We start from the raw sequence: 101036 nt of genomic DNA on the forward strand, positions 1-101036 counted from the left end.
GCTGTAGCCCCGAGACGCTGTTTCTCATGCTGGAGAAGCCAGGCTGCAGTGCCTCAGTAGGTGGGTAGGGGTTGCCCAAAGCTTGAAATTCAGCAGAGGCCAGGAACTAGAGACAGGACTTTGCTTTTGTGGAAGGCAACGCTGTTCAACTTGTCTCTCGACACACCATGTGTCCTCCACATGGAGGATTTCCTCAAAGTGTGTCTAAACTAGCTTCCATCTGGCTTGCTCTGCTTCCAGCAGCAGCAGCAGTTTAGACTTCAGCACTTCAGCACAGGCTTTGCTGCTCCAGACTCTGATTCCGGGTACGTACCTCATTGTCTGCCCCATCTCCAGACCATGACGCTACGTCTTTCCTTCTGTCACCCAAGACATATTTAAGCTAATGCTGATATTCCAACCAGTGCTGTTTTGTGCTTTTGCTTGCAACGTTGACATATTTTCTGTTGTATTTTTTTAAGGCATGAAAAAGCTGTTGCCCCACGTCTCCAACCTTCAGAGAGGGGGAAATAGTAACAAGAGAAAAACGGTCCTGATATTTCTAAGGTAAAAATAGATTTGTGTTCAGATGCACATTCCTTACTGTAGTAGGTCAGTTGGGGGATGCTCCTACCACCATAGCTGAACTCGCATAATAATTCGGTTTGGAACAGATGTCTTGCAGTCTCCTGGTCCAAAGCAGGGACAACCTTGAGGTCACATTAGGTTGCTCAGGCCTGTGTGCAGTCAGGTTTTGAATATCTCCAAGGACAGAAATTTCACAGTGTCTCTGCACCCCCTGTTTCAGTGTTTGGCCATCCCCATTCTGCAGAATTTTCTCTTTACATCTAACAGGATTTTTTCTTACTGCAGTTTGCGCCTATTGTCTCTTAATTTTGCTGTAAACTTTCAAGAAGAGTTTGGCTGTCTTCTCTATCTCCCCCCATTAGGTACTTGCAGACAGCTGTAGGATCTCCCTGGAGCCTTCTCTTCTTCAAGCTGAGCTATTTTCTCAGCCTTTCCTTGTACATCATGTGCTTCAGCCCCCTCATTTTAGTAGCTCTCCACTGAACTCACTCCAGGATGTCAGTGTCTGTGCTGGGGAGCCCAAAACTAGGCACAGTGTCCAGATGTAATCTCACAAACTGCCTCACAGAGGGGAAGAACCACTTCCCTGGACTCTCTGGCCGCACCCTTACCAAAGTCAGCCCTTTTCACTGCAAGCGCCCACTGCTCGCTCGTATTCAACTTGTCTATTGAGTCCTTTCCCGCAAAGCAGCTTTGCAGGCAGGCAGAACCCAGCTTGTCCCGCAGCATGGGGTTACTCCATGCCAGGTACGGCGCTCTGCCTTTGCTGAACTTCCAGGGGTTCCTGCCAACCTGCCTGCCGAGGTCCCTCCGAGCGGCAGCCCTGCCCTCCAGCAGTCGGGACTGCTTCTCCAGCTTGGTGTCATCAGCCAGCTTCCTGAGGATTCATTCTTGTCCAGGTCAGTAACACAGAGAGAAACCAGCATCGGTTCTGCTACTGAATGCTGAGGGACGCCACTAGTAACCAACTGCACTTCGTACTGCTGATCACAGCCCTCTGAGCCCGGCGGTTCAGCCTGTTTTCCACCCACATTACAGTCCGCCTGTCCCAAGAAGACAAAAGCCTTCCTAAGATCAAGGCGCAGGCTGTACGTTGCCCTACCCTAGTCCGCAGAGCCATTCCAGCACAGAAGGTGAGGAGGCTAGCCAGGCCCAATTTGCGTTTGGTAAACCTGTGCTGGCTGTTCCCAATTATCTTGTCCTTGGTGTACGTGGACACAGCAAATCCAGGAGGGCTTACTCCATAATCTTTTTGGAGGCAGAGGTCCCCAGATCCTCCTTCTTCACCAGGAGAGAGGCAGCTTTGCAGTCACGTTGACTCCTACAAATAAATCCCACATGGTCCCATGGACTTGAAAATGCCCAATCTGCTTCAGTGGCCTCCAGCTCAGTCTTCTGCAGCGTGGGTGATACTCTGTGGCCCCAGACCCAGCTGCTCGGCACAGGGAAGCCAAGAACAGACCATGCCAGCAAAGCCCAAGGCAGAAAAGCCATCGAGACCCTTGACCTTTTCCATGTCCTTTGTCACTACGTCCCCCTGTTTTGTTCTCCACTGGGTCCACATTTTCCTTTGCCTCGCTTTCGCTGCTCATGTATCTGTAGAAGCCATTTCTGAATCTTCTGGTGATGAGAAATGAACCTGCACGTTGGTGGTGGATTTTGTTGTTGTTCTTGATATTGTCTCATCTACATCTCTTTTCCCTGGCATCTAAGTTAAAAAGGCTAACTTTGCTGAGTTGGAGCAGCTGCCACTTCCCACCACAGTAAATTAAGCTTCCAGAAGACCTCATCTTTGGAATTACAGTTCTGATCATAATGTGGATTTTAATAGTCAATTGAGATGCTTATTAAATTATAACACTGTGCATTAGGACCGTTCCTGTGCTGCTGGAGAAATCTTGATCGTTTAGTTTTTATTAGTTTTGTGATTTAATGAACAGAAAACATTAAAACTAAAAGCCAAATGCAAAACAGCTGTATAAAAATGTTCTGTAAAATTCAGGAAACTGACAGACATAGCTGTAAAAATACTTTGCAAAGACACAGCCCCTCTTAAATGCCATTAATTTTATTAAAAAGATGAATGCCACCATCAGTTTTCTTAATGAAGAAAATCTCTCCCTCGTTTCTTTTCCCAGGTTCATGAGATTCAGTCTGTACTTCAGTGAGGCTTATCAACGGATTTGAAAATTATTCACTCTGGACTGGTTTGGGTTGTTTTGTTGTTTGTTTTTTTTTTTTAATAAAAATCGGATTAAGATGCAAAGGATGGGGCTTTTCGTATGTGTCCACACACTTCTGTTTTTAGAGTGCGTAGCTACACCGCAACCAGCCGTCGTGCCATCAACGTCACTGTGTGTGCCAGCAACGCCTGAGATCAATCTTTTGTTGTATTAAAGTCTGATCGTGGACTGTATTAGCGCGAGGGTACAGATAAAGGGCAGTCACCTCAGCCCCCCACTCCTCCGTGCCAAGGTGGGTGAGGTATCCTGAATCATTTTGGGGTGTGATACAACAGGGTGGTCTAGTGACATGGGAGTTACTGCACAAGCCAGTATTGCTGGGTACTACCGGTAATATTATCAAGATTACCAGAGAAGCAGTAAGTAAAAAGGAGTAATTGTATTCAATGCACAGAGGGATTAGTTTTTTGAGGCTCTTCTTGTTTAAGAATGCATATATATGTATGTAAGCATGTATTATGTATGTATAAAAGCATCTTAGTTCTCAAACTCCTAAATCAGGACAGCAAAATCACTAACTACTTTTTGTTTATTTTTTTCAGGTACGAAAGACACCTCTGCATAAGATGCTGTCAAACACATATCAGTGGAAGAAATATCTACATTGCAAACAGGTCCGTGTCAGAATTGGTATGTGTAGTATTGTTCTGCTTTATCTTTTCAATGCGACTCTTACCTGAATTTTGAAACAGATGAAGATTTATTGAGGTTCCTGTTTCAGTTTGGATTGTGAAGGCAATTGCAGCATATATCTGAATTATAAATAGACCTTTCAGTGCAGTTATAATTAGTACTTCAGTAATAAAATTGTTACTCTAGTTGCTTTTTTTCCCCCTTTCCCTTCCCCCTCACTTGAATTTCAGTCAAGAGACTTTCATTAACTTTCTGTTTACCTGTAACTAAGAGTTTTCCTATAGCTCAGGAGTCAAAGGTCTGATTTTGTTGGCAATGAAGGGCTGGGTGCTGTCGCTGCTGCTGCTAGTTGTCCCTTCATAGTGCCTGTATGCTTGCCTCTGTGACTGCACCAAATCGTTCTGAGAGGGTTTTTTCTGGGTTCCTAACCTTGTTTGTCCCGTTTTTGTGCACAGCCTATGTTTTGTTGTAGCCCCCGAAGGGAGTGACTCCACTGAGCATACATGGAATCACTGACCGTGAGAGCCATAAACAGGAATGCACCCCAGTCCGGGCAGCTGCCACAAATGGAGTATGGAAACCTGCTCTGGTACATCTTTACTTAAATCACTGGGAGTTTTGCTAGTGAGTTTTAAAGGGAATCAGCTTTTAGGATACAGGTTAAGTTCAGAAGCACTTCCTATCCGTGCCTTGGCTTCTGTTTATCTGTAGGACTAACACGAAGCTTAGTATATTGACAGCTGAGTTTTTGATCCATCAACACGTCACCTCGGATTCCAGCAAAACCTGTTGCAGAATTGAGCCGCGCTTCCTAAAGTAGCTGTGATGCAGCGTTTTGGTGCGCACCCTATCATCATGAGACCGCCTGGAGCAACAGGGGACTTCCTCTTGATGGTGCATCTTTGGGAGCGGGGCCTGCCTGGATTGCTCACGAGCAAGGGGTTTATGAACAAACTGGCAGGTGTGAAGATCTGTTTGCATATGTTGGGGTGGCAAAATAACGCAAATTCTTAGCGTAATTTCCTTCCAGTCCTGATGCTGCTATCCAGTTTATATTATTACAGTGTATTTGTTACTGGGTTTGCTGCCCTCAGTTCACCACTCCTCTCTGCTCTGCCGGCTCTCTCATCCAGATCCCCAACTTCTCCATCTCCTGAGAGAGTAGGTGGGAGAGCAGCCTGCAAGGCTAGACCTGGAGCAGGCAGCACACTGCCTTCCTCCCACCTTCATCCTCCTCAGAGCTCTTACTTCTGTCCCCACCTCCCTGCTCTGTCCTGGTCAGAGATGAATCCTCTTGGCCCAGGGAAAGGGGAAAGATGAAGGACAGCAAATTGCAGCAGGAGATATCCCACCTTCCAGCAGGATCTGCTTCACGGCGTAGGGCTTGAAGGATGAACTGACGGTCACACCAACGGCACAAGCTAGGCTGAACCGTGACATGACACAGGGGGCCTGAAGTCCACTTTGCAGAAGTGGTGAGGCTCTGCGGCGCAGTGGCACCAGGGACACGTGCAAAGATGATGAAAATCATCTTCTGAACTGTGCTGCAGGTCTCAGTTACAGGGCTGTTTTCAGTCCCTTAATATTCTTCTCCTCGAATGTGTCAGTTGATGCACTCACGGTGTTAAGGCAGATGAGAGTGTGCTAAGGACAGTGTATATTGAATGTGCCACCTTTAAGCATATCCCAGCTTCAGAGGAATACCAAGCCTCTACAGCTTATTTTTTGCAACCTCTATTTGCAGCTGCCCACTTCTTTACACTTCTTCCCCCTCTCCCTCCCCCAGGTTTTCCCCCCCCGGCCTTTTCTTCCCTCCCCTCCACCTCCTCAGGTGCTGCATTGCGACTCCTTTTGCTCCTTCCCCTCTTTTCTTACTCAAAAGCGCCAGAGCTGTCCCAGAAGGCTGGACAGAAAGGCCACCCAGCACAATACCCTGCCTCGGCTGCGGATTTGATCCAGGCTGCAGACATCCCAGATCTCTATCAGTGCAAATGAGGTACTTGGGAAACACGCTCAGCCACCCTGCCAGAGTGACAGTGGAGCCATAAAAATCTCTCCAAACTGATTCATGGAGGGATGAGGCAAGCTCTGACAGTCTCCTTAGAGACAGGAGATAAAGAAAATATCCGTGCCGGCCTCAGCCGTGGTCTGTGCCCAAGAGCGCCAAGCGTTGCTCTCTGCACGGGGCTGATGAAATCCTTGCAGCTCAGTAACTGCTGGCAGAGAAGGGGAAAAATATGGGAAGGGTGGGGGGAACGTGCAAAAGCACGCGCTGAGCTTTCCCCACGTACATCCCAGCCTCCAGCAGGCCCTCCCATCTGCAAACCCTGCCAGCCCTCGGCTCCCGGCAGGGTTTCTGCGGCCTTTCTGAGCATGCACGGCTGCTGGCGCATGTGCAGCCGAGGCAAAGGTTGCAGCCGCCAACGGGGCCCTGCTCGTCCCCGGCTGTGTTTGTAGGGTCAGGCTGGGGACAGAGCGCTCCGGCTGCCCGGGCACGATGGAGCAGCACGGAAAGCGGTCGGGGCCGGCGGCTCGGCTGGACGCCATCCTCCGGCACCTCTCCCCGCGGCTGGGAGCAGCCCCTGCTCCTGTATCCTTTCTGATGTGGGATTGAGGTGGGGGGGGAGCGGGATGTTGTCACCGTTGGGGTCGGGGCTCTGCTTCCCCCGCCCAGCGAGCTTTGCCCATCGCTCCCCGCACCCTGCGTGCTTGCGTGTGCGTGGGCGCCAAGGAAGGATTCGGTGGTGGTTTGCCCTACGAGGACACCCTGCCCGGGAAGGACACACAGGCAAAGTCCTTGCCCTGTGCCCTGGTTATGGGGTGGTGACGCGCAGGGACGCCGTGCCCCATGCAGCCCCTCGGCGAGCGGGGATGGACCAGGGCAGCGCTTCCCCTGGCAGCCCCGACTGGTGTTCTGGGGTCAGCACACGTCCCACCCCGAAAACATCTTGCTGCCTGGTGCTTTCTCCCTGAGCGTCAGCCCTGCAACCCGTTGAGTGCTGGGATGTGCGTCTGATGGGCCGTCCACCTCTCGGCAGCCCCCCATGGCACATCTCCCCCAGCACTGAGCAGGGGGGTTACCCGCAGCGAATTTTTCTCCTAGAGATTCGTGGGTTTGGGGGAGACAAAATCTGCAAGGCTTAGCAATTGCACAGCAAGTCTCAGACTTTGTTGCGAGGTACGGACTTGACTGGTAGACCAGCAGCAGGAAAAACATCAGGGTTTGGTTTGTGAGTGGGAAATGAGGTGGAAATGTTGGAGGCTGCCAGCTTTATGATAGATCAGAGAAAGGAAACAAGGGCAGAAAGAAGTTTTCACATTGGTCTGTCCCAGGTTTCCAAAAGTTAAATGAAGACTGCTTCTTGCTGATAGTGTTTTTAAAGCTGCTGCTATAAATCTTGCTTTAAAAAAAAAAAAAAAAGAAAGATTTTTAAATGCTGCTAATTCTCGGTGAGAGCTGAATGCTGACAAGTTACCTCTGAATTATAGTAAATTGGCGAAGAGGATGTGATCAAACAGGATATAGGTGTCTTCAAATATATTAAAAATATGAAGACAGATGGATAGTAGTTGACTCGGACTACCGTAAGACAAAGGTGCAAGTAGGAACACAAAATTGGAAATAAATGCTAGGAAAAGCACCCTGGTTGTAAAGAGAGAGTAAGTAAGGAGAGGCACTGCACAGGCTGTTTTGTTTTTAAATTCAGCTACAATGGTCCTGATGCAAAGAGCTTTAGACAAAAATATGCCTGAGCTGGGCTGGCCCAAGAAAGATGTGTGGATAAAGCAAATGACAGAATCTAATAAGAATAGATTTATTTGATATATGCTAGATCAGTGCACTGGTTTTGTTTTAATCTCTGGCTTTGGTGATTTGGGTAGGACAGTCACTTTTCCCAGTCACTTTTCCTCCCAGCAAATGCCTCTCCTTTTACGAAAGGAGAAATACCTTGCTAGCAACACCAGTCACCACCAGAGACACAAAATGTGAAAACTGCCCGGAGCCCGTGGGGTCCCTGCCCTGCCCTGCTGGGGGGCAGATCTGCGCACCCACCTCTCGCTGCCTAGGGAGCCCTGCAGCAGGGGTTAGCTGCCTTCTGCCAGCTCACCCCAGGCTCCCACCTTCCCAGCCTGGAAAAGAGAGCATCCTGATCTTCTCTATTTAAAATTAAACCTGCTTAACAGAGAGTTTAATACCGTCTTGTACATACCCAGTTTCCCCCTGTAGTTGCTTTTAGGGATTGGTATATTAGCGATTGGTGTATGTTGGTTGTATTGGTATATTGGAAGATGAGTTATTTCTGCGTAACAGTGGAAAAACTCTGCCTTCACAGTGTCCTCTCGTGTGGCCTCAGGAAGGAGAGGAAGCAGCGGAAGGTGAAATGCGGCATATTTTTCTTCGGAGCTTGGTGTAGGAGCCAGAGGGGAGTGCTGCATCGGTATGCCAGCACTTATCTCCTTAGAGGAAGGCAGCTGAGAAAAAGCCGCATTCCCAAGTGCCTGTGGAAGACCTCCATTCCTACAGCTGTGAATTCCGCTTGGGTGCTGCCTGGGTTGGGACACTGGAAAAAAACCAGCACACCAACCGTAGAAGTGAAGGTTTCCTCAAAATGCAGGCAAACAGGGGAGATTGAGAAAGCAAGTGCACCTCTTGAGTGATTTGTGTGTTTGGCTTCTTCAGGTCAAACCCTGATGCCGCTGGCAGAGCGGTGGCTGTCAGGCCAGGACCGTCTCACCAGGTGTCGGTGAGATGGTTTCTAAGACAACTAGACAAGTTTATTGTGCTTGTCTTAGATATGCAGGAGTTTGCACCATCCCTTGAGACTCTGCAGGGAGATGCTTTGGAAAAAGCTTCTGGGAATCTTGAACCTTGCTGTGCCTGTGCTTTGGCCTCTCCAAAAGTGTTTACTTGCTTCTGAGTGGTCCCAGGTATTATATTGCGGGCTCGGCTGGCTAACATGCTTGTGGATACGTTATTCCCAAAAGGGTGTGTGTGAGGGGAACAGAAATGTTTAAAGACTCCATATCTTCACCAAAATGAGCTGCTGGAGGTGGCATCTCCTTCCCAGCCTGTGTACCTCTTGGTTTCAGTTGTCCGACCAGCCCAAACTTGTCCTTTGAATGTTACAAGGTGGCAAGAGCAAAACCAGTGAGAGGAAGAGGTGCTGCAAAGCCTGGGAGGAAGGTGTTCAAACGGGGTCCAGCGCTTGGTGGACTTTGCTGTCCCTCTGTTCTGGGAGGTGGAGGTGTGCTGAGGAGGGCACCACAGCTGGGGTTCAACCAGTGCCTGTGTCTCCATCAGCTGTCTGTGGACGTTTAGGAGCCTGAATGGCCAGGAGTCCCATTTTCACTGAAATTGGACCTGAAACGTGGTGTGTGGAGCGGTAGTGCCCTCAGTTGGGGAATCCCTTGCTCTGGGACCTGCTGTGGTGGTTTCCACCTGCTCTGCCCATGTCCTCTTCCTTCCCTCTCTCTTCCATCCGGTTCTCAGCACCTTTTCCTCCCTCTGGCTCATCATTTTTGCTGCACGTTTTTGCATGTGTCGTGTTTTGTCTCCCACTGTATGTGACTCTCTACCAGCTAATGTTTAAGCTTCCTGATATAAGGACCATAGACACAACTGTTGTGATAAAATCTATTTCTTATTCCGGAAGCATGCATGAAGTTATGGCACATTTAAAAGGTAGTGGTGAGCAGCAGAGGAAAGTCTTTGGTTTACGTAAAACCCCAAAGCAGAGGGGTCTCCAAACACGCATGTGCAGACCCAGAGATGTGCATGAAAATGCTCTTTTTTTGTCCTTGCCACTGGGTGACGCTTCAATACCATGCACGAAGCTCTTGTGAGGCTTCATTAGCAAGTGGGGTTTAATTGCTCTGTCGATGAGAATGCCTCTCTGCATAAGAGAACACAACTGTGTTTATTTAAAGCTGTTGAAATGAATTGAGGTGGAGGACAAGTCCATAACTCTCCTCTCTTCATGCCCTCCCTATCAAGTTTGGGAGGGACCTAGTCTCTGCAGTAACTGGAGAGAAGGTGAGGGTTTGCACCACTGCATGAGAATGCGAAGTCCCAGGTTCACCCCACAGGACTTCTGGCTCCGAATTTGGGGCACCGATGTTAGGAGGGGAGAGATGGAGAAGCACCTCCAGGAGGCAACGCAGGTTTTGGGTAGGTCTGGCTGCTCTCTGGAGCATAGGGAGGGAAATTGGGCGAGTAAACATCTCCACTGAGCATCTCATTGAGTGTCTTGATGTTCTTGGAGGTGAATCGAGGCCCGTGGACTACTCTGGAGTCTCACGCATTTTGTACTGACTTTTCTATATGCGTGGACAAGGCTGTACTATGCTGTTATTTTATACTTCTCTGCCAGACGTGCTACTCCGAAGGTGGGAAGATTGTTTTTAGAAGCAAAATAAACAAGAACATGAATTGAATGTCCAGCACAGCACATCTTTAAGGTGAACTGCATTGTAGGATTCAGGACATGTGTGTATAGATGTTCTTCTGCTCTATTGTGCTTGAGTGTATACTCCTTAACTTCCATCCCAGACAAGCGTTCCTACTTCAGCCGAAGTTAGTGCTGTTCCTCAGCCGGGGAGGTTTTGGTAAGCTGTATCTTCCTTTGTAGAGATTAAAAAAAAAACAACCTGCAGAACTCAATTCTTTTTTCCACCCTAGCATACATGTTGATCCCTAGACATTGTGTAGCCTTTCATTTTGCAAGGGTATATTCTCCTTTGTTTAACTATAGTTTAAGAAAAAAGCTTAACCGTGCATCTTGGAAGTGTCTGAGTGGATAATCTGACTGCAGAGACTATTCCCGTGTGCTTCAGGATCTCTGTTGAGAGTGAAGCTGCTGAGGACCGATCCCAGCTTTCCTGCTCACTTCTCCACTTCGGGAGGGCACGAGGGGGATGCTTTGAATTCTGTCACAGAAGCAGTGGGCGGCTGTGGGCAGAGATGCTGCACAGCCACGGATGCACCATGCCAGCTCTGCTGGGGCCTGGGAAACACTGCACGCCTCCAGAGCCGAGGGGGACATGCAAGTGGGGAGGGTTTCTCACCGATTCTCCCCAGCAGCCGCTGATCCCCGGCATGTCACCATCTTCCAGCCAGGTCTCGCCATCAGTGCTCCCGTTGTTCTGCCTGGCCCTTCTAACGTGTTTCCTCTCTGTGTCTCAGCTATACCCTGGACAACAACATCCTCACCACAGAGCAAAGGCAGTTCTACGAAGACAACGGGTATCTGCTCGTTAAGAAGCTCATTTCTGATGAAGACATTGAGCGCTTCAGGTACGGGGCACTTGCCTAAGGTGCTGGGGGGTCCTGTGTGCAGCAGCATCCTGAGGGAGCTCTGGGAAGCTGGAGGAAGATGGACTCTCCCAACATGGACATTCCCTCTGCTTTGCAGGAAGGAGTTTGTGAGGATCTGTAAAAAAGAGGTGAACCTACCGGGAGCTATGATTATGAAAGACGAGTCCCTGAGATCCCAGTATGGCCAGTCTGAAAAAGTAGTTAATAAAGTGCAGGACTTCCAGGAAGATGAAGAGTTGTTCAGATACTGTACTCTGCCAGAGGTAAAATAAAAAAAAAACAACAAAAAGGGGGATGGTGGTAGAAGAGCCTATATGAATGTATCTATGTTTTAATGCCTATGCAAAGAAGCTGTTTTTTGATTCCGCTAAAGCTGTATCCTTTATCCCTTAGAGCCCCTGTATGTCGCTCCCATAAGTACATATGTGAGGAAGGAATACCAAGCCATCTTTTAAGAGTGTTCTGCGTGAACATGGGATGGATGGTGGTCAGGGCAGAAGACTTAAAGGAGTACTCCTCTGCTCCTGTGGTGCAGAGCCAGTCAGGAACGCAACTCGCCCAAACCGTGCCAGGCTAGCAGGACAGATCAGCAACATTTTCTGAATGGCTTTTATCCAGGCAAAGCATCTGCTCTCTGGGCAGGTCCAGCTTTGTAGCCAATATTCATCTTGTGGCAGACAGCCACAGCTCTGTGGAAGTATGACCCTCCCCACCTTTTCAACCCCACCCAGCAGCCTGCTGCACCATCTTCCATCTTGGCCTCCTACCACCATGCCCGTTTGTGTGCCATGCCAGATCCTGCCTCCTGTCCTGCATCCCTCCATCCCAACCTCCTCCTCCTGTACCCTAGTCCTCAGCCAAACATCCAGGTCCCAGTGCTTCCTCAGCAATCTTTCCTCTTGTCTTTCACGTTTCTAATATTTTTTCTAATGTTTTCTTCGCTGTAGGTCCTCAAATATGTTGAGTGCTTCACAGGGCCAAACATCATGGCAGTGCATACCATGCTGATAAATAAACTTCCAGATTCTGGTAAGGAAAACTTGGATAAGAGGAAAACAGAGAAATTGTTTTGTGTATGCTGTCTATCTGGCCAAAATTGAACTTAGTGTTTTAGAAAAGCTGCTTGAAAAAAAATGAGACAAATTAAAACCAAATAACTTTGAAAATTTACGAGGCCACTTCGGTAACAGTTTGTTTTCTTTTTACCTTGGCTTAATGAGGTAACATTTCTTGTCTTTCAATGTTCAGTGGATGTTTGTTTGCTAAAGACGGTGGTTGTCTTGTCTGCACCACTCACATGTTCAGAGCGGGCAAGCGAGCTCCCTGTTCAGCCAGCTGCGCTTGCATAAAGGCCTAGGGTTTAAAACATGACATGTTTTTTTAAGCTTGACTTTTCAAATATGTTGAAAACAAGTGCTTCTGTGGACCTTGGTAAAAGGCAATAAATACAGAGATCATCCTTTGCTTGGAGTTTATACGCTCCTGACCTCACTGACAGTTGTTGCATGCTCAGCGCTTTGATATGAAGATACTTGAATAGGTGCCAGAGGAAGGATTTTGAAGCCTGGCTTTGGCTCCTGCTGCTGGAAATTGAGATCATAATTTATACAAGGGTGATGGGCAGGGAGAGAGGAAGAGAACCAGACTAACCATATTACAGTTTTTCAAAGTAGCTTTGAGTCTGCATAAGCTGTTTCAGTTTAGCGAAGCTGAGACCTGACTTTTTTTACTGTTTCTTATTCTCAGGTGTGCAGCTTCTGAGCAGATACATAGTACATTGAGTTATTAAAATACTGAGTTTGTTCAAGTCATCTCCACTTGTCATCTTAAATACTCCACAGAAAGCTGTGTCATTTTGGTTTGGAAATTCAACAGGAGATCATACATTTTTAAAGTAAAAACAAAACAGTAACGGACAAGAAATGGGAAGCTGCTCCATATTTGCAAGGTCTCCATTCAATATCTTTGAGGAGTACTTTAGGAGAGGTGCAGATCTCAGGAGAGTTTTGGAGGCTGCCTAAAGTCTAAATAATATAGCAAATGAGGCAAGTGGAAACATCCTAACTATATCTATTTGAGGAGCAAACTCAATGGCAAAACAAATATATAAATAATATATGAAAGGCTGTTTTGGTATGGATATGTTTCCATTTCCGTAGTGGGAAAAGAAGTAACAAACAAAACTCCAGAAATATTTATTTTTGTTTAGACTTCGTGGAAAAAAGCCTCTAGGGCAAAGGCTAATAGAGTGCTGGGTAGACTGTCTGGGGAGGCTGCAGTCCGTAAATTGAGATTTTTTTTTTTTTTTTAAAAGAAGGCTAAATAAACACGTGCCGGGTGCAGCACAGACAGGGTTGATTCTGCTTGCAACACAGCGATAGATCAAGTGACTACAGACAGCACGGCTCTTTGAAAGTCTTTGTACTGGGAAAGGTTTGTGCAACACCATGCTGGTTAAAGTTCACAAACCTGGTGAGCAGCCAAAGTGAATGGTGAAAACTTGGCGGGGGGTTGGTGAAGGCCAGCAAAAGGAGTCTTCTGAGGGACCGCACAGCCAGGCGGCCTCCTGGCATTCACCGTGTCCCTGTGCCATCGCTGACCCAAGAGCCACCACTGTGCTCTTGGTCCATCTTGGGATGGGGTGCGAGCTAAGCCATTTGGCTTCCAGGGCAGTGGTGGGCTGGCGCAGACACTGAGTACACAAAGTCTCTCCAGTGGCAAGCAGCAGCTTCTTAGGACGTGTTACAACAAGTGCAATGGTTTAACGGGAAGGAAAGGGCTGTGTCACGTTTGATGAGGTTGAAGGTTTTGAACCTGTGTTGCAGATAAACAGACTTTTCTCCACCCCATGCATCAGGACTTGCACTATTTCCCTTTCCGGCCTGCGGCCCGCATCGTTTGCTCCTGGACCGCCATGGAGAGGGCCGACCAGGACAATGGCTGCCTGGTCGTGCAGCCAGGGACACACAAGGAGCCCCTGAAGCCTCACGGCTATCCAAAGAGGGAGGTAGAGCATCACGGGGGGCTTGGGAAGGGTGTGCATGAGGGGACCACATTTTGGCTGGGGAGAGCTCACAGTGGAGGGATGATGCGCAGGCCAAAGCTGAGGTTTTCAGTGATGGTTTTTCTGTTTATGCAAACACTGACTTGTTGCTTCGGGAGAGAGTTGCTTGGTTGGCCTCACTCCATGTAACCGGGGTAGATTTGCCTCTGTTCCCACCTTCACCTAGAAATTGTCCAGCATGTTGTGACATAATGGCATAAACACATGCAACCGTTTTCCACTGCCCTTGCCAAGCCTGAGGTCCTCCTGTGAATTTGTTCCTGCCTGGTGAGCATGTGTACTGTCCTGAAGAGGAGAGGAGAAATTGGATAGTAAACAACTGGATGCAATTACGTATCAAGCGGTATCTTCCTCTTAAGAATGGATGTTTCCTGACCTGGCCTGGCATTGGTGATGGTTATACTGGGAGCAGAAGGCTGGACCCCAGCGGTGGCATCAGGCCACACTCGTGGGATTCCCCGGTGCTGTTCTCTGTTCTCTCCAGCTGAGAAATGTTCTTAATTGTCTGAATCCAGCTTCAGAAAATGGAAAAAGTATTATTTTGCTGGACCTCAGGCTTGAAGTAGGAAGACTTGTAGGTGAGTGGGCAGGCTCTTAGTTGGGCATACTGAACACACTGCCCAGAGGAAAGCAGATCAGTAGCTGTCCCTGCTGCCCCTCGCACTGAGAATCGGCACTTGCTCTAATTTTAACCGAGTAATTTCAACTCAGCCTTTTTTCCTAGGGTAAAGGCAACAAACTTTTCCATGGGCTGCTTGATGAGGATGAGAAGAGTCCCAGGGTTCACCTTGTCATGGAGAAGGGAGACACAGTGTTCTTCCATCCCCTGCTCATTCATGGCTCTGGGATAAACAAGACATCAGGTTTCCGAAAGGTAGGAAACCATCTCTTGATATAGCTTTTGATCTTTTTGATTTTTTAAAACTGATCAAACTATCCCCCCTTTCCAAGCTCATGAATATGTGGGTGAACTTTTTAATGAGTTTTTAGTTTCCTGATATACTTTTACACTCTCTTTTTTATTTTTTATTTTTAAACATCTCTGTCTTTTGGGAGAAGAGCATGCTGTGGGGCTCCTTGAGTAAAACAGAGCAGCAGTAGAAATTAGATGTTGAATCTATGTTTGAAGCCTGGCTGGCTGTACTTGCTTTTCCAATAGTTCCCTTTCAGCTGTCCCAAATATCAGGAGCTTCTCTAACTTTCTTCCCCCTGCCTTCTTGGTATCTCATCTCTGTATAGCAGGAGCCTCCATCATCCAATAAAAAATATTTATTTATATGATAACACGACCCATTTTTCTATTAAAGATTTGATTACGCATCATCTGTTTGTTTTGCATCATGATTATTTAACTGAAACAGGCAAAAGTGCCCTTCTTTGGAGGCCTGATAGCTTCTCGGAAGTGGATTCATCCAGGCATGTAAGGGAACTGTAGCCTCTAGTTAGCCACTAGTAGCAAAGCAGATATTTCCCCTCATGCACTGCACACAGGCTGCTCTAATTTTTTTTTTATTTTATTTTTTTTTGCCTGCATCGGCTACTATATGGCCCGTTCTTTCAGCCCCAGTAGCAGTTTACTGGTGTGGAATTCCTTCCTCCTGCAATGCTGAAAGCAGAGAGGACATCAGGTACTGAGAGTCTCATCTACTGGCTCTTTCCTGGCTAGGGGAGCAATAGTCCTGTTTAGTATCCCGCAGAAACACAAAAGCTTCCTCATACTGTGCCAAATCCCAACATTTGTCTCCCTTTGGGGTAAATGAGTGAGTATCCTGGAGCCCTCTGAGCCAGGTTATGGTCCAGCACCCTTTGAGACCTGGCACGATCCCGCTTGCAGCTGGCACAGCTCGTGTAATGGGAGAACAGCTTTTTCCAGTGGGGAATTTCTATTTATTTCCTCTAGACTCTGCTTAAGCAAGAGCTGATTACAAAATAAGTGGTTTGATGTGACTGTCTGGGTACAGAAAGTAAGAACCCTTACTGAACACACAGGTCTGCTCCAACCCTGACTTTCCCTATTCCCACTCTAGTTGCTGATATTCTGAGATTAAGTAGTACAGTTCACGCTGGGGGAGTGTTTGGGAGAGGAGGGAAGGAAGAAGAGCATGTCAGCAAGCAAGAGTATTTCTCCAGCAAGAGTATTTCTCCAATGGGACATTCTCAGGAGAGTAGGAGTGCTCAGAAAGGAGGAAGGAATTTGCTGACATGCTCTCTAAGGAAGGGGTGGGGTGTCCACGATCTGGGATGCACAAGCGTTTTTTCCACCAGTCATTTGTAATCGATGTGGTAGTGAGTGATGCCCGATTTCCTCACACAGAGTATAAGCTGTCACTTTGCCAGCTCAGAGTGCTACTACATTGATGTCAAGAACACAACGCAAGAGCACCTGGAGAAAGAAATAGTAGAAATGATTCGCAAGAAATACAACATGCCTTCTGTGGAACTCAGGGTAAGACTTGGCTATATGCCCTTTGTTACAATCCAGATCAGTTCCCTTTCCTAAGTCTCTCTCATGTGACAGGTTTGTGCTTTTTGCTATGCCCAGTTTAGCAGATCAAGCTGTGCCAAGCAGAGGCGCTTGGCGGAATAGAAGACCTGATGTTGAGAGGATGACCAGCAGGCTTTTTTGGGGCCTTTTTGCTCATAAGGCTGCTTCTTGCTATGCTGGAGAAGCGGCCTTGCTCTCTGGGCAGCCCCTTCACATCCCTTGAGCTCTAGAAGTTCCTCCTCCAGCTCTGCTTGTCAAAATGCGTTTTGTGAGCACGGCTTGATCTCTTCCAGTGCCGGCTGAGTTGGTGGAGATTAGATCAGCACTTCATTATGCGACTGCGACTGATGTAGCATAAGTGAGGAGGAGCCACAGACTCTTCTGTCGTGATGGCTCAGATCTGAGGCTGCTCACATGCACTTCTTACACCATTTGAGGGGGTCTAGACTTTGCCCCGCTGGGGCTAACGTGACAAGGCAGGAATAGGGTGAAGTCTATGCAAGCTTTGCCCTTCACTGCATCTCCTGGTTCATGGTTTGTTGTGGGGAGTGTGTCTGAACCAGAGCTCTTTGCAGTTATATTTGGACTGCACGATTGTATTGGGTCTGCATGGCAAGGTTTTGGTAGTGGGGGGGCTACAGGGGTGGCTTCTGTGAGAAGCTGCCAGAAGCTTCCCCCACGTCCGACAGAGCCAATGCCAGCCGGCTCCAAGACGGACCCGCCGCTGGGCAAGGCCGAGCCCATCAGCGATGGTGGTAGTGCCTCTGGGATAACAGATTTAAGAAGGGGGAAAGTTACTGCACAGCAGCAATTTGCAGCCGGAGGGAGGAGTGAGAAGATGTGAGAGGAACAGCTTTGCAGACACCAAGGTCAGTGAAGAAGGAGGGGCAGGAGGTGCTCCAGGCGCCGGAGCAGAGATTCCCCTGCAGCCCGTGGGGAAGACCATGGTGAGGCAGGCTGTCCCCCTGCAGCCCATGGAGGTCCACGGTGGAGCAGATCTCCACCTGCAGCCCGTGGAGGACCCCACGCCGGAGCAGGGGGATGCCCGAAGGAGGCTGTGACTCCATGGGAAGCCCGCGCTGGAGCAGGCTCCTGGCAGGGCCTGTGGCCCCGTGGAGAGAGGAGCCCAGGCTGGAGCAGGTTTGCTGGCAGGACTTGTGACCCCGTGGAAGGGACCCACGCTGGAGCAGTCTGTTCCTGAAGGACTGCACCCCGTGGGAGGGACCCACGCTGGAGCAGTTCATGAAGAACTGCAGCCCGTGGGAAGGACTCACGTTGGAGAAGTTCATGGAGGACTGTCTCCCGTGGGAGGGACCCCACGCTGGAGCAGGGGAAGAGTGTGAGGAGCCCTCCCCCTGAGGGGGAAGGAGCGACAGAAACGTGTGATGAACTGACCCAAACCCCCATTCCCCGTCCCCCTGCGCCGCTCGGGGGGAGGAGGTAGAGGAACCGGGAGTAAAGTTGAGCCCAGGAAGAAGGGAGGAGTAGGGGGAAGGTGATTTTAAGATTTGGGTTTATTTCTCATTATCCTACTCTGATTTGACTGGTAATAAATTAAATTAATTTTTTCCCCAAGTCGAGTCTGTTTTGCCCATGACAGTTATTGCTGAGTGATCTCCCTGTCCTTATCTCGACCCACGAGCCTTTGGTTATATTTTCTCTCCTGTCCAGCTGAGGAGGGGAGTGACAGAGCGGCTTTGGTGGGCACCTGGCACCCAGCCAGGGTCAACCCACCACAACGATGTAAATAGGAAGATATGGTCATCTCTTGCCCTGAATTCACAAGTATAAGAAGGTGCAATAAATTCAGTGCTCATCCACAGTTTTTATGTCCACAGTTCTTACAGCTTCTCCTCCTAATGGCAGGTGGATTTTCCTTTTAAGTCAAGTAGCCATATCTGACTGCAATAGTAGACTGAATTTTTTTCGTTAAATATAATCCCACATCAATTGTTTAGACTTGAGGCTACAGCAGGTATGTCAGCAGCGATATACATCTGCCTCAAAAAAAAAAAAAAGGGGATAATGGACTCTTGCTGAATAACTGAAACCATTGTGTAAAACAGAGCAAATCTAAATTCTTCAGGGATTCAGCCACTGAAAGAAAAATAAACCTTGTTACTGGGGTGGGAATGTTCTGAGTTTCTTAATCTGCAGCAGTTCACAAGCATGTGCACACCCAATATCAAGGCAGTAAATTCTAGATATAATAGGCAGCGATTTTCTTTTAAAATTTATATATTTTACAGATATTATAATATCTAGGGCATTCTGGAGGAGAGGACTTTCTTTTTCACCTTTGGGGTTTTTGTTTTGTTTTGTTTTGTTTTTTCCCACAGTGTGCCTGGGTATGGTGGGGTGTCCAGCTGTGTTTTGCAAGCCTGATCTTACGTGTAGTCTGCAAAGTTACAGCTAGCTTGACTTTTGATTCCTGGATTTAGGTACACAGTGAAATCCAAAGTGATGCCTAGTGAGGCACTCTCCTCGTGAGAGGAAATGAGGTTGTGCCCGTACAAGCCTCAGATGAGGCTGTGTGTTTTCAGGTAGCTTTAAGCTTTTTTTAACCAGAGTTGGAGCTCCCAGAGGGGTGCCCAGCTCTTATATTTCACCTTCACAAGACTAATGATAAGAACTAAGTAATCCCCACACAGGGAACCTGAGGTAGGAGCTTGCCCAAGACTTACCTCCGTGAAGCAAACAGCGGTGGTCGTCTCTGCTTTACAATCTGCAGCAACGTCTGCCTGGCACCTGATTTCTGGCTAAGGGCTCACATTCGTATCCGTTATTTCCTGCTGGTTTCTGCTGCACAAGGAATATCACTTGCTCATGGGCAGCAGTGTGCAAGGTGTAGTCAGTTGGTGAGCTTTTTTGATCACCCAAAGGCACGCAAGGGAGGCACTGTGTGCACAAGCAGGCGAGAGTGACTTCTGCAAGGGTAATGTTCTCTGTGCTGCTCATGTTTCCTCTTCTGCCGCCTTCCAGAATTGAACCATGGGCATCTTGCCATCCGTGTAACACCTGCAGACACCCTGTCTCGTGGGGATGGAGGTTGCACCTCTTCCTTAGTTTGGGCTGTATTTTTGTTCTTGATATTTAGGATTTGAAACGATATTCAGTAAATGTTTTGGTATGTTTTTATGGGTAGGTAGCTAAGCTGAGAATGCTGTATCTATTTTCATCTCTGTAAACTGGAAACCTGGTCACCATTTTTGCTGGCCCTTAAGGATTTTGCTTTGTCTCATTTTTGTTTTGAAGGATATTTGGAACCTCCGAGCACGGCTTGTACAAGGGGAAAGAATTAACCTGTAGAACAACCTCTGAAGAGGAGGATGGAAAACATGTGCCTGAGAATGAGCTTCTCTGATCGGAAAGTGCAGACCCTGCCTCGGCAGGCAGAATTATGTGTGCTTTGTTGACCTCTGTATTGGTAACTTAGCCAAATGCTGCATCGCAAAATCGTTTTATGCTAATACAAAATAATTGCACTTAGGTTGAACAGCCGATGTATGTCAAAAAAAACCTAGCCTAGAAAAATAGCGATTTGCTGTGGTTATCTTAGACAATCGAAGAATTAAGGTCTTGAAAGAACACTTTGATTTTCTTGATGTTTTCAGTCTGTTTTTTAAAAGTTTCTCACATGACATACCTTTGGAATTATGCTATACTAACATAAGATTTTATGCAAGAAGTTAGGCAAGGGTATGTTTTTTAACGTTTCCAACTTCCTTTTCTATGCAAAAGAAATAAAATTAATCAGAGTTTCACACAAGCCCTCAGTATGAGCTCACATGGGAAGTTATTAGTACAGCTGATGAAGATGGGGATAACTGGTACCAGCAGAAGCGACGGTGTAAGGAACTGGATAAAGGGGAAGCAGCAACCACTCACAGACATAAGAAAATGAGATTGATGGGCTGGAACATGATGGCTAGTAGAGTTCCTCAAACATGACCTGGTGTGGCATCGTATCTTACCAAGCAGCGCTGGGACAAGTGAAATATGTGGCTGACAGGGCTGGGAGCTAGTGGGCCAGCAAACCAGGCTGCTGTTGGCCTTGCACAACCGATCCAAGGCTGTGTGAAATGAGGGAGTCCTCCTTTGAGTCTGGTGGGTCTGGGAAAAGGTGCCTCTTGGTGCTGCCAGTCGGGGAGGTGGTTGGGTGCTCCTCAGGATGCACTGGTGGCAGGGTGGAGCGACGTGCACTGAAATGATCCTCTCGCCTTTCACAATGTTTTTCCTTGCTTTCGGAAAGATTCTTTTGCTTTCAGAATCTATTTTTTTGAAATACAGATTAAATCAGAGCAAAACTGCATTTGAGGGCTGTGTTGTATTATTTCTGCCATTCAGAAATGCTGGTGGTGGGTGCGTCGTTGAACACCCCAGTGCAAAACGTCAATCCTCAGCTCTTTTCCACTTCCCCCTTCCACCCGAAGAAGGTACCAAAACGGCACCAAAGGCTGCACTGACGGGCTCTCATGGCTCCTTCTGCTCTGTTATCCTGCAGCTCGGGAGGTCACTTGGTCAAGACAGGAGATCAGGTGCAGTCCTGTCCTCGACCCACAAGGCTCAAAATCTTCTCCCCCCGGGTGACTGCCTAGACAAGCGGCTGCAAGTCAAAGCTGCTGCAGTCATTCCATGCATGACAACGTAATGCAGAGGGAGGTTTTGCGCTGCTGCTTCTTCCTGCAGCGTCTATAGGTTTTCTTGTTTGTTTGTATGCTTCTAAACAAGGTGAGGTTTGAGCACAGTTATTACGTTGGTCCTAAACCCTTGGTGGTGGGGTGAGGTATCTGTCTGGCCTGTGATTCCCACCCGGAGACAGACATATCCTCTTGGTAGCCTGTGGTTTGACCACAACACCAAGAAGTCTGACGAGGGGGAGAGTTTAGGACAGACCCCCAGCCCTGCTCAGTGGGTGATTTTGAGTATCCTGGTTCCTGCATCTCTTCCCGTGCCCTCTATATAACCCTGGCACTGATCCTGCTCTTGGGGAGATGCGCCATGATGCCTCTCCAGGCTTGGACCTTCTCAGCCTGGTCTTTGCTTGCTGCGTGGGCCCAAGTGAATGATTTCCAGTGAGTTGGAGGCTCCTCCGTTGACTTTGCTGAGCTCTGGCTCACAGCCTAGCTGGTGCTCTCCTTGGGATTTTTGTGAGGACTTAGAGTATCCCATCTGGTTCATGACACAGGATTCGTGGAGAGACTTCACTGTCTGACATTATTGGTGTAGCTGAGTTGACTGCAGAGGGAGCTGTGACCACAGAGAAGAGCTACAGGTATCCATCAGATTCCCAGAGTTGCCAGACTGTGAATTTCTCTTACTACGGCTGGGAGAGAGAAGGAAAGGAAGAACTTCAGCTTTGTTTTTAAAAATTTATGCATCTCTGCCTACAGATTTAGGCTTAAATTTCCTCTTTCAGAAGAACAAACCCATCAAAGACCTCGCAGATCATCTAAATTCAGCAGTTGTCCCACCTGATGAGAGACTCATGTCCTCACTCCTTCCTACAACAACAGGTCGAGGATACTCCAGAGCGTGGGGAGGACTAAGCTTAGGCAAGCTCCCCTCGACTGTGTGCAAGGCCAGCTCAGCTGCATCCTAGCAATGCCAAGGCATCTGATCCCTGTCCCCCAAAATGATCCTGGGCAGAGCCAGGTCCAGCAGAGCTTCTTGGCTCCTTCTCAGCAAAGCTACACGCTGACGGGTGCAGGACTGTGTCACTGGGTGAGTAAGGATCTATAAGCACTTCCTCACAGGATATTTGAGCAAGGGCTGGAGTCCAAAGGATGCTTCCTCCGTTCATGTAAATGTGACCTCCTGTGTGAGGGATCTACCTGGTAAGTGCTTTCTTGTTTCTGTTCCCACCCATCCCAGCCAGCAGAGATTCTGCAATCACAGGTTTCCAAAGCACATGCCCCACCAGTGGAAATTCATGGCTAGAAATTCATCTTGGTCTCCAGCACTTGGCTTTCTGGGTAAAAAACAAAACCACAACCATGTATCTCTTAGCGTTTGGTTTCCTGGCAGTACAGTGCTGCTGATTCAGGCATGTCAGGCGGGTGACTGCAGAGGGACCTGCGGCCACAGGAGAGCTGCAAGGTCTTATCAGCCTTCAGGTCCAAATTCCCTCTTCTTTGAATTACCACCACAGCAGCAGGAAGGGGAGGAGGAGAGGAAAAGCAATAATTAACCAAGTCACCTGCTGCCCCAAGCTTAATTTTTTTCCAGGAGGAAACCTGCCCAGTGTGCTGCGGCCCCGTGAAGAACAAGTGCAGGAACCCAAGCACTGTTCCCAAACACACTGCCCATCCCTCAATGATTTTTGCAATCCCAAAGTATCAAGCTATTTCCATCAGAAAGGGGATTTATTTTTTTTTTACTATCCTGTGAAAAGCTCATGTGAAAAAAAGGAAGAGCCCTGCCAAGAGAAGGGCCATGTTCAGCCTGTGGCCTCCACCTTTTTTGGAGTCAGAAGAGACTGAAGAAAAGCTGACCCCAGTTCGTAATGAGGACATGCTGCGTTCAATCCGCTTCTGGTCCTTGCAGCAAGAGCCATACCTCCACCTTCCCTCCCACAGCAAGTGCCTTGACCCGTGGGCTGTGAAGTTGGCCCAGGGAGAGGGGAAAGATGAAGGGACAGCAAACTCGAGCAGGACAAACCCCACCTTTCAGCAGCGTCTGCTTCACAGCATGGAGCTTGAGGGAAAAGTGAGGATGAACTGACTGTCACACCGATGGCAGAAGCTAGTCTAAACCATGACATGGTGGGGCTGTAGTCCACTTTGCAGGAGCGGTGAGGCTCTACGGCGTGGTGGCAACAGGGGACGTGCAAAGATGTCAAAAATCATCTTCTGAACTGTGCTGTGGGTCTGTTATGGATCCATATTCAATCTCAACATTTATCTCCTCTCAAATATCACTCATGGAGTTAATGTAGGCAGATGAGAGTACTAACTGTACTGCTAAGGACAGTGTACACTGAATATATAATTTTTAAGCATGTCCCAACTTGAGAGGAATACAAGGCCTTTGCAACCTCTGCAGCTCCCCATTTTTAAGCCAGCTTCACTTTTCCTTCTCTCCCTACTCCAGGATTTCCCCTCCAGGCTTTTTCTTTCCTAACAGGGCACTCTTAGAGGACGGGAGCCATCATGCTGTTTAACTTAGCAAACCACTCATGCCAGCACAGATGCGGTGCGTGACTGAGCGTGCCAGGCGCTGGGTTCTGCACGCTTGTTGGTTACATCCTCGCAGCCCTCACGGCAGCTGCTGGCAGCTGTGAATGAGCAGAGTACAGGAAAGGGAGCATGTAGAAGCAGGCCTGAACTTTCCCCACCTACTTCCCAGCCTCTAGCAACAAGCCCTCCTGTTCCCAAACCTTCCTGTTCCTTCACTCCTGTGCCTCGCCCAGCCAGGGTGGTGAGACCCACAGATTCTTGAGAGGCTCCTGGGCATGCACAGGCGCCAGCACATGAGCAGGGGAGGTGAAGAGGAGCAAACGGCACCCAGGGACTGTCATCTTGATGCTGCATGTGCTGTGGTTGAGCTCCGCCCCAAGCGCTGTGCAGACTTTATAAGTGCTGAGTAGTGAGCTGGGCTCTTGGTGACGTCTCCTCATCATCAAAGTCATCATGGAAAATCCAAAGCCAACCGCTTGGCTGGACGCCGTCCTATGGCACTTATCCCCACGTCTGGGTGCAGACCCTGCTCCTGTATCCTTTCTGATCTGGGGCTGGGGTGGAAAGGGAGGAGAGAGGTGAGTGGAAAGCAACAGCGGTCTCCACGTTGGCCATGTTGTGACCTGGATAGCGCAAGGCATGGTCTTCTTCCACAGCCTGAAATGGGGCATGGAGGATCCCAGAGATGTTTCTTGGATGCTTGATGTAAGAAAGCAAAGAGTGCTGCAGTCAGTGTCCCCAGCCTCCTCTCTCACCATCTGAAAGGCGTTAACGGAGAAAAAGCCACATTCACAATTGCCTTTGCAAGACCTTTGCTCTTACACCTGTGAATTTGTCTGGAGCTCTGAACTGAGCCAGGAGGAAAAGCAGCGTTTGAACTTGGCGTCTTGCCTCAAACTGCAAGCACACCAGGAAGCTTAATTGCTGCGTTATTTGAGAGTTTGACTTTCCCAGGTTGATGTCTTTCTTTTTCTTGGATGGCTGGGGTGAGGAGGTTGTATGGAGAAGTCTGGATTTCCTGGCTCCTTTGCAGATTTTTGTTGAAGGAGATTCTCCTGAAGAGCACAGGAACCAGCAGGAGAGAGATGGATTTGGAAAACTGAAAATAGCCTGTTAGAACAAAGGCCTTTTTTTCTTTTTTTTTTTAATTTGACAATGTTCCCCAGCATCCTGCGATCAACAAAAGAAGTTATTTGAATCTTGAACCTTGCTGTGCTAGTCTCTCCAAAAGCATTTGCTTGCTTCTGAGTGTACCCAAGTATTATATTGCCTGCGCAGCTGGATAACATGTCTGTGGATGCATTCCCAAAAGGGTGTGTGTGAGGGGAAGGGAAAAGTTTAAATACTCTGTGTTTTCACCAAAATGAGCCGCTGGAGGTGGCATCTCCTTCCCAGCCTGTGTACCTCTGGTTTTCAGTTGTCCGAGCAGCCCAAACTTGTCCTTTGAGTGTTACAAGGTGGCAAGAGCAAAACCAGTGAGAGGAAGAGGTGCTGCAAAGCCTGGGAGGAAGGTGTTCAAACGGGGTCCAGCGCTTGGTGGACTTTGCTGTCCCTCCGTTCTGGGAGGTGGAGGTGTGCTGAGGAGGGCACCACAGCTGGGGTTCAACCAGTGCCTGTGTCTCCATCAGCTCTGTGATGCCTGAAGAGAAGGGGAAAGATCCTCCTGGAGGTTTTGTGGGTAGGAGCAGTGCCCTGGACGTCTGGAGAACCCGAGTGGCATTGAGTCCGATTTCCACCAAAACTGGGACCCGCAGTATGGGGTGAAGCATTTAGGTCCTGTTGATCTTGGTGCAGCAGTGCCATCCGTACGGGCGTCCTTTGCTCTGAGACCTGCTGCAGTGCTTCCCACCCTGCTCTCACTGACTGCTTGCACCCTGCAAGAGCCTCTTCCTCCTCACTCTCCCCTGAGCTTTTCCCTTCTTACATCTCCCTCCTCAGCTGCTCCTCTCACCCCCTTTGCTTTCCTCTGACTCGCCACTATCCGTTGCATTTGCGTGCACGGGCTGTGTCCATGCTCACACCTCGCATGACTTCACCAGGTAAGATTTAAACTTTCTTTGGGTGAAGCTTCAAGACCAGGCGCAAAGCTGTTGTGAGGCTTCATTAGCAAGGGGGGGTAACTGTCCTCTGCGGGAGACTGTGCTCTCTCTGCCTAGCAGAACGCAGTCGTGTTGTTTAAACTCATTAAAATGAATTTGAGGTTTCTTTTCTGTGTGCTTTCCCTGTGAGGCATCGGGAAGGGTGTCATTTCTCTGCAGTAATGTTTTCATACTCTATTGTGCCTGGGTGTATATTCCTTAACAGATATCCCAGATAACTGCTCCTGCTCCAGCAGCAGCTCGTGGTGCTGCTCAGCCAAGGATGTTTCAGTAAATTGTATCTTCGTTCATACAAAAATAAAAAATCAAACATTGAATTTCAATTCCTGCTTAATTTTAATTATTTTCTTCCAAGTGCCCTCAGTGTCTGCTGTGGGGCAAGTTTCTTGCCGACTTTCCCCCGGACGCCGGCTGGAGCCGCCTGCCTCTCCCCATCTTCCACATGGCAGTGTCCTCCTGCCAGGTCTCACCATCAGTGCTCCTGTTGCTCTGCCAGCCCTACTAACGTGTTTGTCCTCTGTGTCTCAGCTATACCGTGGACAACGATGTCCTCACCACAGAGCAAAGGCAGTTCTACAAAGACAATGGGTATCTGCTCATTAAGAAGCTCGTTTCTGATGAAGACATTGAGCGCTTCAGGTACGGGGCACTTGCCTAAGGTGCTGGGGGGTCCTGTGTGCAGCAGCATCCTGAGGGAGCTCTGGGAAGCTGGAGGAAGACGGACTCTCCCAACATGGATGTGCATGGTGTTGCTGGATACCTTCCTCTGTAGAAATAGTGTCTTTGAGGAGAGTAACCTGGCCAAACATGGCTAAAATGTGCTCTGGCTTCTCCAGTTCCCTCTGCTTTGCAAGAAGGAGTTTGTGAGGATCAAGGAGGTGAATCCACCGGGAGTTCTGATAATGAGAGACGAGATCCGCAGACCCAACTTTGTTCAGTCTGAAAAAACAGTTAATAAAGTGCATGATTTCTGGGAAAATGAAGAGTTGTTCAGATACTGTACTCTGCCCAATAGGGGGATGGTGGTGGGAGAACCTAGTAGAGATTTGTGAATATATGTGTGTTTTAATGCCAAGGTGAAGGCAATGTCCAAGCTGGGCAGGCCAAACTGACCCTTCTGGAAGGTTATGTGATGCTCTGTTCTGTACAGGCCTACTTTAATACATGCTCCATCCAATATCAGATGGATTTGTACTTTGTGTTCGTGTTGGGGTAGTTATCAGCAGCAGATTCCCATCAGTTTTCATAAGATAAGAAAGCATGTTAATGTATGTAATGTGTAGATACGGTTCCTTATACATTGGCTTGTCCTGGATCCTGGAGCACCTCAAAAATCAGGTTGTGTTGGAGAATCAGAGGCAGACATATGAGATCTTGTAGAGCTCTTGAGCTGTTGCCCCGGCAGTCACCCATCTTTGGCAATGCCTTGGCATATACTGCAGCAGAGAAAGCGCTGGTGAGCATTGCACCTACGGCAGCATCTATAGGTGCTTTGTTTGTGCTTGCTTTTTATTTTGGGTAAAACTGCTGATAATAGGTCCACCCTCGTGAACAACCCAATCAACAATTAATTTACGGTATAGATCTGCCTAGCTTTTGTTTTACTTGCTATGTATTACTGCAGCATAAACCACAAATATTTCTTCTACTGCTTTTTCCTTTGTGGATCCTAAAATATGTTGAATGTTTCACAGGGCCAAACATAATGGCCATGCAGATGATGCTGATAAATAAACTTCCAGATCCTGGTAAGCAGAGCTCCAGGGAGAGGGAAATGCAGAAGTTGTTAGTATGCCTGGGTTGCCGTGTATTTAATTGAAGCGGCACTTACCCTTTTAGAAAAGTTGCTTGAATTGAATTGAATTAAAAGCAATTCTGAAAATATATGAAGTTATTTTGGTAATAATGTGTTTTAGTTTAGCCCTGGCTTGGTGGGATACGTTTCTTATCATTTGCTGTAGATCATTCTTATCATTTGCTGTAGATGTTCGGGTTGACACATTGGGAGGTCTGTGTGTGCCTCCTAAAATGAAGTGCTATCATCTCTAACAGCGTGTTACATCTAAAACATTCTTTCCAACTAATTTTATATGTTTCTGCAGTTTAGGTCTTTGCACCATGTTAACAGTCCCTCAACTATTTTTTTTTTAAAAGCAGCATTCAAGTTTCAAAAAGGTACATGCAAAAATTAGACACCCAACTGCTTATCCAGCCGTCTCTGCACTTGCACGAAGCCCCACTGTTTAAGACACTTCTATTTTTTAGGCTTGACATTTCACGTGTGTTGAAAACAAGTGCTTCCTGGAGCTTGGTAAAAGAGAATAAACACAGAGAAGATCCTTTGCTTAGAGCTTATGTGCTTTTTTCCAGACTAACAGTTCAGAAATGTCAAATTTAGTCCGACTCCTGACCTTGCTGACAGTGGTTGCATGCTCAGCGCTTTGATATGAAGACACTTGAATAGGTGCCAAAGGAAGGATTTTGAATCCTGGCTTTGGCTTCTAGTGCTGCAGATCAAAGTCTTACTTCATACAAGAGAAATGGGGGTGGAAAGGAAGTTTAATTAACTACGTCACAGTTTTTTCAAAGTTATTTTGACCTTCATAAGGTTTTGCAGTTCAGCAGAGTTGAGACCCGAGCTGTTTCCTATTCTGAGGTATCCAGCTTCTGCATGGGCAGGTACGTTGAGTTATTAAAACACTCAGTTTGTTCATGCCATTCCCAACAACTCTGCAGAGCAGCTATGGACCCAAGAACCATGTCTGGGCTCCTACTGTGGCCACAGAGTGAGATTTAAACTCATTTGGCCTCAAAATTGAGTGCCAGAAAGGAGCATGCTTAGAGGCAGTGCTTCACCTGCAGCTTTGGAGCAGTTTCTTGGAACACATTACCACCATAAATGACGTGATGTTCCCCAGGACAATTCTATGTCACACCTAAAAGTGCATGAAGAGCCTTTTCAGTGCAGCCACCTGCATTCCCTGTCTTTCAGGTAACCTAAGTTCTTGCCACCCCATGCATCAGGACTTGTACTATTTCCCTTTCCGGCCTGCGGCCCGCATCGTGTGCTCCTGGACCACCGTGGAGAGGGCTGACCAGGACAACAGCCGCCTGGTCGTGCAGCCAGGGACACACAAGGAGCCCCTGAAGCCTCATGGCTATCCAAAGTGGGAGGTAGAGCAGCACAGGGCATTGGGGAGGGCGTGCATGAGGGGACCACATTTTGGCTGGGGGGTGCACTCTAACACAGTCTGTGTCTGGGAAGCTGTCTCTTACAAATTGGTCTTCGTTCACACAGATCAACCATTTTTCACTATTCTTGCCAAGTCTGAAGACACTTTCTCCTTCTCTGAATTTGTTCCTGCCAGGCAAGCATGTTTATTTTCCTGCAGAAGAAAACTGGATGATAAACAATTGACCAGAATTTAACTGCAAGCAATATTTTTCTTCTAAGCAAGGATGCTTCCTGACCTGGCCCAGTGTTGGTGATGGCTGTGCTTGGAGCAGAAAGCTGGACTTGACACCCCAGAGGTAGCATGGGCAACACTTGTGGGGCTCCCTTGTGCTCTTCTCTGTTCTCTCTAATGGAGAGAACTTCTTAATTGTTTGAATGCAACTTCAGAAAGCAGATGAAGAACATTTTAGTTGTAAGATGGGAATTTCTCATAGGGGTTTGCAGGTCAAAAGAAGTGAGCAGAGAAGTCCTATCATATGTGTGTACGAGGTGCAACTGGAGAAGCTGAGCTATCTGTGAGATATGCAAAGATGATCCAGAAAGCAGAGTGGACCTTTCTGGTTCTTTATAAGTGAGTTCTTTATAACTGATTAGCAAGGCTTGTAGGTGAACATGCAGACTCTTCATCAGGTGTATTAAATGTACTACCTTCAAGAAAGAAAATGAGTAGCTGCCTTTGCATCTCTTCTTCTCCTACACTGAAAACCCGGTGTTGTTCTAATTTTACTGAATTATTTCAACTCTTCCTTGGTTTCTAGAGTCCGTCGATCAAATTTTTCCATGGGCTGCTGGATTATGATGAGAAGAATCCCAGGGTTCACGTTGTCACAGAGAAGGGAGACACAGTGTTCTTCCATCCCCTGCTCATTCATGGCTCCAGAGCAAACAAGCTATCAGGTTTCCGAAAAGGTAGGAAACCACCTGTAGATACAGCTGTCGATATTTGTTTAGCTGCTAAACACCATCAAAGTCTTCTTAACTAAGAACTGATTACAAAATAAGTGGGTTGATGCGACTGTCTGGGTGTAGAGTAAGAATCCTTATGAACACACAGATCTGCTCTGACCTGACCTCTCTGATTGCCACTCTGGTTGCTGGTAATCTGAGATCAAGGAGGTGAAGTATTGCTTTAGGTCGTGTGTGTCCACGATCCGGGCCGCATGAGCTTTTTTCCACCGATCATTCATAATCGATGTGGTAGTGAGTGATGCTCAATTTCCTCACGCAGAGTATAAGGTGTCACTTCACCAGCTCAGAGTGCTACTATATTGACGTCAAGAACACGATCCAAGAGCACCTGGAGGAAGAAGTGATTGAATTGGGACATGCAAAATACAAAGTGACTTCTGCTTCAGACCTTGCGGTAATCTTAAATGATGACCTTATCTTGTAACTAGCAAGCATTTTTGGCCTTTTTGCTGAGAAGGCTTCTTCTTGCTGCCTGGCTGCCTGTGCTGGCGAAGTGCCCTTGCTCTCCAGGCAGCCCCTTCACGTCTCTGGAAAGCAGTGGAGGAGCTCTGCAAGTTCCTCCTCTAGCTCTGCTCATCACCATTCCCACCTCTGAGCTGCCCAAACTGATTTCATCCACGTGCCTTGGTATCTTTCCATGCAAATCCACCCAGTTAGGCAAACTTACGCCAGCAGCTGTTTGGGTGACCGTAACTGAATTTGCAAGAATAGGAGGGCATAGTTTATACAGTGCCCATCTGTGGTGTCTTCTCTGCGTACCACATCAATCCAATGAGCCTTTTGGTTTATGTCAAGTGTGCTTTTGTGCGTTGGGATTTGTAGCTTTTTATTGCATTTAGTGTTGTCTGTACTTTTCTACTGGAGACTTTGAAGAGACAGTGAATAAGTTAATGGGTATTTTTATGAATACACGGCCGAACAGATAAGCTCATGCCAGGAGTAAGTAGGAAACACTGTATCCAAAGATGGTGGCTTCTAAGCATTTGTTTGTTTGGGTTTTTTGGGGGTTGGATTTTTTTTTAATGCAGGCTGTTTGGAAGAAGCAAGCAAAGGTTGTGCAAGGAAAAAGAATTAATCTTTAAAGTGGCATCTGAACACCAGGATGGAAGATGTGTGCCTGAGCATCAGCTTCTGAGTAGCCAGATTTATGTGCTTTTTGCCCCCTATGTAAGAAACTTACCCAAAGACTGCATTACAAAATCATTTTATGCTAATACAAAATAGTTGCATTGAGGCTGAACAGCTGATGTACTTCAAAGAAAACGACCTACAAAAACAGATTTGCTGCAGTTATTTTAGGTAATCAAAGAAAAATGATGATGGGAGATGTGCTTTACTTCTTGATTATTTTTTTCTAGTCTCTTTCTTGATATACTTTTGGGCTGATGCTCTGTTAATGTAAGGTTATTAATAATCTTAATAGAATTACAACAATTATTATAGTTAGATGAAATTAATATTATTAATACAAGATTCTATGCATGATTATGTTTTTAAGGTTTCTAACATCCCTTTTGCATGCAAAATAAAGACAGTGAATCAGTTTCATGCAAGTTCCAGTATGGGCTCACATGGGAAGTCACTAGTACAGCTGACGAAGACGTGGATTTTATTTTTATTTTTGAAAGAAAGATTAAATTAGAGCAAAACCATGTTTGGTGGCTGCATTGTATTATTTCTATGGTTCAGAAATTCTGCCAATGGGTGTGTGGTTGAATAACCCAAGAAGTGGACCCTGGAAAGGTAGGTGTTTGGTCTGAGAAAAAAGTCAGGATGCTGCAGCTGAGAGTCACCCAAAAACCAAATAACTGCCTGTCTTGCAAGACGTTTGGGTGACTGGGTGCAGGGCAGGGCAGCTGAGAGCAATCCCCGTGCTCCTGCCGCTGAGCCCTCCCGGTGTGGTTTGCAGGACTGGGGTGCAGTTCAGGGACGGCTCTTCTTTATACCAGGAAATCCCGCTGCAGTTCAGCTCGATGCTCTGGGACGCTGGGGTGTAGTTTTGGTGTGCAAGGCTGGACACCCTCTCCTGAAGGCTTCCAGCCCAGTGGGAGTTTGGCTTTACCACCGTTACTTTCTCCAAAAATCATCAGGACATGTTAATGAGCCCCAGGAGCTGGTAGCCGCTTCCTTGGCACCATATTTCAGTGCAGTTACGAATCTTTTTGCTAACATTAAAGTCCATCTCCTTGTTGTGAGCTAAGGCCATTTTTTCTACTTTTAAATCCTAGCAGACACTTCATGACTCTTTATTACAGCCTTTGCTCACAGATAGGGCAATGCCAAAACCATTTTGGAGACATCCTCACTTCATCTCCTCACTGCGTGACCATCCTGGTCGCAGCCCATGTCCTGGCTTCCATGCTGTTATAGCCAAATTCTCAGAAATCAGGGTATCGGTGCAGCAGTAGATGGGTTATGCTGTGTCTGTGATTAAAAGCCAACCGTTCTAAAGAATTATTATGTGAAATATAAAACAAGCTGCATCTGAAGGCCTAAGGACAGCTTGTTGTGTAAGGAAAAATGGCATGCATGCTATTTATGGAAAGGTTTTGTTTATTTTTAATAAAGACTTCTGTTGAGCAACAGGCATGAAGCAAGGTTTCATGCAATCAGTTTACCCCTTGTCCATGGGGCGTGAGGCAACCTCCATTGAACTACAAGGTTTCAAGCCCATCGTCTCCTTGCAAGCAGCTGGTCACCCGCACCATCAGGCAGGATGCATGGTTTCAGAGCTGTGAGTGATGCCACAAGACTTATCATGTCCACGGTTTTGTGGCCTGGTCTTCCCCACGTTGCTTTGCCCCATTGTGCTGTGTGAGGGTGAGCAGGAAAATTCAGGACCCGAGCATCAGGGATGTGGTACAAACAGATCTGGCCCTGATGTTATCATTGCTGCATCCTGCTATTGGGTGTTTGCCCTCCTGATCATAGTTCAAAGCTGTGAAGTGAGGGGAACATAGAGCTAAGGAAGATTTTGCCGGCAGATGGTATTTTCTCCTCCAAGGCAGTGGGTGGGTCTCCTCTCTGCACCCATGCCCAGCTCCCCTCCTGCTGGGGCTCAGGATGATGCTCTCTGCAGGACACGTGCCTTCCCTCAGCATCCTCCGGCCCTGAAACACAGGGGAAATGCTCGCTCTTCAGGGATGTTGTCAGTGACTTGAGCTGGTGTGACATTTTCACAAATACAATTTTGAGGAAGGTTTTTTTCTATCAAAGTAATGTCCTGAATGTCCTGATTTACACATCAGCTAAAATGTTGTTCATGTCATTTGCAGACCACCTTTCCCCTGATGCATGCAGTCCTTCCTTCTCTTCCTTTTTCCTTTTCCCTTTCCTTTTCCTTTCTCTTTCTTTCTCTTTCTCTTTCCCTTTCTCATTCTCTTTCTCTTTCCTCTCACTCTCTATCTTTATCTTTATTATCTACCTTGTTCTTACTTTTTCCTTTCTCTCTCTCTCTTCCTTCCTTTCATTCATTCTCTCTTTCTTTCTTCCTTTCTTTCTCTCACTCTCCCTTTATCTTTTTCTCTCATGCATTTGATCTCAAAGCATTATCTTCTTTTTTTTTTTTTAATTAAAAAAAGAAATTAAGTGTTTCCATTGTGTATTTTGCCTCCCCTATTGTTTCAAGACTCACTAAATTTGCACATCTCCAGGACACCAAAGCTGCATTTCTCCTGGGAGTGACAGACACCCAAATGCCCACAAGGACACATGCGCTTAAAGTCAAAGTCCCGGTTCTCCACCGAAGGGGGGTCATGGCCGTTCCCATTGCAGCAGCTGCCCTCCTGCCCTGGCTCGCCCACGCCTGCAGCCCCAGAGATCTGCAGTCCCTTCTACCTGCAGGATCCCTGGTGAACCTGAGGGCTAGTGGAAGGTGATCAGATCAGAGTACAGCACAGTTTTCATTTCTCCGACACTTCCCACAGGCCAATTTGGGCTGGAGGGCAGAGGTTTTGCCAGGTCCGTGTATGTCCATAGGCCTTGGTTGCATTTTTGGCCTTGATGATCACTCTAATTCACAAGTGATCCTAAGTGTGTTGACCCCATTGACCCCTCTTGTGGTTTTGATTACATATTTGGTAGTGTATGGGGTATGGCCTTTTTTTTCTTAAAGATTCAATATCAGAAATTCTCTGGTTCACATGAGGATTTCAGGTATTAGAGAAAAATGGGAAGCAGAAATCTTCCCACCCCCAGTGTTTCTAAATACTGAAGCTGGAAAAAATAGGACCCCCACCAAAAAAAAAAGTGGAAAATGGGATCTGAAAGCTTCAAAACCACAAGAGGGAAATGAAGAAAAAATCCATTTCATTGTAGTTTTAGGCCTTATGATTCTTTAAGTCAGTTTCATTGATGTGATGAGGTCCATTCATAATTTTCAGCAGTTTGTACTGACAAAGCTGCTGCTGGCCAACTTTTTTAACAAAAAGCATATGCCCTCTCACACCTAAGCTTGTGGTTTGGCTTGGGAGCTCTTCAGATGTTCAGCTTTGGTCTTCAGCAATTGTTTCTTTTGCTGCATGAAAAAGGATTTTCTCAAAGTGTTATTCCATTCTTAATCTCAAAACTAAAGGAAAAAATTCAGCCTAACCTTTATAAGAAATCTCCCTTCCAGGCTGAGAGCTGGAAGGGAGCTTTCATCCCCAAAAAGGACTTGTCAAAAGCAGCAACAGCAAAAAAGAGCATGAGAAAGCATTTATTACTGCTGTTCCCCAGCAGCTTCTAGGCCGAGAGATCCCACATTCAGCTGCAGCCTTCTCTTTGGAGCAGAGCAGCAGTTTCAGGGATGAAAGAGCACTGAGATTTTTGGGAGAGATTTACAGAACTCACCGAATCTAACCAAGGTGTTCAATACTTTATCACCAGGATCTCCACGGGCCTCAGGGAAACCAGACTGACAGCATTAGGCGGGTTTAACACAGAGGGCATACAAGTCTTGGCATGTGCTAGCAAGTAACTGAGGCCTTAATTTAGGAAGGTAATTAAGACCCCATGTAATTACTTCCCGTGGCACACGCCGTGCTGCTGGTGTACAGGGTGGGCTCCGATACAGGAGCACCAGGTGCCGCGATTTGCCCATGATGCGCTCCCATCCAGCCCCTGACCTCCTCTAAGCCACCCTGTTTGCTCCAGCTCTGCAAGGGAAGGAAGAACCTGTTAATTTTATGCTCGTTCATGTTCAGTGTCACGTGTCCTCTCCTAAAAGCATCGGAGCCAACATGGGCTGAGTTATCCGGGGTTACAACGCAGGCACTCGCCTGGTGAGTACTCCCTGTTGGGACGGCAGCCTGCACCAAGGTCGCTTATTTTCATGTTTGCACATGTATCCCGTCCCCTGTGCCTCTCCCAGCCCCTATCTGTGCCTGGATAACCAGCCCAGACATGTCTGTTCTCCAGCCCTTAGCTGCTGTGGGGAGAAAGAGGGAGAAATTACCTTTTCCTATGCAAAATATCCCCCTCTCCTTGCTCTGATTACTCCGCTGCTCCGTCTGTGCAAGCGGTGAGGGTACCCCAAAACCAGAGCTGTTCCTTTCTTGGCTTTAAGTCTATGAAGACAGAACAGAAAAATACAATATAAGCAGCTGTGCTGGAGAGGAAGCCGCGTGACATGTTTATACAGCAGCAAGTCCAGCTGCCTGTGCTGAGAGCTGTCAGGCAGCCAACAAAAGGCATAAGCAAACACCAGGGCAGGTTGGAAAGTCTGGAAGAAATCTAACAAACAGCAAGGTGCAAACTTATTAGAGAAAATAATTGTCCTGGAGAAGCCAGGTTCCCCGACACTACCGATTTCCCTTCCCTCTGCATTTGCCTGTCATTCTAAAAGTCAGTTTTTGAGTTTTTGTCTAACGGACCATGGACAAAGGTTATTTTGCCATTTTTGAGTCACCATTAGTCATATAAATAGAAAAGAGCTCCGATCGCTCAGGCTGTTTTTTCAGCCGGCAGCGGAGGACCCCAGTTGCACCTTGAGGCTCTCCCGTGTGGGCACCGCAGGGCTCTTTTCGGGGCAAAATGAAACAAGATCTGCAACATGGCTTTGCATGGGAAATGAGAATAAAAGAACAGGAGAAAAGTTTTACCTGCACTCTTGTCCCACACATATACTTAATTTTGGGAGGGAAAAGCCAGGCAGCAAGTGGGTTTGGAAAAATAAAATGAGGTGGAATGGCTGGGTGAGTCCAGCTTGCCTGGGGAGCTGCACATGATGGCCCAAGAGACCATTGCAAAGGCTCTGCCATGAAAAACTGATGGGCAGAAAGGAAGGTCCTTTAGTAGTGCATCTATTGTGAAAGGGTATTAAGTTTTCACTAAGCTGCTTTTACTTGAGAGTTAATAAACCTAAACTGGTTAGTGCAGAGGGAGAAAATGGTAAAGGTTTAATTTTTCCTCAAAGTGTTTGTAAAATCCAAGGAAAGATAATTTTTGGCAGCAGGGCAAGGTGCTCTAAATTAACATTTCAGCAGTAGCTGAGGGCTGAGGAGAGGCAGGATGCTTAACGTATCTAAACACCAAGCCTGATTTCGTAGGTTATTATGAGAGAAGCCGGATATCTTCCTGCCCATTTTCATATATACACAGGGAACTCTGTAGCTGGAGAAACAACCCTGCAGACAGGAGAACATTTCCTGGCTGGGGAAAGGGCTGATTTATCAGCTAACTACTCTGCAAATCTTAATAATGGCTCTGAGAATACACTTTCAGCATTATATTTCCAGTGCGGTCTTGTGTAACGATTTAGAGGACGTGGCAGCTTCAGCAACACCGCTGTCTTGATTCACCAGCGATGCTAACGGTGGCAGTGGAGGTTTCTGTAACATTAATCCAGTTTAATGCCTTATACCTACTGGTAGTGTTAGAGCAGACTCACTTCCCTCGACCTGCTGCCTGCTCTCTTGCTAACACAGCCTGGCATGCAGCTGGGCTTCTTCGTTGCGAGGTTGGAGGTCTTTGTATCATGTTCCCAAAATTGGGACAGCTTCAGTGACAGCATAGACCCAGCTGGGCTTGTCAGGTCACGCCTGAGCTGCCTCTCGTGGGTCTCTGCCTCTGCTCCCGCTCGCAAGTATTGGTGGAAATATATCGGTACGGACCGGAGACCCCATCGGCCGCTCTGGCACAGTGCTGGGGCTGTGCGCTCACGTGGCAGCATGCCCCAGCGGGTGGCTCCCCTCCTGCCTGCTTCTGCTGGGCTGGAGCCATCTCTGGCACAAGAAAAGTCTCTCCAAAATAGATTGAGGCACGTAAAATCCATTACATTCATCTCCCCCACTCCTTGTTTACTGCTGGGGTTTAAGCAAAGCAATGGGCCTCGGTTTCTTCATTCTATTTTTGCATACAAGGATGAATTGAGAGTATTGCTTTCATTCCTTAGCTCCCAAAGAGGCACATACATAACCTTCCTATGTATCACAGTCCTGGGGGCATTTATGAAAATAAAGCATTACCCCACCTTTGACAGTTTAATTTCTGCAGAAATCTCCTTTCCGTTGGCCAAAGAGACAGGAAGTGGAAAAAGTCTGAAGTTTTCAATGTGCCAGCTGAAGGCTGATACTGATGCGGAATTTTGTGCTGGTTTTGTGGACTCCAGGTGAGAAACTCCTCTTGGTCTGAATGAGAAAACTGCGTGGCAGCCAGAGTTACGGACCACAAACCGATTCCTTTTGCCGCTTCAGCACCAAGCTTTCAGGCAAATGAAGATGTTGAGCAAGCAACTCATCCTCTTCCTCAGAGAAATGATACCATACAAACCCAGGGAGAGTTTTATTGGGCACTGTATTTATTCTGAATGAGGAATCAACAGGAGACGTTGCCAAGCAATGTCACAGTTACATATTTACAGTTACCTACCAGTGACACCCCACCCATCAAATGATATCGACATGAGACTGAAATGAATGCAATATGGTGAGCAAAGTTGCCCAGCAAAAGCATCAGGAGATGAGGGCTGCAGAATACTGAGGTAAATCTGTCCAGTTGCTTCAAATGAAGTAACTTATTTCTCTTCCAGCCCCTGTGCAAGCAAACAAAAGAGGTATCGACAAGGCCACTGGGACACGTGAGACCGTTGGTGGCAGTTCCACCAAATCACTGAGGTACTAGTGGTTTTAGGCACTTAAAAATACCCTGTGATCCTACGGGGCATGAGCTTGGGGCAGCAGAAGGATCAGGTCCAGGAAAAGCTGGCCAAATGCCACAGGCATCCCTACAGAGGTGTGCTTTCAGAAAAACACCTGTATGAAGACAGCCCTTCTCAGGAGCCACTCCTTGGAGATCTCATCCCGCTTGGTCTGAGACAGCTACTGTCCCCCAGGCAGCTGTGCCAGCAGCCAAGGTTGACATGGCGATGACTGGGAAAGATGGCAGGAAAATTTAAAATGCCAGAAAAAGGGTAAAAGCTATTAAATGTAATCGCTCAGCTCTTTAAAACCACTCACAAAACAGTGCCAGCTTCATTAAAATGCTTTTCAAAGTGGGAGCTGCAGGGTTGTAGCCGTAAAAGTGCTGTAGTGTGGATGGTGCTGGGAACCCGGTATGGGCTGTGTGATGGGGAAAGGGCTTTCAAAAGAGCTCCCGAGAGCCTGCAGTGTAAACACCGCTGGCTTGCAATGCCAAAGCCACTGAAGGGTTTTTAAACACATAAGCCAAGGAGACAACTCAGGAACAGCTTGACATCTGTTCTTAAGGGTTCAAAGTGAGTAATTTTGGAGCCAATGAAGACTACTCTGTGGCTACAACCCTCTCACACTCCTTTTCGGCCATCAGCTGAAAAACCTTGACAGGCTGGCATTTACGCACCACAGTATTAACTTCACAAGTGCTTATGGAATCTACAGTCCTCCCAGTTCATGATGATTTGTCACTTAAAATTCTGGTGAGGTCACTACACCAGCCATTCAACATAAATTTTGGGATCCCTAGGGATTTCTTGAGACAAATTCCATTCTAGATGTCTCTTTTCTAGGTTAAATCTTGTAAACAAATTGTTAGTAAGAAAGAACAGGCATGAATGTGTATTTCACATGCAGCCTTATTCAGTCAATTTTAAAAAGATCAAAGCTGAATATCCATGCAGTGGCCTGGTGGAGACTTTGTGGATGTCCTTCTTATCAGGAATTGATTCCCCTGCTCATTCATCCCTAAAACCAGAATCTTCTTGGTATTCCAGTAAAGAAATGTGTGTTTTAGACACAGAAATCCATCCTTATGTTGTGAAAAAAAATCAACTCCAGGTCACTTAAGACTATTGAGAAATTTTGGTTGTTCCTCCCCTCTTGGTAAAAGTGTTTCTCCACCAATCTTCGGACCTTTTTTCTCCTAGAAACATGAACCACGGAGAAAAGAAGTTAAACGTGTGGTAAGATGTCTCCCAAATATTTCTTTGACAGAAGTTGTGGTAGGGCTAAATTATCTGATTAAATATTGACAGACACTCTAGGAACCTTGACATTCTGAATTCTTACAACTTTGGTCAAAACCAAATTCCCCACGGTTAAATAAAACAAAGCTTCAAGAATAGAAAGCAAGAAGAGAAAGTCCACTAAACCGCAGCCTGCAGGTACCTGTATGTACCTGCCAAAATGCAGAGCTGCTTGGTTTTGCTGGGAGCTCATAAGGGCACTGACGCAAAGCGTGGACAAAAGTACCACGAGAAGCAGCCAGAGTGCTGAGGTGCTCCGAAACTGCTGGCTCACACTTACCTTTAGCATCCCGTCTCGCTCCCACTTGAAGAGGCCACAGGTACTGAAAGATGAAGATGGCAGATAAGGACTACTGTGGTGTGTGTTTGCTGCGCAGTATGAGGGGCTCCAAAAGCAGCCCCACACCTTTCCCACAGTGCTTAGCACAAGGGCTAACGTTACTGTTTTAGGACATGGTTATGTGACTCCCAACACATTACTTGTGAATGGACAGTACAAAAGCCCCAGTCGCTATTTCACGAGGCTCATTTCTTACCTGCAGGGCTTTTTTGGGAGCCTGTCAAGGGAAATAGCTCGGTTTCCGCAAGGACATTTGAAAAATCGCTTGATGGCATCATGCCAGTGGTAGTCGTGGTTATCCTGCACACACGTCTCCAGAGGCTTGAAATAGGTGTAATTACACTGTCAGGGAGAGAAAGAGAGCTGTGAGCTCTTCACCAGCAGGCGAGACCTGTTCTGTGGGCTGGCAACAGCTGAACATTCAGAGGAAAGCATCTCTGTCTTCTCCCATCCTGAGGAGCCCACCAGTCTGACATCATCGCCCCAGGCTTTGTCACTGCTCCTTCTAATGCCATCCTCCCTTCTTTGCCACCACCCTGTGGCCCTGCTCCCAGCACCTCAGGGGGCACACAGTGGCCCTCTGTGCAGGCCCAAAACAGATAGGAAAGGCAGCGAGAGGGAAAATCCAGCAGGGGCTGAAACTCTGGGAATGGGAGGTAACTCCTCCCTTCCTCTCAGCACATTTGGGATAGTAACAAAGCTCCACTCCTCTTCCTGATGGCAAAGTCCCTGGAAATGCAGATAGAGGAATCCCACCCAGTGTTATGTTTTCAAGGCACTTTGCTTATTTTGTCACGTAATATGGGGAACTGAGGGTCCTGGTACAAAGCACTTCAGGGAAGAAACTGATAAATATTTTCAGGACACCAACACTCAAGGAACCCACTGGCATAAACATCAAGTTGAGATGTTCAGCACAGCACTAAAGCCTGCCTTGCCAGTGTCTTCATGTCTCAGTCACTCAGTGCATGGGCTGCCCTCAACAACAGGCATAAGGAACGAAACTGTCTCCATTTGATCCATGCACTGGACTATGGCCAAGAGAGTGACAGATGGGAGTCTGCAGGATGGTCCAGCATCATTTTGTACAATCCATGTTCCACTCCACTGCTGTTACCCTGGCTCCCCTTCACTCACCATTTTACATGTCACAACTCGACATTTCACTTCTTTAATGCCCCTCATCTTCTCTTCCATTTCTTCCTTTTTCACCAGTGGCTGAAAGTACTGCTCCTGCAGTTCAGCCTCCGCCTGTGGGGGCACACAAAAAGGGTTGTGGGGAGACAAAGATGGGAGAAGCTACTCCATAAACAGCCTTAGGGCAAATTACTACTGGGCCTGCTTGAAGTAGATTGCAGTCTGGGAGCCAGAAAAACATCAAATATCTCTTGCTTCAAAAAATCCATATAGTGCATGTGCTGTGCTTCACCAACACTGAAATGAGCCACCCCTGAGATGTATGAGTGGGAGGGTGTGACAACAGCACGTACTACTGAAATAAGCACATGCGTACGACAACAGTGCAGGGAGAGGTCAGGTAGGCAGATGTAATGAATGGAATTGGTTCTTAGCCAAAATATTACTCCTCAGAAGACCTTAAAACAACTAGGACTTCATACCAATACAACATGTCCAAGACAAGAGCCCTGTGCCACTGGAGGTGCTGTATCCCTGGGAACACACTCAGCAAAGACCCCGATGGGAGAAACCCAACCTCTTAGCTCTTCAGGGCGACTGCTGGCATTTCACAGGCCTCACAACTGACATGAGTCCCAGATGAAGGTGGCAGCTGTCTTTATGTGGCCAAGATGTCAAGAAATGAGGGACAAAATAGGCACGTGGCTAATTTAGTTTTAAGGCAGAAGGATTTCTTTGATCATCCACTAGCCAGGAAACTTCACTGATTCTTCCAAACACAGCAAAAAGAATGATGGCAACTTGACCTTACCACGGCTATGGCAACAATGCTGACTTGCAGGCACTGTGTCCTGTGTGCTCAGAGACACCCGACCCTACTCATCAGGACAATTTGGTGCCTACGACACGTTTGGGTGCCTGCTTCTTGCCGAAATCATTATGAGGAGTCCAGACAGCTCCCTAGTTCTGAGTCCTCAGTCACGGCTGGATTGAGGCCATACCTCTTTCAGGACATCTGTGTGCTTGGACTTAGCATTCAGGATTTTCTGGAACTCTTCTGACTCCAGATAGGCCAGCTGCTCACGCCGTTTCTTTTGGGCAGGCTCCAGTTCATCCATATCTAGGGAGACAAAAAGGCTTAGTCCTACAGAGACCAAGTTCAAAATAAGGTTGGGATCTCTAAGCGTGATCACTGCAGGAGATTTTGGAAGTCTGAGGTCTCTCAGGCAGATGTTCAGGTCAAACAGCAGCCTTTCATTGTTCAGGAGAACATGAAGCCAAGTTCAAATATGGCTTCAGAAAAAATAAAAGCTGTTTTTTTAAATAACATTGCATGTCAAAGCACTGTACTAGGAATTTTCACATTACTCCCAGGAGAGCAAGCAGTGTTGCCTCCCTGACTGATGGAGAAGTTTTAAAGGGAATTAAGCAGTTCATCCAAGACAGTAAATCACACAGTAAATTACCAGCAGGCAAACTCAAGTTCCCACAGAAAATTCAGATGCCTTCCCAGGTGGGACTATTTCTTGGTTTCCCTTGGTTAAGTCAGCCATGCACTGCAGATGCTCAAATGCCGGAAGAAAGGGAACAGAGATGAGGACAGGGAGCTATTGGAGATTACTCTCTCCATAGGGTTAGAGATTGTTTAGCCTTTGCAACAAACCCTTTAAGTTCTAAACAGACCTAACTTGGCCTCTCTTTGGCACAGCAATTAAGTCCTTAACCCAGCAACTAGTGCTCCGTTCAGCGGGACTTAAGCATATTTTTTCTATTCTAGAAGCTAACATTACATACCATTCTCTGCTTCTGTACCTTGTGGCTGAGCAACATTTTTCTCAACTCTTTCAATAATTTCTAGGACATCATCAACATCAGCTTTTTTCCTCTTGACACTGTTTGGGTCAGTTTTAGCAAGAATCTGGCCTTTTGCTCGTAGTCGGTGTATCGCAGCCAGCTAGAAAACAGGAGAGGGCAGTGAATGTGTTGGTGACCAGTCTGGCTCCCATGTTCCTACTTTCAGAAGTAGCAAAGGAAGTCTGTCAAACAGAGGAGACAAGATCCACTGGCCCGAGCACAGAGCTGGCCGAAGAGAGGCCCAACAAAATTCCCAGCTCTGCCGTACAACTAATTGACCACATCACCCAACCTCTCGTGACTTCCGAAACCATAACATCACTCCTCCAGGGGTGTTGCCAGGCTTGATATCTCTGCAGCTGTGCTTTAACTGCTTCACAAATCAGTAAGTTTTCCAGAGGAATCAAATCACTTGAGATTTCCACATAAATTGGTAATAATTGGGAACTAATAGATAATTGCATACAACTATTCCCTTCCATACTCCCAGAATGCTAAGACTCCTTCTTCCTTGCTGGAAGAGAAAAGTCTCTTTGATAAACATGTCAACAGATTTGTGCCAAGGAAAGATGCAGTCTGTTCTGGCTAGAAACCAAATTTATCCAAACTCATGGCACAACATAGCTAAACTAGTTTAGTTCACTGTTGATTACCTGGAAATGGAAAACACCCACAATACACTGCACTAGCAATGCGAAAGAACAAACTTGCACAGTTTAGCACTCCAGGGATTTTCAGCACAAATCCCCTGCCCTTTCCCAGCACTTAAGGGTTTTTGTGCTTGTAAAACAATCAATAGCGACAGGCCATGCTCTCCTTTTTCTTCTGTAAAAATCACTTCAGCACCTCCCATCCTGGCCCAGGACCTATCCACAACCTGATGCTTTAAGATGTCCCAAATCCCTAAAACACAAGAGCAAAAAGAGCAGTCACTGGTGGACAGAGCTCTGTCCCACCTGCATGAAGAACAGAGTACAAGGACAGCCACACAGCTACTCCAAACTGCTCTCCAAAGGTAATTCGCCCAAGGGGTGACAGATTATCTCAGGTCATGAAGAACAGAGTCAGTTCTACTCAGAGAAGCTGCCAGCATGCATAAAGAAGTGTTTCTTCAGCAAAAAGCTTAGCATCAGGTTCATGACTTAAATGAGATGCCCTGTCTCCCCATATCCTTTTCCCCAGTCCCATGCCGAGAGGCTGCTCTGTCCCCTGTCCATGCCCAATTGGCATTTGCTGAAATTGCCAGTTGTGCCAGTAGCTTCAGCGATGCTTGCCTTCAGAGAAGATCAAGAGCGAGCTCATAAGCATCATACACAAGACAGATCATAACAACTCACTTCTGACCAATTCAGGTGGATTTTGAACAAGCAAGAGACACCAGCTCCGGTGGCCGAACGTCACACACACAGGCCCCTCTTTAGCAGCTGTTCCACTGCTCTGGAGGTTGACTACAGGCAAGATGGTAGCATGAACCTTGGTACTAACAGCTGTCAGGAACCGCAGGTTTCTTGTGTACTGTAATATAGGCCAGTCTGATCCCACAAACCAGAAACTTCACTAACATCAGAACTGACCTGGCCTGTATCTGATCGAAGACTCCTCTACTACCACAAACCAAACTTCCCTTAACCGCCCCTTCTTAATACTTAAAAGAGACAAAGAGCTGTTACCTTTTTGGCTTCTGCCAAGCTGTCTAGCTTTGGTGTTGGAGGTGGAGACCCGTCAAAGAAGAGGATATCTTCTCCTTCTGAGAAACCTGTGCCTAGCCTGGGCCTTTGAGGAGTTGACATTTTGGCAGCTTTAGGAAACTCTGCCCCAGGTATTGGGGACTGGAGAGAGGACTGTCTGGAGGAGGACGGCAAAGTAGGGCTGCTGGCTTTACTTGTGTTCTGGAGAAACCTTGTAAGACAAGAATAATCCATTGAAATAGGGACACAAGTCAAAGAGACAAAAAGGTTTAAGAAACAGATAGGAGTGGAAGGGACGGAGACTGATTTTTCACTAATTGGCCTTTTATTGCTAGAAAATCATGCAGCAATTCAGGCATTCAGGAGAGGAAAACAAGACTGGTAAGGAACTCACTGGGTTGCTGAAATCAAGAGTGACTTGAAGTCACCAGAGAGATTGAATGACTAATTGCTTTCCAAAACAAAAACCAGAGAGAAGCATCAAATGAAGCTGGGAGGTGGGAGCTGAAAGCACAAAAATGGGCTTCTTTGCAGAACAGGTAGTTAAGCAGCGGGACTCCTTGTCACAGGAGTCACATAAATGCTTAGGTTTACATAGGTCATGGTGAAGAGGCTGGACAGGTTCATGGGAAAAAAAACCCAACAACCTTCAGAGATATTGTCACAGGCACCACCTCTAGCTTGGAAAGTCCCTGAAATACATAGTGTTGTAAGCTGGAAGAGTATTTGGGGGAAATATCCTCATGATTGTGCCTAGTCTTATTATTCTCCTTCAGGTTCTGTTTTGGCTCCTGTTGAGCCTTTTGAGGCTACTTGGCTACATCAAGCTCAGTCTCACCCAGGGTGGCTCTTCTGAGGTTCTTCTTAGATTTGTTAACAAGATATGCACAAAACATTTGGCAAATCTTAAGGTTCAGAAGACCCTCGCAAGCCAGCAATGAACAGAACCAGGACTCCTGACCCGTTTCCTACTCTAATCAGCCTCTTCCTGTCATGCCTTCCAGTTGCTGGGCACTATGCTGGAACATTTGGTTCTCCACTGAATACTGGGGTATTTCTATTTAAATGAAGTTTTTATTAAAACAGCAAAACATCTCCCACAGTTATACTTAGGGCCACAATAACGGAACCCTTCCTGTGAAAGTCAGTATGTATTACCGCCTCTGAATCTCTTCAGATCGCTTTTTTCTGGCCTCCAGCAATTTCTGTTTCTGTTGCTTGAGCAATGCTGAAGCAGAGACAGACTGGAAATTGGCCCCTTGCTTCTTTTCAGCATCTGGGAAAAAACCAAACCAAAACAAAATAAAAAGCCACTAATGTTTGTTCAGAAGGAAGTTGAGTGTTTTCAGGAGTGGATTTTCCTTCAGGCAAAAGGACAATACCTGCTTTGGTCCAGTGTTTGCAGAGGTTTCGTGCTCCAAAAGTTGGCTGTGCCAGCAGTTCCTTGAATTCCTCAGAACATTGCATGGGTCTCTTTGCTGCACCTGGAGTGGAAGAGGCAGAAACACAACAGATTTGGAGCCAGGAAGTGAAGCAGGCTTGGCTTCAGAGACGTAGAGTAGTCTAGGTTGGAAGAAACCCCTGCACGTCACCTGAGTGAGCACCCCCCCAAAGCAAGGCCAACTTCTACGTTATATTTGGTTGCCCAAGGCCTTGTCCTCACAGAACACATCATGAAGACACTTCTACCCCTTCAGCAATTTCATCAGTCAGTCAGTCCCCCATCAGCCTTGGCTGTTTGTGGTGCTCCCATCGTTCCCATTTTTAGAATGCTTGAAAGCCCTGAAGCCACCACATCTTATCCCTGGAGAATTAAGAGCAGCTAAAAGCTGGAGTCAGGACACACACTATGTTGTCTGAAATGGAGGCAACTGAGGGAACGAAAAGATGTGAAGAAGACATCTAAGCGGCATCTAGAGCACATAGTTTGAATAACCTGTCATCTGCTCTCCACCGAGCATAAAGAGGGTATAATATTAAGAGCTTTACAGAAACGAAATGGAGGCAGAGAAGATCAGTAACATCCCAAAGGCTATGGAGGGAGCATGCCTTGAAGATGACAAAAGAAAAGCACTAGAAACAGGCTGGGTACTCAGGAGGTCCCCTGCATTGCAGACCTGACTGATTTATACTTAGTATTCCTTGGAAGCTTTCAAGACTGACAGAAGTAATTTATTTTAATCAAATAAAATAAATTCTCTGGTTCAAAGTTCTTAAAACTTCCAATTCCCATTAATCTGGCAAAGATCTTCTGTCACTGTCCAAAGAAAGAACAGGAGACTTAATTCAGGGGCACTGATGAAAAAAAGATGCATGGAGCTACACAGTTGCTTAGTTACATTTGCCTTGCAGCTCCGATCTCAAGAGGGAAGAGGAGATTTGATCAATTGAGAAAGCAGCCTGCAAACGGCTATCTCTGTAGCAAACCAATTGCCAGATTCATTCAGTGAGTAGCAGGGTCCTGGGACACATCTACACATCAAGCTGGAAATATCTGGAGGGTGAAGGGACTACATGGGTAGTTAGGTACCAATTTTCTGCCTGGTTTCCTGGACAATTGCGTCAACTCCTCTCACGACCAGATTGGAGAGAGTCGTTTGAATCTTCCTTTTTGGCACTGCAGCTGCTGCACTAGAAAGAGGAAACAAAACCAGAACATCAGAGTTTTTCCATGCTTAGAGCAAGGACAGGAGCTCAAACGCTAGCCCAGTGCTTCAACAAAACTCCAGCCACCCTAAAGGGTGCCTCTCTCCTGTCATCTGTCTATCTTTGGGAAGGATGTGGATCTCAATCCAAATTCTAGCACAATGTTTAGGATCTCCCATTTCTCCCTGGGTTGAGATATGTATTTCCTATGCATTGAGAGAAAACTAAACATAGGTAATGGCTAAGGTTTGCTCACAGTTAGTTCCAGGGATGGAGAGGAGGCTGGAATTGCTTCATTACTGTGGAGTCACACCAGTTATCAGAGGGCAGTGGTAAGGGAATGAAAGCCATGTGCAAGCACAGGGTTTGATCCAGCTGTGACTCAGGTCTTTCCACAGCTGTCTTCGGGGGATTTGGATGAAGGACCTGGCCCCTCCATGCTAGTTATGAGATGTGTACTGATCTACTGATCTTGGTCACTTAATAATATGCAGGGTGTACTACTGTCTCTTCATCAACACGTAGTGATACTGTATTATTTCAGTCAAGGAAGAGAGGAGGAGGAAATACAGAATACATTGAGTCTGGGATTAAACGCAATGAGCCATAACAAAATACGGTAAGGGAACGGCACTGAAAAATACTCATCTTGGAGGCTCGAATGCTTGGGATCTCATGATAAAGTTCATTTCAGCTACTGAAACACAATGCCGCCTGGCTTCACAACACAGTATTAATTTAGAGATAAAAACACCCCTTACCACATCTTAGCACTGACTTAAAATTTTCCTATCAAATAGCAGCTCTGTTACCCTGTGGGGCCAGGAGGATTAGACCAAACGTGGAGCATTTATGCCTATTTGATGAATGTAGTTAAGTCAAAGGGATCTCTAACTAAATAGACCCCCTTAGAGATAGCTTCAGGCTCACTTGTACATGGGAGGGAAATTCTGTTCAAAAGCAAGGGAAATAAGTGGTTTATCTTACACTGAGGCTGCATATGCTGCTGAAGAGACACCTCCATAGTAAAACCCATCCTGACACAGCCTCTCCTTCAAACTGGGATTTTTCCGACCAACTTTTTTGGGAATGCGGCCACCAGAGAAGGTGGACTGCAGATCTGCCCTCTTCGAGCTGAGCTTCTTGTACTGGGATTGTATGTGATACTGACAATATTCACAGTCGTTCTGAAAAGAAATGGGAGAAGCCTGTTGCAGAACACTAGCAATTACAATTTACTTCATTCCTCTCCCCCACATGCATCCTTCTACGGCTAAACTGAAGTAACATCTCTATTGTAGTACTCCAGCATTTCACCAACTCAGCAAACATAGGCCCACACTCCAGCAATGAAAAACAAAACTAAAATTGCCCACACTAATCACTGGAAAAAAAACTGTGCGTCAAGGAATTTTAAGGCTACTCCTTGGCTCAAGTCAACTGATGTCCCAGGTCCTCTTGCCCAGATTCTGTACTCTTGACTCTGAACTGTATGCAATTTTCTTACTGGTATGAACACAAAGGAAAACTAACACCAAAGTAAGATATTTCATGCACTCATTTCAAATTAATTAATCAGTTTTCAGTGTCAATCCGAGGGAGCTTAGAAGTGAAGATAGTGAGCCTGCCAGTCAGAGACAGCAGTGCCATAAACGCACTCACTCAGGGTGTTCTTTAACTTTTTACCAAAAAAATAACTCCATTCTCATGGATATTCATCTGCCTCAGATTTGTATAACTACAGTTACCTCAAGATCAAACATTTTTTGTCACTAATTAAACAGACAGCCAATTCCTTCATGAGGTTCTTCTGCCAGACAGCCTCCATCTGCGGTTTGTTCCAGGTGGCACTGGAACATCTCACTGACATAGAGAGCCCTGTGCACAGGCACCTCCCGGAGTGGGTCTGCAATCACAGCCTTGTTTTGCTACAAGTACCTTCTGTATTTGTCTTCCTCCCACTTTACACACTTTGACTTCCTCCCCAGTTCTTCATTCCTTCATTTTCTCTCCTCCTTCTAAGTGCTACCCTACTAACTATAACCCTTCTGACTTAGACAGGGTTCCTTTCAGGTATCATAACATCACCATAGCCATGAAGTGACATAGTCCACAAGTCCTTCAAACTAGTACAAGTCAGTACTGTCCCTAAAAGAAGAATCCCAACACCTTTTTCCTCTCACCTCCGGTGCCTCGCATTCAGGTATAAATACTCTGGCAGCGCGCAGGCACGCTGGACCAGGGAACTCACTGGGTTAAAACCATCTCTGAAAAACACAACCATTCCCAAGAAAAACCTATTGTTTTACCTTGGATGAGTTCTCTAGTGCAGTGCATGGAAGTTTGCACCGGCACAAAGGAGAGTGAAAGGGTGTGGAGCCAGTGGCAGTCATGGGTCAAGACCATCTCTTTTCACTGCAGCACCAGCTTTGCATTTAGGGAACTACCATGCTGCTGCTACAGTGCCATCTCAGAAGCAGCTCCTCTGGGTTTCATTTCTCAGTTTCTCCACCCACTTTAGTTAGTTACAAGTCAAGATCCAGAAACAAGTCAAAGAGTCGGAGCATCAGTACAAAATCAGCAGCCAGATTTTTACCAATAGCTTAAGGATGTCCTAACTACTGAGATACAGACCAGGTTCACAATCTGTGCACAAGGATCACCGTTCTTCTTCCTGGCTTTGCAGGTGCCCATGTCCAGAGCTTCACCCATGAGGAGGATCTTCTGGGGATGGTCAACAGACAAACACACCTAGAAAAAAATCAGAACATGCCTTGAGGAGGACTGGATGAGCTTCTCTCTAGATGTCACTGGTTTGGCTCTGGTCCAGATTGGTATCTCTGGTATTAACAATGCAGTTTTAAAATGCAGAAAGCCCAGTTTAAGAAAGCCACATGTCCTGTTCAGATTGAGAAAAGGCTCAGTTAAAAAGAAAAAAAAGTTAATTTATTTCTCACAAAGAGATGAAAGACATTGGATTTCTATGCTCAGAGCCTCAAGAAACCAAGGACCAGCAAAGGCAGATCTAGTTGTGCTATAAATGATGGTCCTGTACAACTGCTTGGCTCTGATGCCATCATGGCAACCACATTTGGCAGTGGATGGGAAGAGGAGATGTACTAGAGCTCTCTGTCCCTCTCCATATGTCTAGGTCCAATCAAAACTGACTCCTGTGCAAGTCTCCTTGCAGAGTGTCTACAGTTAAGTAGACACAAAGTGTCTACTTCACACAACCAAAGATACTAGGAATTGTGTCTGTAGGTAAGAAACACTTTGAGAAGTCAGTTTTAATGTAGTTCTAAATGTGTACATTTCAGCTAAGAAAAGCCATTCTTAACAGTTAAATACAGCCCTTACATTAAATCTCGTATGCCTTTCTACTCACCAACAGGACTTTCTACTGCTTATTCATGTTAATTTAAGCAATTATATAGCTTAATAGACAATTAATGAGATCCTTAATTTTTCCATTTGGAGAATTTAAAATGCAAAACACTACATCACCAGCTACTAGATTGAAATTGCCCTTGACAGAAGTCAGTAAAACCAGTTTCCATTCCAGTGCAATTAAAAAGATATTAAAAAAATTAATTTATTAGCAAAATGAAGCCACCTTAAATGTTTTGATACATACAGAAAAGTAATTCATCATGTTCTGCATTTATAAGTAATTGATTAAACAAGCGAACTACTATGTATCAACTTACTATACATAATACATCATTTGTTTAATAAATCAAATATTGCTTCTTCTCAGTCATGATTTTGGAACCAGGAAACATTTTGCAATCACATCTCATGCTTAAATCAGAAGAGAGAAATGAGCTTGCCCACCTTTTTCAGCTTTGAGAGACCTCTAGGCTGAAAGAGGCATTGCACTGAACTAGCTGAATAAACTGAAATGAAAATACACTCCCTACATCTGTGGAAGAGCCGACTGCTACCGAGAGCACTTGCACAAAACACTTGAACAAACTCTGGTTTCAGATGCTTAATAGGACTTCTTGAAGTTCAGTCTTCCAGAAGGCCAGGAGCAAATACACACCACACAAACATCTGAATGCAATTCAAACTGTTTAGGCAGACTGCTGTACTTTCAGCCTTCACATGTGTTACAAAGCTAAATCTCAAGCAGATATGAAAAAGTTCAGCTATGGGTTTTTATCTACAGCTGATGGGCAAGTGAAAAATCCTCTCACCTCATCTGAGCCTTCTTTAGGTTTCATAGGATTAGCATTGAGCAGCCCGATGACTGTGCCTTGGTCTGTCTTCCAGTGCTCTTTGTGGACATCACCAAACAAGAAGAGTGAGACACACTGATTGAGATCCCGTAGGTCGTTCAGCCGCCAGATACTGAAGGTTCTGCCCTGGAACAGACATTTGCTTTCCTTTCAGCTGTCAGTACAGGGACATGGACTGCATGCTCTCTTGCTGTTGCTTTTAAAGAGTTATTCTGATTTTCCCCCCCACTCCCGGGTTTTCCTGATTTAGAAAAGCACAATTTGTAATCTCAGTAGAGTTTAGATACAATATCTCCAGCCATGCCACACAACCAGTTCTGGGATTCTTAAAGGCCAAAACAGCACAATAATACTGCTACCACCAATATTCCCGACATTAAAGCTGGACAGCACTCTTGCTTGCTGAATAAAGAGGTTTTTACCGCACCAAACAAATAAAATGAAGGCATATCCAGTTCTCCGTTTCATCAATGACTTTCTATAGGACATGTACACCATCTAGGACAGAATGACCTCTAGAGAAATGATGGAAGCAGAATGTGTTGGCACATTTAAAGCAAGAGGGCTGTCTAGAAAGACTGAGAGTCACAGTCCTTTTTTTCACACTGGCATTTAACATATAACAGTGGATGAACAGATTTAAGACAGACTTGTGCTATGGTTACATTAGCCAATGCTACCGTCTGGGACAGTTGCACCAGATAAGCTAAGGACTTACCCTGAGGGCTAAAAGCAGCACTACTGCATGAAACCAGACAAGCCAAGATCTTTAACATAGTAGCTTTTCATTAACTACATGGAGTTGGCTGATTAAGTTGAAGACCTAATTAGTTTCTCAGGAAAGAAGACCAGCATTTCACTTGAACTGAGCAAGGGATACAACGAAGTTACTTACATTATTTGCACTCTGAGGAGTGACCTTCTTCACTATGACTCCAAATGTTACCCAGTCTATTTCCTCCAGATTTTCTGCAGCAAGTTTGCTCTTCAGCTGCGACAGTCGGATAAGCTTCCGGTTAGCCATTTTCCTGTCCATTTCAGATGAAGACACCCGGGGTTTTCTAGATCAAGCAAAAGCATGTAAAAGAGAACACATCCATTGGCATAAATGGACAGAGACAATCAAAACCATCCAGCATTCTCCTGGGGAGACTATGTCTCACTGCAAAATGCCTCTGTGCCTTATTTCACCCTGAGTTCACTTGAAACACAACCCCTCAGGACACTGTACAAATATCAGAAAGCTACTGATCATGCTGCTTTTTTGTCCAAATAATTGCACTGCAACTTAGCCCCGAGCCTGCATTAACTCTGCTCATTTCAGGAAGGACTGAGTATCATGACTGACTGAGTAAGGTTTGGAAATCCAGCACGGTTTCTGGTGAGGAAAGACACCGTGAGTATTCAGAGACCTCTTGTGGCCACATCGAGTATGGGGATCATGAGTGGCTCCTGAGGCTTCTCGGTGTGGAGCAAAATCTGCTCAAGTGGAGCACAATCGGGCTTTGCACATGCCCACTGCTTCCCTCCTCCACCACTGAGGACATCCCAGGAAGGCAGTGCTAATAAAATGATAGCTTTTTTTGTTAGAAAAGAGCAAAGGTGAAAATAGATATATGGTAATAAGCCAAAAGTCAATGTTACCTATTTACCGATCAAACAGCCAATGCTGTGGCTTTGTGTTATATTCCTTAATGACGACTGACTATCTATCTGACATGGTTAAATGATATATATACAGCAAATCAGAAATCCAGTCCTCTGCTCACCACTTGTGTCACTAGCATCACAGGACATTGGACAGATTGTGCTTTCCCTCTCATTACTGGAGGGTGATGTCCTCAGACAGAGCCCAGTGCTGGGCTGCTGACCTTAATCTCAGTCCCGAGAAGGTTTCCACAGACACTGGCTGAGTTGTTGCACTGGAGCATGTAGGCATGTGAGGAGTCTTCTCTCTGGTCACCTTATTGGGTGTGTTCCCTGTGGCAGACTTGAGAGGCTGGAACGCCAGACTGAGGACTTGCCGAGGAGGAGTAGTCTTGTTCTCTTTAGCAGGAAAAAAAGGCAAGAAAAAATATCTTGATAATGAAAGAAAACTTTTAAATAAAAATAACACTAACTTACACCTGACCAGAGACAGGAGTCTATACAATGCACTTGAGAAAAAGGTGTAAAACAGTCTTATCTGTACCAGACTGGTCTCCCAGTCAGCTAAGAACTAACTGTCCACTCTAGATAAGTCACATGTAACTCAAACAATGAGTTCTGCCTGGTGAAGAGCTTCCCAGAGCAGCTCTCATCTTCCAGGCAAGCTAAACTGTAGGATACACAGATGCAAGCTAGACTGCTGTCAGTGTCCAAGTTAACCATAGCAGCACACAGCACAGCACCCATTGCAAAGAATACAATAATTAACTCCATTCCGCTGTGACCAGACTGCTACTGGCGCACTGACTAGTGTAAAACTATCCTGGATGTGTCTACACTGCTGCTGTGAACTAGATAGGCAGTCAACAAAAGCCCAGTGTGTTTCAGTGAAAGGCAGACTAAGAACAGTACCTGCTGAGGATGCCTTTGATTTCTGGATTCCTCGTTTGGCTGGCGGTAAAGGATTGCCCAGCTGGGCCGAGAAACATGGTGACTCTTGCAGCTTCTGAGCTTTTCTTTCCTTTACGGGTGGACAGGGAGATTTACCTGGCCAAGAAAACAAAAAAATATTAAAGAAATCTCAGGATCTGGGCTCAAACACTAAGAACTGCTCCAAACTAAGTAACTCTCTGAATAACAAGCCCAAGTCAGGGTCCCACATGGAAACCCTTCAGCTAAGTTGCCAGCATTTGAAATGCAACAGCTGGAAAAGCCCCAATGACTCTTCCCCATGATGACCTAAAACTCTGGATGACACTGAAACCACAAAGCTGTGGAAAGTAGGAACATCCCCTTGCTTTTCAATTTTCCCATATAATTTTGTTACTACACCCAATGTGCTACAGCAACACACATAGCTGTATTTTCTGTGTGTACCAACATCTGCCAGTAAGAAGAGATGCTTCCAGCAGAAGACTGTGGAGCACTTCAGTCATGAAAGCTGCCACACGTAGAATCAACCCATGATGCAGATACCAAAACTGTAGCTCATCAATTTAGTCTGTAGCTGCAGGAAACAACCTGTGTGGGAATACACCAGACCACCATTCCTCCTTGCTACTCAGTGCCCACTTTAGGATTATCTGGAGTCTTGCCTATAAATAGCATGTTGGTAGGCCAACAAATCATAAACCCATTTAATTAGTCTCATTACCAGGGGTTTTCTTCTCAGGGCCTAAACTGGATTGCTGCCCAATAGCAGTCTTTTGCAACTGCTCCTGTAACATCTTCATCTGTTCTTGCAATTTTCTAAGCTCCGCTAGGAAAGAGAGAAGAAAAAGGATAATAAGACAGCGGGAAGCCATTGCAAACAGGGATTTATGAGATCCCTGGAAGTCTGACAGTTTTACTACATCATAGGAACTTAGAAAACAAAGACTAGAGCCACAATACAGATTTACTTGAGTCTACATAGCTCACAGTGAAGGGACACTTTTCCATACAGCCTGGAGCTGACTTCTCTCATATAAATATTTTACTTGACCGTGGTATATTCCTTGCCATGTTGCATATATCTTTCCTACTGAACATAAGACAATTTAAATGGCTGATGATTGAACTCCTTAGCATAAAGAAATGCTTCCGATATAATCAAGTATCTGGCCTGGACACAGGAAAGCTCAGTGGCCAGCTCTGCTTCCACACTGACTGGTACAGCAGAACCTCCTGCCAATAAGTCCTGAGGGGGAAGGGAATGCTGCACTGGTGAAAGATGCCAAGATGACAGCCCTGAAGACTGAAGCAACATTGCTCTTCATCAGACAAGGCACAGATACATAGGCCACCTTCTCTGTCCTGCTCAGCAGAGCTAGTTTAGTCTCCCTGGCTTACTTCAGCCCTCTGTCTGTCTTTTGGGAAAACAGGTTTGGTGAGTTTGGCCCCTGAAAACTGGACTTAGAAACTTTCACAAGGACTTTCTGTATTCCCCCTCTGGGCACCATCCTAAAGTGAGAAGCAGCAGGTCCTACCTTCTGCTGTTAACTCTCTAGAGACAAGATATATATCACAAATCAGATAAAAAATGCTGTTACAGAAACCTTGCAGTTCTTGGTTGGTCTTCTCTTTTGCCTGACTGGGAGCTGAAGTGGGGACAGTTCCCTCTGCCTCCTCCTCTTCTAGAAGGTCATCCACATCTCCAAACAGCGTAGCCAGGTTCTCCTTCTGCTCATCAATCATGCTGTCCTCAGCATCGACCTCCTCAGTGTAGGATGCATCATCTTCTGCATCGAAGAGCTCATCGTATTCATCTGGTTCTCCCTTCTCATCCTCTGGGGCATCTTCCTCCCCAGGAGGATTCCCCTCCTCGGTTGCCTCGCTTTCTTCCAGGAGGGAGGCCAACAGATCCAAGTCATCATCAGCTAAGGCAAAAATTAAACTCAGCGTTATTTCCGTCCAGTTAGAGGAAAGCTGCCACAGAATAAAACGTCCAAGATACTCTAATCACAAGCTAATGACAACTGAAACGAAATCGGAGCAGCAAGTGGCATTTTTAAAAAACTACTTCAGCTTTGGCTAAAGGAAGATAGAGCAGCTTCCTGCTGTTTGGTCGGATGGCAATGTAGTTGCAGACACTCTCAGCTTGCAATCCAGACTGGCTGGTAGGCAGAAAACTTGCAGGCTACTTAGCACTGCCTTTTCCTCCTATGCTGCTTGTACAATAGCTGCTGTTAAAAAGAAAAGCCTTGGGACCTGTAAAGGTGTAGCCAGGAGCTCGACAGAGACACCTACGTGGTTTTTGCCAATGGAAGGTGAAGAGGAAGATGCAAGGCAGGCAAGGAAGCATATTCCTAGGTATGGTTTGCTCAAGGAAGAGAACAGAGAGCAAAGAAATATGGACCAAAGGGACAAATAATAGAAAAAAGAAAATCAAGTACAGAGAGAGGAATGGACAGACAGAGCAGAACTGAAATTCAGAACAAAACAAGAAATTTATTTAGTCTTTGCTGCTGAAGAAAACACAAAGCCAGGGAGGGGACAGAGCAGCCTCACAGAAAGGCGACAACAATGAAGGCAAGGGGCAACCTCGAAGGCCTCCTCAAGTGAAGTCAGTGCAACATAATTGCCTTTGCTAAAAGGTTTACCAAGCTTTCTGAACACTTGAACATATGACCAACATATTGGTCAGAAGACAACCTTCCTACTGAAAGTAAAAGAGTACTTTCCCCCTTACCGTCCATGACTTCACCAGGATTTCTTCAAGAGCCCCTCAAGGGAAAATATTCTCTGTTATGGGGAGAACAACATTGATACTGTTAAAATGGCTATAGCTCAACTAGAAATACATGTTGTGTTCAGGCTCCTTATTTGACGATTTGCAAACCACCAGCTTGTTTTTGTTTACAGCTGCAGATGAGGACTCCACTAAATTTAGAATCCCCAGGTACGTTGGTGGGGATATGCTGAACGGACTGCAGCATAAGGGCATTACTTTTAGAAAAAAGCCTGTAAGAGACAGATTTTAAGAAATGCCTACCATGTTCTCCTGGTAATAACCATTTCCACCTCATCAGTCCTGCACCATAATTATAATTAGCATTTAACTAAAGCAAATCTTCCAAAAAGGATTCAGTCTTCATTTGAAAATGGAGGTAGCAGGGTTTCACTCTCCTCACAACACAGTTCTTATTCTTAAAAGCATGCATTCCACATTTCTCACAGCTCCTCCACGGAAACACGTCCATGAAAAACAATCAGCACATGGACATAAATGGTCAAGGGAAGACTGGATAACAAGAAGAGAAATCCACTGGGGTTGGATTACTCACAAACCCGAACTCTAACTCTGTGCTTACAGGTTTTCCTGCTGCAGGGACTTTTGTTTCGCCCATAAACTCCACTTTTAATAGTTCTCTCTTTTCTCTTGCTCCAGAATATTAATTTTCAGCACAGAACAAAACAAAACTCAAGAGCATACACGAGCAGGCGTGGCTAGGGACCACCACACAGCCCCGGGCTCCCGCGGTCCTGCTGGTGACACTGGCCCAGGGAGCCACCCTCCTGCCGACCGGGTCCTGCTGGGACTCACCCGGGCGGCCGCGGCGGGTCACCCCGGGATCTCCCCCTGCCTCTCTCCTCACGGCCAGCCCCGGGCTCCCAAGGCCCGGCAGAGCTCGGCTGTGCCGTGCCCACCGCCTCCCCTCTCCCCACGGACCACAGCAGCCGCGGGATCCCCATCCCTGCTCCCAGTGGATCCCCGGGATCCACCCCCACCAGGGGATCCTCCTTCCCCTCACGGCTCCCCTCCCCGCTCGGCCGCCTCCCCCACCCGGGGGAACCTCGACCTCCCCCGGGGCTTCCCCGTGGATCTCCGATTCCTCACCCCAGCCTCTGCCCCCCGAGGATCGCTTTCTGGGGTCCCGGCCCCCCCGCACCCCCGATCCCCCCCGGCCCTTCCCTCACACGGCCCCACTCACCGCCGGCCGCGCGCTACCCAGCACCCGCCAAAACTCCAACCCGGCCCCGCCCCCTCCCGCGCATGCGCGGGCGCACCTCCGGGGTGCGCGCGGCGGCGGCGGCGGCGGCGCGCGACCGCGCCATCGTTGGTCCTGGCAGCAGGGGCGCCGTCCACCGCCATCTTGGTTATGGGCGAGCGGCGGGGCGGATGCGGATGCCCGCTGGGGTTTGGGCCGAGGGAGGGGGCGGTGGTGGGGGAGGGTAGAGCTGCTGTGCTGAGTGAGGTCACGGGTATGAGGATGACGATGTCATGCCGTTGTTACACGCCTCCGTGGAGCTGCGTGAGGTGTCAGGGCCTGCCCTCTGGGGTAGCCCCGTGGTGTGAGGCCTGTGTTCACACAGCTCTGGGTTGGCTCTGGGTGAGCCTGCTTCAGCTGTGAAAACCTGCCTGTGTCTGGTCAGAGTGTCCTCCAGGAGTGCTTACAGCAGGCGCCATAGTCATCTGAATAACCTAAATAATCTCAGCGCTTGTGTTAAGCCAGCGAATTCAAACCCAGGTATTGTCATGTGCAGTTGACAGGATTTTGTAGCCCGGTTCAGTATTTCTTTGGTACAAGCCACTATGATTCTGTGAAAAATAATATTTCTGAATATGTACAAGCTCAGTGCTCTAGGCCCTTTCCCCTTGCAGCAATTATATGCAGAAATTGCCCCCAAATTGCTCCCAAAACAGAAGGATTTGAGCTCAGATCCCAAGGCTCTTGTACTAAATCCACCCTGCAAGATGATACACAAAGAAAAAGAGGATGTCTCTGGTATTTAAAGGCCAGTGGTGCCAGTACCAGCTTATGACAGATAAATTAAGGACAGAAATTGTGTGGTAGCTGAAGGAATCAAGAAGAAGTTCCAGCAGATGGCAGGAAAAAACTTTGAGAGGAATGCTCCGCTGAGCAGTTGAAACGCTCTGCTGAAGAGTTGTCAACCAAGCTGTCCAGCGTGTGTCATGTTAGCCTCTCTTGTTTTTGGGTTTTCTCCCAAAAACCACATGCCTAGCCCAGGCATGCTGGGCTAACTCATTCTGGATGTATCCACCTGCGTGATGCTTATGCAAAGGTGTTTCACGGGAGCCGGAGCAGCGAATAACGACAGGAGCTGGGGAGGAGTGTGTGGGTGCTGAGGGCCCAAGGGGGCTCCTCCATTTTGCTGCTCATCCATGATGGAAGCAGGGAAACACCTTGTGTCCCATCTTGGCATGGGTGCCAATCTGTGGGCAGGCATCGGGATGCTGTGTTTTTCATATTTTCTCTTCCTCTGGCTGCTAATTGCCAGCGTGACCCAGGCTAATCGCAGAGCATCACCAAGTCCCCCTACTCTCCATCTAACTGGAGTAACGATGGCTTGCCTGCTCCTGTGACCTGAAGTTTGCAAATCCAGAGATACCTTGCTGGTCACAAATCTCAAGCCCACCCCATAGAACTGTTCTGGCCCCTTCCCAGTCTGGATTTTAAATCTGAAGTGGAATGAAATGCTTCTGGCTCCTGTTCCCCATTGAGTCAGGGTACAGATCGTGGGACACACTGCTACACCAGGAATGTCCTTTGTTAAAAACAGATATGCGGACAAGTAGAGTTTCATGGACATGTAGCATCTAGTCACTTTAAAACACAAATATGTTTTATCTTATCTTTCATCTAAGGGAAAACAAAGGGGATGTACTCTTAGACCTGTGCTAATGAGCATCTGCTGGCCATGGCCACCTGTCATGATAGCACGTCTGTCCTCCGGACTGCAGTTAATGATGACAGCAACAGTAAAATAATCCTCCCTGTTGCATGAACAGGTTTCAGTGTATTGTGCTTTTATTCTTTGCAGTTCCTTGTCCCTCCTGATTTGCACTTTTAGACCTTGTATCTTACCTTTCTATGAAGACCTACTTCAGCTAATGCCCATGTCTTCCTGTTAGTATTCCTGTGCTAAGATCCCCTCTCTTTCTGAAGCCTCTTAAAATGTTTAATTTTGACTTGACGGATGCATAAGTAATTCCTCCTTTGGCCTTTCACATTGATTTTCTGTGTATTCATTAAAGTTACTGCTCCTCAGATGAAATCAGCTCTATTATCATTCTATTAGTTTGATTTTGGCCTAGTAGCGTTGCCATCAGCTTTTGATCACTGCAGAATCCATAACTATCACAAAGCTCCCATAATAAAATTGGATTCAGGGAAAAAAGCCCATAAATCCTGCTGTCGCAAGGAACCAATTAAAAGCCAATAAGAGATTGCATCTGCTGGGAGTACTTGTAATTGATGCAGAAGGTTGCAACTAAGCTGACGAATACCTCTTCACAACAGACTTCAGTCAGCTCTTGCGTCACCTGAAATTATGGATGAAGCTGTGTGAGAACATGAGCTATAGCTAACAGCAAACAAGAATCCAGAGTCTACAAGAGATAATTAGAACAACAGTGACAACAAGCAAAATAAAAGCAACTCCTCACTTTAACTACAAGGGCAAAAAAAGGGATTGTTTCTCCTGGTATTGGTAGCTGAGAATTCACTGACAGCATGGCATGAAAAATACACCGAAGGAAGATTTTCTTTGGCCCAAGAAACATCTACAGGTATTTTTCTTGTATATATTTTAAGAATATTCATCTGCTGAGAGCGAAACATAAACCTTATACTATTGAGGCCTTTGTTTTGAATTAATCAGCTCTGGAATAGTTTCTATTTCAGGTTTGAAGCAAAATACTGAGTCACCAAACTTTTTATTTCTAATTCCACCATTGATCTGTTCAGTGTGTTTTCTCCTCTGTGATTTGGATCTTCATCCACCGGACAATTTGGAGAATCACTTATTTATGGAAGTAGGTTGACAGGAGAATTTGTCATGTACAAGTACGAAATACCTGTTGTAACTCTGCCCATTCAGTTGTGGTATCCAGCATCCCTAAGGCTTTCTCCTACAGAGTTGTTCCGTTCTCCTTAGCTCAACATCACAAATTGACATAAGCATATAAAAATTTCACTGCACAAGCGTCTCTCTCACAGGTCGTACCATCCTTTTAATGTTCAGAACTTCAGAGTACAGAAGCATGTTGATCAGCCACATGTGACCTGATCTTTACCTTCATTTGGAAGAAAAGCATTCCTGCCCCCGTACCTGAAAAGCTGTCCTGCTCTCCGTTAGCCATCACTGATGGACAGCAGTAATGCTTCGACTTTGTACCACGCCTTGACTTCTTTTCCTTGAGAATGGTCTGCATGACCTTGTCTGAAGCTGGGGGGCCCAGTGGAGTTTTCCATGTACCCTATTATGCTAGAACAGCCATCCCCAAACCAGAACCTCTCTTCCACGTGCATGAATATGCCCTTTCTCCTCTCCAGTCAAAGCACTGAGCTGGGATCTTCTCAGAGACCCTGTGAGCACAGTGGAGAGAGGACAAGCAATGACAAAAATGGATGCTTCTTTAAGCTAATCTCTCTTAAAATTGGAATCCAGTGTTTCTGGAAGTGAAACCCCTCCATGAAGTAAGTCAGCAATAAAGGCCATGGACCAGTTGCTGTTGCTCATAGAGCATAGTCTCCTATTTCTTGCAGACAGATGACACAGCTCTTAAGCCACGTCAGGGAGGGTGAGCACATGACTCCTTCACATATGCAACACTCCAGTGAGGGTGTCAGATGTGTGAGATGTGTTTGAACACTGGGTCTTACCTCCCTGGTGTAGTGCTTGTGGGGAAGGGACTCCGCTTTTGTAGCTCAGCAGTGACAATTGCTTTCTCCATTTCTGGTGTACATGGAAACTGAGAAACCCCAGATTTTAGGACTAAAACCATTGCTAATTGTAGTCATATCATAATTTGTCCTGAGATTTAAGACCTTTCAGTATATATTCTGACTGAATTGTATTATGTGATTACCTGCATAACAGGTATGGAAGTAGCTGTACTTTTCAAATGAAGAAAAGATGGCACTGATGGAGATCTGTTAAGTCCTGAACTCATCTTACTCTGTCCCACCTCCTTTGTCCCTCGCCTGATTTACTAAATTTAATGCTATTTCCTGTAGCTCCTGCAATGGGGCACAGGAAATACTGTCGTCATAGCTGTCAGTTTTCTGTTCAGAAATTCCCACTTTGGACTGCTTGAGGCTCGCCTGGTGAATAATTAATGTTACAATGGTCTTTTACCCTGATTTAGTATGTTCTGAGTAGAATTCAGGTCCTTTTTATTAAATAAACTTTTTAACCATTTTATTAGACTAATGCTGAAAAGCTAGTATTTTGATCGGACTGCGCAGCAGGGGCAGTTGATGATGACTGTAGCACTATCCTAAAGAAGCTGGATACATGAAGGAAGTCAATCGCTTTCACTCACACTAGTTCTGTGGGAAGCTTATGGTCCACACAGTCCTTGAGGGGGATTTTAGGTGACTATCCACAAAAGACATTTCCCTCACCTTTTCCCTTCTGCTCATTTCTTTCTGCATTAGGAATATGCAATTGCCTAAAATCGAGAGACACCAATTCCTGCTTGCTTGCCTTTATTCTGAACAACTTTTTAACCAATGAGTCCCTCAGATAAGCACACCCAATGGTTAGAGTAAGGTTTGCGGATCAGAGCACCGTCTTTTGTTAAAGCCATTACAACCATACAAGCAAAAACTAATTACAATTGCATTTTGTTACAGTTTTGCCCTTACGTAAACCTACTCCAGTATAGGTGCTTTAGTTATAAATGCAGTTTCTCTTGCATTTTATCTTCTAGAGATCCAAGTATTTCTACAGATCACACTGCCTATATACAAAAGAGGATTCGGGCTTCCTAACTCTGGCAACCCAACACCTCTGAGACCAGTGCACTGTAATGTCAAATCAGGAAACATTCAGGCTTATTATAATGTGAACTTTGAAGTGGAAGGGTGAGCCAAGAAGTAATAAAGTGATCTTAAAAATAAAATGTTGAACTTTCATATTCAGGTTGTGTGATCATCCCACCCTGCTCCTCCTGAACACCCAGCTCACAATTCCGGCAGTCAGAATGAAGTGGACCGTCACAAATGAACCTTGCTGGTGCCCCTCAGTGAGCCTAACAGACCTACCACAGGACAAGATGGCATAGATTTAACTACTGGATTGTAATGAGTCCTAGCATATTTGCTTCCAGAAATTCAGTTTTGAACAGTGGAGGAAAAAAATAAAAATCTTTCCCTACACCAAGGTTGGCAAGTCAGTCCAAAACCACTTGGAGGCTTCATTCCAACTGGGCAGTGCCAAAGTGACCACACTTTCGTTTCTTCAGCAGGAAGATGATGCCATAAGGAGACACCATTTTGGCTGAAGGTTTTCCTGCATCGCTTACTTCCTTTCCCTGCCAGTTTCCAACAGTGTGAGTGTTAGCTATTTGCAAAGGACATGAAACTCCTCATTTGCATGGATCCCAGCAATTTGCTTGAGTTGTTTCCTGCCGTTCATGCTGGTTCATATGTTGTTAAGAGTTATGCATTTTTCTCCCTTATGCAATGGCAAGTTAAGAACTGTTTTTTTGTTGAGATAAAAACACCAGGGAGGGCAAGAACAGAACGAATACACTACAGTTCTTTCTACACGAGCTTTTCAGTCATAGGTATTTGCAATCCTGTTTCAGCCTCCAAAGTATTCACAGGCATAGATAATTTTGTACTTGCAATAGATTTATTTTGAGATGTGAAAATCCATTAGACTCCTCTTTTTAAATTAGGTTACATCCATCTCAGCGCTTTCTAGCACAATACTGTACAGGTTCAAATGAATTTATTATAATAAAGAAGAATCAAGACAACACCTTAAAAATGAACAGTTCTATAACACCAAGTGACTTCGGTACACCAGGAGCTACATATATCAGACCTAAATGATCTGTTTTAAACCTTACCCACATCTGGCTAAAGCAAGAAGTTACATAAGCCATCAAAAATTTAACATCAGATTAGTATGGTCACAAGGGCAGCAATAAAACTGCCATCTGGAGAAAGAGCAGGGTTCATTTCAAATGCTTGATGAATACAGCACTACTCCATTTTGCTGAAAGCTTCTCAAACAGCTTTTGTAATGTATTATTTTCCTGATATATAGTATATGAGATGAAGTATTTACAGGCTCACAGTACTTTTAATTGATCAGCATATATCCCATCTCCCTTCTGACTTCAGTGATTCAGCCCCATTCTGTGGGCTAGCCATAAGAGCAGAGCACATCAGGGGAATGTTCCTTAAAGATTTCATAGCAGCAGACACACTGGGAGTTCTTCAACGCATCCATGTTGTTAACCTATAAAAATCCTTTTCCTAAAGCAGATTAAAACAAGATTAGTGAGTACAGGGCAGGGTAGGAGTTTTACCCTTTTCCCATTGAATTAATGGGAAAACCCCTGAAAACCTCCTTCATGGGATGTAGAGTTGAGCATTATTCAAGCAGGAAGGAAAAAAAAAAAAAAAAGTTATTTGGCAGGTGAAATTCCAGAAGATGAAGAATTGGAGGGCATCACTCAATTAATGCAGTCCATAACGTGAATCTGCAGTGTGTCCAAATCAGGTAGAATTTCTTCACATTTGGGACATGAATACATTGAGATATTCCGCTGCTCTGGCCACTCTTGACTACCAGTTCCTGCAAGCAGAGAAGATAAATGATTACCTGTTATATTGCTTGATTTTTCCACTCTTTTTGTGGAGTGGTTGAAAGAGGACTGGCGTGCTCCTAACAGCCAGAGAATCACGCTCTCTGCAGCTACCCAGGTGCCAGAATAGCCACAGGGGAGCTGGGGAGCTGCTTGCAGCCAAGCAAAGCTGTTTTAAACTCAACACAGCAGGGCCTGGCCCCACGAGCCGGAGAAGTTGCTTACGGTACCTCTTTGGACAAGGCGAGGTGAGTGTTCCCGATCTGGTGCTCTGGCTCCGTGGCGATTCTGCATCTCCGCCAAAGAGTTTCTGCAGAGAATAAATAAGTCAAGGGCTCTGAAAAAAAGACTCAGCAAAAGGTATCTTCCCTTTGTCTCCAGAAAAGGTAAGAGGATTCAAAATAAATCAAAGGATTTGCAGGTAAATCATGTCAACTGGTCATGCATTTAGTTCACAACTGCTGCTCAGAAACAGGACCTAGAAACGCTGCTGCTTTGTGAGATTGTGCCAAGGTCCTGCTGAAATCAGGGTCATACAACTGACAGCAGCAGGATTTGGGCAGCTACACACCTAGGGATCTGGGGCACGCTCCTCTGGAAAACTCCAAGGACTCTCAGCTATTCAGGGCAAACTGCAAATTTGATTAAAGTAGTTATACCAGAAAAAGGGTTCAGTGTACAGTTAATGTGAAATGTAACTTGATTCTTCAAATTCTGGGCACTCTTCTTGTACCCATGGCTTCCACAATACGAGTGGAGGACACATGGTTAATATTTCTTTTTTCTCTTTTACAGCTAAGCGTGCTAAAATGGTGCAATTCCAGGGTATCACAGTACTTGAAACTATGGGTACTCACTTACCACTGCCACCTGGAGAAGCAGCAGATATCCCTGGCACACATGCAGCAAGCTTAGCTGCAGATTCACCACTAAAATTGAGACCAGAACCCAAAGAAACTCATGTGAATCAGCAGGGAGAATTTACCAAGCATGAATCATCCCAAGTGAAAACTTGCTAAGGCACCCAAGTAAGAACTCACACACCTTACAGAGATTCTATCACAAAATTAAAATGAGAAGTCAGCCAATTCATTTTTTTTTTTCTGTTTTAAAATTCAAATCAACCAAGAAATAAATGTCTGCAAAGTTGTTTGCCTTTCTACTGAGATGCTAGCAAGACAATGTTGGTCAACTCCAGCACACAGGTAACAAGACAGTCCAAAGGCAGCTCAGCCAAAGTCTGTTCTCACCGGCCAAGATCTTCAAGGTTTTGCTGCTCTTTTAGCAGGTATGCCAGCTGGACAGCCAACTGCTCCTTCTCCTCATGGATCTTCTCTCTTGCTGCCCTCTCAGCATGGAAATCAGAACAATAAACCTCCATCTGATCAGAGAAATGAAATCGTGCTGAGAATTTGTAACTGAACCATAGTCATGTATTATATGCCAAAATAGCAAATCTGTATCATAGCCTGCTCATCTACTCATCATCATCTACTCAAAACACTCCTACAGCACCTACACGCTGCAAAGCGAAGACCTGCACTACTTAGAAGGTGAAGAAGACTCAGTAGTTTCTGGATTCTGTATAAGATACGTCAAGTGTCTTATCTGGGACAGTGCTATTGCCCTCTGCTGTACAGAGGCAGAAAGGAGGCACAGACAAGCAGTGAGGAGGTGACTTGACCAATGATACAGACAAATCGGTGGCACAAACGGTGGAACCGGGCCAAGATGCCAGTTTTGTGCCTTAAATGTGAGGCAGACCCTTTTTAGTCACTGTTTACACACACTGGTTTGAGTAAAATTATCCCTAAAACATGTGCAGTGATTCTTAAGAGACTGGTTTTAAATACACAAACACATCTATTCCCAACTTCTGTTTGTTGCGCCAGACTCCAGCATACGCAGTTCCTCCTACAGAACCATAGGATATGGTGGTAAAGGCTCTGCAGGGATCTGCAAGGCAGGCCAAGTAAGAGAATTATGCTTTGGAACTGAGGAAACGTATTCAGTATTCCAGAGTGAGCCATTAAATACCTCCTTCTGGTTTCTGAATAGTGGGTGGGGGAACTAGCCAGTTTCTGAAGAAGAGCTGATACCTGAGCACGGAGCACAGCCATGGTTTCAAGGTCCTCCTCTTGCTTAGCAATTATCTGCTTCATTTCATCTATCTGGAGCTGCTTTGCAGCAAGAGCTTGTTCTGCCAGCTCCACCTTTGCATTCAGTTGTTCCACCACAACTTTATCCACTCTGTCCAGCTGCAAGGAAGAACTATGATTATGAAATGAACTCAGAATACGACCCTGCTTGAAGTGAAAGTTTGCTTCTTACTCCTCCTGCCGCCGGAAAAGCTTCCAATTTTGATCATCAAAGGAACTTGGACTAAGACAGCAGTGGTGACTGATATTTTATTTTAAAGATTAGTTTTGAGCTTTCAAACTATTTTGTATCAAGTTAAAAAAGAGAACTCCCTAATGGACACTGCAAAGGATGTTTTCCCGCTTTCCAAAATTATACAGAAGAATCTGGCACTTCCGTGGAGCCTCAGTTATGAGCAAGACCTCACTGTGGCAGGCATTCTATTTAAGATTACAAAAATGTTTAGAGGTCCACCTTCCCACATTTACAAATTATGCTGCAGGAACACCTATATGCCTTTGCATATCACTGATCTCTAAGGACTGGACTCCATACTGCACTGCAGATTAGATCTTATCTAGAAAACACCATGGAAGTACTGATGTGTGGATAAAGTTTTCTCTAATTGACAGCACAAGATTTATCAGAGCAATACTGCTATGCTGCATGCTGTATTATGTGGACGGGGTGACAATTGTTTCCTGCCCAAATTCGTTCCTAGATACATTCTCCCATCCCTCCCGCTCCCCCCTAACTAATTATGATTCTTCTCGTGATGAGTTTACCTCTTTGAGTTTCATTTCATCGATTCTTTTCATTGCTTCAGTGAGTTCAGGAAGGAGTTTGCTATATGCATCCTGCAAGCTACTATATCTTGCCCTGTTTATGACAAGAAAACAGGTGAAAGTTTGAAACAAAAATTCTTTGAAATCTAAATAATCTGTTAGAATTTAGAAAAAAGCCACCACCAGTTCCTTGCAAATGAATCTGCATTTCTGATGAGAAAAAAATCATGCTCCATGTCTCAACATCTCTCTTCTGATGAGTTGTGTGCTGCTCTATCCATGGACTGAGTCCAAACAAGTGTCCTTACCGATCATCTGCATTTCATATTGAAGAATCCATCACCCAATATTTTTATATCAAGCTCACAAATTCTGTTCAAAATGTAACACCTCTCTTAGGAAGACATCCAAGTCTTGACTCAGAGACTCCAAGTGAAGGAGAATTTATCAGGAGAAGAACCAGACACAGACTCCAGAGATAATGAGCAGCTTCTCCAGCTGCTGAGACAGGTCCTTCAGGAAGTTCAGCCTCTCTCTACAGCTTGGACTGACATTTTCACACTCCTTACATGGACTGCACATGAAAGGGAGCGGGGAGCCAGAGCAAACAGCGAGTCTCTTTACCTCAGCTTCACTGCACACTTACCTCTCCTAGTTGCAAACATGTTGTAGGGACCGCAGACATCTTCATTAATGCCACTTTCCCATCATTGCCACCACCTGACTTGTCCCTGCCCTCCAAGATATGGACACATTTACCCCTGCTAGTCAGTGGGACAGCTGTTGTCACTTTTATGCTTCCCCTACTTGTACATTATACCTGACCCTATTCCACCTTTGACTTTATGACAAAAGGAAGATACAAGTCTGAGCTTACAGCTCAAATCTTCTCAAGTGAGGCGTTCAGTAGATGAAAGAATACAGTTTGGGCCTAATGTGGAGGCTCCAGATTCGAAGTGACATAGAAGCTGAGTTGAATGCAGGTTTCTAGTTCAGACTCTACAAACATAACATGGTTTCAAAGGGTGCAGAACACAAATCTAGTATTTCAGATTCAATTCCCGTTTGGCCAGGTTCCCTTGGACTTCCCTTCCTCACTGACAATACCTCCCTGGAATACAAAACCAAGTCATACTCACTTTTCTTCATGTGTCTTGGCTTGTTCCAGCTTGACCTCTGCCTGCATGCTCTCCACCTGAAGTTCCAGCTTCTTGATGGTGTATATTAGCTGCTGCTTCTCCTCCAATTCTGATGCAGCAGCTGAGCTTTTTCTTTCCAGTACTTGGCACCTGACAGAACAAGGAAAAAAGTTCAATGTCTCCTGTTCACCTTTTCCTGATGGATTTGGCACACTAGGCATATTACAAAAAGAATCTTTGTGTGGTTCGCTTTAAAGGCTTATTTTGATGAAGAACAAGGAAAGACAAAAATGAATCTATACACAACCATCAGAAAACAAAGCTACTGAAACCAACGCTTACTTTCTTACTATTATGAATCTCAAAGAACTGGAATTTGACTGAAAACTAAGCAACTAAAGTGAGGGTCTTGTAATCACTTTTTATAACCTACACAATTGATCTTCAAAAGCACAGACAGTTCATGTGAAAAGGGTCATAACCAGGTCCCTTAGCTTCTTTCCCTAAGACTAGAACAGGGATTGATTATGTGAAGCAGAGAACAGGAAAGATTTGCCTTTACATCAGGAAGGATTAAAACCCAAATCTTAAAATTCAAGGCACTGGGGTTCTATTTGTAGAACTAGGTTGGCAGCTCACATTTTCTGACAATTACTGTATTTCTGTACTTTCATCTCCACTTACAAAGAAGGAGCAATCTTTTACAGCATATCTATGAAACAGATACGTAAGTTGATATTTGTAGAGCTGGTGAGTTTCCCAAGGTGGGAGTTGTCATACAAATATATACTGGGTGTCAGGGCAGAACTTTTGTTCTTCTGAACCTTACTTTTCTTGAAGCTTCTTCTGAATCAATTCTGCTTCTTTTAACTTCTCATGGGCTTCCTGAAGCTCTTTAAACAGAGCACAAACTTGCAAATTCAGGGTTTCTACTTCACTGCCAACCTGTTAGAGGAAAAAAAAAAGGAAAATTACATACAGACAATTCAAGATAGCAAAGTTGCAGGCTAAAATCTAAGCAGGAAGTATCATTCTTTCTCTAGAGAAAACAGCATAAGTCAGTATGCACTGTTACACTCTATACTCAGTAATAAGGCCCTGTCCACAAGGCTTCACAATTACCAATTATTCCTAAATATGGCAGAACCCCATTTTGAGTTAACATTTTCATAAAATCCAGGTGACTCAAAGACAACACTATTACTGACTTTCCAACATTGGCTAAAATATACCTCATGCAGATGGGAAACACATCTACACTTTCTTTCTCAAGAGCTCACCATTTAAAACACATGAGAAAAGCAGACTTAGTGATTATTGCCACTCCTCTAAGCAATAGTTATAGTCTGTCAAAGAAACACAAACAAACGATCTATCCCTAAGTAGGCTTCCAGTCTGCTAGCATCAGTGTGCTCTTTAGAAAAAGGTGTGACAGCAGTTGTAGATCAGAAGAAGCAGTTTGGAAGTAGATGAGGCAGACAAAAACCAGACTTCCTCCTCCCCGTTATATCCTGCACTGGCATCCTGCACTGGCATTATCCCTTCCATTCGAGTTTCCTCCATTCTTGTTTTGGGCAGAAAGCAGAGAACACACAAGTTTTTATGCATTGTAATGTATTAGATTACACATGAAACCCCTCCAGCCAACTGGCACTCTCCCTACACATACCAGCCTCTCTCACGCCACAAGCATGAGAACCACAAGTCTGGAAGAGTTCAGTTCTTGACTTTTTGAAGGAGCAAATACAACCCCAAATGGTAACTCCACTACCATGCATTCATGGATCAACTTTGCAAACCAAGAAGATGATTTCTAGTAAAACCGTAATCAGTTTTGTTGCGAGTTTCTAGCCCTTTCATTTGGCCTTCAGACCACAGGAATATCACTGAAGGATGCTGAAGGCAGGCAAAAAACAAGAGGAGGGAAGAAGCAGCAGCTGGGTTCTCCTCCAACCCAAGACACAAAGGACACCTCAGAGTTTCAATTCTTAAAATATATCCCCACACTCTGGAAGATGCAAAACCTTTGACTCCTGCTGGTTTGTAGTCTCTGGAGGTACATCCTGGAGCTTTCCTAAAGAACCATCTGAATCTCATCATCACACTAGCACCAGTTTAATTGTCCCTAGTACTGTAATTTTCATTGAAAATGTCTTATCTCATCAAATGCATGGAAAGTCTCCAGTCCAGCTTGGGAGTGAGCTGGGTGGCTGTGGCTAAAAAGATACCAGGTGTATCAAGAGCATGCTGCTGTCCTATTTCCTTGAAGAAAAGCTCCAGTTTTCTAACAGGGGAAGTCCACCACTTCCCCAGGCAACTGAAGCAATAGAAGTTGTTCATCCATGATGACCTGTGAACACTTCCAGCTTTCAGTTCAGAGCAGAAGTGTGGAACACAGCCAGTGTGACTGAGAGGCAGACAGAACACAACTGTCTACTGACGTTGCTGAGGACACCCTCCACAAGCTGCCCAAGCTAGTATCATTCACCAGTCGTACCAAGCAAAAGGGACTGAACATAACGGTGTAAACACACACAAAGCACATTGCACTACGCTTTTTCTATCTCAGAAGCAAAAAGAGATTGTTCTTCTACCATCATAGCTGCAAAACAAGCCACAAAATTATTTTATGCAGCAATCCAACTAATCCAATTACACTCGCAGATGAAAGCACTGATTTTTGTACGGTGATTGCATTTCAGTTTGCAGAAAACGAGACATCAGTAGAAATTGCCTTAACAGAAAACGTGTCAACAAATGAAACCATGTATCACTGGCAAGAGTCTGACTTCTAATAAAGCTGGACTGTGAATTCTTGGTCCCTGGTGAAAGTCATCGTAATTCAAGATACTTTACTTAATTGGAACACAATCAATCCATGCCTCTGGAAAGCAAGTCTGGCAGCCTCGCTGAAAGAAAAGGCTCAACTCAAAAAATCCCATCCCACAGTACAGACTGTCTCTCCCTAACACCCATTTCTTACCCTGCCCAGGAAAAGAGCAACACCTAAATCATAGCCTCCTAGGTCTCTGCTTCCGGGAAGCTTGCAAGCACCCTCCCAGGGAAGGCAGAGCAATAACTGCAGTGGTGCTTTAAGATGACTCATCTCAGGAGACCTGGCTGACGTTAGTGTCCAGCTGCTGTTTGGCAGAGGATGTGCTCTAGTCTCTTCTCCCCGAGCCATTCCTCACTCTCCAAACAGAGCCAAAGCAGGTTTGAAAAACTTTTCCCTCTCTCCCAGGATGTCTTCAAATGCAGAGCCCTCAAAAATGGTCCACACTGCACCCCCACATTGTTTCACTAAAGATCTACATTTTACAATATGGGGAGATAACATGAGCTCCGCTGACAAGAGGCCTCTGAAGAAACCAAACAGCATATAAATGGAAACGACTGCCATCACAAGCATGTAACTATGCTGACCTCAATATCAGAACTTGGATGAGGAGCATCTGGCTCACGCTGTAACTCAGGCAAAGCCGAGATAAAAATACTGGAAAGAATTAACTGAGACATCATCTCTCTTCCCTAGAAAGGGCATCTCTTGGCCTGACTGCAAACTGGTCTTGTTTAACTAAGCCAGCCCTGCCCTAAAATACTTGTCCTGGCCTTCAGAAGGGCACAGGTCTCCAGCAGATCCCACACTATATTTGCTAGCCCCATGCAGCAGCTCAGATAAGCCACGCTACCTCATATACAGGCACTCTTAGTTGCCTGTATTATGCAGTTGCACTGAACCTGAACGGATCTCCACTGATATGGGAGCTTACACGCCTACCTCACATAGAGAGGCTTACAACTGTAGGCACATAAATTTAGGTGTCTGAATCTGGAGCTGAATCCCAACCCCAACATCCATTCAAACCCTTAATTGAAGACATCAGGACTGAGTTTGCCTGGAACTGCGTCGCAACCCAAGGTAGTTATGCCCCACCATTGTAATACATCCCACCAAAAACATGAAAAAAACCCAAACCAGGTGCCATAGGAGCTCCACATTTACAGTCAGTTTTACAGTACGCTGTCATTGGATTCTGATCGAAAAGCTGACCTAGCCAGCAGCAAGGAAATTCACCCAGTCTAGAAGACTTCCTGGAACTGGAAATGACTGCATCTCTGTTTAGTGGGCATGGCCGGGCTAATGAGGTATACCTGCAGTTATGCCATGCTTCCCTAATTCTTGGCCACCAATCTCACCCCTTTTTGGTGGCTGGTGTAATTTGCAACCACCTCTAAGATACGGATTGGAGAGTTCAAAATTCACTTCCATACCCAGGATAATTGTCCCTTGCTCCCTGAGTGCAAGTGGAAATCTAGGCCCTGAGGTTGTTGGCCTCAACAAGTAAGCTGTATGTTGTTAAATCTTAGCTCAGGAGGACAGGTACTTACAGCCTCTGAACTCTCCTCTTCTTCCTGTTCAGTTTGTGTCCCACTCTCCAGGCAGTTGCTGGTTTTCTTCTCCAGCTTTGACAGTCTGAAAAACAGAAGGAGCCGATAATGACGGATTTGGCCTATATTTAAAGTGAGATTGTGACTATTCAAGGATTTCACGCAAGTGATGTACTCTCTTTTTAACATCACAGCCACAAATGAGAGGCAGAATTGAAAGCACAGACATGCAGGAAAGCTTGCACAATCATGGGGGTTCCTGAAGAACACAGGATGCCCAGCATGTATATTTAATTAAAATGGATGTATAAGCCTGCAGGTGTGGTGAAGGACAGTGACATTGAGTCCACCGTGATCGATCTTTGGTACAGTCCAAAACTGCTAACCCTTTTGAAATGGGTCAGTCTGTTCACTGAATCCAGTAATTAATATTGCCTCTATTTTCCTTTGATATTTTCAGAGGCTGACATTTCTAAGAATCATTTGGCTATGGCTCATTACCTCTTCTAGGAAGACCACATAGAAGCAATTACCATGACACCAACCTTTCAGAGTAGATAATGTCCAGGAAGTCTTACTCTGTCTCTGTGAAGTGGGGATTCGGAACAGCTGCTGCTTAGGCAATTTTCCACACCTGAACAGTCATGCCGATTTACACCAATATAATTGAGCTGAGATGGACCCTCACGTAGGTCCCACTGGAAAAACTCTCTCTTAGACAAGTTTGGAATTAAACTTATTTTAGACATTTCTAAGGAGCTTTTCCAAGCTCACACATTGCTAAATGCAGCCTGCCAATATCACGAAGAGGACTGTAATCTCTGTTTTATACATAGCGATTTGCTTAAGGCCCCACACGCAGATGATTCATATAAAAACAAATAACTATGGAGGAGTGAGTGGAGAGAACTTCCTCAACTAGTCATCATATCATTCTGACATAACCTGGGGAAGGTTGGAACCCAAGAGGAAATGGGTAATTTGTCTTGATCTGTGGTGCTATAGGAAATAATAACAAAACATGGAAACTCTTTTGCCCACGGAAGAGAACCTGTGGTTTATCCCTGTAAGGACTACCATAAAAATAAGTTAGTACGATTGAGTGCTCGGGAAATTCCCCACCCAGGTCACGCTGATATTTCAGCTTGTCTCTGATCAGTCACAGACTTGGTAACTGCAGCAGCCCTGAAAGAGAACAGCTCCAAAGGTTACAGTGCACCTGCTTCATACCTCTCTCTGTGATCCTGCAGCTCCTTCTCGAGTTTTTCCCTCTTCTGAGTTTCATTTCTAAGGCAGCAGAGCAGCTGGCTCACAGTTAGCTCCTCAGACTCCAAATTCTTCAATTCATCTGCAGCTTTGCTCCTGCTTCAAACCAAACCAGATGTAAATAACAAGAGCTATGATTTTACTAGGGCACTCCCTTATCCCTAGTTCTGGGACCCAGTCTGAGGCCACCGTTTCACGCAGTGCTGAAAACCAACATTCTGAGCAAAGGGCTCATTTCCAAGACCAAGACCTGCCCACAAGCAGCTAGCCACAGTCCTCGTGCGTGCAAATGCAGTCCTTGCTTTGCACAGTGCTCAGACAGTGCCCGTCAAGCTGGGGGAACAATTTAGTACTTAAGCAAGGAAAACAAAAGCAGTCAAGACAATTCAAAACCCAGTGCATTTATTCTAACCTAATTTGCAGCCCCTTCTGCAAAGTGCTGCTGTCTGCTCCCAAAATAACATTTTTTTTCCAATGAAACATGCAACTTTTCTTATCTCTGTCTCATTCCTTTCCAGAAAAAGAAGGCACGTTCCACCAAAAATGGTCATCAGGAATTGCTTTCTTTTTCAGAAAAACTCTCTTCAATATTTCACCTCCCTCATATTCAATAGCTCTTTTCAAAATTGCATTATGCTACTGTAGAAGTGAACCAAAACAAATACAAAACTATCTGAAAAATAAGGTAAGTTAATTTCCTGGGGATAAAATACTTTATTCCATTCCCTCCATTTTTACGTCCATCTAGACAGAAAGTCAAAATCCCCGAACTATATGGTAAGACAGGCAGGTTATATATACTGTACATTTCAGAAGCTCAGCTGTAAAACAGCATGTGTTTTAAACTTTGCTTTTGTAGTTCAGAACAGAAAGTAAAGCATGGTCCTCTGTGTGCTCCTGAGAGCTAGAAATCTTTGGTGAGCAAAATTCAATACCCCAAAGGCAGTGTTCAGCCAGGATATTTTAAGTAAATAACTTTTATCAGGGGATTTTTAGTGGACAGTTCTACTCTTACAGAAATAAACCCGTCCTGAGCGGATCACATTTCTCTGAACCTGTTAACAGCACCAGTCTAAAGTTTCAATGCTGGACAAAGACACGTGGTGACACAGAAAATATTTTAAGAGGTACATATACCCCCCCCTGTTCTTGTAGATATGGCCCAGATACTCATCAAAAGTTAAGCAAGTCCCACAGAGAATGTCTTCTCATAATCAGAGTGTTCTCACAAGCCACCGCTAACAACAAGCTGAATACTTGCAGCCTGGTCTGTGGTCAGCAACTCTCCCAGTTTCATCTATGACCATAACTTCCCCCCCCCTTCAACTTCTTAACTGCATGCTGAAGGACAAGTTTTCTATGTCATCACGTTAAAATGCCATTCTCCCTTGCAGTGACGTAGAGAGTGACAACCTGTACATGGAGCACAGCTTTCTGGCCTTAGCATTTTCCTTCCAAAAGCAAAGGCCACAAAGTAAATAAGAGTTTAGCCACAACCATCTAGCTGCTAAATTGGGCAGTATCCAAAATGGAAAGTTTAATAGTATCAGCTGTCTATGTCCATGAGGAGTAAAGGTTCAGCTAGGGGCAAGAAAGTCCCTTGTGCCCTGGAGCTGAAGTAAAGATCAAATTTTGAGAAATAACCTAAACAGAATGCTGGTATCTTAAACCTAGTAACCTGAAAAAATAAGGACTTTGTCATTGCACTGTCTGTCTACCCCACTGTGATACACTTTATACCAACCACACACAAACAGAACAGACAGGGTTCAGATCTGAAAGACTACAAGACCTCTGATTCTTACCAACATCATTATAATTGGGTAGAGGACAGATACTCTATTAGACAGTCTCCGATGACTAGAACGGAAGAAGTCCCTGCAGCCTCTAATCTTTACCTTTTCTGTTTGGCCTCCCTTAAAAGCCTGAAAAGTTGGCAAGTCAGCACGTACATAAATGCTTGGCCAGCTGGCCAGAATAAGCACTCCCTCTTGTCAGCTAGTGAAAATGGGAAGGAAAAATGCCAGAGAGCTGAGGGTCCTTCTGACATGGTAGGAAGGTAGAGCTACTGCAGAGGAGGGATGCAAGGCCACAGAAAAACAGGATTTTCTAGTGCATTCCTCATAGAAAAAAGTTCCCTCACATTGAAAAAAAAGCACATTGCAGAAGTCTGAATCAGACACAAGAACCTACATACATGTAGACAGCAATGTTACTGGTCATTTCGCCACTATTCACTTGATGTTCCTTTGCAGTTCTATTTATTTCTCCTTCCTAGGAAAGAAAAAACACTATTAGCTTGGCATTTGGACTAAGCAGGACAGAGTTTTATTTACTTGAGTTAAGGAAGGAAAAAAAACAAGGAAAACTACTATCATGGCAATAAAAATAAATAAAACCACAAAACTCCTACAGATCAGTTTCACATTTGGAAATTCTTAACTTAAATACTTCACGTGCCTTTCCCCGTATCTCTTCTGGACTGATCAGAGAAGAGGAACAACAATGAGATTTGGCCTTCTCCTTTCATCAGCAACTTCCATGGCCACTCTCCCCTGTAAAGATGACTGGGCACCACACAGCAACATCCAACATCACTGCAGGTGACTTCAAATGTAAGCCTAAAAACAACTCTCCTGCCTCCCAAAAGAACCACTCTTCTTTCCCAGTACAAAACTCACTCCTTGATCTTTATAGCCCAAAGGAGAATCTTTGTAGCAAAAAAAGGAGAATGCATCCTTGAAGGTTTCCTGCAGTCTGAAGTTTTCTTCGACAACTCCAAACAAGTTCTAATTAAATTCTCCTCATTTCTTGTTGCACTTGTACTTTCCAGGGAGGGATCTGCTATTACAGGGTAGCACAGACCCACATTTTCACATTTTGCCTGTGAAGATTTTTCAGATACCAGAACAGTAGAAAAAGTAGATTTTTGTGCCTCTAGGGAACACTCTACAGCTTTGCGCTTAGCTTTGTTTGCCTGCATCTCCACATATCTGTCAGTAGAAAGTGAGCCCCATTTTCAAAAGAAAACACCCCCCTCTATGCATAGGTGTTGCCCCTTAACGAAACATAGTACTAATGTTCCCAGGAATTCCAAGTAAGATTTTGAATTAGTCCGAAGTCACCTGCTGGACCACGTTGGTTTTTCCAGAGAATATTTTTAGTGCGATGGAAGCTACCTATGAAATTAATTTACTTTGAGCATGAGAAAGACAAAAATAAATTCCAAGTCCTTTACCACTACATCTTGCAACACACAAGTGTTCCATGGCAGGTAATCTAAGAGACCATAGAATCAGTTAGGTTGGAAAAGACCTTTAAGATCATCGAGTCCAACCATGCAACTCTTCCCCCAAATCCACTGCGCCTACATCTTGTGTTACTGCTGTTGCTGGCAGTTTGCTGTTCCCTCTTAAAGAGGCATAAAGACTTTCCATTGACATGAGTATAGATTCACCCTTTCTACTAAAGGAAGACAGGGTGCTAAATACCTCACTGTAGAATGTCATCAAGTAAACATTGTCACCGTAATTACACTCAGACCCAAATTCCTCATCATTTAGCCTAGTACAAGAAGAAAATTCAGTTTGCAAAAAAACAGGAGGACCAAGCTGGAACCAAAGTTTCTGGCTGCAGGTCATTGTGTTCTTTTTATTCCCTTCACTTACATTCATCCCAATCTCCACAAAGGAATCCTCTGCTGAGGGGATGTTCAGCTTGATCTGCAGTTCTGAAATGATGGCTAGCAGATCTGCCTTCTCAGCCTGGAGCCGCTGCACCTGGGATTTCAACTGCCTCGCTTCCTTCTCAGGAACCATGCAGCCCTCCTGGGATAAACAAACCCTGCATTAGCCAACCAAAAGGAAACACCGGCCAAGGAGCACAGAGCCTGAACATAACAACTGTGTCCCGCATTCCTTCTTCTCTGTTGGGGTTTGCCTGGAAAACCCCAGTGCACAGATCCCTAAACTATGCTTTGGTCCACTAGACAGCAAGAAGTCTAAACGGTGAAACCAAGTTAATCAAACGATGAGCATCATGCTTCTGGAAAACATGGGCCTGGTTCTCTGAATGTGCAGATAATTAGGATGTAAATATTTGCCTGAATCTATGCCTCTCACTACCACATAGGGTCTCAGCCAACCTACAGAATTATTGTCCAGAATTCTTGTCTTTTTTCACCCATATCCTTATTCCTCTTCTCCCAAATCTACCTAAGATTCTAGGGAGAAAAGACCCGTGGGCAGAGGGCTTTTCCACACACCCCACTTTCAGCCTTCCCCCACCATACGACTTCTCTGTACCCCATCTCCATGTATAAATCTCTCCCTATATCCCTGACCTTTACACAAAGTCCTATATCCCTTCCCTTCCACAAAGCCTCTGTCCCTCAAAGATTCTCCCCAAACGTACTCTCTCCTTCCAGTCATGACTTTCTCCTTCACCTTCTGCCTCTTCCCTTTCCCCAGGATTCTCAAAACCCTCTCTTAAGCCTCTACATAACCAGGAAGCCTCATTTTTTTCTCTCCTTTAGATGCCTCTCCCCACTACGAAACCTTCCCTGTGAGTTTGTTTCTTCCTCATTTTATAATCTGAGCCTTCTACCTCCTGGTAATGCCTTTATTACACCACATACCATCAATGTAAATTCTGGACAATTCCTGGAGTCTGAATTACATTCTAATCTATCATTCATGCCAAATCTCCAAACTCTTGCTATGCTGACAGTGCGTCTCTGACAGCAGTACCACCCTACCCACCTGACTTGCTGCTGTGTCTGATTTTGTGCTTAGGCTGTAAGATAATGCAATTAGAGTCAGCTCCAGTGAAGAAGAGAGACCTTTACAGCAACCCATGCTAACAGAAGTACAGTTTTGAGAGGAACTCTCCTATGAATGCTGGTTTATCACTAAGGGAGGCAACACAATATATCTGTGAGTTACTTTGAGTGAAACAGAGATGTTACTTAACAGTAACAATGGACTTTATCTCAGTTAGTAGTAAAACACAGAGGTGACAGAAATCAGACTAACTTCAAATTAGTCTTTCTGTTACAGGGAATTTTTTCATGCTCTTTCCAAACAAAAAAAAAAGAAAAAAGAAAAAAAATTAAAGTAGAACTAAAGCATTCAAGAGAGAAAGTCATTTTGGCTTAAATGACAGTCAGCCTGAAAAATCATGATCAGAAATGAAAATGTTGCTGTCTAAATTAGTTACCACTGGCTGATAAAACTGCAAAGAATCACAGAAGAACCAGTGCTTACTCTATGAAGTTCTTGGAATGAGATAATTAGAAGAGATTTATTTTTGCTTATCAGGATGTTGGATTACTCAAGCAGGTTGGATCACTCTGTCAATAACATACTTTAACTATTCAAAGTACAAAAAGTTCTAAAACAGTTAGAGGCAGCATAAATCCTGTACTTCCCCTTAGAAACTATTCCAGATTTATGAAATTCTGAGTTTCCTTGACAATCCTGAAACACAACTTTTAGCCTGTAAAGACTGTGTAAGTAATACTTACATAATCACACTATTTATACATGACTTTCTTCCCCCTGGTAACTTCTGAACTCATTGGCCAATTTTGATTTACATACTGAAAAATTTCTTACAGAGTTCCATAAAATAGGCAGTCAGGAGAGGAAAGGAGAATCTACTAGTGTCTCTGTTGAGAAAAAGGCTAATACATTCATCCTTCATCAGGCAACAGAGAATCCACATGGGTCCTGGAGGTACCAGATACCAGGATGCATCAGTCTGGCTCTGTATGGAACTTCTCATTAAACGCCTCTTCACATGACCATGTGGCACATAAAGCAGGTTTTATTTTAATAGGCTTTGTCCACAGATGTCTTCAGTACTACCTGCAAAATGTTGCCTGGCTACTAAGTAATCACCTGCAACGTTAGAAATGATGTGTTACAGAGCAAAAGGTTAAGACAGAGGGAAGAAGCTCAGTCAGACTCAAACGGGGGAGCAGAAGTACAGATCTAATCTGACCTCAGTAAAAGAGTTTTCATGAGAGGAGAATGATACAATAAAAATAGATGGCAGGTCATTTTTTTTTTGCCTACATGATAGCTTCTCCCTGGAAACACAAATACAAAAGCAATTAAACGATCATGAGAGACGGATAATCTAACGAGCAGAGGGAGGAATAAAGTAAAGAGAAACCCAACAGTAAACAAAAAAAAGAATGAAAAGTTAGCAAGAAATGTTAATTTCTTATTTCTTATGTCAAGAATGTTACTTATTATTGTTAACTAAATGTTAATGGAAATGTAAATTATCTCAGGTGTGGCACAATTCTCTGTTACTACACTCTGAGAAGCCTCACTTTATAAAATAAATCAGGCCAAGACCTCTTGTTAGAGCATAAGGATAAAAATGGAGATGTTAACAAATCTCCAAACCTCTCAGTGTGATGAAGGGACTGAATGCTCCAGACTTTCAATTCAAAAGTGTGTCAATCCAACCAATTCCTTATTTACCATTTCAGTTCCTTCTTCTCTTTCCTTTAAGCTCTGAAGTTGTTGCTGTAGCTGTTCATTTTCAATGCACTTGGCTAGCAAGCACTGCTTAGCCTCCTTAAACTTTAACTCATAAAATTCTCGTTCTTCTTTCTGCTTCTCTCGCCAGACGGAAAGTTCCTCATATCGGTCCTTCATAGCTTGGTTATGCAACTTCATGGCTTCTAAATGATAGCCAGAGACAAGACATTGATTCACATTAATACGCTGTCAATGAAACAGCAGATTTCCACTACACTGAGCTCAGCATTCTTCAGTATCAAATGGATTAGCAGTAATTGTGTATGAAATGCGAATCTCCTTCTCATGTACCTTAAATACCAAACCAAAACTAAACTTATTATAGTCCATTAGCACTATAATAAATAACATTAAATCCACTGTGGAAATCACATGCCCACACTCTCTCACTTCTTGACTTATTCCTAAACCAAGAAGTACAAGCAAGAAGTATTGTTCACAAGAGGTACTTGCTATCTTGCTGCATGTGTTATTTACATGATCCACCCAAATGAAACTACTGAACTGAGATTCTGAAACTACTGAGACTTGGTAGGGAAAACAGATATCCTAGACTGGTAAATTACTGCATGAAAATGGATGCTATCAAATCAAATGCCTCAAATATGCCCAACAATGCTCTACTTGAACATTTGGTTAAGATTCGATTGAAAACATAGAACAAATATACCCGACAACTTACAGCAAAGACAGTTCCCCCTGACTGGGAAGCCATGCGTATGCAAACAAGTCAGTATGTAACAACGTCAGTCTTACTATTGCAAAATGCTTACAAGATTTTTAGGAAGAGTCAATGAAAGTATTTCAGACTTGCTTTTTTTAAAGCAACAAACTCAAAGCCAGTTGCTTGAAAATCTTTTATACATTGTATTTTCCAGTAACTTCCATTATGTCCTGATGTCATATTATAAACTGCCAACAAATCCTTCAGGTTATGTAAATAAATGTGGCTCTGGAGAATGATTCTGCAAGGTATGAGTTACAGCAGCTGTAAATATGGTCCCGAAACGTTATCGTATATGATATAGGACCTTTTAACAAAATACCAGAGGTACTTCTAGAAACAACTTTCCTGCTAGATACCCATGAGACCCCAAGGCAGAGAACTTGGACCAGGTCCAAAAATGATGCAGGCGGAATTTAAAGACTAGTGTAAAATCACAGCACACAAGATAAGTGACTTCACGCTCTGCTGCCATATAAACAGTGAAGCACCTCTGTCTTTTACACAGAAAATTCCCAGATCCCTTGGGTTTTGCTCTATCCATTTAAAAAAAAATTCGTATCTGACACCTAAACTCCTGGGATCCAGAAACAAATCTATCTCACCTGAAAGACTCAAATCATTAGGCATTTTCAGGGAAACGTATCAGTTTCTCCCAGACAGGCCCTGCCATGGCTACCACTTCCTTTTGAAGTACAGAAGATGCTGCCACATCTAAACGTTCATAGTCATTACTACACACAGTGCAGGACAGCCTGCTCCAACTCCCCTCTCTGCCTGAGAGGATGCAGCTCCTTTCAGACAGCATCCTAACCCAAACTTTTTCTGGGCATTGTGCAGTACCCACCCCTCCTGATGCAGCTATGGCAAAATGTTAGTCTGTAATGGAGCTGCCCAACAGCCCTAAAATACAAACCAAAAAAGCTTTTAGAGGTTGATGAGCAAAGAGTGTATCATAGCAAGAGATTTTTCACCTCGCCTCCTAAAATACACAGTGCTATACTGCTTATATGTATAATTCTAAAGCAAATTAAGTCACCCATACATTGGGCTGTTCTCCCCCTAATCTTCCATACTGATTCAATTTTATGTGTCATATCAAATTGGCCTTGCCACTTGCAGAGTCTCTTATACAGCAAATGCTACTCAGGTATAAAACGTTATCCAGCAAGGGCAAATTAGCACAGAATTCATACTCATAGGACAAAAAACCCCACAGAAGAGACTTAGGGCTTTTGCATTTCAAGACCAGTTCACATGCACATTCACCTTTTAACTCATTGTTCTCAGTGATTAGTTCTTTCATCTGTTGTACCATCTCTTCTGGGGTGTAGGTACTAAGGGCAGGGGCAGCCATGCTGTCCGTTCCGTTTTCCATTTTACTCCTGGGATGCTCTCCATTTTCAGCAGGACGGCTCTTCAACTTGCTGGACATCTCTGAAGCGTCTACTACAAGGTTTGCAAAGAGAAAACTCTTGATTTCTTGCCCAATAAATGTTTATAAAGAAAACATAATCATACCTTCATTTTATTACGACAAGCAAGCCACAGGTCTTGTCATAACACACAGGCACCTTCCAATCCCTCTGACCCCGCTACACCAGAGTATCCATGAGTCTCCGTATCCCATTAACCCTTCACAGGACTGCATTTATAAAGCGCCTGACCCCTGAGACGTCTCTCGGGCTAACCAACCCTTCCTCGGGAGCCCCTTCCTCTGGGAATGAAACAACAAGAACCCCTGTCTCACCCACTCTCCCCTCTTTCCCTCACCAGCCCTGGGCAGCCTGACAGTATTTTGGGAGGTCGGCAGCTCCCGTCCCTGAGGAGAGCAGGCTCCGACACCTGCCCGGCCCTGACAGGGCCTGGGGCACCGCCGCCTCCCCCGCGCCCCGCTCGGCCTCAGCGCGCCCCGACGCTGCGTTTCACGCCGAAATTCCATTTCCGCTGATTTTTAACTTTCATTTTCGCTTTCTTGTCCCCTTTTTCCTTCTCCACCGCACACCCGGCACCCCGCCGCACTACCGGGGGAGGCTGAGGCGCCCGCACCCGCCTCTGCCCAGTCACGGCCGCTCCGTCCCGCCGCAGCCACCACCACCCCCCCCGGGCCGGGGCCGGGGCCGGCCTCCGGGAGCCGCAAACCGACGTCTCCCCGCTTGCCCTTCCCCGACGCGGCCCGCCCTCCCCGCAAGCCCACCCCGGATCCGCCGAGTCACCGGGTGAGCCCGCCCACGGCGACCGCGGCAGAAACCGGCCGCCGTCCCCCCCCGCGCCGGGCTCGCCGCAGGGGCAGCCCCCGCCGCCGAGTGTCTCCCCGCTCACCCCTCTCACGGCGCGCCCATAGCGGCGGCCCGGCTCAGCTGACTGCCCTCCCCCGCCGTCCCCGCCTCCTCCTCCTCCTCCTCCGCCGCCGCGGGGACTTCCCGAGCTCCGCGCTGTCCGCCCACCGCCAGCCCGGCGGCCGGGCCGCCTGCGGGCCTCTCTGCGGGTGGCGGGCCTCTCTCCGGGTGCCAGGCCTCCCGTCCCAGCGCCCTCGCCCTCTCCCGGGCACACAGCGTCTCCCTTCCCTCGCACACCCCCCGGTTCCTGCCCTGAGGAGCTCAGGGCCTGCCAGCCGTGCGGGAACCGAAGCAAAATCCCCCAAGGAGAAGCAAGGTCGTTAGTCGTGTGGGAGCACACTACCCGTCAGGGGGTAAAATCGTGGGTCTCCACAGGAGAAGAAAGAAAGACTAGAGGATATGGTGGAGCAGAGAGCAGCGTCAAGAGGGGTGTTTAGGAAAGGCTTCTTGTTGCATGAGGCCTAAAAGACGGGATCAGATGGTGGGGGTGAGACAAACGAAAGGGAGTGCATTTCACACGGGGAGTAATGATGTTTTAGTGATTATTGCCACGGGATCAAATCAATTAGGATGGGGTTTGCCATGCTATGGGAATGTAGCCCATTAACGGCTGTCAAACGACGTGGTTGGATGCAGTGTCTGGCCTGGGGAGTCCTTAAATGTCTGGTTCCTAGGGATGGAGTTAGTTGGGGCAGTTCATTTTGCTCAGTCCCAGTGCTTAGTGACTGTCCTTAGCAGGATGCTGGGCTGGAAGTACCTCACAGTGCCTGTTCTTAGGTCATAGGGCCAACTTTGATATTTTGGTTCCTTTGTTTTCAATGGGGAAAAATGCCATTTTAGCTAAAATGTCAGCTTTCCATGTGGAAAATAGTAATCTTTCATTAAATAACTGCATGGCTTCAAAATAAGCTCTTTTGATTTGAAAGTACTGCTTTGATGTCTCCTAGGAGTTGTGAACTGTCTGCTGTTTAATGAAATCGTGCCTTTCTGCGGACTAGTCTCCCCAGCTGCCCTCCAAGCATTGCAGCCAGGGACTCCCCAGCATGAGGGAGAGAAGAGAGGTGCACGGCGGATGGTGAACGCTGGCAGGGAGCAATCCTTTTACAGCTGAGGAACTTCAGCATTCAAACTGAGGGTGTGTCCCTAGAAATAAAACCAGCAAACATTTGGTACTGCCTGTGTGGTAAAGAACAGGTCTGATGATAGCAGATTTATGCTTGCTAAGGCCATAATCCATGTGCTTTCTGCTTACACTGCTAACAAACGGAATCCGGCTCCTTGTAGGTACACTGAGAACTTCTCTGCTTGAGGGAGTGTGATCTCTGAATTACTGTCGTCTCCCATCACTGCATCCATGGCTGGTATGTTAGACAGGAGTGTATGGAAGTTAGAGGGGCAATAAAGGTAGCTTCTGCGAGAACGAGGAACTTCAGTTCCTCTGATACTAGCAGCTCATCGTATTTATTTGAGCTCTGAGCTAAGTTCTTGCACACTGCAGGACCTTACTGCATGTGCAGCAAAGGCAAAAGAAGAGCAACAAAGATCAACTGAGTTTGACTTGTCAGAAGAATTTAAAGAAGCATTTGCTATTTTATTACACTTCTGATAGCTGTTTGTTCCCACAGTAATCCCATGTTATAGTAGCTTAAACAGAGTCCATTGTATAGTCACTTCCTAGCTCAAACGAAATCCATTATATAGCATTAATAGAAAGACTTGCTAAAGCCTTAGGCCACAAGTGGTGAACTTACGCTGCACTTATACTTGGTTACATGAAGGCAGGCCCCAAGACCGGTGCATCCCGTGAAAAATAAGGTAGCCACATCTGTCGGCAGAAGCTGCATCCTCGAGATAAGAAAAGCAACAACCTGCCTGGAGACAGAAAAAGGATCCAATGAGGAACAAGAGGACCCCAGACCCAAATATTACTGTTGGACCAAACCGTTGTGTGAGGGGAGGGGAACTTAGATTGTAAGGGTGTAATTGCCCAGAGGTTTCTTTGTTCGGGATTCCTCTCTGGAGGCACCCAGCTCGAGCTGTCCTGTACCGCTGTACCACTCAATAAATTCGTCTGATGTGTCGGAAGCTCTGCTTCGGGAAACCTAGCGTCGAGCCTGAGGGAAGAGGAAGCGCCCAAGGTTGAGTGTGTGTGTGCAAGGAGTCGGAAGGGGCACCCGTCGGCTCACTGGAGCCACCCGCTGCGAAGGGACTCAGGTCCGAGCAGTTAAAGTCTCAGGTGGTGTGTGTGTGGCTCCTGGAATGGTGTGTGAATGCTCGGGCAGCGTCTTCTCCCTTAACTCCCAGATCTGGTTTTAGTATGCAGAATTAGTTTTTGGGAACAGATCTTATTTAGACAGCAAATATCCAAGTTTTGGGGGAGCAGTTTAGCATTTCAATGTGTGCTTCACTGCCAATAAGATCTATGTATCTCACAATTCTTTGAAGAGATCCAAATGCAAGAACAGTCCTTGTTTGCAGTTGTAAAATGGAGGGGGGTTGCTTGGAATCAGAAGTGATATATCTGATTCTAACTGGAATGCAAAGTTTAGCTTTTTAAAAGCCAAAGAAAAATTAAAGTCCTTGTAGATAGGGAAGGGAGAGAAATAACCAGAGAAGCCTTGTGAAAAATAAAAAAATGAGACAATTCAAGTTTTTTACATAGAAGGAAAAATTGCTTCTATCTAAGGAACATTAAAGTGTTTGCACAAAACTCTTGTTATGCATCAGCATTGTGGGAATACAATGGAGAAAACAAATGTTTGGGCCCAGCTATTTTATTCAGATCTTTTTTTCACCACAGTCTCTCATGTGATGAATTTGTTTTGTCCGTTATGCAGGTCATGGGTAACACACAGGAGTGGAGCGTGTTGGCTCTGTGAAAGAAGGAAACTTCAGTTCTGACTCTCCCGGTGAGTGGTCTGAGTTGCCGGGCTGAGTTATGAGTAGCTCATCTATCTATGCTGTGCTGCACAAGATGGTAAATGTTTGGAGGTAAAAGGTATAAAAGTGTCTAGCTTTCCCCAAGCCACTCCATAACATTTGTTTGTGAAAACAGACATCGGTCAGCTCTGAGTCTCAGGGCTCAGATTCAGTCAAGTTACTTAAGAAATTCCCTTGTGGCAGCTGAGCCATGGAAACAGTCTTTGTGTACACCCTTACTCCCTAGCAAATGTGAGATAATGCAGCTTAGCTTGGTCTGAAATGATGCAGAGTTGCGCTGAATTATCTTCACATTGCCCTGGGCTAACAGCTTGGATACTGTTTTTGCAGTTGTCCAGGAGCTGAACCCTGAGAATCAAAGCTGGGACAAAGGCTTGAACTTAAGAAAGCTTTGATAGAAAGAACATGTCTCTATGTATATCTCTACATATATACACATAGGGTTTATGTTTTATCTGTCTGTCTATCTGTCTTATATTATGTGGAACTCATGCTGCCTCTGACTCTCTTATGTTGGCTCTGCTTTTCCTGTCTTTCTAGTCTCAGCGTTGCCTTCTTGCTTCTGGCTGATGCTGTGGTAGCTGCTGGAGACTCCTGATTTTGGCCAGGATCCCATAGATACTGTACAGATGTAGCCCAAAGACTGACTTTTCTCTCAGGACACTATGAATATATACTACACCAGTCTGGATTGCTTCCTCTGAGCAGCTCAGGTTCCTAAAGAAGCTTTGCTTTATTCTGTCCATAGAGGTATCCACAGGTCCGTGGAAGGACTACTACCCTTGATTAATATCTGGGCTTCTTGCCAATGTAAATGCTGGAGTGTTTGCTGTGACTTCAGATTTGCTGATTAAGCTTAATTTCCAATTGACAGGTAATTTGAAAACACCATAAAGATATATTCTTTGCAGGCTTTGAGCAGATTAAGTAAGGGAGAGGGGATGTCATGAAGTGCATCCAAATTCTGCAGTCAGCAGTACTGTGTGATGAATGTCACCATAACCTAGAGAGAAGGAAGATAATGAAATACATTCATTTCTTCCAACAATTAAATGCTACCGTGGCCTGGAGAGGGCTCAGAGCCAGCTGGTAAAATTTACATTAAAGTGTCAGGCCTTAGATTATCATCTACAGTAAAACAACTACAAAGAGCATGAAAGTCACATGTATGATCTGAATGTTTATCTGCCATTAACAGATGGTATGGTGTGGTATGTTCAGTTTGGGATCATCATGGATTTTTGATTATCAGTCCAGTATTGAAACTATTTCTATTGATACTGTTACTACCTTCAAAGGGAGAATCACCAATGCGAAGTCCAGGAAGCCAGGAGATGACAGAAATAAAATAGTAGAAAAAAGTGACCCAAGATCATCTTTTCAGTCTGACAGCTCTGTTGTGGGCAGGATATGTGAAGCAAAGGTAGTGCCAAGGAATCTATCTAACTAATTGCTTTTGGCCCATTCTGCGCAGCTTAATACAGCGTGTCATGTACCACTTCCCCTCCCACGTACAGCCGAATGGATAGCTTCTCTTACAACTGCAATTATATAACATCCCTGTGCACTGACATAGAAGAGTAAAAATAGTACCTCTAGCACAGCTTTTAGATGATCTAATTCAGAGCTTGCTGGTATGTAGAGAAATTGTAATGGAACAGTTGTCAGCTTTTTCTTTCCTCAAATGAGTTGCAGTTTGATTGTGCCGAGTTGCTGGAATTCCTCACCATCAGCTCTGATTTCTTTCTTGAAACAAACTCATTCCATCACCAGTCAAAAATACTGTCTGTGATCTTTTTTTCTAATACATTTAGTGATTGGAGTCAAATTGGCAAAAATGTCCGCACTTATTCCGAGTCTAGCAAGAGCAGAGACCAAGAAAAGTACTCCATGCTATTTCCTCTCGGTGCATGGCCCTGCGTTAGGAGCCCTGATGACAAAGTAATTTTCTGCCTGTCAGTAGGATGCTTTAGACTTTTTGCTGAGAAGGAGAGTGCAATGTTAACCACAAGTCTGGTGGTTTCGTGATTCTGTCTCTGGCAGTTCAGAAGAGATGAACTGACTCGTGACTGCGGAATAACTGCCACTGACAGTACTATAGGGTCCTTGTTCGGGCTGTCTTCTCCTTTCTTGACCACTCAACAGATACTGGTGTCCGCTCAGGGAGCAGCACATTTCACTCAACAGCTGCCATGCCAGAGCATGTTCTGTTGCCAGAGACAGCTGTTCTGTCCTTACATCCTTGATGATAAAGGGAGAAAAAATAAAGTGGATAAATGTGCAGAAAAGCTAAAAGCCAAACTGATGACTGTCCTTGTTTTCTCTTTCCAACAGATGGCACCAATTCTCTTTCCAGATCATTGTCAGTTGAACAGGTCAGGAGCTCCAGAATACCACAAGTGTTTAAAAACACAGGCATCTTTGCCCTTTTCTTTTGCTCTTTCTGAGTGTGAAATTTGGACCAAGAAGGCAGCAGACTGAGAAAATGTCTGAAGCCCTTGGAATGTGGCACTGCTGCCAAGTACAGCCATGCCAGGAAAACACAGGCAGATCAACGAGCAAACGTGACCCAGGGCTAGGAGACGGGGGAAGGAGGTTTACTTTTGCCTAAGGATGGTCAAAAGTAAAAGTGGGACTATTTTAGGGAATTGGAAGGATTTAGAAGGAATTGGAGAGCCATGGTGAGAGGAGAATGAAACATGGGGATTGCAGATCAGATGCAGAAGTCTTGGACAGCCAAGAAGCAATGACAGTGCACCTTGTCGAGGGAGAGCAGTGGTCTGTCCAGTGCAGCATGCTCCCTTTGGAAGAAGTGACTCCTCAATGTTTCCGTGTAGGGGAGATCTGCAGTCCTTCTATAAAGCTGCAAGAGGAAATTAAGCCAGAATGGGGCTGAGGAAGCCTCTATTCTGAAAGTACTGTGGCAAAAATCTCTCGCAGATAATACTGTTTTCTTTATCCTGAAATGCACCCGTGTTCATCGTTAAAAGAGAATGGTATCTGCAGCTCCGTACCACCGTATGGGCCATGGGGAGAGATGAACCAGACTCCCATCATGCATTATAACATAAAGGAAACATTGCTTCCTGGCTGCAAAGAGATGGTCAAAACAAAAATATTTAGGTGGAAGCATAACATTATTTTAAAAGGCATAACTCTCAACCAAAGCCTGGAGGCAAATGGATTCTTCATTAACTTTACCACTTAAATCCTTTTGAAAATCTCCTTCTAATATTTTTAGTCATGCCCTTATTTTGTTTTTACCTCAAACGTCTTGCTATGATTTTTGGTTGAAGGGCTCTTTGACTCCACAAGCTGCTTTTCTACTAAGTGTGGGAAATATCACTTCTGGTGGGTTGTGTAAGTGCACTCATCACCATTTCCCTTTTTACACAATCCGGAGGAGGGAAATACTGCTATCGTAGTGAATAGAGCTGCACTGGCATTTTTGATAGGATGCAGCAAAGACCATGTCAGGTGTTACAAAGCACTAAGAGAACAATTACAGCAACATTATGGAGGTTGTGACAGTACAGAGTTTCCCAATGAGAGACCCCAGATCGCACCCATGGTAGGAGCTAGCCGCATTTTTTTCTGGGGCATCTTCTGGCTCTAGAAGCCATGTACCCTCAACAGTACTCCAGAGGGCACAGGACCATATCCTCATCTTGCTCTTGAGATATTGTGGCTGCTACTGAGTGGAAATGAAGCTTGCAAGCACATCTCACAAATTGCAGTATTTCTCTGATCACTTAGGGGACCTTCTCGTGTTCCAGCCTTGGCTTATCTCTGTGACGACTGTAGGAATACCCCGGCATACCCAGGAATGCACCTCCTGCAAGGAGGCTTGGAGTGCAGTTATGTAGTGTTTAAGCCTGTATAAGACAGCACTGCCTTTGAAAGAAGTGCAGGTGGAGCCATACAGACCGCCAGATCGTAGTGAACCAGACCAGAGATTTTAACCTGGATCAGTTTTTACCTAAATCAGTTTCCCTTGTGCTGGCTCACCACATGCTTGCACAACTTTGGTGGAAGACTGAAGAAGTGGCTTTTGGACCTGTTGGAGCGAGTCCAGAGGAGGGCCATGAAAATTATCAGAGGGCTGGGACACCTCTCCTGTGAAGAAAGGCTGAGAGAGTTGGAGGTGTTCAGCCTGGAGAAGAGAAGGCTCCGGGGAGACCGTATTGAGGCCTTTGAATACTTAAAGGGGGCTTATAAGAAAGATGGAGAGAGACTTTTTACCAGGATCTGCAGTGACAGGACAAGGGGCAATAGTTTTAAACTGAAAGAGGGTAGGTTTAGATTGGACATAAGGAAGAAATTCTTTATGATGAGGGCGGTGAGGCACTGGCACAGGTTGCCCAGAGAAGTTGTGGCTGCCCTATCACTGGAAGTGTTCAAGGCCACGTTGGACGGGGCTTTGAGCAACCTGGTCTAGTGCAAGATGTCCCTGCCCATGGCAGGGGATTTGGACTAGGTGATTCTTAAAGGTCCCTTCCAACCCAAACCATTCTGTGATTCTATGATAGAGGGGAAGAAGGGCTGATTCTTTCAGCAGCCGTGTCAGTTTATGCCAGCGTAAACTGCATGAAACTACAGTGTGTTTGAGAACCTTGAATCCCAAGGCAGAGAAAACTCATGGGATCAAGAAAGAATGTTATCATGTGCTGGTTTTGACTGGGATAGAGTTAATTTTCTTCACAGTAGCTAGTATGGGGCTATGTTTGGGGTTTGTGCTGGAAACAGTGTTGATAATTCAGGGATGTTTTCGTTGTTGCTGAGCAGTGCTTACACAGAGCCAGGGCCTTCTCTGCCTCTCACCCCACCCCACCAGTGAGCGGGTTGGGGGTGCACAAGAAGTTGGGAGGGGACACAGCCGGAACAGCTGACCCCACCTGACCAAAGGGATATGCCATACCATATGACGTCATGCTCAGTGTATAAAGCTGGGGGAAGAAGAAGGAAGTGGGGGGACATTCGGAGTGATGGCGTTTGTCTTCCCAAGTAACCGTTACATATGATGGAGCCCTGCTTTCCTGGAGATGGCTGAACACCTGCCTGCCGATGGGAAGTAGTGAATGAGTTCCTTGTTTTGCTTTGCTTGCATGCGTGGCTTTTGCTTTACTTACTAAACTGTCTTTATCTCAAACCTTGAGTTTTCTCACTTTTACCCCTCCGATTCTCTCCCCAATCCCACCAGGGTGGAGTGAGCAAGCGGCTGTGTGGTGCTTAGTTGCTGTCTGGGGTTAAACTACGACAGGGACTTAGAGCGAGAGGCCTTCAATGGACATCTGCCCTGCAGACCACAGAGGGGTACCCCAGCTCTCAGCGATGCCTAGATCCCAGAGGGATGCCAGCCCCGGCTGCTCAGCACTTCTGCTCTGCCTCCCGGGCACAACAGGGGTAATCTGCCCTGCTTGGTGGCAAACACGCAGCACTCGTCCTCTGCAAAACAGGCCAGAAATCCAGAGCCTGCCATTGCACTGTCACTGGGAGAGTGATGAATACTGGGAAGAATTTGGTTTGCAAGAAAAAGAAGAGAAGGAGAATTTTTCCGAGGCTGTTCAAGGCAGTGACATAGACTTGAAATTTTGGCAGAGCACAAACTGCTTTTCAGACAGCTGAGGGCGCTCAGCACTTTTTAAGTGAAGTTGGTGTTCTGCAGGTTTGAGCCTTAAGATACAACACTAAAATGCATTGATGCTTGAATCAAAGATAGTGCTGCTAGTGAGCAAAGCCTGAGCAGGGGCTTAGGCTCTAACATTACCAACAGCTGAAAAATAAAAGGCCCAGAGCTGGTTAAATAGCTGCTTATGTACTTCAGTAAAAGCATAAATTTAATGCCTTAATTTTAATGGCACCTTGAAAGAACTCTTTGATCACAGATTTCCCCTTCTGAAGCAGCAGGGTTTTATTTATTTATTACAATTTCAAGTATCTCCATAAAAGCATAACCGGAGAAAGATGTTAGGCTAATATACCTGGATATTTATGTTTTGACCATCTTCTTGCAGTTTTCTCTCATCCTGGTTTTGTCCTTGTCTTTGGGATCTGCTTCTTGGCATGACGCGCCTTTGCCAGAATCACCATCTATATCTGTCCCGAACTTCCCAAGGAAAGGACCTCTGTTGTGGTGGGTTCTGCGTTGTGGGCACATCTGTTCAGTTCTGGAAAGAGACACACTGACCTCATTTCACCCAGACCATGTTACATTATTGTTTTTAGGGATTTTTAATATAAACCAGATTTCTCTGGGTTTTCATTTATCTTCCATTGATTTCTGTAGCTTATTCAAACTTCTTAAAATCCTTCTGTGATTTTTGTTTATTCACCACTCTTTATTAGCAAATCCTTAATTCCTTAGTGCTTCTAAAGCTCCTTAGGACATGAAACAATGCTTCTGATTTGTTAACCGTTATTATTACCACTAGTGGTATGAATAAAATTTAGTGTGTTTTGCTGAAATACACTTAATACATACACTTATTTTATTTAAGTCAAGTAATTACTGCTACTAAAGTCTTGCTTAGTTGGATACCTCATGTTCTCGAGAAGAAAGATTAATCTAGTTATCATGGCAATGATTTTTAGACTTGTTTCAGCTCTAAAGGGACATCTTGGCTTAGAAAGTTAAAGATTTTTTTGTCAGTCAATTGCTATGTTTTTCATCCACAGAGACTTTGATTTGGGTTTTCAAGCACTGGTAATTAAATTAAAGCACCTGTTACTTGCAAGGCCAGTTGACATTGGGCAGCTAGCTCATCTCTCGTAGGTACGCATGTGCACGGTGAATTCCTCCCATGCAGAAATAAATTGTCTTAATTTAGGGTTCATGTATGACAGCGTGGCTGTAATAGTGCTTCCTAACTCGAGCTGTGCAGAGCCGCATGGCATGGCATGGGCTAGCTCATTTGATTTGTTTAGGTGCCTTGGCACCTAAGACTCTACATTGTGTCATGAAACAAATGTCTTCTTGTCTTTGTCTTGTGTGACGGGTCCAACCACACAGCCAGGCTGCAGCTGGCATGGGGCCTTCAGGTGGGATTTCCCTTTCACCCCTGAGCACAGAACTTGGCTCCTGAGCTACCCGACTCCATGGTTTCCCCACTGAGGGCTGAAGCACAGTGCTGCAGAGAAATGGCAAAGCACTTCTTTCTTGTCCCGGTGCTCTCCTCACTGAGAAGACGTCATTTCTCAGTACTCATAATGTGGAATTCCCAACCCATTTCAGCATTTCCAATGAGATAAAAAATGGCTTTGGCAACACAGAAGTTCCTCACGGCACACCCAGGCAGCACAGTAACCATCTGTTTTCTCCACAGAAGGATGTACCTGGGTATTAAAGGGAGAGACATTGATGCATGCAGAAATCAAGTCCAGCTTCCTGAGGAGATGCAGATTGATATCCAGATGTCAAACCCTTTGTTGAATCCTGTTTCTGCCTGTCCGCTCTGCTGGGGGTGATTCAGACTGGATTTCTCAAGGGATAGCCTGTGGATGTCCCAGTAGCAAGTGATCCCTCTCAGATATCTCCTACTTAATATATTGTCTATCTTTGGCCTTCAGGTGCCTTAGGCAGCATTGTGACTATCAAATCCAGAGGGCTGTTTGAAGGGCATCCACTTCTGTGGAGTTCGGTATCTCACAAGTGCGACCCGTGAGGACCACGGGATGCTCGAATACAAGACAGAGGTATTTCTTCCCCTCTGCCAGCCTTTCTGACTCCCTCCACAACTTTAATATTCTCTTTTCAGCTCGGACCAGACCCAGGTGGGGTTAATGGCTGGAGGCTCTGTAACCAGACATCCTCAGCCACTCCACTGGAGCCAGACTGCGCTTCCCAAACCAGGCAGCATTAATGGCAAGCCACAGAGGGGATGGATGCCACAGACAGCCACCACTGTAAATCCATGCTGCTTTCAAAAGCAAGAGTCAGCCAGGGAACAAAGCCGATGAGGGAGCAGACTTTATAATCAGGTTTACAAGTTGATCAATTATTATCATAGCTGCAATAAACTAGTTACAGAGATGAGAACAAGCTGATGCTATAGAAAGTTAGCTATAAAAAATGTGTTTCTAGACATGCTGAGTTCTGTGAGGACAGAGAAACAACCTATTAAAAGATCTTGTTAACCCATAGGTTGCAGCCTCAAAGCTGATGCTTGCTTTATACATGTTTTGTTTTTTCCCCCATCTTCACTTACTTGTTCCCTTGCTTTCTTGTCTAAAGAAATACTGTTTTCTTTGGGTAGATTATTGGAGAATATAGTGTACAGGAGGTAAACACATGTGGTTACTTTTGTTTGCTAAGCTCCCCTGAGGTGACCAGAGTTGCACAGGACATAATGCAGACCCGAACGGGACCCCAGGCAGCTTCTTTGCAGTCATTCCTATGGTGCTCACTGTTTCACTTCCAGCCATCTCTTTAATCTCTTTCCTTTCTCCCTGGCTGCCGGATTCTTCTGGCTGGCCATTAGGTTAGAGGGTACAAAGGAGGAGGGGTACCTGGCCTCAACTGTGTGCGCTGCAGAGAAAGAAAAGTCAGGCTTACGTTTGATTGCATTACATCATAGCTTCTGTCTATTAAAAGGGGGTTATTTATGCAAGAGACACTGAAAGGGGAAGAAAATTTAATGATTTTTAGGGACCTGCTCTCACTGAAGGGTTTAGATACTCATGTAAGATATTATTACTTTGACATATTATTTTTACCTTATGCATTTATTAGCATTGCAATGTCAGAATAGGGCCCAAATGACAGAGTTCCTATCCAGGTCTCATTGCTTTGGTGTAGCCTATTCTTCCCCAGGAAAAGGACCTGTGACAAAATCTGAATCAAGCCCAGGGTCAAATATCACTAAGACCTGGCATCGTTCCCAACAGGGTTTCCATTTGAGGGATTGCTTCTACTTGCAGTTTTTCTGTAGTGCATCACTATAGGATCTGGGCTCCCCCTGATATCGTGGTAGAACCCTATTGACCTATACATGGCCAGTTCTGACTTCTGCAAAGATTTTCCTTGACCTGATAACTTTCCCTCTGAAACCACCCCCTCCGTTTATAGGCTGTGCTCTGGGTGGGGATTTAGTACAAATCTCTTTCAAAGCCCAGTAGTTCCTCCTCGAGGCCAAAGCTGGGCTCTAACACAGCCGCTGCTGGAGTCCCAGCTGGACACGGTGGGTTTTGGCAGCAGTAGTGTGTCCCAGAGCAGAGAGACTATGATGGAGGGTGCTTTAGGGTCCTGGAGGATTTTTGTGTAGGATCTGTAAGCTATGGGGTCACTTAGGGCTGGGGCATGGGGAGCTCATGAAGGTGAACTTCTTAAGAGGCATTTTCTCTGCTTTATTCTTTGAAAGCAAGGGGTCATCTAAGATTTCGGACTGCCTGAGACTGTAGCCAGTAAAGTACATTTTGGGATTGAGGGGGGCAAATTGTGTTTGAGAGTGAGAGCTGGGCTAATATATTACTTTGGTTTTGTAACTTGTTTTGCCTGTAAGCGCTTCAGTGTGCTATCTGCCTACCAAATCTCGAAGAGTTTCCTAGATTACAGCCAGCTTATGTAAAGGTATCATTTGCCCAAAGCCATTACCCCAAAACACCTTATCCTTGAACCCGGGAAATGAAGAATATGTTGAGTGAAAGTAACTAGAGGAATTTGAGAAGGAAAAAATAACGTCTGTGGGAATGACTTTTCACAGGTTAACGTAATTCATGGGCCACTTGGATTTCAGATGACTGAACTGTGCTGGAAATAGATGCTGTTTTCTCCTTGTTCCTTTGCTTGCCACTTCCATTTTTCAGCACTTGTTCGCCGCTAAGCTCAGGGAGGCAAAATCAATAGTGCTCCAACATTAATAATTGAGCAAAGCAGGCAGCCAGCTGAGTAAACCCCATTTCACTTGAAATCAGAGCAGCTACTTCCTAGCTTGAGCTAACATATCTGAGAATTAGGTGCAGACTGAGGTGGAAAATGGGATAAAAACACCAAAATAAAAAAAAGCCAAACAGCCTGCTCCCCCCTGTGCTGTGCTGTCATGGTTCTCACCAAAAGAGTGGCAGAAGTGCATAAGGATTGCTCTCTTGAATCATTCGGTATCGGGATGCAATCAGGCAGAATAGTTTGAAAGCATCTTTAGTTTGTAGGAAAGAACTCTCCAGGGGTCTGAGTGCTATTTCCAGGTTTCATCCTAAAGCTTAAATGGTGCATTTATTGAGAGCTGATCATATAAAGTACACGAAGAAGAAAAGAGCCTGACAAACAATAGCTTTTAACTTGGGGAGTGAAAAAAAAAATAAAGGCAATAAACACACTGCTGGAGGCATTTCTGAAGGGCATTTGGATACTCTCGCAGTGCACGATGAGAACCCCACTAGAATATGATGCTCCACAGCATCCCCTCACTGAAATGCTGTCATCTCTGGAAAAGACTGCAATAAACTTCTAACACCCCTGGTGAAATTACACAGTGATTAAGGGACAGGGTCTCTTAATCCCAGTAAACCATCGGGAAGGGGTGCAGTAGGATGGCACGTCAGATTGTCATACCACCCCCGTGGCATCTGCAGTTTACAGATGGAAGTTGCCCACATGGTGTGTTCTTTGAAAGTACTGGGTTTGGGCATCTCTAGATCAAATCTGCTAATAAAATTGAGAACAGGGGGCTTCTCTGGGGAGTAATCTTATTTTAATGGAGTAGACTGTCTATTGATGGACTTGTCAGTAAAGGCATAAATCACATCTGAGACATCAGGATTTAACTGGCAAAGAAATCCGATGAGGATTAATGCCAAGATGTCAGCAACCCAGGAGATACATGATAGCATCACTGCAGAGCCAACAGACACAAAATACAAAGTAAAGATTTCCTTTCTTTCATGGGATCTCCAGGGATCCTTCCACAGAGTGTCCACGAAAAGTGCTCTGAATCCTAAATAGTGTGAGGAGGCAGACAGCCTGATTTAAAGGTGTTTAAATATTGCCGAGGGATGGGAGCATCCACCGGGACAATGTTCTGGGATAACGCTCAGTGCGTCAGGGCTTTTGGGTGCCATATTGAGGACAAGCCATGTGATGCACCGAAGCAATTATTCCATGGAGAATTGCATGCCATTTCTATAAGGAGTAAGAATTACATGCCATTTCTGTAAGAAGGGACAAGAATCAAGAAAACCTGTACTTGTGTGTGCGGGAATCCCACTACTGTGTATCAAAGCTTCCTTTAAAGGGACAACGAAAGCTGCAGTTGTGGGCTCAGTTTGTAGTTTGGATGAAGCCTGTAAGAGTGAGTGAGTTTCTGAGAAGCTCAGCTAATGCTGCCTTTCAGCAGGGTGGAGTTTGCAGCCTTTCTCCCAAACAGCAGAGCAAGATCAAAGCCTTTCATTTTCATGGCTTGCAATGTGTTTTTTTATTATTTCTTTTCAATGGCCTGCAGCACAACAAGATCTGCAGCACGAAGAGATCGTGCTGTTCAGAAGCCAACGAAACCAAAGCTTTGCTAGACAGGGCCCATCTGTATCTCCTCTCCCAGCCCTATCTTTCCCCACTGGCTTTCTGTGCAGCAGCTGGCAGTATGTGTGAATCCAGGAAAAGCCTTGCAGAGCCAGGGGAAACCCACGAGGCAATTAATTCATCTTGAAACAGCACAGCCTTAAATAGTCACCAGTGACCTGGAGTTTCTATACAGAGAGTTTAGGTAATTGTGCTGCCAACTTGCCATCAGGGCTGGGTTTTTATGAATAATTTTTTGCAATGAGCAGCAGTTTCTCAAATATTGCCTTTAAATATGTCAGTGAAGGAGCAATCACATGGCTCTTCACTGCAGCAAGCACTTCTGGTCTCGTGGGCTTTGCCCACTGCCCTTTGAGACCAAGGTGGCTCTGGCAGAGGCCACTATGTTGGAAAAGAAGCTCTAACCATGAACGTGAGGGCCGGAGGAAAGAAAGGAAGGGTAGAGGCTTGTTTGTCCCTCGTAATCCACTCAGATGTGTGCAGACTGGAGGTGTACGGCTGGAGTGAAAAATAAGACCATATAACATGATTCAGCTGATCCCAAACAAAGGTTAGGGGTGAGGAATTCCTACCTGAGCAGAAGGAAACTTCTCAGGGAATTTCCCCTGGCCGCCTTTCAAAGCTCTGGCTGCTGCGTCTGACCTGTGAGGCATCTGTTTGGTTTGGCTTTTATTTTCTTTTTCTTCCTTTTTTTTTTTCCTTTCAGTTCTTGTCTGTTTTGTTTCTGAAAGAATGACATCCCGGCCCCTAACATTTCTGGAGGCAACACGCACATTCCTTGCAGCTCTGTGTTACCAAGAAGACAGAAAATGTTCCTCGTAATTACACATGATTTGATCATTCCAGCATTTCCACCTCTTCCCAGAAGTTTTATTATCATAATTAATTTCTCTGGCACCTACTTGCAGCTCTAGGCATTTTCCCAAACCTTTAAACACACAGTTAGCAATACTGAACATTTCACTGCTGTATTTCTTTTCCTCGATTTGCTAGTTATAAATTCTTTGTTAGAAGTCTTTCCTACAACATGAGCTTTATTCATGTAGTCCCCTTACTGTAGTATTGTGATACTCCAGGATCTCTGCTTCACCACACCACTGTGATCAAAGAAAATGGTGTTACCCCTAGTTACAAATGGGAATCTGGGATACAATGGGACTAAGACTCATATTTTTAAGTATTTGGCCTTTGGTGACTTGCCCAAAGTGTCACAGGAAGCCAGTGGCAGAAAAGGGAATTACACTCTGGTGTCCCAAGTCCAAGTCCCTACCTGCTGGGCCAGTTGGGTTTTACTGTCTTTCAGTGCATTTCTGTTGGCTTTCAGAAAATGTTCTGCAATTTCCAGTCCGTGCAGGACTCATCACTTTGTCAAATGCCTTTAAGGAAAGGTGAACCAAGAGGAAAGTGATTTTAAGAACTCTCAGGAAATTGTCTTCTAGCACTTCTGGATATTGGATAGAAAAAGATCTTTTGCTTAAGAGAGATCTGAACTCTGACCTGAACTGTGGAATGTAAATCATATCGTATATTCATCATATCTACGCATGATAGCACTTGTCCATAGCAAATTTCTTGGATCTCAGAGGGAGAACGTAAGAGAGATGATCTCAAATAATGTTGGATTTCAACAGCCAACCCAACTCACGTTAAAAACATCAGTTTCAGCCTCCTGTTGATTTCAGTGAAGGTTGGTAGATTATTGAAAGGAGAAACTCCAAGCACAATCCAGCACAACTCTTGGTATGATTCAGTGTGATCCATCAGTCGCCACGCAACAGGCAGAGCTGTACATTAGCTTGAACTTCTGCATGTCCCCAGGCACAGCCATGTACTACAGTGGTGGAATTCATCCTAGCTCTGTCATTACAAATTAATTGCATAGGCTGCAAAAATCTCACGAATTCTGACTTTTCATCTGTTTAAACCCAACCCCATGCAACCCCCCCACTACAATTCACAAGACCCACAGGTATCCTCAGTCTGGAGGCAAGCCACCCATGGCTTGTTTGCTGGAATGGGAACGACAGCCCCAGAAGCAAAGCTGCTGATGGGGACACCGAGATCTTGCTCTTTGTCAGACAGAAGCTGAGCCAAAAGTCAGGTTTCAACCTATGCAGAACTTGGCCAAACCTTATTATTAATTTGGCTTCCAACGCAAGCAGTGCAGCACTGAAATGCAAAACTACCTCAGTGGGTAAACCGTTTTCTATATACTCTCAGATTATAGCTGAGTAGGATTAGAGCTGTTCCAGTGTGGGCATCTTCCCCCGATGTCAGAGCGAGAGACGGGTCTCCTGGCTCAGCACTGTGAGTCCTGGGGTGGTTTGGTGCGAGAAAGCAGTGAGCAATCTGGTGGGCTCTCCAGTCCCATCAGGTTGTGCTCCCGAGACAGTCACAGGAGAGAAGTGGTCACCAAGTCCATCACGCCTAGAGAGAGCAGCTTGCCAGGCTTAGACACTGTGACTAGTGCTACCCAACACAATCCTGAATATTTTCACTTCTTTTACTGTAAATATAGTTTCACCAATGAACTGGGCAAGGACTTAAAACAAACGAACAAACAAACAAACAAACCAGCCCCAAAAGAAGAAAAAAAGGACTTCGAAGCATTTCACTTACATTATTTAAGCTATACGTCTGTGTCAGTCTGTGTCAGCCAACACATATTCAGCAAACCTTATCTCTGCAGCATAGAGCCTGATAAAGTTCTAATTGCCTGAGAAATGTACAGCCCTTGGGACTGCAGTGGCAAAAGCAATTTCCTTCTTTACGATGGAGCCTTAACGAAAACTCCTCCCGCTTAATGAGAGCATGAAAGATTAAGGGAAAAAAGGTAGGGGTGTGGAGCTGGGCTGCAGCCAGCCGGGGTCTGCGTGGGGTGGCGGGGGGCGAGAGGAGCCCCAGGCAAGGCAAGGGGTTCCTGTGCCATCCCTGCCGGAGTG

General features: G+C 45.4%; 3 protein-coding genes across 6 annotated transcripts; 1 reads left to right on the forward strand and 2 right to left on the reverse strand.

Annotated features, from left to right (window-relative positions):
• The first annotated feature begins 5926 nt into the window (after nt 1-5926).
• On the forward strand, nt 5927-20619 carry PHYH (phytanoyl-CoA 2-hydroxylase). Its single transcript, XM_050911160.1, has 9 exons — nt 5927-6033; nt 9994-10049; nt 10627-10737; nt 10856-11021; nt 11706-11787; nt 13584-13765; nt 14547-14696; nt 16137-16268; nt 19563-20619. Exons 1-9 carry the CDS (start codon nt 5941-5943, stop codon nt 19614-19616), a joined length of 1026 nt encoding a protein of 341 aa, XP_050767117.1. The 5' UTR covers nt 5927-5940; the 3' UTR covers nt 19617-20619.
• Nucleotides 20620-37565: 16946 nt separating this feature from the next.
• Nucleotides 37566-56453, reverse strand: MCM10 (minichromosome maintenance 10 replication initiation factor). The gene is made up of 19 exons (XM_050904159.1): nt 56430-56453; nt 55297-55617; nt 54414-54518; nt 53672-53806; nt 52984-53158; nt 52008-52173; nt 51071-51238; nt 49506-49622; nt 47859-48058; nt 46756-46856; nt 45608-45709; nt 45384-45501; nt 44208-44436; nt 42496-42637; nt 41685-41827; nt 40684-40797; nt 39743-39888; nt 39487-39529; nt 37566-39103 (listed from the first exon to the last, which is right to left on the reverse strand). Exons 1-19 carry the CDS (start codon nt 56434-56436, stop codon nt 39020-39022), a joined length of 2616 nt encoding a protein of 871 aa, XP_050760116.1. The 5' UTR covers nt 56437-56453; the 3' UTR covers nt 37566-39019.
• A 7024-nt stretch (nt 56454-63477) lies between these two features.
• On the reverse strand, nt 63478-83660 carry OPTN (optineurin). 4 transcript variants are annotated; one of them, XM_050914875.1, is made up of 14 exons: nt 83629-83660; nt 82576-82755; nt 80523-80725; nt 77697-77855; nt 76226-76302; nt 73993-74127; nt 72763-72847; nt 69203-69318; nt 68374-68523; nt 67235-67328; nt 66410-66568; nt 65561-65691; nt 64541-64620; nt 63478-64300 (listed from the first exon to the last, which is right to left on the reverse strand). In XM_050914875.1, exons 2-14 carry the CDS (start codon nt 82739-82741, stop codon nt 64179-64181), a joined length of 1677 nt encoding a protein of 558 aa, XP_050770832.1. In that variant the 5' UTR covers nt 82742-82755; nt 83629-83660; the 3' UTR covers nt 63478-64178. The 4 variants fall into 4 exon arrangements, with proteins under 4 accessions (XP_050770832.1, XP_050770834.1, XP_050770831.1 ...); XM_050914877.1 differs by lacking the exon at nt 83629-83660 and adding an exon at nt 83332-83380 and having other exon boundaries at nt 73993-74124; XM_050914874.1 differs by lacking the exon at nt 83629-83660 and adding an exon at nt 83332-83380.
• Between the last annotated feature and the right edge of the window lie 17376 nt (nt 83661-101036).

The sequence above is a fragment of the Gymnogyps californianus genome, chromosome 1, assembly GCF_018139145.2.
Source record: "Gymnogyps californianus isolate 813 chromosome 1, ASM1813914v2, whole genome shotgun sequence".
NCBI lineage: Eukaryota > Metazoa > Chordata > Aves > Accipitriformes > Cathartidae > Gymnogyps > Gymnogyps californianus.

What these genes read in the sequence shown, in the direction of transcription:
- PHYH (XM_050911160.1), top strand. Translation starts at nt 5,941, where the DNA reads ATGGAGCAGCACGGAAAGCGGTCGGGGCCGGCGGCTCGGCTGGACGCC. An exon ending in GAAGACATTGAGCGCTTCAG is followed by an intron (nt 10,738 to 10,855) that starts GTACGGGGCACT and finishes TCTGCTTTGCAG; the next exon opens with GAAGGAGTTTGTGAGGATCT. An exon ending in AAATAAACTTCCAGATTCTG is followed by an intron (nt 11,788 to 13,583) that starts GTAAGGAAAACT and finishes CCTGTGTTGCAG; the next exon opens with ATAAACAGACTTTTCTCCAC.
- MCM10 (XM_050904159.1), bottom strand. An exon ending in GCAGCATATGCAGCCTCAGT is followed by an intron (nt 46,857 to 47,858) that starts GTAAGATAAACC and finishes TCCTCTTTCTAG; the next exon opens with TGCAGCAGCTGCAGTGCCAA. An exon ending in CTCCCAAAAAAGCCCTGCAG is followed by an intron (nt 39,530 to 39,742) that starts GTAAGAAATGAG and finishes TTCATCTTTCAG; the next exon opens with TACCTGTGGCCTCTTCAAGT.
- OPTN (XM_050914875.1), bottom strand. Translation starts at nt 82,741, where the DNA reads ATGTCCAGCAAGTTGAAGAGCCGTCCTGCTGAAAATGGAGAGCATCCC. An exon ending in TTGTGGAGATTGGGATGAAT is followed by an intron (nt 76,303 to 77,696) that starts GTAAGTGAAGGG and finishes TTTCTTTCCTAG; the next exon opens with GAAGGAGAAATAAATAGAAC. An exon ending in AACCTTGAAGATCTTGGCCG is followed by an intron (nt 64,621 to 65,560) that starts GTGAGAACAGAC and finishes TATTCTCTGCAG; the next exon opens with AAACTCTTTGGCGGAGATGC.